Raw genomic sequence first — 144,179 nt, 5'->3', positions numbered from 1 at the left:
CAATCATGCAGTTCTGACTTGTGAGCATGTGGATTACTGACCTTTCATCCACCAAACAATGCGTATATACACTTAGAATTATTTACTCTGACTTCATAGATTTTTCTATCACCAGGATCTAAAATCGGACATCTGGCACCAGAAAACACTCTTTGAGCGAATTCTCACCAATACACATGTAATTTACATTGTTTACATAACGATGGCATTCCGTATTACGAGCATGTTTCATGCATCACGGATTCCTCAAACTTGAATTTCTGAGTTATGAACATGTGCATGACAGATGTTTCAACCACCAAACAAGTTACCAATGCACTATGAAATATTTATTTTGACTTCGTAGCTTCTTCCTATCACCAGTTTCAAGAATCACACTTTGATCCCAGAAAAACCCTCTTGGAGCGAATTCTTCCCTAGACATATGTAATTTGAATAGAATCCATCTACATGATATTCCGTGTTCCTTACATGCTACATACATGACGGCTTTGACAAACATGCATTCCTGAGTTGAGAGCATGTGGATTATTAATCTTTCATCCTCTATAAAAGTACTATTTTCATCTAGACACGTGTACACATTTTCACAAGCTTTCCCTAAAACCAGGTTCGAATTCGTTCATTTTTCACAGAAAAATAGTTCTGGAACGATTTCCACCTTACAGATATGTAATTTAAATGTATTCCAACAACATGGCATTCCGGGTTCCGTACATGCTACATGTATGATAGATTTGGCAGTCATGCGTTTCTGACTTGTGAGCATGTTGATACAGACCTTTCAAACTCCGAACAATGTGTATATAGACTTAGAAATATTTACTCTGTCTTCATATGTTTTTCCTATCACCAGGTTCTAAAATCGGACATTTGGCACCAGAAAACACTCTTTGAGCGAATTCTCACAAATACACATGTAATTTACATTGTTTACATAACCATGGCATTCCGTATTACGAGCATGTTTCATGCATCTCGGATTCCTCAAACATGCATTTCTGAATAGTGAACATGCACATGACTGATGTTTCAACCACCAAACAAGTTACCTATGCACTCTGAAATATTTACTTTGACTTTGTAGCTTCTTCCTATCACCAGTTTCAAGAATCACACTTTGATCCCACAAAAACCCTCTTGGAGCGAATTCTTCCCTAGACATATGTAATTTGCATAGATTCCATCTACATGATATTCCGTGTTCCGTACATGCTACATACATGACTGCTTTGACAAACATGCATTCCTGAGTTGAGAGCATGTGGATTACTAATCTTTCATCCTCTATAAAAGTACTATATTCATCTAGACACGTGTACACATTTTCACAAGCTTTCCCTAACACCAGGTTCGAATTCGTTCATTTTTCACAGAAAAATAGTTCTGGAGCGTTTTCCACCTAACAGATGTGTAATTTACATGTATTCCAACAACATGGCATTCCGGGTTCCGTACATGATACATGCATGACGGATTCGGCAATCATGCAGTTCTGACTTGTGAGCATGTGGATTACTGACCTTTCATCCACCAAACAATGCGTATATACACTTAGAATTATTTATTCTGACTTCATAGATTTTTCTATCACCAGGTTCTAAAATCGGACATCTGGCACCAGAAAACACTCTTTGAGCGAATTCTCACCAATACACATGTAATTTACATTGTTTACATAACCAAGGCATTCCGTATTACGAGCATGTTTCATGCATCACGGTTTCCTCAAACTTGAATTTCTGAGTTATGAACATGTGCATGACAGATGTTTCAACCACCAAACAAGTTACTATTGCACTATGAAATATTTATTTTGACTTCGTAGCTTCTTCCTATCACCAGTTTCAAGAATCACACTTTGATCCCAGAAAAACCCTCTTGGAGCGAATTCTTCCCTAGACATATGTAATTTGAATAGAATCCATCTACATGATATTCCGTGTTCCTTACATGCTACATACATGACGGCTTTGACAAACATGCATTCCTGAGTTGAGAGCATGTGGATTACTAATCTTTCATCCTGTATAAAAGGAATATTTTCATCTAGACACGTGTACACATTTTCACAAGCTTTCCCTAACACCATGTTCGAATTCGTTCATTTTTCACAGAAAAATAGTTCTGGAGCGTTTTCCACCTAACAGATATGTAATTTACATGTATTCCAACAACATGGCATTCCGGGTTCCGTACATGCTACATGTATGACGGATTTGGCAATCATGCGTTTCTGACTTGTGAGCATGTGGATTACAGACCTTTCACCCTCCGAACAAGGCGTATATAGACTTAGAAATATTTACTCTGTCTTCATAAGTTTTTCCTATCACCAGGTTCATAAATCGGACATTTGGCACCAGAAAACACTCTTTGAGCGAATTCTCACAAATACACATGTAATTTACATTGTTTACATAACCATGGCATTCCGTATTACGAGCATGTTTCATGCATCTCGGATTCCTCAAACATGCATTTCTGAATAGTGATCATGCGCATGACTGATGTTTCAATCACCAAACAAGTTACCTATGCACTCTGAAATAATTACTTTGACTTTGTAGCTTCTTCCTATCACCAGTTTCAAGAATCACACTTTGATCCCACAAAAACCCTCTTGGAGCGAATTCTTCCCTAGACATATGTAATTTGCATAGATTCCATCTACATGAAATTCCGTGTTCCGTACATGCTACATACATTGCGGATTTGACAAACATGCATTCCTGAGTTGAGAGCATGTGGATTACTAATCTTTCATCCTCTATAAAAGTACTATTTTCATCTAGACACGTGTACACATTTTCACAAGCTTTCCCTAACACCAGGTTCGAATTCGTTCATTTTTCACAGAAAAATAGTTCTGGAGCGTTTTCCACCTAACAGATATGTAATTTACATGTATTCCAACAACATGGCATTCCGGGTTCCGTACATGCTACATGCATGACGGATTCGGCAATCATGCAGTTCTGACTTGTGAGCATGTGGATTACTGACCTTTCATCCACCAAACAATGCGTATATACACTTAGAATTATTTACTCTGACTTCATAGATTTTTCTATCACCAGGTTTCTAAATTGGACATCTGGCACCAGAAAACACTCTTTGAGCGAATTCTCAAAAATACACATGTAATTTACATTGTTTACATAACCATGGCATTCCGTATTACGAGCATGTTTCATGCATCACGGATTCTTCAAACATGCATTTCTGAGTTGTGAACATGCGCATGACTGATGTTTCAACCACCAAACAAGTTACCTATGCACTATGAAATATTTATTTTGACTTCGTAGCTTCTTCCTATCTCCAGTTTCAAGAATCACACTTTGATCCCAGAAAAACCCTCTTGGAGCGAATTCTTCCCTAGACATATGTAATTTGAATAGAATCCATCTACATGATATTCCGTGTTCCTTACATGCTACATACATGACGGCTTTGACAAACATGCATTCCTGAGTTGAGAGCATGTGGATTACTAGTCTTTCATCCTCTATAAAAGGAATATTTTCATCTAGACACGTGTACAGATTTTCACAAGCTTTCCCTAACACCAGGTTCGAATTCGTTCATTTTTCACAGAAAAATAGTTCTGGAGCGTTTTCCACCTAACAGATATGTAATTTAAATGTATTCCAACAACATGGCATTCCGGGTTCCGTACATGCTACATGTATGACGGATTTGGAAATCATGCGTTTCTGACTTGTGAGCATGTGGATTACAGACCTTTCACCCTCCGAACAAGGCGTATATAGACTTAGAAATATTTACTCTGACTTTATAGGTTTTTCCTATCACCAGGTTCTAAAATCGGACATTTGGCACCAGAAAACACTCTTTGAGCGAATTCTCACAAATACACATGTAATTTACATTGTTTACATAACCATGGCATTCCGTATTACGAGCATGTTTCATGCATCACGGATTCCTCAAACATGCATTTCTGAGTTGTGAACATGCGCATGACTGATGTTTCAACCACCAAACAAGTTACCTATGCACTATGAAATATTTATTTTGACTTCGTAGCTTCTTCCTATCACCAGTTTCAAGAATCACACTTTGATCCCAGAAAAACCCTCTTGGAGCGAATTCTTCCCTAGACATATGTAATTTGAATAGAATCCATCTACATGATATTCCGTGTTCCTTACATGCTACATACATGACGGCTTTGACAAACATGCATTCCTGAGTTGAGAGCATGTGGATTATTAATCTTTCATCCTGTATAAAAGGAATATTTTCATCTAGACACGTGTACATATTTTCACAAGCTTTCCCTAACACCATGTTCGAATTCGTTCATTTTTCACAGAAAAATAGTTCTGGAGCGTTTTTCACCTAACAGATATGTAATTTATATGTATTCCAACAACATGGCATTCCGGGTTCCGTACATGCTACATGTATGACGGATTTGGCAATCATGCGTTTCTGACTTGTGAGCATGTGGATTACAGACCTTTCACCCTCCGAACAAGGCGTATATAGACTTAGAAATATTTACTCTGACTTTATAGGTTTTTCCTATCACCAGGTTCAAAAATCGGACATTTGGCACCAGAAAACACTCTTTGAGCGAATTCTCACCAATACACATGTAATTTACATTGTTTACATAACCATGGCATTCCGTATTACGAGCATGTTTCATGCATCTCGGATTCCTCAAACATGCATTTCTGAATAGTGAACATGCGCATGACTGATGTTTCAATCACCAAACAAGTTACCTATGCACTCTGAAATAATTACTTTGACTTTGTAGCTTCTTCCTATCACCAGTTTCAAGAATCACACTTTGATCCCACAAAAACCCTCTTGGAGCGAATTCTTCCCTAGACATATGTAATTTGCATAGATTCCATCTACATGATATTCCGTGTTCCGTACATGCTACATACATGACTGCTTTGACAAACATGCATTCCTGAGTTGAGAGCATGTGGATTACTAATCTTTCATCCTCTATAAAAGTACTATATTCATCTAGACACGTGTACACATTTTCACAAGCTTTCCCTAACACCAGGTTCGAATTCGTTCATTTTTCACAGAAAAATAGTTCTGGAGCGTTTTCCACCTAACAGATGTGTAATTTACATGTATTCCAACAACATGGCATTCCGGGTTCCGTACATGATACATGCATGACGGATTCGGCAATCATGCAGTTCTGACTTGTGAGCATGTGGATTACTGACCTTTCATCCACCAAACAATGCGTATATACACTTAGAATTATTTATTCTGACTTCATAGATTTTTCTATCACCAGGTTCTAAAATCGGACATCTGGCACCAGAAAACACTCTTTGAGCGAATTCTCACCAATACACATGTAATTTACATTGTTTACATAACCAAGGCATTCCGTATTACGAGCATGTTTCATGCATCACGGTTTCCTCAAACTTGAATTTCTGAGTTATGAACATGTGCATGACAGATGTTTCAACCACCAAACAAGTTACTATTGCACTATGAAATATTTATTTTGACTTCGTAGCTTCTTCCTATCACCAGTTTCAAGAATCACACTTTGATCCCAGAAAAACCCTCTTGGAGCGAATTCTTCCCTAGACATATGTAATTTGAATAGAATCCATCTACATGATATTCCGTGTTCCTTACATGCTACATACATGACGGCTTTGACAAACATGCATTCCTGAGTTGAGAGCATGTGGATTATTAATCTTTCATCCTGTATAAAAGGAATATTTTCATCTAGACACGTGTACACATTTTCACAAGCTTTCCCTAACACCATGTTCGAATTCGTTCATTTTTCACAGAAAAATAGTTCTGGAGCGTTTTCCACCTAACAGATATGTAATTTACATGTATTCCAACAACATGGCATTCCGGGTTCCGTACATGCTACATGTATGACGGATTTGGCAATCATGCGTTTCTGACTTGTGAGCATGTGGATTACAGACCTTTCACCCTCCGAACAAGGCGTATATAGACTTAGAAATATTTACTCTGTCTTCATAGGTTTTTCCTATCACCAGGTTCATAAATCGGACATTTGGCACCAGAAAACACTCTTTGAGCGAATTCTCACAAATACACATGTAATTTACATTGTTTACATAACCATGGCATTCCGTATTACGAGCATGTTTCATGCATCTCGGATTCCTCAAACATGCATTTCTGAATAGTGAACATGCGCATGACTGATGTTTCAATCACCAAACAAGTTACCTATGCACTCTTAAATAATTACTTTGACTTTGTAGCTTCTTCCTATCACCAGTTTCAAGAATCACACTTTGATCCCACAAAAACCCTCTTGGAGCGAATTCTTCCCTAGACATATGTAATTTGCATAGATTCCATCTACATGAAATTCCGTGTTCCGTACATGCTACATACATTGCGGATTTGACAAACATGCATTCCTGAGTTGAGAGCATGTGGATTACTAATCTTTCATCCTCTATAAAAGTACTATTTTCATCTAGACACGTGAACACATTTTCACAAGCTTTCCCTAACACCAGGTTCGAATTCGTTCATTTTTCACAGAAAAATAGTTCTGGAGCGTTTTCCACCTAACAGATATGTAATTTACATGTATTCCAACAACATGGCATTCCGGGTTCCGTACATGCTACATGCATGACGGATTCGGCAATCATGCAGTTCTGACTTGTGAGCATGTGGATTACTGACCTTTCATCCACCAAACAATGCGTATATACACTTAGAATTATTTACTCTGACTTCATAGATTTTTCTATCACCAGGTTTCTAAATTGGACATCTGGCACCAGAAAACACTCTTTGAGCGAATTCTCAAAAATACACATGTAATTTACATTGTTTACATAACCATGGCATTCCGTATTACGAGCATGTTTCATGCATCACGGATTCTTCAAACATGCATTTCTGAGTTGTGAACATGCGCATGACTGATGTTTCAACCACCAAACAAGTTACCTATGCACTATGAAATATTTATTTTGACTTCGTAGCTTCTTCCTATCACCAGTTTCAAGAATCACACTTTGATCCCAGAAAAACCCTCTTGGAGCGAATTCTTCCCTAGACATATGTAATTTGAATAGAATCCATCTACATGATATTCCGTGTTCCTTACATGCTACATACATGACGGCTTTGACAAACATGCATTCCTGAGTTGAGAGCATGTGGATTACTAGTCTTTCATCCTCTATAAAAGGAATATTTTCATCTAGACACGTGTACACATTTTCACAAGCTTTCCCTAACACCAGGTTCGAATTCGTTCATTTTTCACAGAAAAATAGTTCTGGAGCGTTTTCCACCTAACAGATATGTAATTTAAATGTATTCCAACAACATGGCATTCCGGGTTCCGTACATGCTACATGTATGACGGATTTGGAAATCATGCGTTTCTGACTTGTGAGCATGTGGATTACAGACCTTTCACCCTCCGAACAAGGCGTATATAGACTTAGAAATATTTACTCTGACTTTATAGGTTTTTCCTATCACCAGGTTCTAAAATCGGACATTTGGCACCAGAAAACACTCTTTGAGCGAATTCTCACAAATACACATGTAATTTACATTGTTTACATAACCATGGCATTCCGTATTACGAGCATGTTTCATGCATCTCGGATTCCTCAAACATGCATTTCTGAATAGTGAACATGCGCATGACTGATGTTTCAACCACCAAACATGTTACCTATGCACTCTGAAATATTTACTTTGACTTTGTAGCTTCTTCCTATCACCAGTTTCAAGAATCACACTTTGATCCCACAAAAACTCTCTTGGAGCGAATTCTTCCCTAGACATATGTAATTTGCATAGATTCCATCTACATGATATTCCGTGTTCCGTACATGCTACATACAAGACGGCTTTGACAAACATGCATTCCTGAGTTGAGAGCATGTGGATTACTAATCTTTCATCCTCTATAAAAGTACTATATTCATCTAGACACGTGTACACATTTTCACAAGCTTTCCCTAACACCAGGTTCGAATTCGTTCATTTTTCACAGAAAAATAGTTCTGGAGCGTTTTCCACCTAACAGATGTGTAATTTACATGTATTCCAACAACATGGCATTCCGGGTTCCGTACATGCTACATGCATGACGGATTCGGCAATCATGCAGTTCTGACTTGTGCGCATGTGGATTACTGACCTTTCATCCACCAAACAATGCGTATATACACTTAGAATTATTTACTCTGACTTCATAGATTTTTCTATCACCAGGTTCTAAAATCGGACATCTGGCACCAGAAAACACTCTTTGAGCGAATTCTCACCAATACACATGTAATTTACATTGTTTACATAACCATGGCATTCCGTATTACGAGCATGTTTCATGCATCACGGATTCCTCAAACATGCATTTCTGAGTTGTGAACATGCGCATGACTGATGTTTCAACCACCAAACAAGTTACCTATGCACTATGAAATATTTATTTTGACTTCGTAGCTTCTTCCTATCACCAGTTTCAAGAATCACACTTTGATCCCAGAAAAACCCTCTTGGAGCGAATTCTTCCCTAGACATATGTAATTTGAATAGAATCCATCTACATGATATTCCGTGTTCCTTACATGCTACATACATGACGGCTTTGACAAACATGCATTCCTGAGTTGAGAGCATGTGGATTATTAATCTTTCATCCTGTATAAAAGGAATATTTTCATCTAGACACGTGTACATATTTTCACAAGCTTTCCCTAACACCAGGTTCGAATTCGTTCATTTTTCACAGAAAAATAGTTCTGGAGCGTTTTATACCTAACAGATATGTAATTTACATGTATTCCAACAACATGGCATTCCGGGTTCCGTACATGCTACATGTATGACGGATTTGGCAATCATGCGTTTCTGACTTGTGAGAATGTGGATTACAGACCTTTCACCCTCCGAACAAGGCGTATATAGACTTAGAAATATTTACTCTGACTTTATAGGTTTTTCCTATCACCAGGTTCAAAAATCGGACATTTGGCACCAGAAAACACTCTTTGAGCGAATTCTCACAAATACACATGTAATTTACATTGTTTACATAACCATGGCATTCCGTATTACGAGCATGTTTCATGCATCTCGGATTCCTCAAACATGCATTTCTGAATAGTGAACATGCGCATGACTGATGTTTCAATCACCAAACAAGTTACCTATGCACTCTGAAATAATTACTTTGACTTTGTAGCTTCTTCCTATCACCAGTTTCAAGAATCACACTTTGATCCCACAAAAACCCTCTTGGAGCGAATTCTTCCCTAGACATATGTAATTTGCATAGATTCCATCTACATGATATTCCGTGTTCCGTACATGCTACATACATGACGGCTTTGACAAACATGCATTCCTGAGTTGAGAGCATGTGGATTAATAATCTTTCATCCTCTATAAAAGTACTATATTCATCTAGACACGTGTACACATTTTCACAAGCTTTCCCTAACACCAGGTTCGAATTCGTTCATTTTTCACAGAAAAATAGTTCTGGAGCGTTTTCCACCTAACAGATATGTAATTTACATGTATTCCAACAACATGGCATTCCGGGTTCCGTACATGCTACATGCATGACGGATTCGGCAATCATGCAGTTCTGACTTGTGAGCATGTGGATTACTGACCTTTCATCCACCAAACAATGCGTATATACACTTAGAATTATTTACTCTGACTTCATAGATTTTTCTATCACCAGGTTTCTAAATTGGACATCTGGCACCAGAAAACACTCTTTGAGCGAATTCTCAAAAATACACATGTAATTTACATTGTTTACATAACCATGGCATTCCGTATTACGAGCATGTTTCATGCATCACGGATTCCTCAAACATGCATTTCTGAGTTGTGAACATGCGCATGACTGATGTTTCAACCACCAAACAAGTTACCTATGCACTCTGAAATATTCATTTTGACTTCGTAGCTTCTTCCTATCACCAGTTTCAAGAATCACACTTTGATCCCAGAAAAACCCTCTTGGAGCGAATTCTTCCCTAGACATATGTAATTTGAATAGAATCCATCTACATGATATTCCGTGTTCCTTACATGCTACATACATGACGGCTTTGACAAACATGCATTCCTGAGTTGAGAGCATGTGGATTACTAATCTTTCATCCTCTATAAAAGGAATATTTTCATCTAGACACGTGTACACATTTTCACAAGCTTTCCCTAACACCAGGTTCGAATTCGTTCATTTTTCACAGAAAAATAGTTCTGGAGCGTTTTCCACCTAACAGATATGTAATTTACATGTATTCCAACAACATGGCATTCCGGGTTCCGTACATGCTACATGTATGACGGATTTGGAAATCATGCGTTTCTGACTTGTGAGCATGTGGATTACAGACCTTTCACCCTCCGAACAAGGCGTATATAGACTTAGAAATATTTACTCTGACTTTATAGGTTTTTCCTATCACCAGGTTCTAAAATCGGACATTTGGCACCAGAAAACACTCTTTGAGCGAATTCTCACAAATACACATGTAATTTACATTGTTTACATAACCATGGCATTCCGTATTATGAGCATGTTTCATGCATCTCGGATTCCTCAAACATGCATTTCTGAATAGTGAACATGCGCATGACTGATGTTTCAACCACCAAACAAGTTACCTATGCACTCTGAAATATTTACTTTGACTTTGTAGCTTCTTCCTATCACCAGTTTCAAGAATCACACTTTGATCCCACAAAAACACTCTTGGAGCGAATTCTTCCCTAGACATATGTAATTTGCATAGATTCCATCTACATGATATTCCGTGTTCCGTACATGCTACATACAAGACGGCTTTGACAAACATGCATTCCTGAGTTGAGAGCATGTGGATTACTAATCTTTCATCCTCTATAAAAGTACTATATTCATCTAGACACGTGTACACATTTTCACAAGCTTTCCCTAACACCAGGTTCGAATTCGTTCATTTTTCACAGAAAAATAGTTCTGGAGCGTTTTCCACCTAACAGATGTGTAATTTACATGTATTCCAACAACATGGCATTCCGGGTTCCGTACATGCTACATGCATGACGGATTCGGCAATCATGCAGTCCTGACTTGTGCGCATGTGGATTACTGACCTTTCATCCACCAAACAATGCGTATATACACTTAGAATTATTTACTCTGACTTCATAGATTTTTCTATCACCAGGTTCTAAAATCGGACATCTGGCACCAGAAAACACTCTTTGAGCGAATTCTCACCAATACACATGTAATTTACATTGTTTACATAACCATGGCATTCCGTATTACGAGCATGTTTCATGCATCACGGATTCCTCAAACATGCATTTCTGAGTTGTGAACATGCGCATGACTGATGTTTCAACCACCAAACAAGTTACCTATGCACTATGAAATATTTATTTTGACTTCGTAGCTTCTTCCTATCACCAGTTTCAAGAATCACACTTTGATCCCAGAAAAACCCTCTTGGAGCGAATTCTTCCCTAGACATATGTAATTTGAATAGAATCCATCTACATGATATTCCGTGTTCCTTACATGCTACATACATGACGGCTTTGACAAACATGCATTCCTGAGTTGAGAGCATGTGGATTACTAATCTTTCATCCTCTATAAAAGTACTATATTCATCTAGACACGTGTACACATTTTCACAAGCTTTCCCTAACACCAGGTTCGAATTCGTTCATGTTTCACAGAAAAATAGTTCTGGAGCGTTTTGCACCTAACAGATGTGTAATTTACATGTATTCCAACAACATGGCATTCCGGGTTCCGTACATGCTACATGCATGACGGATTTGGCAATCATGCGTTTCTGACTTGTGAGCATGGGGATTACAGACCTTTCACCCTCTGAACAAGGCGTATATAGACTTAGAAATATTTACTCTGACTTTATAGGTTTTTCCTATCACCAGGTTCTAAAATCGGACATTTGGCACCAGAAAACACTCTTTGAGCGAATTCTCACCAATACACATGTAATTTACATTGTTTACATAACCATGGCATTCCGTATTACGAGCATGTTTCATGCATCACGGATTCCTCAAACATGCATTTCTGAGTTGTGAACATGCGCATGACTGATGTTTCAACCACCAAACAAGTTACCTATGCACTATGAAATATTTACTTTGACTTTGTAGCTTCTTCCTATCACCAGTTTCAAGAATCACACTTTGATCCCACAAAAACCCTCTTGGAGCGAATTCTTCCCTAGACATATGTAATTTGCATTGATTCCATCTACATGATATTCCGTGTTCCTTACATACTACATACATGACGGCTTTGACAAACGTGCATTCCTGAGTTGAGAACATGTGGATTACTAATCTTTCATCCTCTATAAAAGTACTATTTTCATCTAGACATGTGTACACATTTTCACAAGCTTTCCCTAACACCAGGTTCGAATTCGTTCATTTTTCACAGAAAAATAGTTCTGGAGCGTTTTCCACCTAACAGATATGTAATTTACATGTATTCCAACAACATGGCATTCCGGGTTCCGTACATGCTACATGTATGACGGATTTGGAAATCATGCGTTTTTGACTTGTGAGCATGTGGATTACAGACCTTTAACCCTCCAAACAAGGCGTATATAGACTTAGAAATATTTACTCTGAGTTTATAGGTTTTTCCTATCACCAGGTTCTAAAATCGGACATTTGGCACCAGAAAACACTCTTTGAGCGAATTCTCACAAATACACATGTAATTTACATTGTTTACATAACCATGGCATTCCGTATTACGAGCATCTTTCATGCATCTCGGATTCCTCAAACATGCATTTCTGAATAGTGAACATGCGCATGACTGATGTTTCAACCACCAAACAAGTTACCTATGCACTCTGAAATATTTATTTGACTTTGTAGCTTCTTCCTATCACCAGTTTCAAGAATCACACTTTGATCCCACAAAAACCCTCTTGGAGCGAATTCTTCCCTAGACATATGTAATTTGCATAGATTCCATCTACATGATATTCCGTGTTCCGTACATGCTACATACCTGACGGCTTTGACAAACATGCATTCCTGAGTTGAGAGCATGTGGATTACTAATCTTTCATCCTCTATAAAAGGAATATTTTCATCTAGACACGTGTACACATTTTCATAAGCTTTCCCTAACACCAGGTTCGAATTCGTTCATTTTTCACAGAAAAATAGTTCTGGAGCGTTTTCCACCTAACAGATGTGAAATTTACATGTATTCCAACAACATGGCATTCCGGGTTCCGTACATGCTACATGCATGACGGATTCGGCACTCATGCAGTTCTGACTTGTGAGCATGTGGATTACTGACCTTTCATCCACCAAACAATGCGTATATACACTTAGAATTATTTACTCTGACTTCATAGATTTTTCTATCACCAGGTTCTAAAATCGGACATCTGGCACCAGAAAACACTCTTTGAGCGAATTCTCACCAATACACATGTAATTTACATTGTTTACATAACCATGGCATTCCGTATTACGAGCATGATTCATGCATCACGGATTCCTCAAACATGCATTTCTGAGTTGTGAACATGCGCATGACTGATGTTTCAACCACCAAACAAGTTACCTATGCACTATGAAATATTTATTTTGACTTCGTAGCTTCTTCCTATCACCAGTTTCAAGAATCACACTTTGATCCCAGAAAAACCCTCTTGGAGCGAATTCTTCCCTAGACATATGTAATTTGAATAGAATCCATCTACATGATATTCCGTGTTCCTTACATGCTACATACATGACGGCTTTGACAAACATGCATTCCTGAGTTGAGAGCATGTGGATTACTAATCTTTCATCCTCTATAAAAGGAATATTTTCATCTAGACACGTGAACACATTTTCACAAGCTTTCCCTAACACCAGGTTCGAATTCGTTCATTTTTCACAAAAAAATAGTTCTGGAGCGTTTTCCACCTAACAGATGTGTAATTTAAATGTATTCCAACAACATGGCATTCCGGGTTCCGTACATGTTACATGCATGACGGATTTGGCAATCATGCGTTTCTGACTTGTGAGCATGTGGATTACAGACCTTTCACCCTCCGAACAAGGCGTATATAGACTTAGAAATATTTACTCTGACTTTATAGGTTTTTCCTATCACCAGGTTCTAAAATCGGACATTTGGCACCAGAAAACACTCTTTGAGTGAATTCTCACAAATACACATGTAATTTACATTGTTTACATAACCATGGCATTCCGTATTACGAGCATGTTTTATGCATCTCGGATTCCTCAAACATGCATTTCTGAATAGTGAACATGCGCATGACTTATGTTTCAACTACCGAAAAAGTTACCTATGCACTCTGAAATATTTACTTTGGCTTTGTAGCTTCTTCCTATCACCAGTTTCAAGAATCACACTTTGATCCCACAAAGCCCTCTTGGAGCGAATTCTTCCCTAGACATATGTAATTTGCATTGATTCCGTCTACATGATATTCCGTGTTCCTTACATGCTACATACATGACGGCTTTGACAAACGTGCATTCCTGAGTTGAGAACATGTGGATTACTAATCTTTCATCCTCTATAAAAGTACTATTTTCATCTAGACACGTGTACACATTTTCACAAGCTTTCCCTAACACCAGGTTCGAATTCGTTCATTTTTCACAGAAAAATAGTTCTGGAGCGTTTTCCACCTAACAGATATGTAATTTACATGTATTCCAACAACATGGCATTCCGGGTTCCGTACATGCTACATGTATGACGGATTTGGAAATCATGTGTTTCTGACTTGTGAGCATATGGATTACAGACCTTTCACCCTCCGAACAAGGCGTATATAGACTTAGAAATATTTACTCTGACTTTATAGGTTTTTCCTATCTCCAGGTTCTAAAATCGGACATTTGGCACCAGAAAACACTCTTTGAGCGAATTCTCACAAATACACATGTAATTTACATTGTTTACATAACCATGGCATTCCGTATTACGAGCATGTTTCATGCATCTCGGATTCCTCAAACATGCATTTCTGAATAGTGAACATGCGCATGACTGATGTTTCAACCACCAAAAAAGTTACTTATGCACTCTGAAATATTTACTTTGACTTTGTAGCTTCTTCCTATCACCAGTTTCAAGAATCACACTTTGATCACACAAAAACTCTCTTGGAGCGAATTCTTCCCTAGACATATGTAATTTGCATAGATTCCATCTACATGATATTCCGTGTTCCGTACATGCTACATACATGACGGCTTTGACAAACATGCATTCCTGAGTTGAGAGCATGTGGATTACTAATCTTTCATCCTCTATAAAAGGAATATTTTCATCTAGACACGTGTAAACATTTTCATAAGCTTTCCCTAACACCAGGTTCTAATTCGTTCATTTTTCACAGAAAAATAGTTCTGGAGCGTTTTCCACCTAACAGATGTGAAATTTACATGTATTCCAACAACATGGCATTCCGGGTTCCGTACATGCTACATGCATGACGGATTCGGCAATCATGCAGTTCTGACTAGTGAGCATGTGGATTACTGACCTTTCATCCACCAAACAATGCGTACATACACTTAGAATTATTTACTCTGACTTCATAGATTTTTCTATCACCAGCTTCTAAAATCGGACATCTGGCACCAGAAAACACTCTTTGAGCGAATTCTCACCAATACACATGTAATTTACATTGTTTACATAACCATGGCATTCCGTATTACGAGCATGTTTCATGCATCAGGGATTCCTCAAACATGAATTTCTGAGTTGTGAACATGCGCATGACTGATGTTTCAACCACCAAACAAGTTACCTATGCACTATGGAATATTTATTTTGACTTCGTAGCTTCTTCCTATCACCAGTTTCAAGAATCACACTTTGATCCCAGAAAAACCCTCTTGGAGCGAATTCTTCCCTAGACATATGTAATTTGAATAGAATCCATCTACATAATATTCCGTGTTCCTTACATGCTACATAAATGACGGCTTTGACAAACATGCATTCCTGAGTTGAGAGCATGTGGATTACTAATCTTTCATCCTCTATAAAAGGAATATTTTCATCTAGACACGTGTACACATTTTCACAAGCTTTCCCTAACACCAGGTTCGAATTCGTTCATTTTTCACAGAAAAATATTTCTGGAGCTTTTTCCACCTAACAGATATGTAATTTACATGTATTCCAACAACATGGCATTCGGGGTTCCGTACATGCTACATGTATGACGGATTTGGCAATCATGCGTTTCTGACTTGTGAGCATGTGGATTACAGACCTTTCACCCTCCGAACATGGCGTATATAGACTTAGAAATATTTACTCTGACTTTATAGGTTTTTCCTATCACCAGGTTCTAAAATCGGACATTTGGCACCAGAAAACACTCTTTGAGCGAATTCTCACAAATACACATGTAATTTACATTGTTTACATAACCATGGCATTCCGTATTACAAGCATGTTTCATGCATCTCGGATTCCTCAAACATGCATTTCTGAATAGTGAACATGCGCATGACTTATGTTTCAACCACCCAACAAGTTACCTATGCACTCTGAAATATTTACTTTGACTTTGTAGCTTCTTCCTATCACCAGTTTCAAGAATCACACTTTGATCCCACAAAAAACCTCTTGGAGTGAATTCTTCCCTAGACATATGTAATTTGCATTGATTCCATCTACATGATATTCCGTGTTCCTTACATGCTACATAAATGACAGCTTTGACAAACATGCATTCCTGAGTTGAGAGCATGTGGATTACTAATCTTTCATCCTCTATAAAAGTAATATTTTCATCTAGACACGTGTACACATTTTCACAAGCTTTCCCTAACACCAGGTTCGAATTCGTTCATTTTTCACAGAAAAGTATTTCTGCAGCGTTTTCCACCTAACAGATGTGTAATTTACATGTATTCCAACAACATGGCATTCCGGGTTCCGTACATGCTACATGCATGACGGATTCGACAATCATGCAGTTCTGACTTGTGAGCATGTGGATTACTGACCTTTCATCCACCAAACAATGCGTATATACACTTAGAATTATTTACTCTTACTTCGTAGATTTTTCTATCACCAGGTTCTAAAATCGGACATCTGGCAACAGAAAACACTCTTTGAGCGAATTCTCACCAATACACATGTAATTTACATTGTTTACATAACCATGGCATTCCGTATTACGAACATTTTTCATGCATCATGGATTCCTCAATCTTGAATATCTGAGTTGTGAACATGCGCATGACTGATGTTTCAACCACCAAACAAGTTACTTATGCACTCTGAAATATTTATTTTGACTTCGTAGCTTCTTCCTATCACCAGTTTCAAGAATCACACTTTGATCCCAGAAAAACCCTCTTGGAGCGAATTCTTCCCTAGACATATGTAATTTGAATAGATTCCATCTACATGATATTCCGTGTTCCGTACATGCTACATACATGACGGCTTTGACAAACATGCATTCCTAAGTTGAGAGCATGTTGATTACAAATCTTTCATCCTCTATTAAAGGAATATTTTCATCTAGACACGTGTACACATTTTCACAAGCTTTCCCTAACACCACGTTCGAATTCGAGCATTTTTCACAGAAAAATAGTTCTGGAGCGATTTGCACCTAATAGGTATATAATTTACATGAATTCCATCAACATGGCTTTCCGGGTTCCGTATATGCTACATGTATGACGTATTTGACAAACATGCATTCCTGAGTTGAGAGCATGTGGATTTCTAATCTTTCATTCTCTACAAAAGGAATATTTTCATCTAGACACGTGTAGAAATTTTCACAAGCTTTCCCAAACACCAGATTCAATTCGTGAATTTTTCACAGAAAAATAGTTCTGAAACGATTTCCACCTCACAGATATGTAATTTACATGTATTCCAACACCATGGCATTCCGGGTTCCGTACATTTTACATGTATGACGGATTTGACAATCATGCGTTTCTGACTTGTGAGCATGTGGATTAAAGATCTTTCACCCTCCGAACAAGGCGTATAAAAACGTAGAAATATTTACTCTGACTTCATAGGTTTTTCCTATCACCAGGTTCTAAAATCGGACATTTGGCACCAGAAAAAACTATTTGAGCGAATACTCACCAATATACATGTAATTTACATTGTTTACATAACCATGGAATTCCGTATTACGAGCATGTTTCATACATCACGGATTCCTCAAACATGCATTTCTGAGTTGTGAACATGCGCATGACTGATGTTTCAACCACCAAACAAGTTACCTATGCACTCTGAAATATTTACTTTGACTTTGTAGCTTCTTCCTGTCACCAGTTTCAAGAATCACACTTTGATCCCACAAAAACCCTCTTGGAGCGAATTCTTCCCTAGACATATGTAATTTGCATAGATTCCATCTACATGATATTCCGTGTTACGTACATGCTACATACATGACGGATTCGACAAATATACATTCCTGAGTTGAGGGCATCTGGATTACTAATCTTTCCTCCTCTATAAAAGTACTATTTTCATCTAGACACGTGTACACATTTTCACAAGCTTTCCCTAACACCAGGTTCGAATTCGTTCATTTTTCACAGAAAAATAGTTCTGGAGCGTTTTCCACCTAACAGATATGTAATTTACATGTATTCCAACAACATGGCATTCCGGGTTCCGTACATGCTACATGTATGACGGATTTGGAAATCATGCGTTTCTGACTTGTGAGCATATGGATTACAGACCTTTCACCCTCCGAACAAGGCGTATATAGACTTAGAAATATTTACTCTGACTTTATAGGTTTTTCCTATCACCAGGTTCTAAAATCGGACATTTGGCACCAGAAAACACTCTTTGAGCGAATTCTCACAAATACACATGTAATTTACATTGTTTACATAACCATGGCATTCCGTATTACGAGCATGTTTCATGCATCACGGATTCCTCAAACATGCATTTCTGAGTTGTGAACATGCGCATGACTGATATTTCAACCACCAAACAAGTTACTTATGCACTCTGAAATATTTACTTTGACTTCGTAGCTTCTTCCTATCACCAGTTTAAAGAATCACACTTTGATCCCAGAAAAACCCTCTTGTTGCGAATTCTACCCTAGAGATATGTAATTTGAGTAGATTCCATCTACATGATATTCCGTGTTCCTTACATGCTACATACGTGACGGCTTTGACAAACATGCATTCCTGAGTTGAGAGCATGTGGATTAAAAATCTTTCATCCTCTATAAAAGGAATATTTTCATCTAGACCCGTGTACACATTTTCACATGCTTTCCCTAACACCAGATTCGAATTCGTGCATTTTTCACAGAAAAATAGTTCTGGAGCGATTTCCACCTAATAGGTATGTAATTTAAATGAATTCCATCAACATGGCTTTCCGGGTTCTGTACATGCTACATGTATGACGGATTTGACAAACATGCATTCCTGAGTTGAGAGCATGTGGATTACTAATATTTCATCCTCTATAAAAGGAATATTTTCATCTAGACACGTGTACAAATTTTCACAAGCTTTCCCTAACCCCAGGTTCATATTCGTGAATTTTTCACAGAAAAATAGTTCTGGAGCGATTTCCACCTAATAGGTATGTAATTTACATGAATTCCATCAATATGGCATTCCGGGTTCCGTACATGCTACATGCATGACGGATTCGGCAATCATGCAGTTCTGACTTGTGAGCATGTGGATTACTGACCTTTCATCCACCAAACAATGCGTATATACACTTAGAATTATTTACTCTTATTTCGTAGATTTTTCTATCACCAGGTTCTAAAATCGGACATCTGGCAACAGAAAACACTCTTTGAGCGAATTCTCACCAATACACATGTAATTTACATTGTTTACATAACCATGGCATTCCGTATTACGAACATGTTTCATGCATCATGGATTCCTCAATCTTGAATATCTGAGTTGTGAACATGCGCATGACTGATGTTTCAACCACCAAACAAGTTACTTATGCACTCTGAAATATTTATTTTGACTTCGTAGCTTCTTCCTATCACCAGTTTCAAGAATCACACTTTGATCCCAGAAAAACCCTCTTGGAGCGAATTCTTCCCTAGACATATGTAATTTGAATAGATTCCATCTACATGATATTCCGTGTTCCGTACATGCTACATACATGACGGCTTTGACAAACATGCATTCCTAAGTTGAGAGCATGTTGATTACTAATCTTTCATCCTCTATTAAAGGAATATTTTCATCTAGACACGTGTACACATTTTCACAAGCTTTCCCTAACACCACGTTCGAATTCGAGCATTTTTCACAGAAAAATAGTTCTGGAGCGATTTACACCTAATAGGTATGTAATTTACATGAATTCCATCAACATGGCTTTCCGGGTTCCGTATATGCTACATGTATGACGTATTTGACAAACATGCATTCCTGAGTTGAGAGCATGTGGATTTCTAATCTTTCATTCTCTACAAAAGGAATATTTTCATCTAGACACGTGTAGAAATTTTCACAAGCTTTCCCAAACACCAGGTTCAATTCGTGAATTTTTCACAGAAAAATAGTTCTGAAACGATTTCCACCTAACAGATATGTAATTTACATGTATTCCAACAACATGGCATTCCGGGTTCCGTACATTCTACATGTATGACGGATTTGACAATCATGCGTTTCTGACTTGTGAGCATGTGGATTAAAGACCTTTCACCCTCCGAACAAGGCGTATAAAAACGTAGAAATATTTACTCTGACTTCATAGGTTTTCCCTATCACCAGGTTCTAAAATCGGACATTTGGCACCAGAAAAAACTATTTGAGCGAATACTCACCAATATACATGTAATTTACATTGTTTACATAACCATGGAATTCCGTATTACGAGCATGTTTCATACATCACGGATTCCTCAAACATGCATTTCTGAGTTGTGAACATGCGCATGACTGATGTTTCAACCACCAAACAAGTTACTTATGCACTCTGAAATATTTACTTTGACTTTGTAGCTTCTTCCTATCACCAGTTTCAAGAATCACACTTTGATCCCACAAAAACCCTCTTGGAGCGAATTCTTCCCTAGACATATGCAATTTGCATAGATTCCATCTACATGATATTCCGTGTTACGTACATGCTACATACATGACGGATTCGACAAATATACATTCCTGAGTTGAGGGCATCTGGATTACTAATCTTTCCTCCTCTATAAAAGTACTATTTTCATCTAGACACGTGTACACATTTTCACAAGCTTTCCCTAAAACCAGGTTCGAATTCGTGCATTTTTCACAAAAAAATATTTCTGGAGCGATTTCCACCTAATAGGTATGTAATTTACATGAATTCCATCAACATGGCATTCCGGGTTCCGTACATGCTACATGCATGACGGATTCGGCAATCATGCAGTTCTGACTTGTGAGCATGTGGATTACTGACCTTTCATCCACCAAACAATGCGTATATACACTTAGAATTATTTACTCTGACTTCATAGATTTTTCTATCACCAGGTTCTAAAATCGGACATCTGGCACCAGAAAACACTCTTTGAGCGAATTCTCACCAATACACATGTAATTTACATTGTTTACATAACCATGGCATTCCGTATTACGAGCATGTTTCATGCATCTCTGATTCCTCAAACATGCATTTCTGAATAGTGAACATGCGCATGACTGATGTTTCAACCACCCAACAAGTTACCTATGCACTCTGAAATATTTACTTTGACCTGGTAGCTTCTTCCTATCACCAGTTTCAAGAATCACACTTTGATCCCACAAAAACCCTCTTGGAGCGAATTCTTCCCTAGACATATGTAATTTGCATAGATTCCATCTACATGATATTCCGTGTTCGGTACATGCTACATACATGACGGCTTTGACAAACATGCATTCCTGAGTTGAGAGCATGTGGATTATTAATCTTTCATCCTCTATAAAAGTACTATTTTCATCTAGACACGTGTACACATTTTCACAAGTTTCCCTAACACCAGGTTCGAATTCATTCATTTTTCACAGAAAAATAGTTCTGGAACGATTTCCACCTTACAGATATTTAATTTAAATGTATTCCAACAACATGGCATTCCGGGTTCCGTACATGCTACATGTATGATAGATTTGGCAGTCATGCGTTTCTGACTTGTGAGCATGTTGATACAGACCTTTCAACCTCCGAACAATGTGTATATAGACTTAGAAATATTTACTCTGTCTTCATATGTTTTTCCTATCACCAGGTTCTAAAATCGGACATTTGGCACCAGAAAACACTCTTTGAGCGAATTCTCACAAATACACATGTAATTTACATTGTTTACATAACCATGGCATTCCGTATTACGAGCATGTTTCATGCATCTCGGATTCCTCAAACATGCATTTCTGAATAGTGTACATGCGCATGACTGATGTTTCAACCACCAAACAAGTTACCTATGCACTCTGAAATATTTACTTTGACTTTGTAGCTTCTTCCTATCACCAGTTTCAAGAATCACACTTTGATCCCACAAAAAACCTCTTGGAGCGAATTCTTCCCTAGACATATGTAATTTGCATAGATTCCATCTACATGATATTCCGTGTTCCGTACATGCTACATACATAACGGAATCGACAAATATACATTCCTGAGTTGAGGGCATCTGGATTACTAATCTTTCCTCCTCTATAAAAGTACTATTTTCATCAAGACACGTGTACACATTTTCACAAGCTTTCCCTAAAACCAGGTTCGAATTCGTGCATTTTTCACAAAAAAATATTTCTGGAGCGATTTCCACCTAATAGGTATGTAATTTACATGAATTCCATCAACATGGCATTCCGGGTTCCGTACATGCTACATGCATGACGGATTCGGCAATCATGCAGTTCTGACTTGTGAGCATGTGGATTACTGACCTTTCCTCCACCAAACAATGCGTATATACACTTAGAATTATTTACTCTGACTTCATAGATTTTTCTATCACCAGGTTCTAAAATCGGACATTTGGCACCAGAAAACACTCTTTGAGCGAATTCTCACCAATACACATGTAATTTACATTGTTTACATAACCATGGCATTCCGTATTACGAACATGTTTCATGCATCACGGATTCCTCAAACTTGAATTTCTGAGTTGTGAAAATGCGCATGACTGATATTTCAAACACCAAGCAAGTTACTTATGCACTATGAAATATTAATTTTGACTTCGTAGCTTCTTCCTATCACCAATTTCAAGAATCACACTTTGATACCAGAATAACCCTCTTGGAGCGAATTCTTCCCTAGACATATGTAATTTGAATAGTTTCCATCTACATGATATTCCGTGTACCTTACATGCTACATACATGACGGCTTTGACAAACATGCATTCCTCAGTTGAGAGCATGTGGATTACTAATCTTTCATCCTCTATAAAAGGAATATTTTCATCTAGACACGTGTACACATTTTCACAAGCTTTCCCTAACACCAGGTTCGAATTCGTGCATTTTTCACAAAAAAATATTTCTGGAGCGATTTCCACCTAATAGGTATGTAATTTACATGAATTCCATCAACATGGCATTCCGGGTTCCGTACATGCTACATGCATGACGGATTCGGCAATCATGAAGTTCTGACTTGTGAGCATGTGTATTACAGAACTTTCACCCTCCGAACAAGGCGTATATAGACTTAGAAATATTTACTCTGACTTTATAGGTTTTTCCTATCACCAGGTTCTAAAATCGGACATTTGGCACCAGAAAACACTCTTTGAGCGAATTCTCACAAATACACATATAATTTACATTGTTTACATAACCATTGCATTCCGTACTACGAGCATGTTTCATGCATCTCGGATTCCTCAAACATGCATTTCTGAATAGTGAACATGCGCATGACTGATGTTTCAACCACCAAACAAGTTACCTATGCACTCTGAAATATTTTCTTTGACTTTGTAGCTTCTTCTTATCACCAGTTTCAAGAATCACACTTTGATCCCACAAAAACCCTCTTGGAGCGAATTCTTCCCTAGACATATGTAATTTGCATAGATTCCATCTACATGATATTCCGTGTTCCGTACATGCTACATATATGACGGCTTTGACAAACATGCATTCCTGAAATGAGAGCATGTGGATTACTAATCTTTCATCCTCTATAAAAGTACTATTTTCATCTAGACACGTGTACACATTTTCACAATCTTTCCCTAACACCAGGTTCGAATTCGTTCATTTTTCACAGAAAAATAGTTCTGGAGCGTTTTCCACCTAACAGATATGTAATTTACATGTATTCCAACAACATGGCATTCCGGGTTCCGTACATGCTACATGTATGACGGATTTGGAAATCATGCGTTTTTGACTTGTGAGCATGTGGATTACAGACCTTTAACCCTCCAAACAAGGCGTATATAGACTTAGAAATATTTACTCTGAGTTTATAGGTTTTTCCTATCACCAGGTTCTAAAATCGGACATTTGGCACCAGAAAACACTCTTTGAGCGAATTCTCACAAATACACATGTAATTTACATTGTTTACATAACCATGGCATTCCGTATTACGAGCATCTTTCATGCATCTCGGATTCCTCAAACATGCATTTCTGAATAGTGAACATGCGCATGACTGATGTTTCAACCACCAAACAAGTTACCTATGCACTCTGAAATATTTATTTGACTTTGTAGCTTCTTCCTATCACCAGTTTCAAGAATCACACTTTGATCCCACAAAAACCCTCTTGGAGCGAATTCTTCCCTAGACATATGTAATTTGCATAGATTCCATCTACATGATATTCCGTGTTCCGTACATGCTACATACCTGACGGCTTTGACAAACATGCATTCCTGAGTTGAGAGCATGTGGATTACTAATCTTTCATCCTCTATAAAAGGAATATTTTCATCTAGACACGTGTACACATTTTCATAAGCTTTCCCTAACACCAGGTTCGAATTCGTTCATTTTTCACAGAAAAATAGTTCTGGAGCGTTTTCCACCTAACAGATGTGAAATTTACATGTATTCCAACAACATGGCATTCCGGGTTCCGTACATGCTACATGCATGACGGATTCGGCACTCATGCAGTTCTGACTTGTGAGCATGTGGATTACTGACCTTTCATCCACCAAACAATGCGTATATACACTTAGAATTATTTACTCTGACTTCATAGATTTTTCTATCACCAGGTTCTAAAATCGGACATCTGGCACCAGAAAACACTCTTTGAGCGAATTCTCACCAATACACATGTAATTTACATTGTTTACATAACCATGGCATTCCGTATTACGAGCATGATTCATGCATCACGGATTCCTCAAACATGCATTTCTGAGTTGTGAACATGCGCATGACTGATGTTTCAACCACCAAACAAGTTACCTATGCACTATGAAATATTTATTTTGACTTCGTAGCTTCTTCCTATCACCAGTTTCAAGAATCACACTTTGATCCCAGAAAAACCCTCTTGGAGCGAATTCTTCCCTAGACATATGTAATTTGAATAGAATCCATCTACATGATATTCCGTGTTCCTTACATGCTACATACATGACGGCTTTGACAAACATGCATTCCTGAGTTGAGAGCATGTGGATTACTAATCTTTCATCCTCTATAAAAGGAATATTTTCATCTAGACACGTGAACACATTTTCACAAGCTTTCCCTAACACCAGGTTCGAATTCGTTCATTTTTCACAAAAAAATAGTTCTGGAGCGTTTTCCACCTAACAGATGTGTAATTTAAATGTATTCCAACAACATGGCATTCCGGGTTCCGTACATGTTACATGCATGACGGATTTGGCAATCATGCGTTTCTGACTTGTGAGCATGTGGATTACAGACCTTTCACCCTCCGAACAAGGCGTATATAGACTTAGAAATATTTACTCTGACTTTATAGGTTTTTCCTATCACCAGGTTCTAAAATCGGACATTTGGCACCAGAAAACACTCTTTGAGTGAATTCTCACAAATACACATGTAATTTACATTGTTTACATAACCATGGCATTCCGTATTACGAGCATGTTTTATGCATCTCGGATTCCTCAAACATGCATTTCTGAATAGTGAACATGCGCATGACTTATGTTTCAACTACCGAAAAAGTTACCTATGCACTCTGAAATATTTACTTTGGCTTTGTAGCTTCTTCCTATCACCAGTTTCAAGAATCACACTTTGATCCCACAAAGCCCTCTTGGAGCGAATTCTTCCCTAGACATATGTAATTTGCATTGATTCCGTCTACATGATATTCCGTGTTCCTTACATGCTACATACATGACGGCTTTGACAAACGTGCATTCCTGAGTTGAGAACATGTGGATTACTAATCTTTCATCCTCTATAAAAGTACTATTTTCATCTAGACACGTGTACACATTTTCACAAGCTTTCCCTAACACCAGGTTCGAATTCGTTCATTTTTCACAGAAAAATAGTTCTGGAGCGTTTTCCACCTAACAGATATGTAATTTACATGTATTCCAACAACATGGCATTCCGGGTTCCGTACATGCTACATGTATGACGGATTTGGAAATCATGTGTTTCTGACTTGTGAGCATATGGATTACAGACCTTTCACCCTCCGAACAAGGCGTATATAGACTTAGAAATATTTACTCTGACTTTATAGGTTTTTCCTATCTCCAGGTTCTAAAATCGGACATTTGGCACCAGAAAACACTCTTTGAGCGAATTCTCACAAATACACATGTAATTTACATTGTTTACATAACCATGGCATTCCGTATTACGAGCATGTTTCATGCATCTCGGATTCCTCAAACATGCATTTCTGAATAGTGAACATGCGCATGACTGATGTTTCAACCACCAAAAAAGTTACTTATGCACTCTGAAATATTTACTTTGACTTTGTAGCTTCTTCCTATCACCAGTTTCAAGAATCACACTTTGATCACACAAAAACTCTCTTGGAGCGAATTCTTCCCTAGACATATGTAATTTGCATAGATTCCATCTACATGATATTCCGTGTTCCGTACATGCTACATACATGACGGCTTTGACAAACATGCATTCCTGAGTTGAGAGCATGTGGATTACTAATCTTTCATCCTCTATAAAAGGAATATTTTCATCTAGACACGTGTAAACATTTTCATAAGCTTTCCCTAACACCAGGTTCTAATTCGTTCATTTTTCACAGAAAAATAGTTCTGGAGCGTTTTCCACCTAACAGATGTGAAATTTACATGTATTCCAACAACATGGCATTCCGGGTTCCGTACATGCTACATGCATGACGGATTCGGCAATCATGCAGTTCTGACTAGTGAGCATGTGGATTACTGACCTTTCATCCACCAAACAATGCGTACATACACTTAGAATTATTTACTCTGACTTCATAGATTTTTCTATCACCAGCTTCTAAAATCGGACATCTGGCACCAGAAAACACTCTTTGAGCGAATTCTCACCAATACACATGTAATTTACATTGTTTACATAACCATGGCATTCCGTATTACGAGCATGTTTCATGCATCAGGGATTCCTCAAACATGAATTTCTGAGTTGTGAACATGCGCATGACTGATGTTTCAACCACCAAACAAGTTACCTATGCACTATGGAATATTTATTTTGACTTCGTAGCTTCTTCCTATCACCAGTTTCAAGAATCACACTTTGATCCCAGAAAAACCCTCTTGGAGCGAATTCTTCCCTAGACATATGTAATTTGAATAGAATCCATCTACATAATATTCCGTGTTCCTTACATGCTACATAAATGACGGCTTTGACAAACATGCATTCCTGAGTTGAGAGCATGTGGATTACTAATCTTTCATCCTCTATAAAAGGAATATTTTCATCTAGACACGTGCACACATTTTCACAAGCTTTCCCTAACACCAGGTTCGAATTCGTTCATTTTTCACAGAAAAATATTTCTGGAGCTTTTTCCACCTAACAGATATGTAATTTACATGTATTCCAACAACATGGCATTCGGGGTTCCGTACATGCTACATGTATGACGGATTTGGCAATCATGCGTTTCTGACTTGTGAGCATGTGGATTACAGACCTTTCACCCTCCGAACATGGCGTATATAGACTTAGAAATATTTACTCTGACTTTATAGGTTTTTCCTATCACCAGGTTCTAAAATCGGACATTTGGCACCAGAAAACACTCTTTGAGCGAATTCTCACAAATACACATGTAATTTACATTGTTTACATAACCATGGCATTCCGTATTACAAGCATGTTTCATGCATCTCGGATTCCTCAAACATGCATTTCTGAATAGTGAACATGCGCATGACTTATGTTTCAACCACCCAACAAGTTACCTATGCACTCTGAAATATTTACTTTGACTTTGTAGCTTCTTCCTATCACCAGTTTCAAGAATCACACTTTGATCCCACAAAAAACCTCTTGGAGTGAATTCTTCCCTAGACATATGTAATTTGCATTGATTCCATCTACATGATATTCCGTGTTCCTTACATGCTACATAAATGACAGCTTTGACAAACATGCATTCCTGAGTTGAGAGCATGTGGATTACTAATCTTTCATCCTCTATAAAAGTAATATTTTCATCTAGACACGTGTACACATTTTCACAAGCTTTCCCTAACACCAGGTTCGAATTCGTTCATTTTTCACAGAAAAGTATTTCTGCAGCGTTTTCCACCTAACAGATGTGTAATTTACATGTATTCCAACAACATGGCATTCCGGGTTCCGTACATGCTACATGCATGACGGATTCGACAATCATGCAGTTCTGACTTGTGAGCATGTGGATTACTGACCTTTCATCCACCAAACAATGCGTATATACACTTAGAATTATTTACTCTTACTTCGTAGATTTTTCTATCACCAGGTTCTAAAATCGGACATCTGGCAACAGAAAACACTCTTTGAGCGAATTCTCACCAATACACATGTAATTTACATTGTTTACATAACCATGGCATTCCGTATTACGAACATTTTTCATGCATCATGGATTCCTCAATCTTGAATATCTGAGTTGTGAACATGCGCATGACTGATGTTTCAACCACCAAACAAGTTACTTATGCACTCTGAAATATTTATTTTGACTTCGTAGCTTCTTCCTATCACCAGTTTCAAGAATCACACTTTGATCCCAGAAAAACCCTCTTGGAGCGAATTCTTCCCTAGACATATGTAATTTGAATAGATTCCATCTACATGATATTCCGTGTTCCGTACATGCTACATACATGACGGCTTTGACAAACATGCATTCCTAAGTTGAGAGCATGTTGATTACAAATCTTTCATCCTCTATTAAAGGAATATTTTCATCTAGACACGTGTACACATTTTCACAAGCTTTCCCTAACACCACGTTCGAATTCGAGCATTTTTCACAGAAAAATAGTTCTGGAGCGATTTGCACCTAATAGGTATATAATTTACATGAATTCCATCAACATGGCTTTCCGGGTTCCGTATATGCTACATGTATGACGTATTTGACAAACATGCATTCCTGAGTTGAGAGCATGTGGATTTCTAATCTTTCATTCTCTACAAAAGGAATATTTTCATCTAGACACGTGTAGAAATTTTCACAAGCTTTCCCAAACACCAGATTCAATTCGTGAATTTTTCACAGAAAAATAGTTCTGAAACGATTTCCACCTCACAGATATGTAATTTACATGTATTCCAACACCATGGCATTCCGGGTTCCGTACATTTTACATGTATGACGGATTTGACAATCATGCGTTTCTGACTTGTGAGCATGTGGATTAAAGATCTTTCACCCTCCGAACAAGGCGTATAAAAACGTAGAAATATTTACTCTGACTTCATAGGTTTTTCCTATCACCAGGTTCTAAAATCGGACATTTGGCACCAGAAAAAACTATTTGAGCGAATACTCACCAATATACATGTAATTTACATTGTTTACATAACCATGGAATTCCGTATTACGAGCATGTTTCATACATCACGGATTCCTCAAACATGCATTTCTGAGTTGTGAACATGCGCATGACTGATGTTTCAACCACCAAACAAGTTACCTATGCACTCTGAAATATTTACTTTGACTTTGTAGCTTCTTCCTGTCACCAGTTTCAAGAATCACACTTTGATCCCACAAAAACCCTCTTGGAGCGAATTCTTCCCTAGACATATGTAATTTGCATAGATTCCATCTACATGATATTCCGTGTTACGTACATGCTACATACATGACGGATTCGACAAATATACATTCCTGAGTTGAGGGCATCTGGATTACTAATCTTTCCTCCTCTATAAAAGTACTATTTTCATCTAGACACGTGTACACATTTTCACAAGCTTTCCCTAACACCAGGTTCGAATTCGTTCATTTTTCACAGAAAAATAGTTCTGGAGCGTTTTCCACCTAACAGATATGTAATTTACATGTATTCCAACAACATGGCATTCCGGGTTCCGTACATGCTACATGTATGACGGATTTGGAAATCATGCGTTTCTGACTTGTGAGCATATGGATTACAGACCTTTCACCCTCCGAACAAGGCGTATATAGACTTAGAAATATTTACTCTGACTTTATAGGTTTTTCCTATCACCAGGTTCTAAAATCGGACATTTGGCACCAGAAAACACTCTTTGAGCGAATTCTCACAAATACACATGTAATTTACATTGTTTACATAACCATGGCATTCCGTATTACGAGCATGTTTCATGCATCACGGATTCCTCAAACATGCATTTCTGAGTTGTGAACATGCGCATGACTGATATTTCAACCACCAAACAAGTTACTTATGCACTCTGAAATATTTACTTTGACTTCGTAGCTTCTTCCTATCACCAGTTTAAAGAATCACACTTTGATCCCAGAAAAACCCTCTTGTTGCGAATTCTACCCTAGAGATATGTAATTTGAGTAGATTCCATCTACATGATATTCCGTGTTCCTTACATGCTACATACGTGACGGCTTTGACAAACATGCATTCCTGAGTTGAGAGCATGTGGATTAAAAATCTTTCATCCTCTATAAAAGGAATATTTTCATCTAGACCCGTGTACACATTTTCACATGCTTTCCCTAACACCAGATTCGAATTCGTGCATTTTTCACAGAAAAATAGTTCTGGAGCGATTTCCACCTAATAGGTATGTAATTTAAATGAATTCCATCAACATGGCTTTCCGGGTTCTGTACATGCTACATGTATGACGGATTTGACAAACATGCATTCCTGAGTTGAGAGCATGTGGATTACTAATATTTCATCCTCTATAAAAGGAATATTTTCATCTAGACACGTGTACAAATTTTCACAAGCTTTCCCTAACCCCAGGTTCATATTCGTGAATTTTTCACAGAAAAATAGTTCTGGAGCGATTTCCACCTAATAGGTATGTAATTTACATGAATTCCATCAATATGGCATTCCGGGTTCCGTACATGCTACATGCATGACGGATTCGGCAATCATGCAGTTCTGACTTGTGAGCATGTGGATTACTGACCTTTCATCCACCAAACAATGCGTATATACACTTAGAATTATTTACTCTTATTTCGTAGATTTTTCTATCACCAGGTTCTAAAATCGGACATCTGGCAACAGAAAACACTCTTTGAGCGAATTCTCACCAATACACATGTAATTTACATTGTTTACATAACCATGGCATTCCGTATTACGAACATGTTTCATGCATCATGGATTCCTCAATCTTGAATATCTGAGTTGTGAACATGCGCATGACTGATGTTTCAACCACCAAACAAGTTACTTATGCACTCTGAAATATTTATTTTGACTTCGTAGCTTCTTCCTATCACCAGTTTCAAGAATCACACTTTGATCCCAGAAAAACCCTCTTGGAGCGAATTCTTCCCTAGACATATGTAATTTGAATAGATTCCATCTACATGATATTCCGTGTTCCGTACATGCTACATACATGACGGCTTTGACAAACATGCATTCCTAAGTTGAGAGCATGTTGATTACTAATCTTTCATCCTCTATTAAAGGAATATTTTCATCTAGACACGTGTACACATTTTCACAAGCTTTCCCTAACACCACGTTCGAATTCGAGCATTTTTCACAGAAAAATAGTTCTGGAGCGATTTACACCTAATAGGTATGTAATTTACATGAATTCCATCAACATGGCTTTCCGGGTTCCGTATATGCTACATGTATGACGTATTTGACAAACATGCATTCCTGAGTTGAGAGCATGTGGATTTCTAATCTTTCATTCTCTACAAAAGGAATATTTTCATCTAGACACGTGTAGAAATTTTCACAAGCTTTCCCAAACACCAGGTTCAATTCGTGAATTTTTCACAGAAAAATAGTTCTGAAACGATTTCCACCTAACAGATATGTAATTTACATGTATTCCAACAACATGGCATTCCGGGTTCCGTACATTCTACATGTATGACGGATTTGACAATCATGCGTTTCTGACTTGTGAGCATGTGGATTAAAGACCTTTCACCCTCCGAACAAGGCGTATAAAAACGTAGAAATATTTACTCTGACTTCATAGGTTTTCCCTATCACCAGGTTCTAAAATCGGACATTTGGCACCAGAAAAAACTATTTGAGCGAATACTCACCAATATACATGTAATTTACATTGTTTACATAACCATGGAATTCCGTATTACGAGCATGTTTCATACATCACGGATTCCTCAAACATGCATTTCTGAGTTGTGAACATGCGCATGACTGATGTTTCAACCACCAAACAAGTTACTTATGCACTCTGAAATATTTACTTTGACTTTGTAGCTTCTTCCTATCACCAGTTTCAAGAATCACACTTTGATCCCACAAAAACCCTCTTGGAGCGAATTCTTCCCTAGACATATGCAATTTGCATAGATTCCATCTACATGATATTCCGTGTTACGTACATGCTACATACATGACGGATTCGACAAATATACATTCCTGAGTTGAGGGCATCTGGATTACTAATCTTTCCTCCTCTATAAAAGTACTATTTTCATCTAGACACGTGTACACATTTTCACAAGCTTTCCCTAAAACCAGGTTCGAATTCGTGCATTTTTCACAAAAAAATATTTCTGGAGCGATTTCCACCTAATAGGTATGTAATTTACATGAATTCCATCAACATGGCATTCCGGGTTCCGTACATGCTACATGCATGACGGATTCGGCAATCATGCAGTTCTGACTTGTGAGCATGTGGATTACTGACCTTTCATCCACCAAACAATGCGTATATACACTTAGAATTATTTACTCTGACTTCATAGATTTTTCTATCACCAGGTTCTAAAATCGGACATCTGGCACCAGAAAACACTCTTTGAGCGAATTCTCACCAATACACATGTAATTTACATTGTTTACATAACCATGGCATTCCGTATTACGAGCATGTTTCATGCATCTCTGATTCCTCAAACATGCATTTCTGAATAGTGAACATGCGCATGACTGATGTTTCAACCACCCAACAAGTTACCTATGCACTCTGAAATATTTACTTTGACCTGGTAGCTTCTTCCTATCACCAGTTTCAAGAATCACACTTTGATCCCACAAAAACCCTCTTGGAGCGAATTCTTCCCTAGACATATGTAATTTGCATAGATTCCATCTACATGATATTCCGTGTTCGGTACATGCTACATACATGACGGCTTTGACAAACATGCATTCCTGAGTTGAGAGCATGTGGATTATTAATCTTTCATCCTCTATAAAAGTACTATTTTCATCTAGACACGTGTACACATTTTCACAAGTTTCCCTAACACCAGGTTCGAATTCGTTCATTTTTCACAGAAAAATAGTTCTGGAACGATTTCCACCTTACAGATATTTAATTTAAATGTATTCCAACAACATGGCATTCCGGGTTCCGTACATGCTACATGTATGATAGATTTGGCAGTCATGCGTTTCTGACTTGTGAGCATGTTGATACAGACCTTTCAACCTCCGAACAATGTGTATATAGACTTAGAAATATTTACTCTGTCTTCATATGTTTTTCCTATCACCAGGTTCTAAAATCGGACATTTGGCACCAGAAAACACTCTTTGAGCGAATTCTCACAAATACACATGTAATTTACATTGTTTACATAACCATGGCATTCCGTATTACGAGCATGTTTCATGCATCTCGGATTCCTCAAACATGCATTTCTGAATAGTGTACATGCGCATGACTGATGTTTCAACCACCAAACAAGTTACCTATGCACTCTGAAATATTTACTTTGACTTTGTAGCTTCTTCCTATCACCAGTTTCAAGAATCACACTTTGATCCCACAAAAAACCTCTTGGAGCGAATTCTTCCCTAGACATATGTAATTTGCATAGATTCCATCTACATGATATTCCGTGTTCCGTACATGCTACATACATAACGGAATCGACAAATATACATTCCTGAGTTGAGGGCATCTGGATTACTAATCTTTCCTCCTCTATAAAAGTACTATTTTCATCAAGACACGTGTACACATTTTCACAAGCTTTCCCTAAAACCAGGTTCGAATTCGTGCATTTTTCACAAAAAAATATTTCTGGAGCGATTTCCACCTAATAGGTATGTAATTTACATGAATTCCATCAACATGGCATTCCGGGTTCCGTACATGCTACATGCATGACGGATTCGGCAATCATGCAGTTCTGACTTGTGAGCATGTGGATTACTGACCTTTCCTCCACCAAACAATGCGTATATACACTTAGAATTATTTACTCTGACTTCATAGATTTTTCTATCACCAGGTTCTAAAATCGGACATTTGGCACCAGAAAACACTCTTTGAGCGAATTCTCACCAATACACATGTAATTTACATTGTTTACATAACCATGGCATTCCGTATTACGAACATGTTTCATGCATCACGGATTCCTCAAACTTGAATTTCTGAGTTGTGAAAATGCGCATGACTGATATTTCAAACACCAAGCAAGTTACTTATGCACTATGAAATATTAATTTTGACTTCGTAGCTTCTTCCTATCACCAATTTCAAGAATCACACTTTGATACCAGAATAACCCTCTTGGAGCGAATTCTTCCCTAGACATATGTAATTTGAATAGTTTCCATCTACATGATATTCCGTGTACCTTACATGCTACATACATGACGGCTTTGACAAACATGCATTCCTCAGTTGAGAGCATGTGGATTACTAATCTTTCATCCTCTATAAAAGGAATATTTTCATCTAGACACGTGTACACATTTTCACAAGCTTTCCCTAACACCAGGTTCGAATTCGTGCATTTTTCACAAAAAAATATTTCTGGAGCGATTTCCACCTAATAGGTATGTAATTTACATGAATTCCATCAACATGGCATTCCGGGTTCCGTACATGCTACATGCATGACGGATTCGGCAATCATGAAGTTCTGACTTGTGAGCATGTGTATTACAGAACTTTCACCCTCCGAACAAGGCGTATATAGACTTAGAAATATTTACTCTGACTTTATAGGTTTTTCCTATCACCAGGTTCTAAAATCGGACATTTGGCACCAGAAAACACTCTTTGAGCGAATTCTCACAAATACACATATAATTTACATTGTTTACATAACCATTGCATTCCGTACTACGAGCATGTTTCATGCATCTCGGATTCCTCAAACATGCATTTCTGAATAGTGAACATGCGCATGACTGATGTTTCAACCACCAAACAAGTTACCTATGCACTCTGAAATATTTTCTTTGACTTTGTAGCTTCTTCTTATCACCAGTTTCAAGAATCACACTTTGATCCCACAAAAACCCTCTTGGAGCGAATTCTTCCCTAGACATATGTAATTTGCATAGATTCCATCTACATGATATTCCGTGTTCCGTACATGCTACATATATGACGGCTTTGACAAACATGCATTCCTGAAATGAGAGCATGTGGATTACTAATCTTTCATCCTCTATAAAAGTACTATTTTCATCTAGACACGTGTACACATTTTCACAATCTTTCCCTAACACCAGGTTCGAATTCGTTCATTTTTCACAGAAAAATAGTTCTGGAGCGTTTTCCACCTAACAGATATGTAATTTACATGTATTCCAACAACATGGCATTCCGGGTTCCGTACATGCTACATGCATGACGGATTTGGCAATCATGCAGTTCTGACTTGTGAGCATGTGCATTACTGACCTTTCCTCCACCAAACAATGCGTATGTACACTTAGAATTATTTACTCTGACTTCATAGATTTTTCTATCACCAGGTTCTAAAATCGGACATCTGGCACCAGAAAACACTCTTTGAGCGAATTCTCACCAATACACATGTAATTAACATTGTTTACATAAGCATGGCATTCCGTATTACGAGCATGTTTCATGCATCACGGATTCTTCAAACTTGAATTTCTGAGTTATGAACATGTGCTTGACAGATGTTTCAACCACCAAACAAGTTACTATTGCACTATGAAATATTTATTTTGACTTCGTAGCTTCTTCCTATCACCAGTTTCAAGAATCACACTTTGATCCCAGAAAAACCCTCTTGGAGCGAATTCTTCCCTAGACATATGTAATTTGAATAGAATCCATCTACATGATATTCCGTGTTCCTTACATGCTACATACATGACGGCTTTGACAAACATGCATTCCTGAGTTGAGAGCATGTGGATTATTAATCTTTCATCCTCTATAAAAGTACTATTTTCAACTAGACACGTGTAAACATTTTCATAAGCTTTCCCTAACACCAGGTTCGAATTCGTTCATTTTTCACAGAAAAATAGTTCTGGAGCGTTTTCCACCTAACAGATGTGTAATTTACATGTATTCCAACAACATGGCATTCCGGGTTCCGTACATGTTACATGCATGACGGATTTGGCATTCATGCGTTTCTGACTTGTGAGCATGTGGATTACAGACCTTTCACCCTCCGAACAAGGCGTATATAGACTTAGAAATATTTACTCTGACTTTATAGGTTTTTCCTATCACCAGGTTCTAAAATCGGACATTTGGCACCATAAAACACTCTTTGAGCGAATTCTCACAAATACACATTTAATTTACATTGTTTACATAACCATGGCATTCCGTATTACGAGCATGTTTCATGCATCTCGGATTCCTCAAACATGCATTTCTGAATAGTGAACATGCGCATGACTTATGTTTCAACTACCGAAAAAGTTACCTATGCACTCTGAAATATTAACTTTGGCTTTGTAGCTTCTTCCTATCACCAGTTTCAAGAATCACACTTTGATCCAACAAAGCCCTCTTGGAGCGAATTCTTCCCTAGACATATGTAATTTGCATTGATTCCGTCTACATGATATTCCGTGTTCCTTACATGCTACATACATGACGGCTTTGACAAACGTGCATTCCTCAGTTGAGAACATGTGGATTACTAATCTTTCATCCTCTATAAAAGTACTATTTTCATCTAGACACGTGTACACATTTTCACAAGCTTTCCCTAACACCAGGTTCGAATTCGTTCATTTTTCACAGAAAAATAGTTCTGGAGCGTTTTCCACCTAACAGATATGTAATTTACATGTATTCCAACAACATGGCATTCCGGGTTCCGTACATGCTACATGTTTGACGGATTTGGAAATCATGCGTTTCTGACTTGTGAGCATATGGATTACAGACCTTTCACCCTCCGAACAAGGCGTATATAGACTTAGAAATATTTACTCTGACTTTATAGGTTTTTCCTATCACCAGGTTCTAAAATCGGACATTTGGCACCAGAAAACACTCTTTGAGCGAATTCTCACAAATACACATGTAATTTACATTGTTTACATAACCATGGCATTCCGTATTACGAGCATGTTTCATGCATCTCGGATTCCTCAAACATGCATTTCTGAATAGTGAACATGCGCATGACTGATGTTTCAACCACCAAAAAAGTTACTTATGCACTCTGAAATATTTACTTTGACTTTGTAGCTTCTTCCTATCACCAGTTTCAAGAATCACACTTTGATCACACAAAAACTCTCTTGGAGCGAATTCTTCCCTAGACATATGTAATTTGCATAGATTCCATCTACATGATATTCCGTGTTCCGTACATGCTACATACATGACGGCTTTGACAAACATGCATTCCTGAGTTGAGAGCATGTGGATTACTAATCTTTCATCCTCTATAAAAGGAATATTTTCATCTAGACACGTGTAAACATTTTCATAAGCTTTCCCTAACACCAGGTTCGAATTCGTTCATTTTTCACAGAAAAATAGTTCTGGAGCGTTTTCCACCTAACAGATGTGAAATTTACATGTATTCCAACAACATGGCATTCCGGGTTCCGTACATGCTACATGCATGACGGATTCGGCAATCATGCAGTTCTGACTTGTGAGCATGTGGATTACTGACCTTTCATCCACCAAACAATGCGTATATACACTTAGAATTATTTACTCTGACTTCATAGATTTTTCTATCACCAGGTTCTAAAATCGGACATCTGGCACCAGAAAACACTCTTTGAGCGAATTCTCACCAATACACATGTAATTTACATTGTTTACATAACCATGGCATTCCGTATTACGAGCATGTTTCATGCATCACGGATTCCTCAAACATGCATTTCTGAGTTGTGAACATGCGCATGACTGATGTTTCAACCACCAAACAAGTTACCTATGCACTATGAAATATTTATTTTGACTTCGTAGCTTCTTCCTATCACCAGTTTCAAGAATCACACTTTGATCCCAGAAAAACCCTCTTGGAGCGAATTCTTCCCTAGACATATGTAATTTGAATAGAATCCATCTACATGATATTCCGTGTTCCTTACATGCTACATACATGACGGCTTTGACAAACATGCATTCCTGAGTTGAGAGCATGTGGATTACTAATCTTTCATCCTCTATAAAAGGAATATTTTCATCTAGACACGTGAACACATTTTCACAAGCTTTCCCTAACACCAGGTTCGAATTCGTTCATTTTTCACAGAAAAATAGTTCTGGAGCGTTTTCCACCTAACAGATGTGTAATTTACATGTATTCCAACAACATGGCATTCCGGGTTCCGTACATGCTACATGTATGACGGATTTGGCAATCATGCGTTTCTGACTTGTGAGCATGTGGATTACAGACCTTTCACCCTCCGAACAAGGCGTATATAGACTTAGAAATATTTACTCTGACTTTATAGGTTTTTCCTATCACCAGGTTCTAAAATCGGACATTTGGCACCAGAAAACACTCTTTGAGCGAATTCTCACAAATACACATGTAATTTACATTGTTTACATAACCATGGCATTCCGTATTACGAGCATGTTTCATGCATCTCGGATTCCTCAAACATGCATTTCTGAATAGTGAACATGCGCATGACTGATGTTTCAACCACCAAAAAAGTTACCTATGCACTCTGAAATATTTATTTGACTTTGTAGCTTCTTCCTATCACCAGTTTCAAGAATCACACTTTGATCCCACAAAAACCCTCTTGGAGCGAATTCTTCCCTAGACATATGTAATTTGCATAGATTCCATCTACATGATATTCCGTGTTCCGTACATGCTACATACATGACGGCTTTGACAAACATGCATTCCTGAGTTGAGAGCATGTGGATTACTAATCTTCATCCTCTATAAAAGTACTATTTTCATCTAGACACGTGTACACATTTTCACAAGCTTTCCCTAACACCAGGTTCGAATTCGTTCATTTTTCACAGAAAAATAGTTCTGGAGCGTTTTCCACCTAACAGATGTGTAATTTACATGTATTCCAACAACATGGCATTCCGGGTTCCGTACATGTTACATGCATGACGGATTCGGCAATCATGCAGTTCTGACTTGTGAGCATGTGGATTACAGACCTTTCATCCACCAAACAATGCGTATATACACATAGAATTATTTACTCTGACTTCATAGATTTTTCTATCACCAGCTTCTAAAATTGGACATCTGGCACCAGAAAACACTCTTTGAGCGAATTCTCACCAATACACATGTAATTTACATTGTTTACATAACCATGGCATTCCGTATTACGAGCATGTTTCATGCATCACGGATTCCTCAAACATGAATTTCTGAGTTGTGAACATGCGCATGACTGATGTTTCAACCACCAAACAAGTTACCTATGCACTATGGAATATTTATTTTGACTTCGTAGCTTCTTCCTATCACCAGTTTCAAGAATCACACTTTGATCCCAGAAAAACACTCTTGGAGCGAATTCTTCCCTAGACATATGTAATTTGAATAGAATCCATCTACATAATATTCCGTGTTCCTTACATGCTACATAAATGACGGCTTTGACAAACATGCATTCCTGAGTTGAGAGCATGTGGATTACTAATCTTTCATCCTCTATAAAAGGAATATTTTCATCTAGACACGTGTACACATTTTCACAAGCTTTCCCTAACACCAGGTTCGAATTCGTTCATTTTTCACAGAAAAATAGTTCTGGAGCGTTTTCCACCTAACAGATATGTAATTTACATGTATTCCAACAACATGGCATTCCGGGTTCCGTACATGCTACATGTATGACGGATTTGGCAATCATGCGTTTCTGACTTGTGAGCATGTGGATTACAGACCTTTCACCCTCCGAACATGGCGTATATAGACTTAGAAATATTTACTCTGACTTTATAGGTTTTTCCTATCACCAGGTTCTAAAATCGGACATTTGGCACCAGAAAACACTCTTTGAGCGAATTCTCACAAATACACATGTAATTTACATTGTTTACATAACCATGGCATTCCGTATTACAAGCATGTTTCATGCATCTCGGATTCCTCAATCTTGAATATCTGAGTTGTGAACATGCGCATGACTGATGTTTCAACCACCAAACAAGTTACTTATGCACTCTGAAATATTTATTTTGACTTCGTAGCTTCTTCCTATCACCAGTTTCAAGAATCACACTTTGATCCCAGAAAAACCCTCTTGGAGCGAATTCTTCCCTAGACATATGTAATTTGAATAGATTCCATCTACATGATATTCCGTGTTCCGTACATGCTACATACATGACGGCTTTGACAAACATGCATTCCTAAGTTGAGAGCATGTTGATTACAAATCTTTCATCCTCTATTAAAGGAATATTTTCATCTAGACACGTGTACACATTTTCACAAGCTTTCCCTAACACCACGTTCGAATTCGAGCATTTTTCACAGAAAAATAGTTCTGGAGCGATTTGCACCTAATAGGTATGTAATTTACATGAATTCCATCAACATGGCTTTCCGGGTTCCGTATATGCTACATGTATGACGTATTTGACAAACATGCATTCCTGAGTTGATAGCATGTGGATTTCTAATCTTTCATTCTCTACAAAAGGAATATTTTCATCTAGACACGTGTAGAAATTTTCACAAGCTTTCCCAAACACCAGATTCAATTCGTGAATTTTTCACAGAAAAATAGTTCTGAAACGATTTCCACCTAACAGATATGTAATTTACATGTATTCCAACACCATGGCATTCCGGGTTCCGTACATTCTACATGTATGACGGATTTGACAATCATGCGTTTCTGACTTGTGTGCATGTGGATTAAAGATCTTTCACCCTCCGAACAAGACGTATAAAAACGTAGAAATATTTACTCTGACTTCATAGGTTTTTCCTATCACCAGGTTCTAAAATCGGACATTTGGCACCAGAAAAAACTATTTGAGCGAATACTCACCAATATACATGTAATTTACATTGTTTACATAACCATGGAATTCCGTATTACGAGCATGTTTCATACATCACGGATTCCTCAAACATGCATTTCTGAGTTGTGAACATGCGCATGACTGATGTTTCAACCACCAAACAAGTTACCTATGCACTCTGAAATATTTACTTTGACTTTGTAGCTTCTTCCTGTCACCAGTTTCAAGAATCACACTTTGATCCCACAAAAACCCTCTTGGAGCGAATTCTTCCCTAGACATATGTAATTTGCATAGATTCCATCTACACGATATTCCGTGTTACGTACATGCTACATACATGACGGATTCGACAAATATACATTCCTGAGTTGAGGGCATCTGGATTACTAATCTTTCCTCCTCTATAAAAGTACTATTTTCATCTAGACACGTGTACACATTTTCACAAGCTTTCCCTAAAACCAGGTTCGAATTCGTGCATTTTTCACAAAAAAATATTTCTGGAGCGATTTCCACCTAATAGGTATGTAATTTACATGAATTCCATCAACATGGCATTCCGGGTTCCGTACATGCTACATGCATGACGGATTCGGCAATCATGCAGTTCTGACTTGTGAGCATGTGGATTACTGACCTTTCATCCACCAAACAATGCGTATATACACTTAGAATTATTTACTCTGACTTCATAGATTTTTCTATCACCAGGTTCTAAAATCGGACATTTGGCACCAGAAAACACTCTTTGAGCGAATACTCACCAATACACATGTAATTTACATTGTTTACATAACCATGGCATTCCGTATTACGAGCATGTTTCATGCATCACGGATTCCTCAAACATGCATTTCTGAGTTGTGAACATGCGCATGACTGATGTTTCAACCACCAAACAAGTTACTTATGCACTCTGAAATATTTACTTTGACTTTGTAGCTTCTTCCTATCACCAGTTTCAAGAATCACACTTTGATCCCACAAAAACCCTCTTGGAGCGAATTATTCCCTAGACATATGTAATTTGCATAGATTCCATCTACATGATATTCCGTGTTCCGTACATGCTACATACATGACGGATTCGACAAATATACATTCCTGAGTTGAGGGCATCTGGATTACTAATCTTTCCTCCTCTATAAAAGTACTATTTTCATCTAGACACGTGTACACAATTTCACAAGCTTTCCCTAAAACCAGGTTCGAATTCGTGCATTTTTCACAAAAAAATATTTCTGGAGCGATTTCCACCTAATAGGTATGTAATTTACATGAATTCCATCAACATGGCATTCCGGGTTCCGTACATGCTACATGCATGACGGATTCAGCAATCATGCAGTTCTGACTTGTGAGCATGTGGATTACTGACCTTTCATCCACCAAACAATGCGTATATACAGTTAGACTTATTTACTCTGACTTCATAGATTTTTCTATCACCAGGTTCAAAAATCGGACATCTGGCACCAGAAAACACTCTTTGAGCGATTTCTCACCAATACACATGTAATTTACATTGTTTACATAAGCAAGGCATTTCGTATTACGAACATGTTTCATGCATCACGGATTCCTCAAACTTGAATTTCTGAGTTGTGAACATGCGAATGAGTGATTTTTCAAACACCAAACAACTTACCTATGCACTATGAAATATTGATTTTGACTTCGTAGCTTCTTCCTATCACCAGTTTCAAGAATCACACTTTGATCCCAGAAAAATCCTCTTGGAGCGAATTCTTCCCTAGACATATGTAATTTGCATAGATTCCATCTACATGATATTCCGTGTTCCGTACATGCTACATACATGACGGATTTGACAAACATGCATTCCTGAGTTGAGAGCATTGGGATTACTAATCTTTCATCCTCTATAAAAGGAATATTTTCATCTAGACACGTGTAAAGATTTTCACAAGCTTTCCCTAACACCAGGTTCGAATTCGTTCATTTTTCACAGAAAAATAGTTCTGGAGCGTTTTCCACCTAGCAGATATGTAATTTACATGTATTCCAACAACATGGCATTCCGGGTTCCTTACATGCTACATGTATGACGGATTTGGCAATCATGCGTTTCTGACTTGTGAGCATGTGGATTACAGACCTTTCACCCTCCGAACAAGGCGTATAAAGTCTTAGAAATATTTACTCTGACTTTATAGGTTTTTCCTATCACCAGGTTCTAAAATCGGACATTTGGCACCAGAAAACACTCTTTGAGCGAATTCTCACAAATACACATGTAATTTACATTGTTTATATAACCATGGAATTCCGTATTACGAGCATGTTTCATGCATCTCGGATTCCTCTAACATGCATTTCTGAATAGTGAACATGCGCATGACTGATGTTTCAACCACCCAATAATTTACCTATGCACTCTGAAATATTTACTTTGACTTTGTAGCTTCTTACTATCACCAGTTTCAAGAATCACACTTTGATCCCACAAAAACCCTCTTGGAGCGAATTCTTCCCTACACATATGTAATTTGCATAGATTCCATCTGCATGATATTCCGTGTTCCGTACATGCTACATACATGACGGATTCGACAAATATACATTCCTGAGTTGAGGGCATCTGGATTACTAATCTTTCCTCCTCTATAAAAGTACTATTTTCATCTAGACCCGTGTACACATTTTCACAAGCTTTCCCTAACACCAGGTTCGAATTCGTGCATTTTTCACAAAAAAATATTTCTGGAGCGATTTCCACCTAATAGGTATGAAATTTACATGAATTCCATCAACATGGCATTCCGGGTTCCGTACATGCTACATGCATGACGGATTCGGCAATTATGCAGTTCTGACTTGTGAGCATGTGGATTACAGACCTTTCACCCTCCGAACAAGGCGTATATAGACTTAGAAATATTTACTCTGACTTTATAGGTTTTTCCTATCACCAGGTTCTAAAATCGGACATCTGGCACCAGAAAAAACTCTTTGAGCGAATTCTCACAAATACACATGTAATTTACATTGTTTACATAACCATTGCATTCCGTATTACGAGCATGTTTCATGCATCTCGGATTCCTCAAACATGCATTTCTGAATAGTGAACATGCGCATGACTGATGTTTCAACCACCAAACAAGTTACCTATGCACTCTGAAATATTTACTTTGACTTTGTAGCTTCTTCCTATCACCAGTTTCAAGAATCACACTTTGATCCCACAAAAACCCTCTTGGAGCGAATTCTTCCCTAGACATATGTAATTTGCATAGATTCCATCTACATGATATTCCGTGTTCCGTACATGCTACATACATTACGGCTTTGACAAACATGCATTCCTAAGTTGAGAGCATGTGGATACTAATCTTTCATCCTCTATAAAAGTACTATATTCATCTAGACACGTGTACACATTTTCACAATCTTTCCCTAACACCAGGTTCGAATTCGTTCATTTTTCACAGAAAAATAGTTCTGGAGCGTTTTCCACCTAACAGATATGTAATTTACATGTATTCCAACAACATGGCATTCCGGGTTCCGTACATGCTACATGCATGACGGATTCGGCAATCATGCAGTTCTGACTTGTGAGCATGTGGATTACTGACCTTTCATCCACCAAACAATGCGTATATACACTTAGAATTATTTACTCTGACTTCATAGATTTTTCTATCACCAGGATCTAAAATCGGACATCTGGCACCAGAAAACACTCTTTGAGCGAATTCTCACCAATACACATGTAATTTACATTGTTTACATAACCATGGCATTCCGTATTACGAGCATGTTTCATGCATCACGGATTCCTCAAACTTGTATTTCTGAGTTATGAACATGTGCATGATAGATGTTTCAACCACCAAACAAGTTACCTATGCACTATGAAATATTTATTTTGACTTCGTAGCTTCTTCCTATCACCAGTTTCAAGAATCACACTTTGATCCCAGAAAAACCCTCTTGGAGCGAATTCTTCCCTAGACATATGTAATTTGAATAGAATCCATCTACATGATATTCCGTGTTCCTTACATGCTACATACATGACGGCTTTGACAAACATGCATTCCTGAGTTGAGAGCATGTGGATTATTAATCTTTCATCCTCTATAAAAGTACTATTTTCATCTAGACACGTGTACACATTTTCACAAGCTTTCCCTAACACCAGGTTCGAATTCGTTCATTTTTCACAGAAAAATAGTTCTGGAACGATTTCCACCTTAGAGATATTTAATTTAAATGTATTCCAACAACATGGCATTCCGGGTGCCGTACATGCTACATGTATGATAGATTTGGCAGTCATGCGTTTCTGACTTGTGAGCATGTTGATACAGACCTTTCAACCTCCGAACAATGTGTATATAGACTTAGAAATATTTACTCTGTCTTCATATGTTTTTCCTATCACCAGGTTCTAAAATCGGACATTTGGCACCAGAAAACACTCTTTGAGCGAATTCTCACAAATACACATGTAATTTACATTGTTTACATAACCATGGCATTCCGTATTACGAGCATGTTTCATGCATCTCGGATTCCTCAAACATGCATTTCTGAATAGTGTACATGCGCATGACTGATGTTTCAACCACCAAACAAGTTACCTATGCACTCTGAAATATTTACTTTGACTTTGTAGCTTCTTCCTATCACCAGTTTCAAGAATCACACTTTGATCCCACAAAAAACCTCTTGGAGCGAATTCTTCCCTAGACATATGTAATTTGCATAGATTCCATCTACATGATATTCCGTGTTCCGTACATGCTACATACATGACGGAATCGACAAATATACATTCCTGAGTTGAGGGCATCTGGATTACTAATCTTTCCTCCTCTATAAAAGTACTATTTTCATCAAGACACGTGTACACATTTTCACAAGCTTTCCCTAAAACCAGGTTCGAATTCGTGCATTTTTCACAAAAAAATAGTTCTGGAGCGATTTCCACCTAATAGGTATGTAATTTACATGAATTCCATCAACATGGCATTCCGGGTTCCGTACATGCTACATGCATGACGGATTCGGCAATCATGCAGTTCTGACTTGTGAGCATGTGGATTACTGACCTTTCCTCCACCAAACAATGCGTATATACACTTAGAATTATTTACTCTGACTTCATAGATTTTTCTATCACCAGGTTCTAAAATCGGACATCTGGCACCAGAAAACACTCTTTGAGCGAATTCTCACCAATACACATGTAATTTACATTGTTTACATAACCATGGCATTCCGTATTACGAACATGTTTCATGCATCACGGATTCCTCAAACTTGAATTTCTGAGTTGTGAAAATGCGCATGACTGATATTTCAAACACCAAGCAAGTTACTTATGCACTATGAAATATTAATTTTGACTTCGTAGCTTCTTCCTATCACCATTTTCAAGAATCACACTTTGATACCAGAATAACCCTCTTGGAGCGAATTTTTCCCTAGACATATGTAATTTGAATAGTATCCATCTACATGATATTCCGTGTACCTTACATGCTACATACATGACGGCTTTGACAAACATGCATTCCTGAGTTGAGAGCATGTGGATTACTAATCTTTCATCCTCTATAAAAGGAATATTTTCATCTAGACACGTGTACACATTTTCACAAGCTTTCCCTAACACCAGGTTCGAATTCGTGCATTTTTCACAAAAAAATATTTCTGGAGCGATTTCCACCTAATAGGTATGTAATTTACATGAATTCCATCAACATGGCATTCCGGGTTCCGTACATGCTACATGCATGACGGATTCGGCAATCATGAAGTTCTGACTTGTGAGCATGTGTATTACAGACCTTTCACCCTCCGAACAAGGCGTATATAGACTTAGAAATATTTACTCTGACTTTATAGGTTTTTCCTATCACCAGGTTCTAAAATCGGACATTTGGCACCAGAAAACACTCTTTGAGCGAATTCTCACAAATACACATATAATTTACATTGTTTACATAACCATTGCATTCCGTACTACGAGCATGTTTCATGCATCTCGGATTCCTCAAACATGCATTTCTGAATAGTGAACATGCGCATGACTGATGTTTCAACCACCAAACAAGTTACCTATGCACTCTGAAATATTTTCTTTGACTTTGTAGCTTCTTCCTATCACCAGTTTCAAGAATCACACTTTGATCCCACAAAAACCCTCTTGGAGCGAATTCTTCCCTAGACATATGTAATTTGCATAGATTCCATCTACATGATATTCCGTGTTCCGTACATGCTACATATATGACGGCTTTGACAAACATGCATTCCTGAGTTGAGAGCATGTGGATTACTAATCTTTCATCCTCTATAAAAGTACTATTTTCATCTAGACACGTGTACACATTTTCACAATCTTTCCCTAACACCAGGTTCGAATTCGTTCATTTTTCACAGAAAAATAGTTCTGGAGCGTTTTCCACCTAACAGATATGTAATTTACATGTATTCCAACAACATGGCATTCCGGGTTCCGTACATGCTACATGCATGACGGATTTGGCAATCATGCAGTTCTGACTTGTGAGCATGTGCATTACTGACCTTTCCTCCACCAAACAATGCGTATGTACACTTAGAATTATTTACTCTGACTTCATAGATTTTTCTATCACCAGGTTCTAAAATCGGACATCTGGCACCAGAAAACACTCTTTGAGCGAATTCTCACAAATACACATGTAATTTACATTGTTTACATAAGCATGGCATTCCGTATTACGAGCATGTTTCATGCATCACGGATTCTTCAAACTTGAATTTCTGAGTTATGAACATGTGCTTGACAGATGTTTCAACCACCAAACAAGTTACTGTTGCACTATGAAATATTTATTTTGACTTCGTAGCTTCTTCCTATCACCAGTTTCAAGAATCACACTTTGATCCCAGAAAAACCCTCTTGGAGCGAATTCTTCCCTAGACATATGTAATTTGATTAGAATCCATCTACATGATATTCCGTGTTCCTTACATGCTACATACATGACGGCTTTGACAAACATGCATTCCTGAGTTGAGAGCATGTGGATTATTAATCTTTCATCCTGTATAAAAGGAATATTTTCATCTAGACACGTGTACACATTTTCACAAGCTTTCCCTAACACCATGTTCGAATTCGTTCATTTTTCACAGAAAAATAGTTCTGGAGCGTTTTCCACCTAACAGATATGTAATTTACATGTATTCCAACAACATGGCATTCCGGGTTCCGTACATGCTACATGTATGACGGATTTGGCAATCATGCGTTTCTGACTTGTGAACATGTGGATTACAGACCTTTCACCCTCCGAACATGGCGTATATATACTTAGAAATATTTACTCTGACTTTATAGGTTTTTCCTATCACCAGGTTCAAAAATCGGACATTTGGCACCAGAAAACACTCTTTGAGCGAATTCTCACAAATACACATGTAATTTACATTGTTTACATAACCATGGCATTCCGTATTACGAGCATGTTTCATGCATCTCGGATTCCTCAAACATGCATTTCTGAATAGTGAACATGTGCATGACTGATGTTTCAATCACCAAACATGTTACCTATGCACTCTGAAATAATTACTTTGACTTTGTAGCTTCTTCCTATCACCAGTTTCAAGAATCACACTTTGATCCCACAAAAAAGCTCTTGGAGCGAATTCTTCCCTAGACATATGTAATTTGCATAGATTCCATCTACATGTTATTCCTTGTTCCGTACATGCTACATATATGACGGCTTTGACAAACATGCATTCCTGAGTTGAGAGCATGTGGATTACTAATCTTTCATCCTCTATAAAAGTACTATTTTCATCTAGACACGTGTACACATTTTCACAAGCTTTCCCTAACACCAGGTTCGAATTCGTTCATTTTTCACAGAAAAATAGTTCTGGAGCGTTTTCCACCTAACAGATATGTAATTTACATGTATTCCAACAACATGGCATTCCGGGTTCCGTACATGCTACATGCATGACGGCTTCGGCAATCATGCAGTTCTGACTTGTGAGCATGTGGATTACTGACCTTTCATCCACCAAACAATGCGTATATACACTTAGAATTATTTACTCTGACTTCATAGATTTTTCTATCACCAGGTTTCTAAATTGGACATTTGGCACCAGAAAACACTCTTTGAGCGAATTCTCACAAATACACATGTAATTTACATTGTTTACATAACCATGGCATTCCGTATTACGAGCATGTTTCATGCATCTCGGATTCCTCAAACATGCATTTCTGAATAGTGAACATGCGCATGACTGATGTTTCAACCACCAAAAAAGTTACCTATGCACTCTGAAATATTTATTTGACTTTGTAGCTTCTTCCTATCACCAGTTTCAAGAATCACACTTTGATCCCACAAAAACCCTCTTGGAGCGAATTCTTCCCTAGACATATGTAATTTGCATAGATTCCATCTACATGATATTCCGTGTTCCGTACATGCTACATACATGACGGCTTTGACAAACATGCATTCCTGAGTTGAGAGCATGTGGATTACTAATCTTTCATCCTCTATAAAAGTACTATTTTCATCTAGACACGTGTACACATTTTCACAAGCTTTCCCTAACACCAGGTTCGAATTCGTTCATTTTTCACAGAAAAATAGTTCTGGAGCGTTTTCCACCTAACAGATGTGTAATTTACATGTATTCCAACAACATGGCATTCCGGGTTCCGTACATGCTACATGCATGACGGATTCGGCAATCATGCAGTTCTGACTTGTGAGCATGTGGATTACAGACCTTCCATCCACCAAACAATGCGTATATACACATAGAATTATTTACTCTGACTTCATAGATTTTTCTATCACCAGCTTCTAAAATCGGACATCTGGCACCAGAAAACACTCTTTGAGTGAATTCTCACCAATCCACATGTAATTTACATTGTTTACATAACCATGGCATTCCGTATTACGAGCATGTTTCATGCATCACGGATTCCTCAAACATGAATTTCTGAGTTGTGAACATGCGCATGACTGATGTTTCAACCACCAAACAAGTTACCTATGCACTATGGAATATTTATTTTGACTTCGTAGCTTCTTCCTATCACCAGTTTCAAGAATCACACTTTGATCCCAGAAAAACCCTCTTGGAGCGAATTCTTCCCTAGACATATGTAATTTGAATAGAATCCATCTACATAATATTCCGTGTTCCTTACATGCTACATAAATGACGGCTTTGACAAACATGCATTCCTGAGTTGAGAGCATGTGGATTACTAATCTTTCAACCTCTATAAAAGGAATATTTTCATCTAGACACGTGTACACATTTTCACAAGCTTTCCCTAACACCAGGTTCGAATTCGTTCATTTTTCACAGAAAAATATTTCTGGAGCGTTTTCCACCTAACAGATATGTAATTTACATGTATTCCAACAACATGGCATTCCGGGTTCCGTACATGCTACATGTATGACGGATTTGGCAATCATGCGTTTCTGACTTGTGAGCATGTGGATTACAGACCTTTCACCCTCCGAACATGGCGTATATAGACTTAGAAATATTTACTCTGACTTTATAGGTTTTTCCTATCACCAGGTTCTAAAATCGGACATTTGGCACCAGAAAACACTCTTTGAGCGAATTCTCACAAATACACATGTAATTTACATTGTTTACATAACCATGGCATTCCGTATTACAAGCATGTTTCATGCATCTCGGATTCCTCAAACATGCATTTCTGAATAGTGAACATGCGCATGACTTATGTTTCAACCACCCAACAAGTTACCTATGCACTCTGAAATATTTACTTTGACTTTGTAGCTTCTTCCTATCACCAGTTTCAAGAATCACACTTTGATCCCACAAAAACCCTCTTGGAGTGAATTCTTCCCTAGACATATGTAATTTGCATTGATTCCATCTACATGATATTCCGTGTTCCTTACATGCTACATACATGACGGCTTTGACAAACATGCATTCCTGAGTTGAGAGCATGTGGATTACTAATCTTTCATCCTCTATAAAAGTACTATTTTCATCTAGACACGTGTACACATTTTCACAAGCTTTCCCTAACACCAGGTTCGAATTCGTTCATTTTTCACAGAAAAATATTTCTGCAGCGTTTTCCACCTAACAGATGTGTAATTTACATGTATTCCAACAACATGGCATTCCGGGTTCCGTACATGCTACATGCATGACGGATTCGACAATCATGCATTTCTGACTTGTGAGCATGTGGATTACTGACCTTTCATCCACCAAACAATGCGTATATACACTTAGAATTATTTACTCTTACTTCGTAGATTTTTCTATCACCAGGTTCTAAAATCGGACATCTGGCAACAGAAAACACTCTTTGAGCGAATTCTCACCAATACACATGTAATTTACATTGTTTACATAACCATGGCATTCCGTATTACGAACATTTTTCATGCATCATGGATTCCTCAATCTTGAATATCTGAGTTGTGAACATGCGCATGACTGATGTTTCAACCACCAAACAAGTTACTTATGCACTCTGAAATATTTATTTTGACTTCGTAGCTTCTTCCTATCACCAGTTTCAAGAATCACACTTTGATCCCAGAAAAACCCTCTTGGAGCGAATTCTTCCCTAGACATATGTAATTTGAATAGATTCCATCTACATGATATTCCGTGTTCCGTACATGCTACATACATGACGGCTTTGACAAACATGCATTCCTAAGTTGAGAGCATGTTGATTACAAATCTTTCATCCTCTATTAAAGGAATATTTTCATCTAGACACGTGTACACATTTTCACAAGCTTTCCCTAACACCACGTTCGAATTCGAGCATTTTTCACAGAAAAATAGTTCTGGAGCGATTTGCACCTAATAGGTATGTAATTTACATGAATTCCATCAACATGGCTTTCCGGGTTCCGTATATGCTACATGTATGACGTATTTGACAAACATGCATTCCTGAGTTGATAGCATGTGGATTTCTAATCTTTCATTCTCTACAAAAGGAATATTTTCATCTAGACACGTGTAGAAATTTTCACAAGCTTTCCCAAACACCAGATTCAATTCGTGAATTTTTCACAGAAAAATAGTTCTGAAACGATTTCCACCTAACAGATATGTAATTTACATGTATTCCAACACCATGGCATTCCGGGTTCCGTACATTCTACATGTATGACGGATTTGACAATCATGCGTTTCTGACTTGTGAGCATGTGGATTAAAGATCTTTCACCCTCCGAACAAGGCGTATAAAAACGTAGAAATATTTACTCTGACTTCATAGGTTTTTCCTATCACCAGGTTCTAAAATCGGACATTTGGCACCAGAAAAAACTATTTGAGCGAATACTCACCAATATACATGTAATTTACATTGTTTACATAACCATGGAATTCCGTATTACGAGCATGTTTCATACATCACGGATTCCTCAAACATGCATTTCTGAGTTGTGAACATGCGCATGACTGATGTTTCAACCACCAAACAAGTTACCTATGCACTCTGAAATATTTACTTTGACTTTGTAGCTTCTTCCTGTCACCAGTTTCAAGAATCACACTTTGATCCCACAAAAACCCTCTTGGAGCGAATTCTTCCCTAGACATATGTAATTTGCATAGATTCCATCTACATGATATTCCGTGTTCCGTACATGCTACATACATGACGGATTCGACAAATATACATTCCTGAGTTGAGGGCATCTGGATTACTAATCTTTCCTCCTCTATAAAAGTACTATTTTCATCTAGACACGTGTACACATTTTCACAAGCTTTCCCTAACACCAGGTTCGAATTCGTTCATTTTTCACAGAAAAATAGTTCTGGAGCGTTTTCCACCTAACAGATATGTAATTTACATGTATTCCAACAACATGGCATTCCGGGTTCCGTACATGCTACATGCATGACGGATTCGGCAATCATGCAGTTCTGACTTGTGAGCATGTGGATTACTGACCTTTCATCCACCAAACAATGCGTATATACACTTAGAATTATTTACTCTGACTTCATAGATTTTTCTATCACCAGGTTCTAAAATCGGACATCTGGCACCAGAAAACACTCTTTGAGCGAATTCTCACCAATCCACATGTAATTTACATTGTTTACATAACCATGGCATTCCGTATTACGAGCATGTTTCATGCATCACGGATTCCTCAAACATGCATTTCTGAGTTGTGAACATGCGCATGACTGATGTTTCAACCACCAAACAAGTTACCTATGCACTATGAAATATTTATTTTGACTTCGTAGCTTCTTCCTATCACCAGTTTCAAGAATCACACTTTGATCCCAGAAAAACCCTCTTGGAGCGAATTCTTCCCTAGACATATGTAATTTGAATAGAATCCATCTACATGATATTCCGTGTTCCTTACATGCTACATACATGACGGCTTTGACAAACATGCATTCCTGAGTTGAGAGCATGTGGATTACTAATCTTTCATCCTCTATAAAAGGAATATTTTCATCTAGACACGTGAACACATTTTCACAAGCTTTCCCTAACACCAGGTTCGAATTCGTTCATTTTTCACAGAAAAATAGTTCTGGAGCGTTTTCCACCTAACAGATGTGTAATTTACATGTATTCCAACAACATGGCATTCCGGGTTCCGTACATGCTACATGTATGACGGATTTGGCAATCATGCGTTTCTGACTTGTGAGCATGTGGATTACAGACCTTTCACCCTCCGAACAAGGCGTATATAGACTTAGAAATATTTACTCTGACTTTATAGGTTTTTCCTATCACCAGGTTCTAAAATCGGACATTTGGCACCAGAAAACACTCTTTGAGCGAATTCTCACAAATACACATGTAATTTACATTGTTTACATAACCATGGCATTCCGTATTACGAGCATGTTTCATGCATCTCGGATTCCTCAAACATGCATTTCTGAATAGTGAACATGCGCATGACTGATGTTTCAACCACCAAAAAAGTTACCTATGCACTCTGAAATATTTATTTGACTTTGTAGCTTCTTCCTATCACCAGTTTCAAGAATCACACTTTGATCCCACAAAAACCCTCTTGGAGCGAATTCTTCCCTAGACATATGTAATTTGCATAGATTCCATCTACATGATATTCCGTGTTCCGTACATGCTACATACATGACGGCTTTGACAAACATGCATTCCTGAGTTGAGAGCATGTGGATTACTAATCTTTCATCCTCTATAAAAGTACTATTTTCATCTAGACACGTGTACACATTTTCACAAGCTTTCCCTAACACCAGGTTCGAATTCGTTCATTTTTCACAGAAAAATAGTTCTGGAGCGTTTTCCACCTAACAGATGTGTAATTTACATGTATTCCAACAACATGGCATTCCGGGTTCCGTACATGCTACATGCATGACGGATTCGGCAATCATGCAGTTCTGACTTGTGAGCATGTGGATTACAGACCTTTCATCCACCAAACAATGCGTATATACACATAGAATTATTTACTCTGACTTCATAGATTTTTCTATCACCAGCTTCTAAAATCGGACATCTGGCACCAGAAAACACTCTTTGAGCGAATTCTCACCAATACACATGTAATTTACATTGTTTACATAACCATGGCATTCCGTATTACGAGCATGTTTCATGCATCACGGATTCCTCAAACATGAATTTCTGAGTTGTGAACATGCGCATGACTGATGTTTCAATCACCAAACAAGTTACCTATGCACTATGGAATATTTATTTTGACTTCGTAGCTTCTTCCTATCACCAGTTTCAAGAATCACACTTTGATCCCAGAAAAACCCTCTTGGAGCGAATTCTTCACTAGACATATGTAATTTGAATAGAATCCATCTACATAATATTCCGTGTTCCTTACATGCTACATAAATGACGGCTTTGACAAACATGCATTCCTGAGTTGAGAGCATGTGGATTACTAATCTTTCATCCTCTATAAAAGGAATATTTTCATCTAGACACGTGTACACATTTTCACAAGCTTTCCCTAACACCAGGTTCGAATTCGTTCATTTTTCACAGAAAAATATTTCTGGAGCGTTTTCCACCTAACAGATATGTAATTTACATGTATTCCAACAACATGGCATTCCGGGTTCCGTACATGCTACATGTATGACGGATTTGGCAATCATGCGTTTCTGACTTGTGAGCATGTGGATTACAGACCTTTCACCCTCCGAACATGGCGTATATAGACTTAGAAATATTTACTCTGACTTTATAGGTTTTTCCTATCACCAGGTTCTAAAATCGGACATTTGGCACCAGAAAACACTCTTTGAGCGAATTCTCACAAATACACATGTAATTTACATTGTTTGCATAACCATGGCATTCCGTATTACGAGCATGTTTCATGCATCTCGGATTCCTCAAACATGCATTTCTGAATAGTGAACATGCGCATGACTTATGTTTCAACCACCCAACAAGTTACCTATGCACTCTGAAATATTTACTTTGACTTTGTAGCTTCTTCCTATCACCAGTTTCAAGAATCACACTTTGATCCCACAAAAACCCTCTTGGAGTGAATTCTTCCCTAGACATATATAATTTGCATTGATTCCATCTACATGATATTCCGTGTTCCTTACATGCTACATACATGACGGCTTTGACAAACATGCATTCCTGAGTTGAGAGCATGTGGATTACTAATCTTTCATCCTCTATAAAAGTACTATTTTCATCTAGACACGTGTACACATTTTCACAAGCTTTCCCTAACACCAGGTTCGAATTCGTTCATTTTTCACAGAAAAATAGTTCTGCAGCGTTTTCCACCTAACAGATGTGTAATTTACATGTATTCCAACAACATGGCATTCCGGGTTCCGTACATGCTACATGCATGACGGATTCGACAATCATGCATTTCTGACTTGTGAGCATGTGGATTACTGACCTTTCATCCACCAAACAATGCATATATACACTTAGAATTATTTACTCTTACTTCGTAGATTTTTCTATCACCAGGTTCTAAAATCGGACATCTGGCAACAGAAAACACTCTTTGAGCGAATTCTCACCAATACACATGTAATTTACATTGTTTACATAACCATGGCATTCCGTATTACGAACATTTTTCATGCATCATGGATTCCTCAATCTTGAATATCTGAGTTGTGAACATGCGCATGACTGATGTTTCAACCACCAAACAAGTTACTTATGCACTCTGAAATATTTATTTTGACTTCGTAGCTTCTTCCTATCACCAGTTTCAAGAATCACACTTTGATCCCAGAAAAACCCTCTTGGAGCGAATTCTTCCCTAGACATATGTAATTTGAATAGATTCCATCTACATGATATTCCGTGTTCCGTACATGCTACATACATGACGGCTTTGACAAACATGCATTCCTAAGTTGAGAGCATGTTGATTACAAATCTTTCATCCTCTATTAAAGGAATAATTTCATCTAGACACGTGTACACATTTTCACAAGCTTTCCCTAACACCACGTTCGAATTCGAGCATTTTTCACAGAAAAATAGTTCTGGAGCGATTTGCACCTAATAGGTATGTAATTTACATGAATTCCATCAACATGGCTTTCCGGGTTCCGTATATGCTACATGTATGACGTATTTGACAAACATGCATTCCTGAGTTGATAGCATGTGGATTTCTAATCTTTCATTCTCTACAAAAGGAATATTTTCATCTAGACACGTGTAGAAATTTTCACAAGCTTTCCCAAACACCAGATTCAATTCGTGAATTTTTCACAGAAAAATAGTTCTGAAACGATTTCCACCTAACAGATATGTAATTTACATGTATTCCAACACCATGGCATTCCGGGTTCCGTACATTCTACATGTATGACGGATTTGACAATCATGCGTTTCTGACTTGTGAGCATGTGGATTAAAAATCTTTCACCCTCCGAACAAGGCGTATAAAAACGTAGAAATATTTACTCTGACTTCATAGGTTTTTCCTATCACCAGTTTCTAAAATCGGACATTTGGCACCAGAAAAATCTATTTGAGCGAATACTCACCAATATACATGTAATTTACATTGTTTACATAACCATGGCATTCCGTATTACGAGCATGTTTCATACATCACTGATTCCTCAAACATGCATTTCTGAGTTGTGAACATGCGCATGACTGATGTTTCAACCACCAAACAAGTTACCTATGCACTCTGAAATATTTACTTTGACTTTGTAGCTTCTTCCTGTCACCAGTTTCAAGAATCACACTTTGATCCCACAAAAACCCTCTTGGAGCGAATTCTTCCCTAGACATATGTAATTTGCATAGATTCCATCTACATGATATTCCGTGTTACGTACATGCTACATACATGACGGATTCGACAAATATACATTCCTGAGTTGAGGGCATCTGGATTACTAATCTTTCCTCCTCTATAAAAGTACTATTTTCATCTAGACACGTGTACACATTTTCACAAGCTTTCCCTAAAACCAGGTTCGAATTCGTGCATTTTTCACAAAAAAATATTTCTGGAGCGATTTCCACCTAATAGGTATGTAATTTACATGAATTCCATCAACATGGCATTCCGGGTTCCGTACATGCTACATGCATGACGGATTCGGCAATCATGCAGTTCTGACTTGTGAGCATGTGGATTACTGACCTTTCATCCACCAAACAATGCGTATATACACTTAGAATTATTTACTCTGACTTCATAGATTTTTCTATCACCAGGTTCTAAAATCGGACATTTGGCACCAGAAAACACTCTTTGAGCGAATTCTCACCAATACACATGTAATTTACATTGTTTACATAACCATGGCATTCCGTATTACGAGCATGTTTCATGCATCACGGATTCCTCAAACATGCATTTCTGAGTTGTGAACATGCGCATGACTGATATTTCAACCACCAAACAAGTTACTTATGCACTCTGAAATATTTACTTTGACTTCGTAGCTTCTTCCTATCACCAGTTTAAAGAATCACACTTTGATCCCAGAAAAACCCTCTTGTTGCGAATTCTACCCTAGAGATATGTAATTTGAGTAGATTCCATCTACATGATATTCCGTGTTCCTTACATGCTACATAGGTGACGGCTTTGACAAACATGCATTCCTGAGTTGAGAGCATGTGGATTAAAAATCTTTCATCCTCTATAAAAGGAATATTTTCATCTAGACCCGTGTACACATTTTCACATGCTTTCCCTAACACCAGATTCGAATTCGTGCATTTTTCACAGAAAAATAGTTCTGGAGCGATTTCCACCTAATAGGTATGTAATTTAAATGAATTCCATCAACATGGCTTTCCGGGTTCTGTGCATGCTACATGTATGACGGATTTGACAAACATGCATTCCTGAGTTGAGAGCATGTGGATTACTAATCTTTCATCCTCTATAAAAGGAATATTTTCATCTAGACACGTGTACAAATTTTCACAAGCTTTCCCTAACCCCAGGTTCATATTCGTGAATTTTTCACAGAAAAATAGTTCTGGAGCGATTTCCACCTAATACGTATGTAATTTACATGAATTCCATCAATATGGCTTTCCGGGTTCCGTACATGCTACATGCATGACGGATTCGGCAATCATGCAGTTCTGACTTGTGAGCATGTGGATTACTGACCTTTCATCCACCAAACAATGCGTATATACACTTAGAATTATTTACTCTTATTTCGTAGATTTTTCTATCACCAGGTTCTAAAATCGGACATCTGGCAACAGAAAACACTCTTTGAGCGAATTCTCACCAATACACATGTAATTTACATTGTTTACATAACCATGGCATTCCGTATTACGAACATGTTTCATGCATCATGGATTCCTCAATCTTGAATATCTGAGTTGTGAACATGCGCATGACTGATGTTTCAACCACCAAACAAGTTACTTATGCACTCTGAAATATTTATTTTGACTTCGTAGCTTCTTCCTATCACCAGTTTCAAGAATCACACTTTGATCCCAGAAAAACACTCTTGGAGCGAATTCTTCCCTAGACATATGTAATTTGAATAGATTCCATCTACATGATATTCCGTGTTTCGTACATGCTACATACATGACGGCTTTGACAAACATGCATTCCTAAGTTGAGAGCATGTTGATTACTAATCTTTCATCCTCTATTAAAGGAATATTTTCATCTAGACACGTGTACACATTTTCACAAGCTTTCCCTAACACCACGTTCGAATTCGAGCATTTTTCACAGAAAAATAGTTCTGGAGCGATTTACACCTAATAGGTATGTAATTTACATGAATTCCATCAACATGGCTTTCCGGGTTCCGTATATGCTACATGTATGACGTATTTGACAAACATGCATTCCTGAGTTGAGAGCATGTGGATTTCTAATCTTTCATTCTCTACAAAAGGAATATTTTCATCTAGACACGTGTAGAAATTTTCACAAGCTTTCCCAAACACCAGGTTCAATTCGTGAATTTTTCACAGAAAAATAGTTCTGAAACGATTTCCACCTAACAGATATGTAATTTACATGTATTCCAACAACATGGCATTCCGGGTTCCGTACATTCTACATGTATGACGGATTTGACAATCATGCGTTTCTGACTTGTGAGCATGTGGATTAAAGACCTTTCACCCTCCGAACAAGGCGTATAAAAACGTAGAAATATTTACTCTGACTTCATAGGTTTTTCCTATCACCAGGTTCTAAAATCGGACATTTGGCACCAGAAAAAACTCTTTGAGCGAATTCTCACCAATATACATGTAATTTACATTGTTTACATAACCATGGAATTCCGTATTACGAGCATGTTTCATACATCACGGATTCCTCAAACATGCATTTCTGAGTTGTGAACATGCGCATGACTGATGTTTCAACCACCAAACAAGTTACTTATGCACTCTGAAATATTTACTTTGACTTTGTAGCTTCTTCCTATCACCAGTTTCAAGAATCACACTTTGATCCCACAAAAACCCTCTTGGAGCGAATTCTTCCCTAGACATATGTAATTTGCATAGATTCCATCTACATGATATTCCGTGTTACGTACATGCTACATACATGACGGATTCGACAAATATACATTCCTAAGTTGAGGGCATCTGGATTACTAATCTTTCCTCCTCTATAAAAGTACTATTTTCATCTAGACACGTGTACACATTTTCACAAGCTTTCCCTAAAACCAGGTTCGAATTCGTGCATTTTTCACAAAAAAATATTTCTGGAGCGATTTCCACCTAATAGGTATGTAATTTACATGAATTCCATCAACATGGCATTCCGGGTTCCGTACATGCTACATGCATGACGGATTCGGCAATCATGCAGTTCTGACTTGTGAGCATGTGGATTACTGACCTTTCATCCACCAAACAATGCGTATATACACTTAGAATTATTTACTCTGACTTCATAGATTTTTCTATCACCAGGTTCTAAAATCGGACATCTGGCACCAGAAAACACTCTTTGAGCGAATTCTCACCAATACACATGTAATTTACATTGTTTACATAACCATGGCATTCCGTATTACGAGCATGTTTCATGCATCTCTGATTCCTCAAACATGCATTTCTGAATAGTGAACATGCGCATGACTGATGTTTCAACCACCCAACAAGTTACCTATGCACTCTGAAATATTTACTTTGACTTTGTAGCTTCTTCCTATCACCAGTTTCAAGAATCACACTTTGATCCCACAAAAACCCTCTTGGAGCGAATTCTTCCCTAGACATATGTAATTTGCATAGATTCCATCTACATGATATTCCGTGTTCGGTACATGCTACATACATGACGGTTTTGACAAACATTCATTCCTGAGTTGAGAGCATGTGGATTACTAATCTTTCCTCCTCTATAAAAGTACTATTTTCATCTAGACACGTGTACACATTTTCACAAGCTTTCCATAACACCAGGTTCGAATTCGTTCATTTTTCACAGAAAAATAGTTCTGGAGCGTTTTCCACCTAACAGATGTGTAATTTACATGTATTCCAACAACATGGCATTCCGGGTTCCGTACATGCTACAAGTATGACGGATTTGGAAATCATGCGTTTCTGACTTGTGAGCATGTGGATTACTGACCTTTCACCCTCCGAACAAGGCGTATATAGACTTAGAAATATTTACTCTGACTTTATAGGTTTTTCCTATCACCAGGTTCTAAAATCTGACATTTGGCACCAGAAAACACTCTTTGAGCGAATTCTCACCAATACACATGTAATTTACATTGTTTACATAACCATGGCATTCCGTATTACGAGCATGTTTCATGCATCTCGGATTCTTCAAACATGCATTTCTGAATAGTGAACATGCGCATGACTGATGTTTCAACCACCAAAAAAGTTACCTATGCACTCTGAAATATTTACTTTGACTTTGTAGCTTCTTCCTATCACCAGTTTCAAGAATCACACTTTGATCCCACAAAAACCCTCTTGGAGCGAATTCTTCCCTAGACATATGTAATTTGCATAGATTCCATCTACATGATATTCCGTGTTCCGTACATGCTACATACATGACGGCTTTGACAAACATGCATTCCTGAGTTGAGAGCATGTGGATTACTAATCTTTCATCCTCTATAAAAGTACTATTTTCATCTAGACACGTGTACACATTTTCACAAGCTTTCCCTAACACCAGGTTCGAATTCGTTCATTTTTCACAGAAAAATAGTTCTGGAGCGTTTTCCACCTAACAGATGTGTAATTTACATGTATTCCAACAACATGGCATTCCGGATTCCGTACATGCTACATGCATGACGGATTGGGCAATCATGCAGTTCTGACTTGTGAGCATGTGGATTACAGACCTTTCATCCACCAAACAATGCGTATATACACTTAGAATTATTTACTGTGACTTCATAGATTTTTCTATCACCAGCTTCTAAAATCGGACATCTGGCTCCAGAAAACACTCTTTGAGCGAATTCTCACCAATACACATGTAATTTACATTGTTAACATAACCATGGCATTCCGTATTACGAGCATGTTTCATGCATCACGGATTCCTCAAACATGCATTTCTGAGTTGTGAACATGCGCATGACTGATATTTCAACCACCAAACAAGTTACCTATGCACTATGAAATATTTATTTTGACTTCGTAGCTTCTTCCTATCACCAGTTTCAAGAATCACACTTTGATCCCACAAAAACCCTCTTGGAGCGAATTCTTCCCTAGACATATGTAATTTGAATAGAATCCATCTACATGATATTCCGTGTTCCTTACATGCTACATACATGACGGCTTTGACAAACATGCATTCCTGAGTTGAGAGCATGTGGATTACTTATCTGTCATCCTCTATAAAAGGAATATTTTCATCTAGACACTTGTACACATTTTCACAAGCTTTCCCTAACACCAGGTTCGAATTCGTTCATTTTTCACAGAAAAATAGTTCTGGAGCGTTTTCCACCTAACAGATATGTAATTTACATGTATTCCAACAACATGGCATTCCGGGTTCCGTACATGCTACATGTATGACGGTTTTCGCAATCATGCGTTTCTGACTTGTGAGCATGTGGATTACAGAACTTTCACTCTCCGAACAAGGCGTATATAGACTTAGAAATATTTACTCTGACTTTATAGGTTTTTCCTATCACCAGGTTCTAAAATCGGACATTTGGCACCAGAAAACACTCTTTGAGCGAATTCTCACCAATACACATGTAATTTACATTGTTTACATAACCATGGCATTCCGTATTATGAGCATGTTTCATGCATCACGGATTCCTCAAACATGCATTTCTGAGTTGTGAACATGCGCATGACTGATGTTTCAACCACCCAACAAGTTACCTATGCACTCTGAAATATTTACTTTGACTTTGTAGCTTCTTCCTATCACCAGTTTCAAGAATCACACTTTGATCCCACAAAAACCCTCTTGGAGCGAATTCTTCCCTAGACATATGTAATTTGCATAGATTCCATCTACATGATATTCCGTGTTCCGTACATGCTACATACATGACGGCTTTGACAAACATTCATTCCTGAGTTGAGAGCATGTGGATTACTAATCTTTCATCCTCTATAAAAGTACTATTTTCATCTAGACACGTGTACACATTTTCACAAGCTTTCCCTAACACCAGGTTCGAATTCGTTCATTTTTCACAGAAAAATAGTTCTGGAGCGTTTTCCACCTAACAGATGTGTAATTTACATGTATTCCAACAACATGGCATTCCGGGTTCCGTACATGCTACATGCATGACGGATTCGGCAATCATGCAGTTCTGACTTGTGAGCATGTGGATTACTGACCTTTCATCCACCAAACAATGCGTATATACACTTAGAATTATTTACTCTGACTTCATAGATTTTTCTATCACCAGGTTCTAAAATCGGACATCTGGCACCAGAAAACACTCTTTGAGCGAATTCTCACAAATACACATGTAATTTACATTGTTTACATAACCATGGCTTTCCGTATTACGAGCATGTTTCATGCATCACGGATTCCTCAAACATGCATTTCTGAGTTGTGAACATGCGCATGACTGATGTTTCAACCACCAAACAAGTTACCTATGCACTATGAAATATTTATTTTGACTTCGTAGCTTCTTCCTATCACCAGTTTCAAGAATCACACTTTGATCCCACAAAAACCCTCTTGGAGCGAATTCTTCCCTAGACATATGTAATTTGCATAGGTTCCATCTACATGATATTCCGTGTTCCGTACATGCTACATACATGACGGCTTTGACAAACATGCATTCCTGAGTTGAGAGCATGTGGATTACTAATCTTTCATCCTGTATAAAAGGAATATTTTCATCTAGACACGTGTACACATTTTCACAAGCTTTCCCTAACACCAGGTTCGAATTCGTTCATTTTTCACAGAAAAATATTTCTGGAGCGTTTTCCACCTAACAGATATGTAATTTACATGTATTCCAACAACATGGCATTCCGGGTTCCGTACATGCTACATGTATGACGGATTTGAAAATCATGCGTTTCTGACTTGTGAGCATGTGGATTACAGACCTTTCACCCTCCGAACAAGGCGTATATAGACTTAGAAATATTTACTCTGACTTTATAGGTTTTTCCTATCACCAGGTTCTAAAATCGGACATTTGGCACCAGAAAACACTCTTTGAGCGAATTCTCACAAATACACATGTAATTTACATTGTTTACATAACCATGGCATTCCGTATTACGAGCATGTTTCATGCATCTCGGATTCCTCAAACATGCATTTCTGAATAGTGAACATGCGCATGACTTATGTTTCAAACACCCAACAAGTTACCTATGCACTCTGAAATATTTATTTTGACTTTGTAGCTTCTTCCTATCACCAGTTTCAAGAATCACACTTTGATCCCACAAAAACCCTCTTGGAGCGAATTCTTCCCTAGACAAATGTAATTTGCATTGATTCCATCTACATGATATTCCGTGTTCCTTACATGCTACATACATGACGGCTTTGACAAACATGCATTCCTGAGTTGAGAGCATGTGGATTACTAATCTTTCATCCTCTATAAAAGTACTATTTTCATCTAGACACGTGTACACATTTTCACAAGCTTTCCCTAACACCAGGTTCGAATTCGTTCATTTTTCACAGAAAAATAGTTCTGCAGCGTTTTCCACCTAACAGATGTGTAATTTACATGTATTCCAACAACATGGCATTCCGGGTTCCGTACATGCTACATGCATGACGGATTCGGCAATCATGCAGTTCTGACTTGTGAGCATGTGGATTACTGACCTTTCATCCACCAAACAATGCGTATATACACTTAGAATTATTTACTCTGACTTCATAGATTTTTCTATCACCAGGTTCTAAAATCGGACATCTAGCACCAGAAAACACTCTTTGAGCGAATTCTCACCAATACACATGTAATTTACATTGTTAACATAACCATGGCATTCCGTATTACGAGCATGTTTCATGCATCATGGATTCCTCAATCTTGAATATCTGAGTTGTGAACATGCGCATGACTGATGTTTCAACCACCAAACAAGTTACTTATGCACTCTGAAATATTTATTTTGACTTCGTAGCTTCTTCCTATCACCAGTTTCAAGAATCACACTTTGATCCCAGAAAAACCCTCTTGGAGCGAATTCTTCCCTAGACATATGTAATTTGAATAGATTCCATCTACATGATATTCCGTGTTCCTTACATGCTACATACATGACGGCTTTGACAAACATGCATTCCTAAGTTGAGAGCATGTTGATTACTAATCTTTCATCCTCTATTAAAGGAATATTTTCATCTAGACACGTGTACACATTTTCACAAGCTTTCCCTAACACCACGTTCGAATTCGAGCATTTTTCACAGAAAAATAGTTCTGGAGCGATTTACACCTAATAGGTATGTAATTTACATGAATTCCATCAACATGGCTTTCCGGGTTCCGTATATGCTACATGTATGACGTATTTGACAAACATGCATTCCTGAGTTGAGAGCATGTGGATTTCTAATCTTTCATTCTCTACAAAAGGAATATTTTCATCTAGACACGTGTAGAAATTTTCACAAGCTTTCCCAAACACCAGGTTCAATTCGTGAATTTTTCACAGAAAAATAGTTCTGAAACGATTTCCACCTAACAGATATGTAATTTACATGTATTCCAACAACATGGCATTCCGGGTTCCGTACATTCTACATGTATGACGGATTTGACAATCATGCGTTTCTGACTTGTGAGCATGTGGATTAAAGACCTTTCACCCTCCGAACAAGGCGTATAAAAACGTAGAAATATTTACTCTGACTTCATAGGTTTTTCCTATAACCAGGTTCTAAAATCGGACATTTGGCACCAGAAAAAACTCTTTGAGCGAATTCTCCCCAATATACATGTAATTTACATTGATTACATAACCATGGAATTCCGTATTACGAGCATGTTTCATACATCACGGATTCCTCAAACATGCATTTCTGAGTTGTGAACATGCGCATGACTGATGTTTCAATCACCAAACAAGTTACTTATGCACTCTGAAATATTTACTTTGACTTTGTAGCTTCTTCCTATCACCAGTTTCAAGAATCACATTTTGATCCCACAAAAACCCTCTTGGAGCGAATTCTTCCCTAGACATATGTAATTTGCATAGATTCCATCTGCATGATATTCCGTGTTCCTTACATGCTACATACATGACGGCTTTGACAAACATGCATTCCTGAGTTGAGAGCATGTGGATTACTAATCTTTCATCCTCTATAAAAGTACTATTTTCATCTAGACACGTGTACACATTTTCACAAGCTTTCCCTAACACCAGGATCGAATTCGTTCATTTTTCACATAAAAATAGTTCTGCAGCGTTTTCCACCTAACAGATGTGTAATTTACATGTATTCCAACAACATGGCATTCCGGGTTCCGTACATGCTACATGCATGAATGATTCGGCAATCATGCAGTTCTGACTTGTGAGCATGTGGATTACTGACCTTTCATCCACCAAACAATACGTATATACACTTAGAATTATTTACTCTGACTTCATAGATTTTTCTATCACCAGGTACTAAAATCGGACATCTAGCACCAGAAAACACTCTTTGAGCGAATTCTCACCAATACACATGTAATTTACATTGTTAACATAACCATGGCATTCCGTATTACGAGCATGTTTCATGCATCACGGATTCCTCAAACATGCATTTCTGAGTTGTGAACATGCGCATGACTGATGTTTCAAACACCAAACAAGTTACCTATGCACTATGAAATATTTATTTTGACTTCGTAGCTTCTTCCTATCACCAGTTTCAAGAATCACACTTTGATCCCAGAAAAACCCTCTTGGAGCGAATTCTTCCCTAGACATATGTAATTTGAATAGAATCCATCTACATGATATTCCGTGTTCCTTACATGCTACATACATGACGGGTTTGACAAACATGCATTCCTGAGTTGAGAGCATGTGGATTACTAATCTTTCATCCTCTATAAAAGGAATATTTTCATCTAGACACGTGTACACATTTTCACAAGCTTTCCCTAACACCAGGTTCGAATTCGTTCATTTTTCACAGAAAAATAGTTCTGGAGCGTTTTCCACCTAACAGATATGTAATTTACATGTATTCCAACAACATGGCATTCCGGGTTCCGTACATGCTACATGTATGACGGATTTGGCAATCATGCGTTTCTGACTTGTGAGCATGTGGATTACAGAACTTTCACCCTCCGAACAAGGCGTATATAGACTTAGAAATATTTACTCTGACTTTATAGGTTTTTCCTATCACCAGGTTCTAAAATCGGACATTTGGCACCAGAAAACACTCTTTGAGCGAATTCTCACCAATAGACATGTAATTTACATTGTTTACATAACCATGGCATTCCGTATTACGAGCATGTTTCATGCATCTCGGATTCCTCAAACATGCATTTCTGAATAGTGAACATGCGCATGACTTATGTTTCAACCACCCAACAAGTTACCTATGCACTCTGAAATATTTACTTTGACTTTGTATCTTCTTCCTATCACCAGTTTCAAGAATCACACTTTGATCCCAGAAAAACCCTCTTGGAGCGAATTCTTCCCTAGACATATGTAATTTGCATTGATTCCATCTACATGATATTCCGTGTTCCTTACATGCTACATACATGACGGCTTTGACAAACGTGCATTCCTGAGTTGAGAACATGTGGATTACTAATCTTTCATCCTCTATAAAAGTACTATTTTCATCTAGACACGTGTACACATTTTCACAAGCTTTCCCTAACACCAGGTTCGAATTCGTTCATTTTTCACAGAAAAATAGTTCTGGAGCGTTTTCCACCTAACAGATATGTAATTTACATGTATTCCAACAACATGGCATTCCGGGTTCCGTACATGCTACATGTATGACAGATTTGGAAATCATGCGTTTCTGACTTGTGAGCATGTGGATTACAGACCTTTCACCCTCCGAACAAGGCGTATATATACTTAGAAATATTTACTCTGACTTTATAGGTTTTTCCTATCACCAGGTTCTAAAATCGGACATTTGGCACCAGAAAACACTCTTTGAGCGAATTCTCACAAATACACATGTAATTTACATTGTTTACATAACCATGGCATTCCGTATTACGAGCATGTTTCATGCATCTCGGATTCCTCAAACATGCATTTCTGAATAGTGAACATGCGCATGACTGATGTTTCAACCACCAAAATAGTTACCTATGCACTCTGAAATATTTACTTTGACTTTGTAGCTTCTTCCTATCACCAGTTTCAAGAATCACACTTTGATCCCACAAAAACCCTCTTGGAGCGAATTCTTCCCTAGACATATGTAATTTGCATAGATTCCATCTACATGATATTCCGTGTTCCGTACATGCTACATACATGACGGCTTTGACAAACATGCATTCCTGAGTTGAGAGCATGTGGATTACTAATCTTTCATCCTCTATAAAAGTACTATTTTCATCTAGACACGTGTACACATTTTCACAAGCTTTCCCTAACACCAGGTTCGAATTCGTTCATTTTTCACAGAAAAATAGTTCTGGAGCGTTTTCCACCTAACAGATGTGTAATTTACATGTATTCCAACAACATGGCATTCCGGGTTCCGTACATGCTACATGCATGATGGATTCGGCAATCATGCAGTTCTGACTTGTGAGCATGTGGATTACAGACCTTTCATCCACCAAACAATGCGTATATACACTTAGAATTATTTACTGTGACTTCATAGATTTTTCTATCACCAGCTTCTAAAATCGGACATCTGGCACCAGAAAACACTCTTTGAGCGAATTCTCACCAATACACATGTAATTTACATTGTTTACATAACCATGGCATTCCGTATTACGAGCATGTTTCATGCATCACGGATTCCTCAAACATGCATTTCTGAGTTGTGAACATGCGCATGACTGATGTTTCAACCACCAAACAAGTTACCTATGCACTATGAAATATTTATTTTGACTTCGTAGCTTCTTCCTATCACCAGTTTCAAGAATCACACTTTGATCCCAGAAAAACCCTCTTGGAGCGAATTCTTCCCTAGACATATGTAATTTGAATAGAATCCATCTACATGATATTCCGTGTTCCTTACATGCTACATACATGACGGCTTTGACAAACATGCATTCCTGAGTTGAGAGCATGTGGATTACTAATCTTTCATCCTCTATAAAAGGAATATTTTCATCTAGACACGTGTACACATTTTCACAAACTTTCCCAAACACCAGGTTCGAATTCGTTCATTTTTCACAGATAAATATTTCTGGAGCGTTTTCTACCTAACAGATATGTAATTTACATGTATTCCAACAACATGGCATTCCGGGTTCCGTACATGCTACATGTATGACGGATTTGGAAATCATGCGTTTCTGACTTGTGAGCATGTGGATTACTAATCTTTCATCCTCTATAAAAGTACTATTTTCATCTAGACACGTGTACACATTTTCACAAGCTTTCCCTAACACCAGGTTCGAATTCGTTCATTTTTCACAGAAAAATAGTTCTGCAGCGTTTTCCACCTAACAGATGTGTAATTTACATGTATTCCAACAACATGGCATTCCGGGTTCCGTACATGCTACATGCATGACGGATTCGGCAATCATGCAGTTCTGACTTGTGAGCATGTGGATTACTGACCTTTCATCCACCAAACAATGCGTATATACACTTAGAATTATTTACTCTGACTTCATAGATTTTTCTATCACCAGCTTCTAAAATCGGACATCTGGCACCAGAAAACACTCTTTGAGCGAATTCTCACCAATACACATGTAATTTACATTGTTTACATAACCATGGCATTCCGTATTACGAGCATGTTTCATGCATCACGGATTCCTCAAACATGCATTTCTGAGTTGTGAACATGCGCATGACTGATGTTTCAACCACCAAACAAGTTACCTATGCACTATGAAATATTTATTTTGACTTCGTAGCTTCTTCCTATCACCAGTTTCAAGAATCACACTTTGATCCCACAAAAACCCTCTTGGAGCGAATTCTTCCCTAGACATATGTAATTTGAATAGAATCCATCTACATGATATTCCGTGTTCCGTACATGCTACATACATGACGGCTTTGACAAACATTCATTCCTGAGTTGAGAGCATGTGGATTACTAATCTTTCATCCTCTATAAAAGGAATATTTTCATCTAGACACGTGTACACATTTTCACAAGCTTTCCCTAACACCAGGTTCGAATTCGTTCATTTTTCACAGAAAAATAGTTCTGGAGCGTTTTCCACCTAACAGATATGTAATTTACATGTATTCCAACAACATGGCATTCCGGGTTCCGTACATGCTACATGTATGACGGATTTGGCAATCATGCGTTTCTGACTTGTGAGCATGTGGATTACAGACCTTTCACCCTCCGAACAAGGCGTATATAGACTTAGAAATATTTACTCTGACTTTATAGGTTTTTCCTATCACCAGGTTCTAAAATCGGACATCTGGCACCAGAAAACACTCTTTGAGCGAATTCTCACCAATAGACATGTAATTTACATTGTTTACATAACCATGGCATTCCGTATTACGAGCATGTTTCATGCATCTCGGATTCCTCAAACATGCATTTCTGAATAGTGAACATGCGCATGACTTATGTTTCAACCACCCAACAAGTTACCTATGCACTCTGAAATAATTACTTTGACTTTGTAGCTTCTTCCTATCACCAGTTTCAAGAATCACACTTTGATCCCAGAAAAACCCTCTTGGAGCGAATTCTTCCCTAGACATATGTAATTTGCATTGATTCCATCTACATGATATTCCGTGTTCCTTACATGCTACATACATGACGGCTTTGACAAACGTGCATTCCTGAGTTGAGAACATGTGGATTACTAATCTTTCATCCTCTATAAAAGTACTATTTTCATCTAGACACGTGTACACATTTTCACAAGCTTTCCCTAACACCAGGTTCGAATTCGTTCATTTTTCACAGAAAAATAGTTCTGGAGCGTTTTCCACCTAACAGATATGTAATTTACATGTATTCCAACAACATGGCATTCCGGGTTCCGTACATGCTACATGTATGACAGATTTGGAAATCATGCGTTTCTGACTTGTGAGCATGTGGATTACAGACCTTTCACCCTCCGAACAAGGCGTATATAGACTTAGAAATATTTACTATGACTTTATAGGTTTTTCCTATCACCAGGTTCTAAAATCGGACATTTGGCACCAGAAAACACTCTTTGAGCGAATTCTCAAAAATACACATGTAATTTACATTGTTTACATAACCATGGCATTCCGTATTACGAGCATGTTTCATGCATCTCGGATTTCTCAAACATGCATTTCTGAATAGTGAACATGCGCATGAGTGATGTTTCAACCACCAAAAAAGTTACCTATGCACTCTGAAATATTTACTTTGACTTTGTAGCTTCTTCCTATCACCAGTTTCAAGAATCACACTTTGATCCCACAAAAACCCTCTTGGAGCGAATTCTTCCCTAGACATATGTAATTTGCATAGATTCCATCTACATGATATTCCGTGTTCCGTACATGCTACATACATGACGGCTTTGACAAACATGCATTCCTGAGTTGAGAGCATGTGGATTACTAATCTTTCATCCTCTATAAAAGTACTATTTTCATCTAGACACGTGTACACATTTTCACAAGCTTTCCCTAACACCAGGTTCGAATTCGTTCATTTTTCACAGAAAAATAGTTCTGGAGCGTTTTCCACCTAACAGATGTGTAATTTACATGTATTCCAACAACATGGCATTCCGGGTTCCGTACATGCTACATGCATGACGGATTCGGCAATCATGCAGTTCTGACTTGTGAGCATGTGGATTACAGACCTTTCATCCACCAAACAATGCGTATATACACTTAGAATTATTTACTGTGACTTCATAGATTTTTCTATCACCAGCTTCTAAAATCGGACATCTGGCACCAGAAAACACTCTTTGAGCGAATTCTCACCAATACACATGTAATTTACATTGTTTACATAACCATGGCATTCCGTATTACGAGCATGTTTCATGCATCACGGATTCCTCAAACATGCATTTCTGAGTTGTGAACATGCGCATGACTGATGTTTCAACCACCAAACAAGTTACCTATGCACTCTGAAATATTTACTTTGACTTTGTAGCTTCTTCCTATCACCAGTTTCAAGAATCACACTTTGATCCCACAAAAACCCTCTTGGAGCGAATTCTTCCCTAGACATATGTAATTTGCATAGATTCCATCTACATGATATTCCGTGTTACGTACATGCTACATACATGACGGATTCGACAAATATACATTCCTGAGTTGAGGGCATCTGGATTACTAATCTTTCCTCCTCTATAAAAGTACTATTTTCATCTAGACACGTGTACACATTTTCACAAGCTTTCCCTAACACCAGGTTCGAATTCGTGCATTTTTCACAAAAAAATATTTCTGGAGCGATTTCCACCTAATAGGTATGTAATTTACATGAATTCCATCAACATGGCATTCCGGGTTCCGTACATGCTACATGCATGACGGATTCGGCAATCATGCAGTTCTGACTTGTGAGCATGTGGATTACTGACCTTTCATCCACCAAACAATGCGTATATACACTTAGAATTATTTACTCTGACTTCATAGATTTTTCTATCACCAGGTTCTAAAATCGGACATTTGGCACCAGAAAACACTCTTTGAGCGAATTCTCACCAATACACATGTAATTTACATTGTTTACATAACCATGGAATTCCGTATTACGAGCATGTTTCATGCATCACGGATTACTCAAACATGCATTTCTGAGTTGTGAACATGCGCATGACTGATATTTCAACCACCAAACAAGTTACTTATTCACTCTGAAATATTTACTTTGACTTCGTAGCTTCTTCCTATCACCAGTTTAAAGAATCACACTTTGATCCCAGAAAAACCCTCTTGTTGCGAATTCTACCCTAGAGATATGTAATTTGAGTAGATTCCATCTACATGATATTCCGTGTTCCTTACATGCTACATACGTGACGGCTTTGACAAACATGCATTCCTGAGTTGAGAGCATGTGGATTACTAATCTTTCATCCTCTATAAAAGGAATATTTTCATCTAGACACGTGTACACATTTTCACAAGCTTTCCCTAACACCAGGTTCGAATTCGTTCATTTTTCACAGAAAAATATTTCTGGAGCGTTTTCCACCTAACAGATATGTAATTTACATGTATTCCAACAACATGGCATTCCGGGTTCCGTACATGCTACATGTATGACGGATTTGGAAATCATGCGTTTCTGACTTGTGAGCATGTGGATTACAGACCTTTCACCCTCCGAACAAGGCGTATATAGACTTAGAAATATTTACTCTGACTTTATAGGTTTTTCCTATCACCAGGTTCTAAAATCGGACATTTGGCACCAGAAAACACTCTTTGAGCGAATTCTCACAAATACACATGTAATTTACATTGTTTAAATAACCATGGCATTCCGTATTACGAGCATGTTTCATGCATCTCGGATTCCTCAAACATGCATTTCTGAATAGTGAGCATGCGCATGACTTATGTTTCAACCACCCAACAAGTTACATATGCACTCTGAAATATTTACTTTGACTTTGTAGCTTCTTCCTATCACCAGTTTCAAGAATCACACTTTGATCCCACAAACACCCTCTTGGAGCGAATTCTTCCCTAGACATATGTAATTTGCATTGATTCCATCTACATGATATTCCGTGTTCCTTACATGCTACATACATGACGGCTTTGACAAACATGCATTCCTGAGTTGAGAGCATGTGGATTACTAATCTTTCATCCTCTATAAAAGTACTATTTTCATCTAGACACGTGTACACATTTTCACAAGCTTTCCCTAACACCAGGTTCGAATTCGTTCATTTTTCACAGAAAAATAGTTCTGCAGCGTTTTCCACCTAACAGATGTGTAATTTACATGTATTCCAACAACATGGCATTCCGGGTTCCGTACATGCTACATGCATGACGGATTCGGCAATCATGCAGTTCTGACTTGTGAGCATGTGGATTACTGACCTTTCATCCACCAAACAATGCGTATATACACTTAGAATTATTTACTCTGACTTCATAGATTTTTCTATCACCAGCTTCTAAAATCGGACATCTGGCACCAGAAAACACTCTTTGAGCGAATTCTCACCAATACACATGTAATTTACATTGTTTACATAACCATGGCATTCCGTATTACGAGCATGTTTCATGCATCACGGATTCCTCAATCATGCATTTCTGAGTTGTGAACATGCACATGACTGATGTTTCAACCACCCAACAAGTTACCTATGCACTCTGAAATATTTACTTTGACTTTGTAGCTTCTTCCTATCACCAGTTTCAAGAATCACACTTTGATCCCAGAAAAACCCTCTTGGAGCGAATTCTTCCCTAGACATATGTAATTTGCATAGATTCCATCTACATGATATTCCGTGTTCCGTACATGCTACATACATGACAGCTTTGACAAACATTCATTCCTGAGTTGAGAGCATGTGGATTACTAATCTTTCATCCTCTATAAAAGTACTATTTTCATCTAGACACGTGTACACATTTTCACAAGCTTTCCCTAACACCAGGTTCGAATTCGTTCATTTTTCACAGAAAAATAGTTCTGGAGCGTTTTCCACCTAACAGATGTGTAATTTACATGTATTCCAACAACATGGCATTCCGGGTTCCGTACATGCTACATGAATGACGGATTCGGCAATCATGCAGTTCTGACTTGTGAGCATGTGGATTACTGACCTTTCATCCACCAAACAATGCGTATATACACTTAGAATTATTTACTCTGACTTCATAGATTTTTCTATCACCAGGTTCTAAAATCGGACATCTGGCACCAGAAAACACTCTTTGAGCGAATTCTCACCAATACACATGTAATTTACATTGTTTACATAACCATGGCTTTCCGTATTACGAGCATGTTTCATGCATCACGGATTCCTCAAACATGCATTTCTGAGTTGTGAACATGCGCATGACAGATGTTTCAACCACCAAACAAGTTACCTATGCACTATGAAATATTTATTTTGACTTTGTAGCTTCTTCCTATCACCAGTTTCAAGAATCACACTTTGATCCCAGAAAAACCCTCTTGGAGCGAATTCTTCCCTAGACATATGTAATTTGAATAGAATCCATCTACATGATATTCCGTGTTCCGTACATGCTACATACATGACGGCTTTGACAAACATGCATTCCTGAGTTGAGATCATGTGGATTACTAATCTTTCATCCTCTATAAAAGGAATATTTTCTTCTAGACACGTGTACACATTTTCACAAGCTTTCCCTAACACCAGGTTCGAATTCGTTCATTTTTCACAGAAAAATAGTTCTGGAGCGTTTTCCACCTAACAGATATGTAATTTACATGTATTCCAACAACATGGCATTCCGGGTTCCGTACATGCTACATGTATGACGGATTTGGCAATCATGCGTTTCTGACTTGTGAGCATGTGGATTACAGACCTTTCACCCTCCGAACAAGGCGTATATAGACTTAGAAATATTTACTCTGACTTTATAGGTTTTTCCTATCACCAGGTTCTAAAATCGGACATTTGGCACCAGAAAACACTCTTTGAGCGAATTCTCACAAATACACATATAATTTACATTGTTTACATAACCATGGCATTCCGTATTACGAGCATGTTTCATGCATCTCGGATTCCTCAAACATGCATTTCTGAATTGTGTACATGCGCATGACTGATGTTTCAACCACCAAAAAAGTTACCTATGCACTCTGAAATATTTACTTTGACTTTGTAGCTTCTTCCTATCACCAGTTTCAAGAATCACACTTTGATCCCACAAAAACCCTCTTGGAGCGAATTCTTCCCTAGACATATGTAATTTGCATAGGTTCCATCTACATGATATTCCGTGTTCCGTACATGCTACATACATGACGGATTCGACAAATATACATTCCTGAGTTGAGGGCATCTGGATTACTAATCTTTCATCCTCTATAAAAGTACTATTTTCATCTAGACCCGTGTACACATTTTCACAAGCTTTCCCTAACACCAGGTTCGAATTCGTGCATTTTTCACAAAAAAATATTTCTGGAGCGATTTCCACCTAATAGGTATGTAATTTACATGAATTCCATCAATATGGCATTCCGGTTTCCGTACATGCTACATGTATGACGGATTTGGCAATCATGCGTTTCTGACTTGTGAGCATGTGGATTACTGACCTTTCATCCACCAAACAATGCGTATATACACTTACAATTATTTACTCTTACTTCGTAGATTTTTCTATCACCAGGTTCTAAAATCGGACATCTGGCAACAGAAAACACTCTTTGAGCGAATTCTCACCAATACACATGTAATTTACATTGTTTACATAACCATGGCATTCCGTATTACGAACATGTTTCATGCATCATGGATTCCTCAATCTTGAATATCTGAGTTGTGAACATGCGCATGACTGATGTTTCAACCACCAAACAAGTTACTTATGCACTCTGAAATATTTATTTTGACTTCGTAGCTTCTTCCTATCACCAGTTTCAAGAATCACACTTTGATCCCAGAAAAATCCTCTTGGAGCGAATTCTTCCCTAGACATATGTAATTTGCATAGATTCCATCTACATGATATTCCGTGTTCCGTACATGCTACATACATGACGGCTTTGACAAACATTCATTCCTGAGTTGAGAGCATGTGGATTACTAATCTTTCATCCTCTATAAAAGTACTATTTTCATCTAGACACGTGTACACATTTTCACAAGCTTTCCCTAACACCATGTTCGAATTCGTTCATTTTTCACAGAAAAATAGTTCTGGAGCGTTTTCCACCTAACAGATGTGTAATTTACATGTATTCCAACAACATGGCATTCCGGGTTCCGTACATGATACATGCATGACGGATTCGGCAATCATGCAGTTCTGACTTGTGAGCATGTGGATTACTGACCTTTCATCCACCAAACAATGCGTATATACACTTAGAATTATTTACTCTGACTTCATAGATTTTTCTATCACCAGGTTCTAAAATCGGACATCTGGCACCAGAAAACACTCTTTGAGCGAATTCTCACCAATACACATGTAATTTACATTGTTTACATAACCATGGCTTTCCGTATTACGAGCATGTTTCATGCATCACGGATTCCTCAAACATGCATTTCTGAGTTGTGAACATGCGCATGACTGATGTTTCAACCACCAAACAAGTTACCTATGGACCATGAATTATTTATTTTGACTTCGTAGCTTCTTCCTATCACCAGTTTCAAGAATCACACTTTGATCCCAGAAAAACCCTCTTGGAGCGAATTCTTCCCTAGACATATGTAATTTGAATAGAATCCATCTACATGATATTCCATGTTCCTTACATGCTACATACATGACGGCTTTGACAAACATGCATTCCTGAGTTAAGAGCATGTGGATTACTAATCTTTCATCCTCTATAAAAGGAATATTTTCATCTAGACACGTGTACACATTTTCACAAGCTTTCCCTAACACCAGGTTCGAATTCGTTCATTTTTCACAGAAAAATAGTTCTGGAGCGTTTTCCACCTAACAGATATGTAATTTACATGTATTCCAACAACATGGCATTCCGGGTTCCGTACATGCTACATGTATGACGGATTTGGCAATCATGCGTTTCTGACTTGTGAGCATGTGGATTACAGACCTTTCACCCTCCGAACAAGGCGTATATAGACTTAGAAATATTTACTCTGACTTTATAGGTTTTTCCTATCACCAGGTTCTAAAATCGGACATCTGGCACCAGAAAACACTCTTTGAGCGAATTCTCACAAATACACATGTAATTTACTTTGTTTACATAACCATGGCTTTCCGTATTACGAGCATGTTTCATGCATCACGGATTCCTCAAAATGCATTTCTGAGTTGTGAACATGCGCATGACTGATGTTTCAACCACCAAACAAGTTACCTATGCACTATGAAATATTTATTTTGACTTCGTAGCTTCTTCCTATCACCAGTTTCAAGAATCACACTTTGATCCCAGAAAAACCCTCTTGGAGCGAATTCTTCCCTAGACATATGTAATTTGAATAGAATCCATCTACATGATATTCCGTGTTCCTTACATGCTACATACATGACGGCTTTGACAAACATGCATTCCTGAGTTGAGAGCATGTGGATTACTAATCTTTCATCCTCTATAAAAGGAATATTTTCATCTAGACACGTGTACACATTTTCACAAGCTTTCCCTAACACCAGGTTCGAATTCGTTCATTTTTCACAGAAAAATAGTTCTGGAGCGTTTTCCACCTAACAGATATGTAATTTACATGTATTCCAACAACATGGCATTCCGGGTTCCGTACATGCTACATGTATGACGGATTTGGCAATCATGCGTTTCTGACTTGTGAGCATGTGGATTACAGAACTTTCACCCTCCGAACAAGGCGTATATAGACTTAGAAATATTTACTCTGACTTTATAGGTTTTTCCTATCACCAGGTTCTAAAATCGGACATTTGGCACCAGAAAACACTCTTTGAGCGAATTCTCACCAATACACATGTAATTTACATTGTTTACATAACCATGGCATTCCGTATTACGAGCATGTTTCATGCATCTCGGATTCCTCAAACATGCATTTCTGAATAGTGAACATGCGCATGACTTATGTTTCAACCACCCAACAAGTTACCTATGCACTCTGAAATATTTACTTTGACTTTGTAGCTTCTTCCTATCACCAGTTTCAAGAATCACACTTTGATCCCAGAAAAACCCTCTTGGAGCGAATTCTTCCCTAGACATATGTAATTTGCATTGATTCCATCTACATGATATTCCGTGTTCCTTACATGCTACATACATGACGGCTTTGACAAACGTGCATTCCTGAGTTGAGAACATGTGGATTACTAATCTTTCATCCTCTATAAAAGTACTATTTTCATCTAGACACGTGTACACATTTTCACAAGCTTTCCCTAACACCAGGTTCGAATTCGTTCATTTTTCACAGAAAAATAGTTCTGGAGCGTTTTCCACCTAACAGATATGTAATTTACATGTATTCCAACAACATGGCATTCCGGGTTCCGTACATGCTACATGTATGACGGATTTGGAAATCATGCGTTTCTGACTTGTGAGCATGAGGATTACAGACCTTTCACCCTCCGAACAAGGCGTATATAGACTTAGAAATATTTACTCTGACTTTATAGGTTTTTCCTATCACCAGGTTCTAAAATCGGACATTTGGCACCAGAAAACACTCTTTGAGCGAATTCTCACAAATACACATGTAATTTACATTGTTTACATAACCATGGCATTCCGTATTACGAGCATGTTTCATGCATCTCGGATTCCTCAAACATGCATTTCTGAATAGTGAACATGCGCATGACTGATGTTTCAACCACCAAAAAATTTACCTATGCACTCTGAAATATTTACTTTGACTTTGTAGCTTCTTCCTATCACCAGTTTCAAGAATCACACTTTGATCCCACAAAAACCCTCTTGGAGCGAATTCTTCCCTAGACATATGTAATTTGCATAGATTCCATCTACATGATATTCCGTGTTCCGTACATGCTACATACATGACGGCTTTGACAAACATGCATTCCTGAGTTGAGAGCATGTGGATTAATAATCTTTCATCCTCTATAAAAGTACTATTTTCATCTAGACACGTGTACACATTTTCACAAGCTTTCCCTAACACCAGGTTCGAATTCGTTCATTTTTCACAGATAAATAGTTCTGGAGCGTTTTCCACCTAACAGATGTGTAATTTACATGTATTCCAACAACATGGCATTCCGGGTTCCGTACATGATACATGCATGACGGATTCGGCAATCATGCAGTTCTGACTTGTGAGCATGTGGATTACAGACCTTTCATCCACCAAACAATGCGTATAAACACTTAGAATTATTTACTGTGACTTCATAGATTTTTCTATCACCAGCTTCTAAAATCGGACATCTGGCACCAGAAAACACTCTTTGAGCGAATTCTCACCAATACACATGTAATTTACATTGTTTACATAACCATGGCATTCCGTATTACGAGCATGTTTCATGCATCACGGATTCCTCAAACATGCATTTCTGAGTTGTGAACATGCGCATGACTGATGTTTCAAACACCAAACAAGTTACCTATGCACTATGAAATATTTATTTTGACTTCGTATCTTCTTCCTATCACCAGTTTCAAGAATCACACTTTGATCCCAGAAAAACCCTCTTGGAGCGAATTCTTCCCTAGACATATGTAATTTGAATAGAATCCATCTACATAATATTCCGTGTTCCTTACATGCTACATACATGACGGCTTTGACAAACATGCATTCCTGAGTTGAGAGCATGTGGATTACTAATCTTTCATCCTCTATAAAAGGAATATTTTCATCTAGACACGTGTACTCATTTTCACAAGCTTTCCCTAACACCAGGTTCGAATTCGTTCATTTTTCACAGAAAAATATTTCTGGAGCGTTTTCCACCTAACAGATATGTAATTTACATGTATTCCAACAACATGGCATTCCGGGTTCCGTACATGCTACATGTATGACGGATTTGGAAATCATGCGTTTCTGACTTGTGAGCATGTGGATTACAGACCTTTCACCCTCCGAACAAGGCATATATAGACTTAGAAATATTTACTCTGACTTTATAGGTTTTTCCTATCACCAGGTTCTAAAATCGGACATTTGGCACCAGAAAACACTCTTTGAGCGAATTCTCACAAATACACATGTAATTTACATTGTTTAAATAACCATGGCATTCCGTATTACGAGCATGTTTCATGCATCTCGGATTCCTCAAACATGCATTTCTGAATAGTGAACATGCGCATGACTTATGTTTCAACCACCCAACAAGTTACCTATGCACTCTGAAATATTTACTTTGACTTTGTAGCTTCTTCCTATCACCAGTTTCAAGAATCACACTTTGATCCCACAAAAACCCTCTTGGAGCGAATACTTCCCTAGACATATGTAATTTGCATTGATTCCATCTACATGATATTCCGTGTTCCTTACATGCTACATACATGACGGTTTTGACAAACATGCATTCCTGAGTTGAGAGCATGTGGATTACTAATCTTTCATCCTCTATAAAAGTACTATTTTCATCTAGACACGTGTACACATTTTCACAAGCTTTCCCTAACACCAGGTTCGAATTCGTTCATTTTTCACAGAAAAATATTTCTGGAGCGTTTTCCACCTAACAGATGTGTAATTTACATGTATTCCAACAACATGGCATTCCGGGTTCCGTACATGCTACATGCATGACGGATTCGGCAATCATGCAGTTCTGACTTGTGAGCATGTGGATTACTGACCTTTCATCCACCAAACAATGCGTATATACACTTAGAATTATTTACTCTGACTTCATAGATTTTTCTATCACCAGCTTCTAAAATCGGACATCTGGCACCAGAAAACACTCTTTGAGCGAATTCTCACCAATACACATGTAATTTACATTGTTTACATAACCATGGCATTCCGTATTACGAGCATGTTTCATGCATCACGGATTCCTCAAACATGCATTTCTGAGTTGTGAACATGCGCATGACTGATGTTTCAACCACCCAACAAGTTACATATGCACTCTGAAATATTTACTTTGACTTTGTAGCTTCTTCCTATCACCAGTTTCAAGAATCACACTTTGATCCCACAAAAACCCTCTTGGAGCGAATTCTTCCCTAGACATATGTAATTTGCATAGATTCCATCTACATGATATTCCGTGTTCCGTACATGCTACATACATGACGGCTTTGACAAACATGCATTCCTGAGTTGAGAGCATGTGGATTAATAATCTTTCATCCTCTATAAAAGTACTATTTTCATCTAGACACGTGTACACATTTTCACAAGCTTTCCCTAACACCAGGTTCGAATTCGTTCATTTTTCACAGATAAATAGTTCTGGAGCGTTTTCCACCTAACAGATGTGTAATTTACATGTATTCCAACAACATGGCATTCCGGGTTCCGTACATGATACATGCATGACGGATTCGGCAATCATGCAGTTCTGACTTGTGAGCATGTGGATTACAGACCTTTCATCCACCAAACAATGCGTATAAACACTTAGAATTATTTACTGTGACTTCATAGATTTTTCTATCACCAGCTTCTAAAATCGGACATCTGGCACCAGAAAACACTCTTTGAGCGAATTCTCACCAATACACATGTAATTTACATTGTTTACATAACCATGGCATTCCGTATTACGAGCATGTTTCATGCATCACGGATTCCTCAAACATGCATTTCTGAGTTGTGAACATGCGCATGACTGATGTTTCAAACACCAAACAAGTTACCTATGCACTATGAAATATTTATTTTGACTTCGTATCTTCTTCCTATCACCAGTTTCAAGAATCACACTTTGATCCCAGAAAAACCCTCTTGGAGCGAATTCTTCCCTAGACATATGTAATTTGAATAGAATCCATCTACATAATATTCCGTGTTCCTTACATGCTACATACATGACGGCTTTGACAAACATGCATTCCTGAGTTGAGAGCATGTGGATTACTAATCTTTCATCCTCTATAAAAGGAATAATTTCATCTAGACACGTGTACTCATTTTCACAAGCTTTCCCTAACACCAGGTTCGAATTCGTTCATTTTTCACAGAAAAATATTTCTGGAGCGTTTTCCACCTAACAGATATGTAATTTACATGTATTCCAACAACATGGCATTCCGGGTTCCGTACATGCTACATGTATGACGGATTTGGAAATCATGCGTTTCTGACTTGTGAGCATGTGGATTACAGACCTTTCACCCTCCGAACAAGGCATATATAGACTTAGAAATATTTACTCTGACTTTATAGGTTTTTCCTATCACCAGGTTCTAAAATCGGACATTTGGCACCAGAAAACACTCTTTGAGCGAATTCTCACAAATACACATGTAATTTACATTGTTTAAATAACCATGGCATTCCGTATTACGAGCATGTTTCATGCATCTCGGATTCCTCAAACATGCATTTCTGAATAGTGAACATGCGCATGACTTATGTTTCAACCACCCAACAAGTTACCTATGCACTCTGAAATATTTACTTTGACTTTGTAGCTTCTTCCTATCACCAGTTTCAAGAATCACACTTTGATCCCACAAAAACCCTCTTGGAGCGAATACTTCCCTAGACATATGTAATTTGCATTGATTCCATCTACATGATATTCCGTGTTCCTTACATGCTACATACATGACGGTTTTGACAAACATGCATTCCTGAGTTGAGAGCATGTGGATTACTAATCTTTCATCCTCTATAAAAGTACTATTTTCATCTAGACACGTGTACACATTTTCACAAGCTTTCCCTAACACCAGGTTCGAATTCGTTCATTTTTCACAGAAAAATATTTCTGGAGCGTTTTCCACCTAACAGATGTGTAATTTACATGTATTCCAACAACATGGCATTCCGGGTTCCGTACATGCTACATGCATGACGGATTCGGCAATCATGCAGTTCTGACTTGTGAGCATGTGGATTACTGACCTTTCATCCACCAAACAATGCGTATATACACTTAGAATTATTTACTCTGACTTCATAGATTTTTCTATCACCAGCTTCTAAAATCGGACATCTGGCACCAGAAAACACTCTTTGAGCGAATTCTCACCAATACACATGTAATTTACATTGTTTACATAACCATGGCATTCCGTATTACGAGCATGTTTCATGCATCACGGATTCCTCAAACATGCATTTCTGAGTTGTGAACATGCGCATGACTGATGTTTCAACCACCCAACAAGTTACATATGCACTCTGAAATATTTACTTTGACTTTGTAGCTTCTTCCTATCACCAGTTTCAAGAATCACACTTTGATCCCACAAAAACCCTCTTGGAGCGAATTCTTCCCTAGACATATGTAATTTGCATAGATTCCATCTACATGATATTCCGTGTTCCGTACATGCTACATACATGACGGCTTTGACAAACATGCATTCCTGAGTTGAGAGCATGTGGATTACTAATCTTTCATCCTCTATAAAAGGAATATTTTCTTCTAGACACGTGTACACATTTTCACAAGCTTTCCCTAACACCAGGTTCGAATTCGTTCATTTTTCACAGAAAAATAGTTCTGGAGCGTTTTCCACCTAACAGATATGTAATTTACATGTATTCCAACAACATGGCATTCCGGGTTCCGTACATGCTACATGTATGACGGATTTGGCATTCATGCGTCTCTGACTTGTGAGCATGTGGATTACAGACCTTTCACCCTCCGAACAAGGCGTATATAGACTTAGAAATATTTACTCTGACTTTATAGGTTTTTCCTATCACCAGGTTCTAAAATCGGACATTTGGCACCAGAAAACACTCTTTGAGCGAATTCTCACAAATACACATATAATTTACATTGTTTACATAACCATGGCATTCCGTATTACGAGCATGTTTCATGCATCTCGGATTCCTCAAACATGCATTTCTGAATTGTGTACATGCGCATGACTGATGTTTCAACCACCAAACCAGTTACCTATGCACTCTGAAATATTTACTTTGACTTTGTAGCTTCTTCCTATCACCAGTTTCAAGAATCACACTTTGATCCCACAAAAACCCACTTGGAGCGAATTCTTCCCTAGACATATGTAATTTGCATAGGTTCCATCTACATGATATTCCGTTTTCCGTACATGCTACATACATGACGGATTCGACAAATATACATTCCTGAGTTGAGGGCATCTGGATTACTAATCTTTCATCCTCTATAAAAGTACTATTTTCATCTAGACCCGTTTACACATTTTCACAAGCTTTCCCTAAAACCAGGTTCGAATTCGTGCATTTTTCACAAAAAAATATTTCTGGAGCGATTTCCACCTAATAGGTATGTAATTTACATGAATTCCATCAATATGGCATTCCGGGTTCCGTACATGCTACATGCATGACGGATTCGGCAATCATGCAGTTCTGACTTGTGAGCATGTGGATTACTGACCTTTCATCCACCAAACAATGTGTATATACACTTACAATTATTTACTCTTACTTCGTAGATTTTTCTATCACCAGGTTCTAAAATCGGACATCTGGCAACAGAAAACACTCTTTGAGCGAATTCTCACCAATACACATGTAATTTACCTTGTTTACATAACCATGGCATTCCGTATTACGAACAGGTTTCATGCATCATGGATTCCTCAATCTTGAATATCTGAGTTGTGAACATGCGCATGACTGATGTTTCAACCACCAAACAAGTTACTTATGCACTCTGAAATATTTATTTTGACTTCGTAGATTCTTCCTATCACCAGTTTCAAGAATCACACTTTGATCCCAGAAAAACCCTCTTGGAGCGAATTCTTCCCTAGACATATGTAATTTGAATAGATTCCATCTACATGAAATTCCGTGTTCCGTACATGCTACATACATGACGGCTTTGACAAACATGCTTTCCTAAGTTGAGAGCATGTTGATTACTAATCTTTCATCCTCTATTAAACGAATATTTTCATCTAGACACGTGTACACATTTTCACAAGCTTTCCCTAACACCACGTTCGAATTCGAGCATTTTTCACAGAAAAATAGTTCTGGAGCGATTTGCACCTAATAGGTATGTAATTTACATGAATTCCATCAACATGGCTTTCCGTGTTCCGTATATGCTACATGTATGACGTATTTGACCAACATGCATTCCTGAGTTGAGAGCATGTGGATTTCTAATCTTTCATTCTCTACAAAAGGGATATTTTCATCTAGACACGTGTAGAAATTTTCACAAGCTTTCCCAAACACCAGGTTCCATTCGTGAATTTTTCACAGAAAAATAGTTCTGAAACGATTTCCACCTAACAGATATGTAATTTACATGTATTCCAACAACATGGCATTCCGGGTTCCGTACATTCTACATGTATGACGGATTTGACAATCATGCGTTTCTGACTTGTGAGCATGTGGATTAAAGACCTTTCACCCTCCGAACAAGGCGTATAAAAACGTAGAAATATTTACTCTGACTTCATAGGTTTTTCCTATCACCAGGTTCTAAAATCGGACATTTGGCACCAGAAAAAACTCTTTGAGCGAATTCTCACCAATATACATGTAATTTACATTGATTACATAACTATGGAATTCCGTATTACGAGCATGTTTCATACATCACGGATTACTCAAACATGCATTTCTGAGTTGTGAACATGCGCATGACTGATGTTTCAACCACCAAACAAGTTACCTATGCACTCTGAAATATTTACTTTGACTTTGTAGCTTCTTCCTATCACCAGTTTCAAGAATCACACTTTGATCCCACAAAAACCCTCTTGGAGCGAATTCTTCCCTAGACATATGTAATTTGCATAGATTCCATCTACATGATATTCCGTGTTACGTACATGCTACATACATGACGGATTCGACAAATATACATTCCTGAGTTGAGGGCATCTGGATTACTAATCTTTCCTCCTCTATAAAAGTACTATTTTCATCTAGACACGTGTACACATTTTCACAAGCTTTCCCTAACACCAGGTTCGAATTCGTGCATTTTTCACAAAAAAATATTTCTGGAGCGATTTCCACCTAATAGGTATGTAATTTACATGAATTCCATCAACATGGCATTCCGGGTTCCGTACATGCTACATGCATGACGGATTCGGCAATCATGCAGTTCTGACTTGTGAGCATGTGGATTACTGACCTTTCATCCACCAAACAATGCGTATATACACTTAGAATTATTTACTCTGACTTCATAGATTTTTCTATCACCAGGTTCTAAAATCGGACATTTGGCACCAGAAAACACTCTTTGAGCGAATACTCACCAATACACATGTAATTTACATTGTTTACATAACCATGGATTTCCGTATTACGAGCATGATTCATGCATCACGGATTCCTCAAACATGCATTTCTGAGTTGTGAACATGCGCATGACTGATATTTCAACCACCAAACAAGTTACTTATTCACTCTGAAATATTTACTTTGACTTCGTAGCTTCTTCCTATCACCAGTTTCAAGAATCACACTTTGATCCCAGAAAAACCCTCTTGGAGCGAATTCTTCCCTAGACATATGTAATTTGAATAGAATCCATCTACATGATATTCCGTGTTCCTTACATGCTACATACGTGACGGCTTTGACAAACATGCATTCCTGAGTTGAGAGCATGTGGATTACTAATCTTTCATCCTCTATAAAAGGAATATTTTCATCTAGACACGTGTACACATTTTCACAAGCTTTCCCTAACACCAGGTTCGAATTCGTTCATTTTTCACAGAAAAATATTTCTGGAGCGTTTTCCACCTAACAGATATGTAATTTACATGTATTCCAACAACATGGCATTCCGGGTTCCGTACATGCTACATGTATGACGGATTTGACAATCATGCGTTTCTGACTTGTGAGCATGTGGATTACAGACCTTTCACCCTCCGAACAAGGCGTATATAGACTTAGAAATATTTACTCTGACTTTATAGGTTTTTCCTATCACCAGGTTCTAAAATCGGACATTTGGCACCAGAAAACACTCTTTGAGCGAATTCTCACAAATACACATGTAATTTACATTGTTTAAATAACCATGGCATTCCGTATTACGAGCATGTTTCATGCATCTCGGATTCCTCAAACATGAATTTCTGAATAGTGAACATGCGCATGACTTATGTTTCAACCACCCAACAAGTTACCTATGCACTCTGAAATATTTACTTTGACTTTGTAGCTTCTTCCTATCACCAGTTTCAAGAATCACACTTTGATCCCACAAAAACCCTCTTGGAGCGAATTCTTCCCTAGACATATGTAATTTGCATTGATTCCATCTACATGATATTCCGTGTTCCTTACATGCTACATACATGACGGCTTTGACAAACATGCATTCCTGAGTTGAGAGCATGTGGATTACTAATCTTTCATCCTCTATAAAAGTACTATTTTCATCTAGACACGTGTACACATTTTCACAAGCTTTCCCTAACACCAGGTTCGAATTCGTTCATTTTTCACAGAAAAATAGATCTGCAGCGTTTTCCACCTAACAGATGTGTAATTTACATGTATTCCAACAACATGGCATTCCGGGTTCCGTACATGCTACATGCATGACGGATTCGGCAATCATGCAGTTCTGACTTGTGAGCATGTGGATTACTGACCTTTCATCCACCAAACAATGCGTATATACACTTAGAATTATTTACTCTGACTTCATAGATTTTTCTATCACCAGGTTCTAAAATCGGACATCTGGCACCAGAAAACACACTTTGAGCGAATTCTCACCAATACACATGTAATTTACATTGTTTACATAACCATGGCATTCCGTATTACGAGCATGTTTCATGCATCACGGATTCCTCAAACATGCATTTCTGAGTTGTGAACATGCGCATGACTGATGTTTCAACCACCCAACAAGTTACCTATGCACTCTGAAATATTTACTTTGACTTTGTAGCTTCTTCCTATCACCAGTTTCAAGAATCACACTTTGATCCCACAAAAACCCTCTTGGAGCGAATTCTTCCCTAGACATATGTAATTTGCATAGATTCCATCTACATGATATTCCGTGTTCCGTACATGCTACATACATGACGGCTTTGACAAACATTCATTCCTGAGTTGAGAGCATGTGGATTACTAATCTTTCATCCTCTATAAAAGTACTATTTTCATCTAGACACGTGTACACATTTTCACAAGCTTTCCCTAAAACCAGGTTCGAATTCGTTCATTTTTCACAGAAAAATAGTTCTGGAGCGTTTTCCACCTAACAGATGTGTAATTTACATGTATTCCAACAACATGGCATTCCGGGTTCCGTACATGCTACATGCATGACGGATTCGGCAATCATGCAGTTCTGACTTGTGAGCATGTGGATTACTGACCTTTCATCCACCAAACAATGCGTATATACACTTAGAATTATTTACTCTGACTTCATAGATTTTTCTATCACCAGGTTCTAAAATCGGACATCTGGCACCAGAAAACACTCTTTGAGCGAATTCTCACCAATACACATGTAATTTACATTGTTTACATAACCATGGCTTTCCGTATTACGAGCATGTTTCATGCATCACGGATTCCTCAAACATGCATTTCTGAGTTGTGAACATGCGCATGACAGATGTTTCAACCACCAAACAAGTTACCTATGCACTATGAAATATTTATTTTGACTTTGTAGCTTCTTCCTATCACCAGTTTCAAGAATCACACTTTGATCCCAGAAAAACCCTCTTGGAGCGAATTCTTCCCTAGACATATGTAATTTGAATAGAATCCATCTACATGATATTCCGTGTTCCGTACATGCTACATACATGACGGCTTTGACAAACATGCATTCCTGAGTTGAGAGCATGTGGATTACTAATCTTTCATCCTCTATAAAAGGAATATTTTCTTCTAGACACGTGTACACATTTTCACAAGCTTTCCCTAACACCAGGTTCGAATTCGTTCATTTTTCACAGAAAAATAGTTCTGGAGCGTTTTCCACCTAACAGATATGTAATTTACATGTATTCCAACAATATGGCATTCCGGGTTCCGTACATGCTACATGTATGACGGATTTGGCAATCATGCGTCTCTGACTTGTGAGCATGTGGATTACAGACCTTTCACCCTCCGAACAAGGCGTATATAGACTTAGAAATATTTACTCTGACTTTATAGGTTTTTCCTATCACCAGGTTCTAAAATCGGACATTTGGCACCAGAAAACACTCTTTGAGCGAATTCTCACAAATACACATATAATTTACATTGTTTACATAACCATGGCATTCCGAATTACGAGCATGTTTCATGCATCTAGGATTCCTCAAACATGCATTTCTGAATTGTGTACATGGGCATGACTGATATTTCAACCACCAAACCAGTTACCTATGCACTCTGAAATATTTACTTTGACTTTGTAGCTTCTTCCTATCACCAGTTTCAAGAATCACACTTTGATCCCACAAAAACCCTCTTGGAGCGAATTCTTCCCTAGACATATGTAATTTGCATAGGTTCCATCTACATGATATTCCGTGTTCCGTACATGCTACATACATGACGGATTCGACAAATATACATTCCTGAGTTGAGGGCATCTGGATTACTAATCTTTCATCCTCTATAAAAGTACTATTTTCATCTAGACCCGTGTACACATTTTCACAAGCTTTCCCTAAAACCAGGTTCGAATTCGTGCATTTTTCACAAAAAAATATTTCTGGAGCGATTTCCACCTAATAGGTATGTAATTTACATGAATTCCATCAATATGGCATTCCGGGTTCCGTACATGCTACATGTATGACGGATTTGGCAATCATGCGTTTCTGACTTGTGAGCATGTGGATTACTGACCTTTCATCCACCAAACAATGCGTATATACACTTACAATTATTTACTCTTACTTCGTAGATTTTTCTATCACCAGGTTCTAAAATCGGACATCTGGCAACAGAAAACACTCTTTGAGCGAATTCTCACCAATACACATGTAATTTACATTGTTTACATAACCATGGCATTCCGTATTACGAACATGTTTCATGCATCATGGATTCCTCAATCTTGAATATCTGAGTTGTGAACATGCGCATGACTGATGTTTCAAACACCAAACAAGTTACTTATGCACTCTGAAATATTTACTTTGACTTTGTAGCTTCTTCCTATCACCAGTTTCAAGAATCATACTTTGATCCCACAAAAACCCTCTTGGAGCAAATTCTTCCCTAGACATATGTAATTTGCATAGATTCCATCTACATGGTATTCCGTGTTCCGTACATGCTACATAAATGACGGCTTTGACAAACATACATTCCTGAGTTGAGAGCATGTGGATTACTTCTCTTTATCCTCTATAAAAGGAATATTTTCATCTAGACACGTGTACACATTTTCACAAGCTTTCCCTAAAACCAGGTTCGAATTCGTGCATTTTTCACAAAAAAATATTTCTGGAGCGATTTCCACCTAATAGGTATGCAATTTACATTAATTCCATCAACATGGCATTCCGGGTCCCGTACATGCCACATGTATGACGAATTTGACAAACATGCACTCCTGAGTTGAGAGCATGTGGATTACTAATCTTTCATCTTCTATTAAAGGAATATTTTCATCTAGACACGTGTACAAATTTTCACAAGCTTTCCATAGCACCAGGTTCAAATTTGTGAATTTTTCATAGAAAAATAATTCTGGAACGATTTCCACCTAACAGATATATAATTCAAATGTATTCCAACAACATGGCATTCCGGGTTCCGTACATTCTACATGTATGACGGATTTGGCAATCATGCGTTTCTGACTTGTGAGCATGTGGATTACTGACCTTTCATCCACCAAACAATGCGTATATACACTTAGAATTATTTACTCTGACTTCATAGTTTTTTCTATCACCAGGTTCTAAAATCGGACATCTGGCACCAGAAAACTCACTTTGAGTGAATTCTCACCAATACACATGTAATTTACATTGTTTACATAACCATGGAATTCCGTATTACGAGCATGTTTCATGCATCAAGGATTCCTCAAACATGCATTACTGAGTTGTGAACATGCGCATGACTGATGTTTCAACCACCAAACAAGTTACCTATGCACTATGAAATATTTACTTTGACTTTGTAGCTTCTTCCTATCACCAGTTTCAAGAATCACACTTTGATCCCACAAAAAACCTCTTGGAGCCAATTCTTCCCTAGACATATGTAATTTGCATAGATCCCATCTATATGATATTCCGTGTTACGTACATGCTACATACATGACGGATTCGACAAATATACATTCCTGAGTTGAGGGCATCTGGATTACTAATCTTTCCTCCTCTATAAAAGTACTATTTTCATCTAGACACGTGTATACATTTTCACAAGCTTTCCCTAAAACCAGGTTCGAATTCGTGCATTTTTCACAAAAAAATATTTCTGGAGCGATTTCCACCTAATAGGTATGTAATTTACATGAATTCCATCAACATGGCATTCCGGGTTCCGTACATGCTACATGCATGACGGATTCGGCAATCATGCAGCTCTGACTTGTGAGCATGTGTATTACTGACCCATCCTCCACCAAACAATGCGTATATACACTTAGACTTATTTACCCTGACTTCATAGATTTTTCTATCACCTGGTTCTAAAATCGGACATCTGGCACCAGAAAACACTCTTTGAGCGAATTCTCACCAATACACATGTAATTTACATTGTTTACATAACCATGGCATTCCGTATTATGAACATGTTTCATGCATCACGGATTCCTCAAACTTGAATTTCTGAGTTGTGAACATGCGCATGACTAATGTTTCAAACACCATACAAGTTACCTATGCACTATGAAATATTTATTTTGACTTCGTAGCTTCTTCCTATCACCAGTTTCAAGAATCACACTTTGATCCCAGAAAAACCCTCTTGGAGCGAATACTTCCCTAGACATATGTAATTTGAATAGAATCCATCTACATGATATTCCGTGTTCCTTACATGCTACATACATGACGGCTTTGACAAACATGCATTCCTGAGTTGAGTGCATGTGGATTACTAATCTTTCATCCTCTATAAAAGGAATATATTCATCTAGACACGTGTACACTTTTTCACAAGCTTTCTCTAACACCAGATTCGAATTCGTTCATTTTTCACAGAAATATAGTTCTGGAGCTTTTTCCACCTTACAAATATGTAATTTACATGTATTCCAACAACATGGCATTCCGGGTTCCGTACATGCTACATGTATGATGGATTAGGCAATCATGGGTTTCTGACTTGTGAGCATGTGGATTACAGACCTTTCACCCTCCGAACAAGGCGTATATAGACTTAGAAATATTTACTCTGACTTCATAGGTTTTTCCTATCACCAGGTTCTAAAATCGGACATTTGGCACCAGAAAACACTCTTTGAGCGAATTCTCACAAATACACATGTAATTTACATTGTTTACATAACCATGGCATTCCGTATTACGAGCATGTTTCATGCATCACGGATTCTTCAAACATGCATTTCTGAATTGGGAACATGAGCATGACTGATGTTTCAACCACCAAACAAATTACCTATGCACTCTGAAATATTTACTTTGACTTTGTAGCTTCTTCCTATCACCAGTTTCAAGAATCACACTTTGAGCTTACAAAAACCCTCTTGGAGCGAATTCTTCCCTAGACATATGTAATTTGCATAGATTCCATCTACATGATATTCCGTGTTCCGTACATGCTACATACATGACGGATTCGACAAATATACATTCCTGAGTTGAGGGCATCTGGATTACTAATCTTTCCTCCTCTATAAAAGTACTATTTTCATCTAGACACGTGTACACATTTTCACAAGCTTTCCCTAAAACCAGGTTCGAGTTCGTGCATTTTTCACAAAAAAATATTTCTGGAGCGATTTCCACCTAATAGGTATTTAATTTACATGAATTCCATCAACATGGCTTTCCGGGTTCCGTACATGCTACATACATGACGGCTTTGACAAACATACATTCCTGAGTTGAGAGCATGTGGATTACTAATCTTTCATCCTCTATAAAAGGAATATTTTCATCTAGACATGTGTACACATTTTCACAAGCTTTCCCTAAAACCAGGTTCGAATTCGTTCATTTTTCACAAAAAAATATTTCTGGAGCGATTTCCACCTAATAGGTATGTAATTTACATTAATTCCATCAACATGGCATTCCGGGTCCCGTACATGCCACATGTATGACGAATTTGACAAACATGCACTCCTGAGTTGAGAGTATGTGGATTACTAATCTTTCATTTTCTATTAGAGGAATATTTTCATCGAGACACGTGTACAAATTTTCACAAGCTTTCCCTAGCACCAGGTTCAAATTCGTGAATTTTTCACAGAAAAATAGTTCTGGAACGATTTCCACCTAACAGATATATAATTCAAATGTATTCCAACAACATGGCATTCCGGGTTCCGTACATTCTACATGTATGACGGATTTGGCAATCATGCGTTTCTGACTTGTGAGCATGTGGATTACTGACCTTTCATCCACCAAACAATGCGTATATACACTTAGAATTATTTACTCTGACTTCATCGTTTTTTCTATCACCAGGTTCTAAAATCGGACATCTGGCACCAGAAAACACACTTTGAGTGAATTCTCACCAATACACATGTAATTTACATTGTTTACATAACCATGGCATTCCGTATTACGAGCATGTTTCATGCATCAAGGATTCCTCAAACATGCATTACTGAGTTGTGAACATGCGCATGACTGATGTTTCAACCACCAAACAAGTTACCTATGCACTCTGAATTATTTACTTTGACTTTGTAGCTTCTTCCTATCACCAGTTTCAAGAATCACACTTTGATCCCACAAAAAACCTCTTGGAGCCAATTCTTCCCTAGACATATATAATTGGCATAGATCCCATCTATATGATATTCCGTGTTACGTACATGCTACATACATGACGGATTCGACAAATATACTTTCCTGAGTTGAGGGCATTTGGATTACTAATCTTTCATCCTCTATAAAAGTACTATTTTCATCTAGACACGTGTACACATTTTCACAAGCTTTCCCTAACACCAGGTTCGAATTCGTTCATTTTTCACAGAAAAATAGTTCTGGAGCGTTTTCCACCTAACAGATGTGTAATTTACATGTATTCCAACAACATGGCATTCCGGGTTCCGTACATGATACATGCATGACGGATTCGGCAATCATGCAGTTCTGACTTGTGAGCATGTGGATTACTGACCTTTCATCCACCAAACAATGCGTATATACACTTAGAATTATTTACTCTGACTTCATAGATTTTTCTATCACAGGTTCTAAAATCGGACATCTGGCACCAGAAAACATTCTTTGAGCGAATTCTCACCAATACACATGTAATTTACATTGTTTACATAACCATGGCATTCCGTATTACGAGCATGTTTCTTGCATCACGGATTCCTCAAACATGCATTTCTGAGTTGTGAACATGCGCATGACTGATATTTCAACCACCAAACAAGTTACCTAGGCACTATGAAATATTTATTTTGACTTCGTAGCTTCTTCCTATCACCAGTTTCAAGAATCACACTTTGATCCCAGAAAAACCCTCTTGGAGCGAATTCTTCCCTAGACATATGTAATTTAAATAGAATCCATTTACATTATATTCCGTGTTCCTTACATGCTACATACATGACGGCTTTGACAAACATGCATTCCTGAGTTGAGAGCATGTGGATTACTAATCTTTCATCCTCTATAAAAGGAATATTTTCATCTAGACACGTGTACACATTTTCACAAGCTTTCCCTAACACCAGGTTCGAATTCGTTCATTTTTCACAGAGAAATAGTTCTGGAGCGTTTTCCACCTAACAGATATGTAATTTACATGTATTCCAACAACATGGCATTCCGGGTTCCGTACATGCTACATGTATGACGGATTTGGCAATCATGCGTTTCTGACTTGTGAGCATGTGGATTACAGACCTTTCACCCTCCGAACAAGGCGTATATAGACTTAGAAATATTTACTCTGACTTTATAGGTTTTTCCTATCACCAGGTTCTAAAATCGGACATTTGGCACCAGAAAACACTCTTTGAACGAATTCTCACAAATACACATGTAATTTACATTGTTTACATAACCATGGCATTCCGTATTACGAGCATGTTTCATACATCCCGGATTCCTCAAACATGCATTTCTGAGTTGTGAACATGCGCATGACTGATGTTTCAACCACCAAACAAGTTACCTATGCACTCTGAAATATTTACTTTGACTTTGTAGCTTCTTCCTATCACCAGTTTCAAGAATCACACTTTGATCCCACAAAAACCCTCTTGGAGCGAATTCTTCCCTAGACATATGTAATTTGCATAGATTCCATCTACATGATATTCCGTGTTACGAACATGCTACATACATGACGGATTAGACAAATATACATTCCTGAGTTGAGGGCATCTGGATTACTAATCTTTCCTCCTCTATAAAAGTACTATTTTCATCTAGACACGTGTACACATTTTCACAAGCTTTCCCTAAAACCAGGTTCGAATTCGTGCATTTTTCACAAAAAAATATTTCTGGAGCGTTTTCCACCTAATAGGTATGTAATTTACATGAATTCCATCAACATGGCATTCCGGGTTCCGTACATGCTACATGCATGACGGATTCGGCAATCATGCAGTTCTGACTTGTGAGCATGTGGATTACTGACCTTTCATCCACCAAACAATGCGTATATACACTTAGAATTATTTACTCTGACTTCATAGATTTTTCTATCACCAGGTTCTAAAATCGGACATTTGGCACCAGAAAACACTCTTTGAGCGAATTCTCACCAATACACATGTAATTTACATTGTTTACATAACCATGGAATTTCGTATTACGAGCATGTTTCATGCATCACAGATTCCTCAAACATGCATTTTTGAGTTGTGAACATGCGCATGACTGATATTTCAACCACCAAACAAGTTACTTATGCACTCTGAAATATTTACTTTGACTTCGTAGCTTCTTCCTATCACCAGTTTAAAGAATCACACTTTGATCCCAGAAAAACCCTCTTGTTGCGAATTCTACCCTAGAGATATGTAATTTGAGTAGATTCCATCTACATGATATTCCGTGTTCCTTACATGCTACATACGTGACGGCTTTGACAAACATGCATTCCTGAGTTGAGAGCATGTGGATTAAAAATCTTTCATCCTCTCTAAAAGGAATATTTTCATCTAGACCCGTGTACACATTTTCACATGCTTTCCCTATCATCAGATTCGAATTCGTGCATTTTTCACAGAAAAATAGTTCTGGAGCGATTTCCACCTAATAGGTATGTAATTTAAATGAATTCCATCAACATGGCTTTCCGGGTTCCGTACATGCTACATGTATGACGGATTTGACAAACATGCATTCCTGAGTTGAGAGCATGTGGATTACTAATCTTTCATCCTCTATAAAAGGAATATTTTCATCTAGACACGTGTACACATTTTCACAAGCTTTCCCTAACCCCAGGTACATATTCGTGAATTTTTCACAGAAAAATAGTTCTGGAGCGATTTCCACCTAATAGGTATGTAATTTACATGAATTCCATCAACATGGCATTCCGGGTTCCGTACATGCTACATGCAAGTCGGATTCGGCAATCATGCGTTTCTGACTTGTGAGCATGTGGATTACAGACCTTTCACCCTCCGAACAAGGCGTATATAGACTTAGAAATATTTACTCTGACTTTATAGGTTTTTCCTATCACCAGGTTCTAAAATCGGACATTTGGCACCAGAAAACTCTCTTTGAGCGAATTCTCACAAATACACATGTAATTTACATTGTTTACATAACCATGGCATTCCGTATTACGAGCATGTTTCATGCATCTCGGATTCCTCAAACATGCATTTCTGAATTGTGAACATGCGCATGACTGATGTTTCAAGCACCAAACAAGTTACCTATGCACTCTGAAATATTTACTTTGACTTTGTAGCTTCTTCCTATCACCAGTTTCAAGAATCACACTTTGATCCCACAAAAACCCTCTTGGAGCGAATTCTTCCCTAGACATATGTAATTTGCATAGATTCCATCTACATGATATTCCGTGTTCCGTACATGCTACATTCATGACGGATTCGACAAATATACATTCCTGAGTTGAGGGCATCTGGATTACTAATCTTTCCTCCTCTATAAAAGTACTATTTTCATCTAGACCCGTGTACACATTTTCACAAACTTTCCCTAAAACCAGGTTCGAATTCGTGCATTTTTCACAAAAATATATTTCTGGAGCGATTTCCACCTAATAGGTATGTAATTTACATGAATTCCATCAACATGGCATTCCGGGTTCCGTACATGCTACATGCATGACGGATTCGGCAATCATGCAGTTCTGACTTGTGAGCATGTGGATTACTGACCTTTCATCCACCAAACAATGCGTATATACACTTAGAATTATTTACTCTTACTTCGTAGATTTTTCTATCACCAGGATCTAAAATCGGACATCTGGCACCAGAAAACACTTTTTGAGCGAATTCTCACCAATAAACATGTAATTTACATTGTTTACATAACCATGGCATTCCGTATTACGAGCATGTTTCATGCAGCACGGATTCCTCAAACTTGAATTTCTGAGTTGTTAACATGCGCATGACTGATGTTTCAACCACCAAACAAGTTACCTACGCCCTATGAAATATTTATTTTGACTTCGTAGCTTCTTCCTATCACGAGTTTCAAGAATCACACTTTGATCCCAGAAAAACCCTCTTGGAGCGAATTCTACCCTATAGATATGTAATTTGAATAGATTCCATCTACATGATATTCCGTGTTCCTTACATGCTACATACATGACGGCTTTGACAAACATGCATTCCTGAGTTGAGAGCATGTGGATTACTAATCTTTCATCCTCTATAAAAGGAATATTTTCATCTAGACACGTGTACAAATTTTCACAAGCTTTCCCTAACACCTGGTTCGAATTCGTTAATTTTTCACAAAAAAATATTTCTGGAGCGTTTTCCACCTTACAAATATGTAATTTACATGTATTCCAACAACAAGGCATTCCGGGTTCCGTATATGCTACATGTATGACGGATTTGGCAATCATGCGTTTCTGACTTGTGAGCATGTGGATTACAGACCTTTCACCCTCCGAACAAGGCGTATATAGACTTAGAAATATTTACTCTGACTTTATAGGTTTTTCCTATCACCAGGTTCAAAAATCGGACATTTGGCACCAGAAAACACTCTTTGAGCGAATTCTCACAAATACACATGTAATTTACATTGTTTACATAACCATGGCATTCCGTATTACGAGCATTTTCCATGCATCTCGGATACCTCAAACATGCATTTCTGAATTGTGAACATGCGCATGACTGATGTTTCAACCACCCAATAAGTTACCTATGCACTCTGAAATATTTACTTTGACTTTGTAGCATCTTCCTATCACCAGATTCAAGAATCACACTTTGATCCCACAAAAACCCTCTTGGAGCGAATTCTTCCCTAGACATATGTAATTTGCATAGATTTCATTTACATGATATTTCGTGTTCCGTACATGCTACATACATGACGGATTCGACAAATAGACATTCCTCAGTTGAGGGCATCTGGATTACTAATCTTTCCTCCTCTATAAAAGTACTATTTTCATCTAGACACGTGTACACATTTTCACAAGCTTTCCCTAAAACCAGGTTCGAATTCGTGCATTTTTCACAAAAAAATATTTCTGGACGATTTCCACCTAATAGGTATTTAATTTACATGAATTCCATCAACATGGCATTCCGGGTTCCGTACATGATACATGCATGACGGATTCGGCAATCATGCAGTTCTGACTTGTGAGCATGTGGATTACTGACCTTTCATCCACCAAACAATGCGTATATACACTTACAATTATTTACTCTGACTTCATAGATTTTTCTATCACCAGGTTCTAAAATCGGACATCTGGCACCAGAAAACACTCTTTGAGCGAATTCTCACCAATACACATGTAATTTACATTGTTTACATAACCATGGCATTCCGTATTACGAACATGTTTCATACATCACGGATTCCTCAAACTTGAATGTCTGAGTTGTGATCATGCGCATGACTGATGTTTCAACCACCAAACAAGTTACCTATGCACTATGAAATATTTATTTTGACTTTGTAGCTTCATCCTATCACCAGTTTGAAGAATCACACTTTGATCCCACAAAAACCCTCTTGGAGCGAATTCTTCCCTAGACATATGTAATTTGAACAGATTCCATCTACATGATATTCCGTGTTCCTTACATGCTATATACATGACGGCTTTGACAAACATGCATTCCTGAGTTGAGAGCATGTGGATTACTAATCTTTCATCCTCTATAAAAGGAATATTTTCATCTAGACACGTGTACACATTTTCACAAGCTTTCCCTAACATCAGGTTCGAATTCGTTCATTTTTCACAGAAAAATAGTTCTGGAGCGTTTTCCAACTAACAGATATGTAATTTACATGTATTCCAACAACATGGCATTCCGGGTTCTGTACATGCTACATGTATGACGGATTTGGCAATCATGCGTTTCTGACTTGTGTGCATGTGGATTACAGACCTTTCACCCTCCGAACAAGGCGTATATAGACTTAGAATTATTTACTCTGACTTTATAGGTTTTTCCTATCACCAGGTTCTAAAATCGGACATTTGGCACCAGAAAACACTCTTTGAGCGAATTCTCACAAATACACATGTAATTTACATTGTTTGCATAACCATGGCATTCCGTATTACGAGCATGTTTCATGCATCTCGGATTCCTCAAACATGCATTTCTGAATAGTGAACATGCGCATGACTGATATTTCAACCACCAACCAGTTACCTATGCACTCTGAAATATTTACTTTGACATTGTAGCTTCTTCCTATCACCAGTTTCAAGAATCACACTTTGATCCCACAAAAACCCTCTTGGAGCGAATTCTTCCCTAGACATATGTAATTTGCATAGGTTCCATCTACATGATATTCCGTGTTCCGTACATGCTACATACATGACGGATTCGACAAATATACATTCCTGAGTTGCGGGCATCTGGATTACAAATATTTCCTCCTCTAAAAATGTACTAATTTCATCTAGACACGTGTACACATTTTCACAAGCTTTCCCTAAAACCAGGTTAGAATTCGTGCATTTTTCCCAGAAAAATATTTCTGGAGCGATTTCCACCTAATAGGTATGTAATTTACATGAATTCCATCAACATGGCATTCCGGGTTCCGTACATGATACATGCATGACGGATACGGCAATCATGCAGTTCTGACTTGTGAGCATGTGGATTACTGACCTTTCATCCACCAAACAATGCGTATATACACTTAGAATTATTTAATCTGACTTCATAGATTTTTCTATCACCAGGTTTCAAATCGGACATCTGGCTCTAGAAAACACTCTTTGAGCGAATTCTCACCAATACACATGTAATTTACATTGTTTACATAACCATGGCATTCCGTATTACGAGCATGTTTCATGCATCACGGATTCCTCAAACTTGAATTTCTGAGTTGTGAACATGCGCATGACTGATATTTCAAACACCAAACAAGTTAACTATGCACTATGAAATATTTATTTTGACTTCATAGCTTCTTCCTAACACCAGTTTCAAGAATCACACTTTGATCCCAGAAAAACACTCTTGGAGCGAATTCTTCCCTAGACATATGTAATTTGAATAGATTCCATCTACATGATATTCCGTGTTCCTTACATGCTACATACATGACGGCTTTGACAAACATGCATTCTTAAGTTGAGAGCATGTGGATTACTAATCTTTCATCCTCTATAAAAGGAATATTTTCATCTAGACCCGTGTACACATTTTCACAAGCTTTCCCTAACACCAGGTACGAATTCGTTTATTTTTCACAGAAAAATAGTTCTGGAGTGTTTTCCACCTAACAGATATGTAATTTACATGTATTCCAACAACATGGCATTCCGGGTTCCGTACATGCTACATGTATGACGGATTTGGCAATCATGCGTTTCTGACTTGTGAGCATGTGGATTACAGACCTTTCACCCTCCGAACAAGGCGTATATAGACTTAGAAATATTTACTCTGACTTTATAGGTTTTTCCTATCACCAGGTTCTAAAATCGGACATTTGGCACCAGAAAACACTCTTTGAGCGAATTCTCACAAATACACATGTAATTTACATTGTTTACATAACCATGGCATTCCGTATTACGAGCATTTTCCATGCATCTCGGATACCTCAAACATGCATTTCTGAATTGTGAACATGCGCATGACTGATGTTTCAACCACCCAATAAGTTACCTATGCACTCTGAAATATTTACTTTGACTTTGTAGCATCTTCCTATCACCAGATTCAAGAATCACACTTTGATCCCACAAAAACCCTCTTGGAGCGAATTCTTCCCTAGACATATGTAATTTGCATAGATTTCATTTACATGATATTTCGTGTTCCGTACATGCTACATACATGACGGATTCGACAAATAGACATTCCTGAGTTGAGGGCATCTGGATTACTAATCTTTCCTCCTCTATAAAAGTACTATTTTCATCTAGACACGTGTACACATTTTCACAAGCTTTCCCTAAAACCAGGTTCGAATTCGTGCATTTTTCACAAAAAAATATTTCTGGACGATTTCCACCTAATAGGTATTTAATTTACATGAATTCCATCAACATGGCATTCCGGGTTCCGTACATGATACATGCATGACGGATTCGGCAATCATGCAGTTCTGACTTGTGAGCATGTGGATTACTGACCTTTCATCCACCAAACAATGCGTATATACACTTACAATTATTTACTCTGACTTCATAGATTTTTCTATCACCAGGTTCTAAAATCGGACATCTGGCACCAGAAAACACTCTTTGAGCGAATTCTCACCAATACACATGTAATTTACATTGTTTACATAACCATGGCATTCCGTATTACGAACATGTTTCATACATCACGGATTCCTCAAACTTGAATGTCTGAGTTGTGATCATGCGCATGACTGATGTTTCAAACACCAAACAAGTTACCTATGCACTATGAAATATTTATTTTGACTTTGTAGCTTCATCCTATCACCAGTTTGAAGAATCACACTTTGATCCCACAAAAACCCTCTTGGAGCGAATTCTTCCCTAGACATATGTAATTTGAACAGATTCCATCTACATAATATTCCGTGTTCCTTACATGCTATATACATGACGGCTTTGACAAACATGCATTCCTGAGTTGAGAGCATGTGGATTACTAATCTTTCATCCTCTATAAAAGGAATATTTTCATCTAGACACGTGTAAACATTTTCACAAGCTTTCCCTAACACCAGGTTCGAATTCGTTCATTTTTCACAGACAAATTGTTCTGGAGCGTTTTCCACCTAACAGATATGTAATTTACATGTATTCCAACAACATGGCATTCCGGGTTCTGTACATGCTACATGTATGACGGATTTGGCAATCATGCGTTTCTGACTTGTGTGCATGTGGATTACAGACCTTTCACCCTCCGAACAAGGTGTATATAGACTTAGAATTATTTACTCTGACTTTATAGGTTTTTCCTATCACCAGGATCTAAAATCGGACATTTGGCACCAGAAAACACTCTTTGAGCGAATTCTCACAAATACACATGTAATTTACATTGTTTACATAACCATGGCATTCCGTATTACGAGCATGTTTCATGCATCTCGGATTCCTCAAACATGCATTTCTGAATTGTGAGCATGCGCATGACTGATGTTTCAACCACCCAACAAATTACCTATGCACTCTGAAATATTTACTTTGACTTTGTAGATTCTTCCTATCACCAGTTTCAAGAATCACACTATGATCCCAGAAAAACCCTCTTGGAGAGAATTCTTCCCTAGACATATGTAATTTGCATAGATTCCATCTACATGATATTCCGTGTTCCGTACATGCTACATACATGACGGATTCGACAAATATACATTCCTGAGTTGAGGGCATCTGGATTACTAAACTTTCCTCCTCTATAAAAGTACTATTTTCATCTAGACACGTGTATACATTTTCACAAGTTTCCCTAAAACCAGGTTTGAATTCGTGCATTTTTCACAAAAAAATATTTCTGGAGCGATTTCCACCTAATAGGTATGTAATTTACATGAATTCCATCAACATGGCATTCTGGGTTCCGTACATGCTACATGCATGACGGATTCGGCAATCATGCAGTTCTGACTTGTGAGCATGTGGATTACTGACCTTTCATCCACCAAACAATGCGTATATACACTTAGAATTATTTACTCTGACTTCATAGATTTTTCTATCACCAGGTTCTAAAATCGGACATCTGGCACCAGAAAACACACTTTGAGCGAATTCTCACCAATACACATGTAATTTACATTGTTTACATAACCATGGCATTCCGTATTACGAACATGTTTCATGCATCACGGATTCCTTAAACTTGAATTTCTGAGTTGTGAACATGCGCATGACTGTTGTTTCAACCACCAAACAAGTTACGTATGCACTATGAAATATTTATTTTGACTTCGTAGCTTCTTCCTATCACCAGTTTCAAGAATCACACTTTGATCCCAGAAAAACCCTCTTGGAGCGAATTCTACCCTACAAACATGTAATTTGAATAGATTCCATCTACATGATATTCCGTGTTCTTACATGCTACATACAAGACGGCTTTGACAAACATGCATTCCTGAGTTGAGTGCATGTTGATTTCTAATCTTTCATCCTCTATAAAAGGAATATTTTCATCTAGACACGTGTACACATTTTCACAAGCTTTCCCTAAAACCAGGTTCGAATTCGTTCATTTTTCACAGAAAAATAGTTCTGGAACGATTTCCACCTTACAGATATGTAATTTACATGTATTCCAACAACATGGCATTCCGGGTTCCGTACATGCTACATGTATGATGGATTTGGCAGTCATGCGTTTCTGACTTGTGAGCATGTTGATACAGACCTTTCAACCTCCGAACAAGGTATATATAGACTTAGAAATATTTACTCTGTCTTCATAGGTTTTTCCTATCACCAGGATCTAAAATCGGACATTTGGCACCAGAAAACCCTCTTTGAGCGAATTCTCACAAATACACATGTAATTTATATTGTTTACATAACCATGGCATTCCGTATTACGAGCATGTTTCATGCATCTCGGATTCCTCAAACATGCATTTCTGAATTGTGAACATGCGCATGACTGATGTTTCAACCACCCAACAAATTACCTATGCACTCTGAAATATTTACTTTGACTTTGTAGATTCTTCCTATCACCAGTTTCAAGAATCACACTATGATCCCACAAAAACCCTCTTGGAGAGAATTCTTCCCTAGACATATGTAATTTGCATAGATTCCATCTACATGATATTCCGTGTTCCGTACATGCTACATACATGACGGATTCGACAAATATACATTCCTGAGTTGAGGGCATCTGGATTACTAAACTTTCCTCCTCTATAAAAGTACTATTTTCATCTAGACACGTGTATACATTTTCACAAGTTTCCCTAAAACCAGGTTCGAATTCGTGCATTTTTCACAAAAAAATATTTCTGGAGCGATTTCCACCTAATAGGTATGTAATTTACATGAATTCCATCAGCATGGCATTCCGGGTTCCGTACATGCTACATGCATGACGGATTCGGCAATCATGCAGTTCTGACTTGTGAGCATGTGGATTACTGACCTTTCATCCACCAAACAATGCGTATATACACTTAGACTTATTTACTCTGACTTCATAGATTTTTCTATCACCAGGTTCTAAAATCGGACATCTGGCACCAGAAAACACACTTTGAGCGAATTCTCACCAATACACATGTAATTTACATTGTTTACATAACCATGGCATTCCGTATTACGAGCATGTTTCATGCATCACGGATTCCTTAAACTTGAATTTCTGAGTTGTGAACATGCGCATGACTGATGTTTCAACCACCAAACAAGTTACCTATGCACCATGAAATATTTATTTTGACTTCGTAGCTTCTTCCTATCACCAGTTTCAAGAATCACACTTTGATCCCAGAAAAACCCTCTTGGAGCGAATTCTTCCCTAGACATATGTAATTTGAATAGATTCCATCTACATGATATTCCGTGTTCCTTACATGCTACATACATGACGGCTTTGACAAACATGCATTCCTGAGTTGAGAGCATGTGGATTACTAATCTTTCCTCCTCTATAAAAGTACTATTTTCATCTAGACACGTGTACACATTTTCACAAGCTTTCCCTAACACCAGGTTCGAATTCGTTCATTTTTCACAGAAAAATAGTTCTGGAGCGTTTTCCACCTAACAGATATGTAATTTACATGTATTCCAACATCATGGCATTCCGGGTTCCGTACATGCTACATGTATGACGGATTTGGCAATCATGCGTTTCTGACTTGTGAGCTTGTGTATTACAGACCTTTCACCCTCCGAACAAGGCGTATATAGACTTAGAAATATTTACTCTGACTTTATAGGTTTTTCCTATCACCAGGTTCTAAAATCGGACATTTGGCACCAGAAAACACTCTTTGTACGAATTCTCACAAATACACATGTAATTTACATTGTTTAAATAACCATGGCCTTTCGTATTACGAGCATGTTTCATGCATCTCTGATTCCTCAAACATGCATTTCTGAATTGTGAACATGCGCATGACTGATGTTTCAACCACCAAACAAGTTACCTATGCACTCTGAAATATTTACTTTGACTTTGTAGCTTCTTCCTATCACCAGTTTCAAGAATCACACTTTGATCCCACAAAAACCCTCTTGGAGCGAATACTTCCCTAGACATATGTAATTTGCTTAGATTCCATCTACATGATATTCCGTGTTCCGTACATGCTACATGCATGACGGATTCGACAAATATACATTCCTGAGTTGAGGGCATCTGGATTACTAATCTTTCCTCCTCTATAAATGTACTATTTTCTTCTAGACACGTGTACACATTTTCACAAGCTTTCCCTAAAACCAGGTTCGAATTCGTGCATTTTTCACAAAAAAATATTTCTGGAGCGATTTCCACCTAATAGGTATGTAATTTACATGAATTCCATCAACATGGCATTCCGGGTTCCGTACATGCTACATGCATGACGGATTCGGCAGTCATGCAGTTCTGACTTGTGAGCATGTGGATTACTGATCTTTCCTCCACCAAACAATGCGTATATACACTAAGAAATATTTACTCTGACTTCATAGATTTTTCTATCACCAGGTTATAAAATCGGACATTTGGCACCAAAAAACTCTCTTTGAGAGGATTCTCACAAATACACATGTAATTTACATTGTTTACATAACCATGGCATTCCATATTACGAACATGATTCATGCATCACGGATTCCTCGAACTTGAATTTCTGAGTTGTGAACATTTGCCTGACTGAAATTTCAAACACCCAACAATTTACATATGCACATTGATATATTTATTTTGACTTCGTAGTTTCTGCCTATCACCAGTTTCAAGAATCACACTTTGATCCCAAAAAAACCCACTTGGAGAGAATTCTACCCTAGAGATATGTAATTTGAATAGATCCAATCTAGATGATATTCCGTGTTCCTTATATGCTACATACATTACGGATTTGACAAACATGCATTTTGAGTTGAGTGCATGTAGATTACTAAACTTTCATCCTCTATAAAAGGAATGTTTTCATCTAGAAACGTGTACACATTTTCACAAGCTCTCCCTAACACCAGTTTCGAATTCGTGGTTTTTTCACAGAAAAATATTTCTGGAGCGATTTCCATGTAATAAGTATGTAATTTACATGAATTCCATCAACATGGCATCCGGGTTCCTTACATGATACATGCATGAAGGATTCGGCAATCATATGTTTCTGGCTTGTGAGCATGTGGATTACAGTCCTTTCATCCACCAAACAAGGTGTATATTCACTTAGAAATATTAAGTCTACCTTCATAGGTTTTTCCTATCACCAGTTACTAAAAGCGGACATTTGGCACCAGAAAACACTCTTTGAGCGAATACTCATGAATGCACATGTAATTTACATTGTTTACATAACCATGGATTTCCGTATTACGAACATGATTCGTGCATTACGGATTCCTCAAACATGCATTTCTGAGTTGTGAACATGTGCATGACTGATGTTTCAAACACCAAACAATTTACATATGCACTCTGAAATATTTACTTTGACTTTGCAGCTTCTTCCTATCACCAGTTTCAGGAATCACTCTTTGATACCAGAAAAACCCTCTTGGAGCCAATTCTAACCTAGAGATATGTAATTTGAATAGATTCCATCTACATGATATTCCATGTCCCGTATATGCTACATACATGACGGATTCGAAAAACATGCATTCCTGATCGGAGAGCATGTGGATGATTAATCTTTCATCCTCTATAAAAGGAATATTTTCATCTAGACACGTGTACACATTTTCACATTCTTTCCCTAAAACCAGTTTCGAATTCATGCATTTTTCACAGAAAAATACTTCTTCAGCGATTTTCAGCTAACAGATATGTAATTTACCTGAATTCCATCAACATGGCATTCCGGGTTCCGTACATGCTACATGCATGACGGATTAGGCAATCATGCGTTTCTGACTTGTGAGCATGTGGATTACTGACCTTTCATCCACCAAACAATGCGTATATACACTTAGAATTATTTACTCTGACTTCATAGATTTTTCTATCACCAGGTTTCAAATCGGACATCTGGCTCTAGAAAACACTCTTTGAGCGAATTCTCACCAATACACATGTAATTTACATTGTTTACATAACCATGGCATTCCGTATTACGAGCATGTTTCATGCATCACGGATTCCTCAAACTTGAATTTCTGAGTTGTGAACATGCGCATGACTGATGTTTCAACCACCAAACAAGTTAACTATGCACTATGAAATATTTATTTTGACTTCATAGCTTCTTCCTATCACCAGTTTCAAGAATCACACTTTGATCCCAGAAAAACACTCTTGGAGCGAATTCTTCCCTAGACATATGTAATTTGAATAGATTCCATCTACATGATATTCCGTGTTCCGTACATGCTACATACATGACGGCTTTGACAAACATGCATTCTTAAGTTGAGAGCATGTGGATTACTAATCTTTCATCCTCTATAAAAGGAATATTTTCATCTAGACCCGTGTACACATTTTCACAAGCTTTCCCTAACACCAGGTACGAATTCGTTTATTTTTCACAGAAAAATAGTTCTGGAGTGTTTTCCACCTAACAGATATGTAATTTACATGTATTCCAACAACATGGCATTCCGGGTTCCGTACATGCTACATGTATGACGGATTTGGCAATCATGCGTTTCTGACTTGTGAGCATGAGGATTACAGACCTTTCACCCTCCGAACAAGGCGTATATAGACTTAGAAATATTTACTCTGACTTTATAGGTTTTTCCTATCACCAGGTTCAAAAATCGGACATTTGGCACCAGAAAACACTCTTTGAGCGAATTCTCACAAAGACACATGTAATTTACATTGTTTACATAACCATGGCATTCCGTATTACGAGCATTTTCCATGCATCTCGGATACCTCAAACATGCATTTCTGAATTGTGAACATGCGCATGACTGATGTTTCAACCACCCAATAAGTTACCTATGCACTCTGAAATATTTACTTTGACTTTGTAGCATCTTCCTATCACCAGATTCAAGAATCACACTTTGATCCCACAAAAACCCTCTTGGAGCGAATTCTTCCCTAGACATATGTAATTTGCATAGATTTCATTTACATGATATTTCGTGTTCCGTACATGCTACATACATGACGGATTCGACAAATAGACATTCCTGAGTTGAGGGCATCTGGATTACTAATCTTTCCTCCTCTATAAAAGTACTATTTTCATCTAGACACGTGTACACATTTTCACAAGCTTTCCCTAAAACCAGGTTCGAATTCGTGCATTTTTCACAAAAAAATATTTCTGGACGATTTCCACCTAATAGGTATTTAATTTACATGAATTCCATCAACATGGCATTCCGGGTTCCGTACATGATACATGCATGACGGATTCGGCAATCATGCAGTTCTGACTTGTGAGCATGTGGATTACTGACCTTTCATCCACCAAACAATGCGTATATACACTTACAATTATTTACTCTGACTTCATAGATTTTTCTATCACCAGGTTCTAAAATCGGACATCTGGCACCAGAAAACACTCTTTGAGCGAATTCTCACCAATACACATGTAATTTACATTGTTTACATAACCATGGCATTCCGTATTACGAACATGTTTCATACATCACGGATTCCTCAAACTTGAATGTCTGAGTTGTGATCATGCGCATGACTGATGTTTCAACCACCAAACAAGTTACCTATGCACTATGAAATATTTATTTTGACTTTGTAGCTTCATCCTATCACCAGTTTCAAGAATCACACTTTGATCCCACAAAAACCCTCTTGGAGCGAATTCTTCCCTAGACATATGTAATTTGAACAGATTCCATCTACATGATATTCCGTGTTCCTTACATGCTATATACATGACGGCTTTGACAAACATGCATTCCTGAGTTGAGAGCATGTGGATTACTAATCTTTCATCCTCTATAAAAGGAATATTTTCATCTAGACACGTGTACACTTTTTCACAAGCTTTCCCTAACACCAGGTTCGAATTCGTTCATTTTTCACAGAAAAATAGTTCTGGAGCGTTTTCCACCTAACAGATATGTAATTTACATGTATTCCAACAACATGGCATTCCGGGTTCTGTACATGCTACATGTATGACGGATTTGGCAATCATGCGTTTCTGACTTGTGTGCATGTGGATTACAGACCTTTCACCCTCCGAACAAGGCGTATATAGACTTAGAATTATTTACTCTGACTTTATAGGTTTTTCCTATCACCAGGTTCTAAAATCGGACATTTGGCACCAGAAAACACTCTTTGAGCGAATTCTCACAAATACACATGTAATTTACATTGTTTACATAACCATGGCATTCCGTATTACGAGCATGTTTCATGCATCTCGGATTCCTCAAACATGCATTTCTGAATAGTGAACATGCGCATGACTGATATTTCAACCACCAAACAAGTTACCTATGCACTCTGAAATATTTACTTTGACATTGTAGCTTCTTCCTATCACCAGTTTCAAGAATCACACTTTGATCCCACAAAAACCCTCTTGGAGCGAATTCTTCCCTAGACATATGTAATTTGCATAGGTTCCATCTACATGATATTCCGTGTTCCGTACATGCTACATACATGACGGATTCGACAAATATACATTCCTGAGTTGCGGGCATCTGGATTACAAATATTTCCTCCTCTAAAAATGTACTAATTTCATCTAGACACGTGTACACATTTTCACAAGCTTTCCCTAAAACCAGGTTAGAATTCGTGCATTTTTCCAGAAAAATATTTCTGGAGCGATTTCCACCTAATAGGTATGTAATTTACATGAATTCCATCAACATGGCATTCCGGGTTCCGTACATGCTACATGCATGACGGATTCGGCAATCATGCAGTTCTGACTTGTGAGCATGTGGATTACTGACCTTTCATCCACCAAACAATGCGTATATACACTTAGAATTATTTACTCTGACTTCATAGATTTTTCTATCACCAGGTTTCAAATTGGACATCTGGCTCTAGAAAACACTCTTTGAGCGAATTCTCACCAATACACATGTAATTTACATTGTTTACATAACCATGGCATTCCGTATTACGAGCATGTTTCATGCATCACGGATTCCTCAAACTTGAATTTCTGAGTTGTGAACATGCGCATGACTGATGTTTCAACCACCAAACAAGTTAACTATGCACTATGAAATATTTATTTTGACTTCATAGCTTCTTCCTATCACCAGTTTCAAGAATCACACTTTGATCCCAGAAAAACACTCTTGGAGCGAATTCTTCCCTAGACATATGTAATTTGAATAGATTCCATCTACATGATATTCCGTGTTCCTTACATGCTACATACATGACGGCTTTGACAAACATGCATTCTTAAGTTGAGAGCATGTGGATTACTAATCTTTCATCCTCTATAAAAGGAATATTTTCATCTAGACCCGTGTACACATTTTCACAAGCTTTCCCTAACACCAGGTACGAATTCGTTTATTTTTCACAGAAAAATAGTTCTGGAGTGTTTTCCACCTAACAGATATGTAATTTACATGTATTCCAACAACATGGCATTCCGGGTTCCGTACATGCTACATGTATGATGGATTTGGCAGTCATGCGTTTCTGACTTGTGAGCATGTTGATACAGACCTTTCAACCTCCGAACAAGGTATATATAGACTTAGAAATATTTACTCTGTCTTCATAGGTTTTTCCTATCACCAGGATCTAAAATCGAACATTTGGCACCAGAAAACACTCTTTGAGCGAATTCTCACAAATACACATGTAATTTACATTGTTTACATAACCATGGCATTCCGTATTACGAGCATGTTTCATGCATCTCGGATTCCTCAAACATGCATTTCTGAATTGTGAACATGCGCATGACTGATGTTTCAACCACCCAACAAATTACCTATGCACTCTGAAATATTTACTTTGACTTTGTAGATTCTTCCTATCACCAGTTTCAAGAATCACACTATGATCCCAGAAAAACCCTCTTGGAGAGAATTCTTCCCTAGACATATGTAATTTGCATAGATTCCATCTACATGATATTCCGTGTTCCGTACATGCTACATACATGACGGATTCGACAAATATACATTCCTGAGTTGAGGGCATCTGGATTACTAAACTTTCCTCCTCTAAAAAAGTACTATTTTCATCTAGACACGTGTATACATTTTCACAAGTTTCCCTAAAACCAGGTTCGAATTCGTGCATTTTTCACAAAAAAATATTTCTGGAGCGATTTCCACCTAATAGGTATGTAATTTACATGAATTCCATCAACATGGCATTCTGGGTTCCGTACATGCTACATGCATGACGGATTCGGCAATCATGCAGTTCTGACTTGTGAGCATGTGGATTACTGACCTTTCATCCACCAAACAATGCGTATATACACGTAGACTTATTTACTCTGACTTCATAGATTTTTCTATCACCAGGTTCTAAAATCGGACATCTGGCACCAGAAAACACACTTTGAGCGAATTCTCACCAATACACATGTAATTTACATTGTTTACATAACCATGGCATTCCGTATTACGAACATGTTTCATGCATCACGGATTCCTTAAACTTGAATTTCTGAGTTGTGAACATGCGCATGACTGATGTTTCAACCACCAAACAAGTTACGTATGCACTATTAAATATTTATTTTGACTTCGTAGCTTCTTCCTATCACCAGTTTCAAGAATCACACTTTGATCCCAGAAAAACCCTCTTGGAGCGAATTCTACCCTACAAACATGTAATTTGAATAGATTCCATCTACATGATATTCCGTGTTCTTACATGCTACATACAAGACGGCTTTGACAAACATGCATTCCTGAGTTGAGTGCATGTTGATTTCTAATCTTTCATCCTCTATAAAGGGAATATTTTCATCTAGACACGTGTACACATTTTCACAAGCTTTCCCTAAAACCAGGTTCGAATTCGTTCATTTTTCACAGAAAAATAGTTCTGGAACGATTTCCACCTTACAGATATGTAATTTACATGTATTCCAACAACATGGCATTCCGGGTTCCGTACATGCTACATGTATGATGGATTTTGCAGTCATGCGTTTCTGACTTGTGAGCATGTTGATACAGACCTTTCAACCTCCGAACAAGGTATATATAGACTTAGAAATATTTACTCTGTCTTCATAGGTTTTTCCTATCACCAGGATCTAAAATCGGACATTTGGCACCAGAAAACCCTCTTTGAGCGAATTCTCACAAATACACATGTAATTTATATTGTTTACATAACCATGGCATTCCGTATTACGAGCATGTTTCATGCATCTCGGATTCCTCAAACATGCATTTCTGAATTGTGAACATGCGCATGACTGATGTTTCAACCACCCAACAAATTACCTATGCACTCTGAAATATTTACTTTGACTTTGTAGATTCTTCCTATCACCAGTTTCAAGAATCACACTATGATCCCACAAAAACCCTCTTGGAGAGAATTCTTCCCTAGACATATGTAATTTGCATAGATTCCATCTACATGATATTCCGTGTTCCGTACATGCTACATACATGACGGATTCGACAAATATACATTACTGAGTTGAGGGCATCTGGATTACTAAACTTTCCTCCTCTATAAAAGTACTATTTTCATCTAGACACGTGTATACATTTTCACAAGTTTCCCTAAAACCAGGTTCGAATTCGTGCATTTTTCACAAAAAAATATTTCTGGAGCGATTTCCACCTAATAGGTATGTAATTTACATGAATTCCATCAACATGGCATTCCGGGTTCCGTACATGCTACATGCATGACGGATTCGGCAATCATGCAGTTCTGACTTGTGAGCATGTGGATTACTGACCTTTCATCCACCAAACAATGCGTATATACACTTAGACTTATTTACTCTGACTTCATAGATTTTTCTATCACCAGGTTCTAAAATCGGACATCTGGCACCAGAAAACACACTTTGAGCGAATTCTCACCAATACACATGTAATTTACATTGTTTACATAACCATGGCATTCCGTATTACGAACATGTTTCATGCATCACGGATTCCTTAAACTTGAATTTCTGAGTTGTGAACATGCGCATGACTGATGTTTCAACCACCAAACAAGTTACCTATGCACCATGAAATATTTATTTTGACTTCGTAGCTTCTTCCTATCACCAGTTTCAAGAATCACACTTTGATCCCAGAAAAACCCTCTTGGAGCGAATTCTTCCCTAGACATATGTAATTTGAATAGATTCCATCTACATGATATTCCGTGTTCCTTACATGCTACATACATGACGGCTTTGACAAACATGCATTCCTGAGTTGAGAGCATGTGGATTACTAATCTTTCCTCCTCTATAAAAGTACTATTTTCATCTAGACACGTGTACACATTTTCACAAGCTTTCCCTAACACCAGGTTCGAATTCGTTCATTTTTCACAGAAAAATAGTTCTGGAGCGTTTTCCACCTAACAGATATGTAATTTACATGTATTCCAACATCATGGCATTCCGGGTTCCGTACATGCTACATGTATGACGGATTTGGCAATCATGCGTTTCTGACTTGTGAGCTTGTGTATTACAGACCTTTCACCCTCCGAACAAGGCGTATATAGACTTAGAAATATTTACTCTGACTTTATAGGTTTTTCCTATCACCAGGTTCTAAAATCGGACATTTGGCACCAGAAAACACTCTTTGAGCGAATTCTCACAAATACACATGTAATTTACATTGTTTAAATAACCATGGCCTTTCGTATTACGAGCATGTTTCATGCATCTCTGATTCCTCAAACATGCATTTCTGAATTGTGAACATGCGCATGACTGATGTTTCAACCACCAAACAAGTTACCTATGCACTCTGAAATATTTACTTTGACTTTGTAGCTTCTTCCTATCACCAGTTTCAAGAATCACACTTTGATCCCACAAAAACCCTCTTGGAGCGAATACTTCCCTAGACATATGTAATTTGCATAGATTCCATCTACATGATATTCCGTGTTCCGTACATGCTACATGCATGACGGATTCGACAAATATACATTCCTGAGTTGAGGGCATCTGGATTACTAATCTTTCCTCCTCTATAAAAGTACTATTTTCTTCTAGACACGTGTACACATTTTCACAAGCTTTCCCTAAAACCAGGTTCGAATTCGTGCATTTTTCACAAAAAAATATTTCTGGAGCGATTTCCACCTAATAGGTATGTAATTTACATGAATTCCATCAACATGGCATTCCGGGTTCCGTACATGCTACATGCATGACGGATTCGGCAGTCATGCAGTTCTGACTTGTGAGCATGTGGATTACTGATCTTTCCTCCACCAAACAATGCGTATATACACTAAGAAATATTTACTCTGACTTCATAGATTTTTCTATCACCAGGTTATAAAATCGGACATTTGGCACCAAAAAACACTCTTTGAGAGGATTCTCACAAATACACATGTAATTTACATTGTTTACATAACCATGGCATTCCATATTACGAACATGATTCATGCATCACGGATTCCTCGAACTTGAATTTCTGAGTTGTGAACATTTGCCTGACTGAAATTTCAAACACCCAACAATTTACATATGCACATTGATATATTTATTTTGACTTCGTAGTTTCTGCCTATCACCAGTTTCAAGAATCACACTTTGATCCCAAAAAAACCCACTTGGAGAGAATTCTACCCTAGAGATATGTAATTTGAATAGATCCAATCTAGATGATATTCCGTGTTCCTTATAAGCTACATACATTACGGATTTGACAAACATGCATTTTGAGTTGAGTGCATGTAGATTACTAAACTTTCATCCTCTATAAAAGGAATGTTTTCATCTAGAAACGTGTACACATTTTCACAAGCTCTCCCTAACACCAGTTTCGAATTCGTGGTTTTTTCACAGAAAAATATTTCTGGAGCGATTTCCATGTAATAAGTATGTAATTTACATGAATTCCATCAACATGGCATCCGGGTTCCTTACATGATACATGCATGAAGGATTCGGCAATCATATGTTTCTGGCTTGTGAGCATGTGGATTACAGTCCTTTCATCCACCAAACAAGGTGTATATTCACTTAGAAATATTAAGTCTACCTTCATAGGTTTTTCCTATCACCAGTTACTAAAAGCGGACATTTGGCACCAGAAAACACTCTTTGAGCGAATACTCATGAATGCACATGTAATTTACATTGTTTACATAACCATGGATTTCCGTATTACGAACATGATTCGTGCATTACGGATTCCTCAAACATGCATTTCTGAGTTGTGAACATGTGCATGACTGATGTTTCAAACACCAAACAATTTACATATGCACTCTGAAATATTTACTTTGACTTTGCAGCTTCTTCCTATCACCAGTTTCAGGAATCACTCTTTGATACCAGAAAAACCCTCTTGGAGCCAATTCTAACCTAGAGATATGTAATTTGAATAGATTCCATCTACATGATATTCCATGTCCCGTATATGCTACATACATGACGGATTCGAAAAACATGCATTCCTGATCGGAGAGCATGTGGATGATTAATCTTTCATCCTCTATAAAAGGAATATTTTCATCTAGACACGTGTACACATTTTCACATTCTTTCCCTAAAACCAGTTTCGAATTCATGCATTTTTCACAGAAAAATACTTCTTCAGCGATTTTCAGCTAACAGATATGTAATTTACCTGAATTCCATCAACATGGCATTCCGGGTTCCGTACATGCTACATGCATGACGGATTAGGCAATCATGCGTTTCTGACTTGTGAGCATGTGGATTACTGACCTTTCATCCACCAAACAATGCGTATATACACTTAGAATTATTTACTCTGACTTCATAGATTTTTCTATCACCAGGTTTCAAATCGGACATCTGGCTCTAGAAAACACTCTTTGAGCGAATTCTCACCAATACACATGTAATTTACATTGTTTACATAACCATGGCATTCCGTATTACGAGCATGTTTCATGCATCACGGATTCCTCAAACTTGAATTTCTGAGTTGTGAACATGCGCATGACTGATGTTTCAACCACCAAACAAGTTAACTATGCACTATGAAATATTTATTTTGACTTCATAGCTTCTTCCTATCACCAGTTTCAAGAATCACACTTTGATCCCAGAAAAACACTCTTGGAGCGAATTCTTCCCTAGACATATGTAATTTGAATAGATTCCATCTACATGATATTCCGTGTTCCTTACATGCTACATACATGACGGCTTTGACAAACATGCATTCTTAAGTTGAGAGCATGTGGATTACTAATCTTTCATCCTCTATAAAAGGAATATTTTCATCTAGACCCGTGTACACATTTTCACAAGCTTTCCCTAACACCAGGTACGAATTCGTTTATTTTTCACAGAAAAATAGTTCTGGAGTGTTTTCCACCTAACAGATATGTAATTTACATGTATTCCAACAACATGGCATTCCGGGTTCCGTACATGCTACATGTATGACGGATTTGGCAATCATGCGTTTCTGACTTGTGAGCATGAGGATTACAGACCTTTCACCCTCCGAACAAGGCGTATATAGACTTAGAAATATTTACTCTGACTTTATAGGTTTTTCCTATCACCAGGTTCAAAAATCGGACATTTGGCACCAGAAAACACTCTTTGAGCGAATTCTCACAAATACACATGTAATTTACATTGTTTACATAACCATGGCATTCCGTATTACGAGCATTTTCCATGCATCTCGGATACCTCAAACATGCATTTCTGAATTGTGAACATGCGCATGACTGATGTTTCAACCACCCAATAAGTTACCTATGCACTCTGAAATATTTACTTTGACTTTGTAGCATCTTCCTATCACCAGATTCAAGAATCACACTTTGATCCCACAAAAACCCTCTTGGAGCGAATTCTTCCCTAGACATATGTAATTTGCATAGATTTCATTTACATGATATTTCGTGTTCCGTACATGCTACATACATGACGGATTCGACAAATAGACATTCCTGAGTTGAGGGCATCTGGATTACTAATCTTTCCTCCTCTATAAAAGTACTATTTTCATCTAGACACGTGTACACATTTTCACAAGCTTTCCCTAAAACCAGGTTCGAATTCGTGTATTTTTCACAAAAAAATATTTCTGGAGCGATTTCCACCTAATAGGTATGTAATTTACATGAATTCCATCAACATGGCATTCCGGGTTCCGTACATGCTACATGCATGACGGATTCGGCAATCATGCAGTTCTGACTTGTGAGCATGTGGATTACTGACCTTTCATCCACCAAACAATGCGTATATACACTTAGAATTATTTACTCTGACTTCATAGATTTTTCTATCACCAGGTTTCAAATCGGACATCTGGCTCTAGAAAACACTCTTTGAGCGAATTCTCACCAATACACATGTAATTTACATTGTTTACATAACCATGGCATTCCGTATTACGAGCATGTTTCATGCATCACGGATTCCTCAAACTTGAATTTCTGAGTTGTGAACATGCGCATGACTGATGTTTCAACCACCAAACAAGTTAACTATGCACTATGAAATATTTATTTTGACTTCATAGCTTCTTCCTATCACCAGTTTCAAGAATCACACTTTGATCCCACAAAAACCCTCTTGGAGCGAATTCTTCCCTAGACATATGTAATTTGGACAGATTCCATCTACATGATATTCCGTGTTCCTTACATGCTATATACATGACGGCTTTGACAAACATGCATTCCTGAGTTGAGAGCATGTGGATTACTAATCTTTCATCCTCTATAAAAGGAATATTTTCATCTAGACACGTGTACACATTTTCACAAGCTTTACCTAACACCAGGTTCGAATTCGTTCATTTTTCACAGAAAAATAATTCTGGAGCGTTTTCCACCTAACAGATATGTAATTTACATGTATTCCAACAACATGGCATTCCGGGTTCTGTACATGCTACATGTATGACGGATTTGGCAATCATGCGTTTCTGACTTGTGTGCATGTGGATTACAGACCTTTCACCCTCCGAACAAGGCGTATATAGACTTAGAATTATTTACTCTGACTTTATAGGTTTTTCCTATCACCAGGTTCTAAAATCGGACATTTGGCACCAGAAAACACTCTTTGAGCGAATTCTCACAAATACACATGTAATTTACATTGTTTACATAACCATGGCATTCCGTATTACGAGCATGTTTCATGCATCTCGGATTCCTCAAACATGCATTTCTGAATAGTGAACATGCGCATGACTGATATTTCAACCACCAAACAAGTTACCTATGCACTCTGAAATATTTACTTTGACATTGTAGCTTCTTCCTATCACCAGTTTCAAGAATCACACTTTGATCCCACAAAAACCCTCTTGGAGCGAATTCTTCCCTAGACATATGTAATTTGCATAGGTTCCATCTACATGATATTCCGTGTTCCGTACATGCTACATACATGACGGATTCGACAAATATACATTCCTGATTTGCGGGCATCTGGATTACAAATATTTTCTCCTCTAAAAATGTACTAATTTCATCTAGACACGTGTACACATTTTCACAAGCTTTCCCTAAAACCAGGTTAGAATTCGTGCATTTTTCCCAGAAAAATATTTCTGGAGCGATTTCCACCTAATAGGTATGTAATTTACATGAATTCCATCAACATGGCATTCCGGGTTCCGTACATGCTACATGCATGACGGATTCGGCAATCATGCAGTTCTGACTTGTGAGCATGTGGATTACTGACCTTTCATCCACCAAACAATGCGTATATACACTTAGAATTATTTACTCTGACTTCATAGATTTTTCTATCACCAAGTTTCAAATCGGACATCTGGCTCTAGAAAACACTCTTTGAGCGAATTCTCACCAATACACATGTAATTTACATTGTTTACATAACCATGGCATTCCGTATTACGAGCATGTTTCATGCATCACGGATTCCTCAAACTTGAATTTCTGAGTTGTGAACATGCGCATGACTGATGTTTCAACCACCAAACAAGTTAACTATGCACTATGAAATATTTATTTTGACTTCATAGCTTCTTCCTATCACCAGTTTCAAGAATCACACTTTGATCCCAGAAAAACACTCTTGGAGCGAATTCTTCCCTAGACATATGTAATTTGAATAGATTCCATCTACATGATATTCCGTGTTCCTTACATGCTACATACATGACGGCTTTGACAAACATGCATTCTTAAGTTGAGAGCATGTGGATTACTAATCTTTCATCCTCTATAAAAGGAATATTTTCATCTAGACCCGTGTACACATTTTCACAAGCTTTCCCTAACACCAGGTACGAATTCGTTTATTTTTCACAGAAAAATAGTTCTGGAGTGTTTTCCACCTAACAGATATGTAATTTACATGTATTCCAACAACATGGCATTCCGGGTTCCGTACATGCTACATGTATGATGGATTTGGCAGTCATGCGTTTCTGACTTGTGAGCATGTTGATACAGACCTTTCAACCTCCGAACGAGGTATATATAGACTTAGAAATATTTACTCTGTCTTCATAGGTTTTTCCTATCACCAGGATCTAAAATCGGACATTTGGCACCAGAAAACACTCTTTGAGCGAATTCTCACAAATACACATGTAATTTACATTGTTTACATAACCATGGCATTCCGTATTACGAGCATGTTTCATGCATCTCGGATTCCTCAAACATGCATTTCTGAATTGTGAACATGCGCATGACTGATGTTTCAACCACCCAACAAATTACCTATGCACTCTGAAATATTTACTTTGACTTTGTAGATTCTTCCTATCACCAGTTTCAAGAATCACACTATGATCCCACAAAAACCCTCTTGGAGAGAATTCTTCCCTAGACATATGTAATTTGCATAGATTCCATCTACATGATATTCCGTGTTCCGTACATGCTACATACATGACGGATTCGACAAATATACATTCCTGAGTTGAGGGCATCTGGATTACTAAACTTTCCTCCTCTATAAAAGTACTATTTTCATCTAGACACGTGTATACATTTTCACAAGTTTCCCTAAAACCAGGTTCGAATTCGTGCATTTTTCACAAAAAAATATTTCTGGAGCGATTTCCACCTAATAGGTATGTAATTTACATGAATTCCATCAACATGGCATTCTGGGTTCCGTACATGCTACATGCATGACGGATTCGGCAATCATGCAGTTCTGACTTGTGAGCATGTGGATTACTGACCTTTCATCCAGCAAACAATGCGTATATACACTTAGAATTATTTACTCTGACTTCATAGATTTTTCTATCACCAGGTTCTAAAATCGGACATCTGGCACCAGAAAACACACTTTGAGCGAATTCTCACCAATACACATGTAATTTACATTGTTTACATAACCATGGCATTCCGTATTACGAACATGTTTCATGCATCACGGATTCCTTAAACTTGAATTTCTGAGTTGTGAACATGCGCATGACTGATGTTTCAACCACCAAACAAGTTACGTATGCACTATGAAATATTTATTTTGACTTCGTAGCTTCTTCCTATCACCAGTTTCAAGAATCACACTTTGATCCCAGAAAAACCCTCTTGGAGCGAATTCTACCCTACAAACATGTAATTTGAATAGATTCCATCTACATTATATTCCGTGTTCTTACATGCTACATACAAGACGGCTTTGACAAACATGCATTCCTGAGTTGAGTGCATGTTGATTTCTAATCTTTCATCCTCTATAAAAGTACTATTTTCATCTAGACACGTGTACACATTTTCACAAGCTTTCCCTAACACCAGGTTCGAATTCGTTCATTTTTCACAGAAAAATAGTTCTGCAGCGTTTTCCACCTAACAGATATGTAATTTACATGTATTCCAACATCATGGCATTCCGGGTTCCGTACATGCTACATGTATGACGGATTTGGCAATCATGCGTTTCTGACTTGTGAGCTTGTGTATTACAGACCTTTCACCCTCCGAACAAGGCGTATATAGACTTAGAAATATTTACTCTGACTTTATAGGTTTTTCCTATCACCAGGTTCTAAAATCGGACATTTGGCACCAGAAAACACTCTTTGAGCGAATTCTCACAAATACACATGTAATTTACATTGTTTAAATAACCATGGCCTTTCGTATTACGAGCATGTTTCATGCATCTCTGATTCCTCAAACATGCATTTCTGAATTGTGAACATGCGCATGACTGATGTTTCAACCACCAAACAAGTTACCTATGCACTCTGAAATATTTACTTTGACTTTGTAGCTTCTTCCTATCACCAGTTTCAAGAATCACACTTTGATCCCACAAAAACCCTCTTGGAGCGAATACTTCCCTAGACATATGTAATTTGCATAGATTCCATCTACATGATATTCCGTGTTCCGTACATGCTACATGCATGACGGATTCGACAAATATACATTCCTGAGTTGAGGGCATCTGGATTACTAATCTTTCCTCCTCTATAAAAGTACTATTTTCTTCTAGACACGTGTACACATTTTCACAAGCTTTCCCTAAAACCAGGTTCGAATTCGTGCATTTTTCACAAAAAAATATTTCTGGAGCGATTTCCACCTAATAGGTATGTAATTTACATGAATTCCATCAACATGGCATTCCGGGTTCCGTACATGCTACATGCATGACGGATTCGGCAGTCATGCAGTTCTGACTTGTGAGCATGTGGATTACTGATCTTTCCTCCACCAAACAATGCGTATATACACTAAGAAATATTTACTCTGACTTCATAGATTTTTCTATCACCAGGTTATAAAATCCGACATTTGGCACCAAAAAACACTCTTTGAGAGGATTCTCACAAATACACATGTAATTTACATTGTTTACATAACCATGGCATTCCATATTACGAACATGATTCATGCATCACGGATTCCTCGAACTTGAATTTCTGAGTTGTGAACATTTGCCTGACTGAAATTTCAAACACCCAACAATTTACATATGCACATTGATATATTTATTTTGACTTCGTAGTTTCTGCCTATCACCAGTTTCAAGAATCACACTTTGATCCCAAAAAAACCCACTTGGAGAGAATTCTACCCTAGAGATATGTAATTTGAATAGATCCAATCTAGATGATATTCCGTGTTCCTTATATGCTACATACATTACGGATTTGACAAACATGCATTTTGAGTTGAGTGCATGTAGATTACTAAACTTTCATCCTCTATAAAAGGAATGTTTTCATCTAGAAACGTGTACACATTTTCACAAGCTCTCCCTAACACCAGTTTCGAATTCGTGGTTTTTTCACAGAAAAATATTTCTGGAGCGATTTCCATGTAATAAGTATGTAATTTACATGAATTCCATCAACATGGCATCCGGGTTCCTTACATGATACATGCATGAAGGATTCGGCAATCATATGTTTCTGGCTTGTGAGCATGTGGATTACAGTCCTTTCATCCACCAAACAAGGTGTATATTCACTTAGAAATATTAAGTCTTCCTTCATAGGTTTTTCCTATCACCAGTTACTAAAAGCGGACATTTGGCACCAGAAAACACTCTTTGAGCGAATACTCATGAATGCACATGTAATTTACATTGTTTACATAACCATGGATTTCCGTATTACGAACATGATTCGTGCATTACGGATTCCTCAAACATGCATTTCTGAGTTGTGAACATGTGCATGACTGATGTTTCAAACACCAAACAATTTACATATGCACTCTGAAATATTTACTTTGACTTTGCAGCTTCTTCCTATCACCAGTTTCAGGAATCACTCTTTGATACCAGAAAAACCCTCTTGGAGCCAATTCTAACCTAGAGATATGTAATTTGAATAGATTCCATCTACATGATATTCCATGTCCCGTATATGCTACATACATGACGGATTCGAAAAACATGCATTCCTGATCGGAGAGCATGTGGATGATTAATCTTTCATCCTCTATAAAAGGAATATTTTCATCTAGACACGTGTACACATTTTCACATTCTTTCCCTAAAACCAGTTTCGAATTCATGCATTTTTCACAGAAAAATACTTCTTCAGCGATTTTCAGCTAACAGATATGTAATTTACCTGAATTCCATCAACATGGCATTCCGGGTTCCGTACATGCTACATGCATGACGGATTAGGCAATCATGCGTTTCTGACTTGTGAGCATGTGGATTACTGACCTTTCATCCACCAAACAATGCGTATATACACTTAGAATTATTTACTCTGACTTCATAGATTTTTCTATCACCAGGTTTCAAATCGGACATCTGGCTCTAGAAAACACTCTTTGAGCGAATTCTCACCAATACACATTTAATTTACTTTGTTTACCTAACCATGGCATTCCGTATTCCAAACATGTTTCATGCATCACGGATTCTTCAAATATGAATTTCTGAGTTGTAAACTTGCACATGACTGATGTTTCATCCACCAAACATTTTATGTATGCACTCTGAAATATTTACATTGACTTTGTAGCTTCGTCCTATCACAAGGTTCAAGAATCACACTTTCATCCCACAAAAACCCTCTTGGAGCGAATTCTACCCTAGAGATATTTAAATTGAATAGATTCCATCTACATGATATTCCGTGTTCCGTACATGCTACATAAATGACGGATTTGACAAATATGCATTCCTGAGTTGAGGGCATCTTGATTACTAATCTTTCATCCTCTATAAAAGGAATATTTTCATCTAGACACGTGTACACATTTTCACAAGCTTTCCCTAAAACCAGGTTCTAATTCGTGCATTTTTCACAAAAAAATATTTCTGGAGCGATTTCCACCTAATAGGTATGTAATTTACATGAATTCCTTCAACATGGCATTCCGGGTTACGTACATGCTACATGCATGACGGATTCGGCAATCATGCGTTTCTGACTTGTGAGCATGTGGATTACTGACCTTTCATTCACCAAACAAGGCGTATATAGACTTAGAAATATTTACTCTGAATTCATAGACTTTTCCTATCACCAGGTTCCAAAATTGGACATTTATCATCAGAAAACACTCTTTGAGCGTATTCTCACCAATACACATGTAATTTACATTGTTTACATAACCATGGAATTCCGTATTACGAACATGTTTCATGCATCACGGATTCCTCAAACATGCATTTCTGAGTTGTGTACATGCGCATGACTGATGTTTCAACCACCAAACAAGTTACCTATGCACTCTGAAATATTTACTTTGACTTCGTAGTTTCTTCCTATCACCAGTTTCAAGAATCACACTTTGATCCCAGAAAAACCCTCTTGGAGAGAATTCTACCCTAGAGATATGTAATTTGAATAGATTCCATCTACATGATATTCTGTGTTCATTACATGCTACAAACATGACGGATTTGACAAACATGCATTCTTGAGTTGAGAGCATGTGGATTACTAATCTTTCATCCTCTATAAAGGAATATTATCATCTAGACTCGTGTACACATTTTCACAAGCTTTCCCTAAAACCAGTTTCGAATTCGTGCTGTTTTCACAGAAAAATTGTTCTGGAGCGATTTCATCCTAACAGATATGTAATTTACATGAATTCCAACAACTTGGAATTCAGGGTTCCGTACCTGCTACATGTATTACGGATTTGGCAATCATGCGTTTCTGATTTGTGAGCATGTGGATTATTGACCTTTCAACCTCCGAACAAGGCGAATATAAACTTAGACATATTTACTCTGACTTCATAGTTTTTTCTATCACCACGTTCTAAAATCGGACATTTGGCACCAGAAAACACTCTTTGAGCGATATCTAACAAATGCACATGTAATTTGCATTGTTTACATAACCATGGCATTCCGTATTACGAACATGTTTCATGAGTCACGGATTCCTCAAACATGCATTTCTGAGTTGTGAACATGCGCATGACTGATGTTTCAACCACCAAACTAGTTACCTATGCACTCTGAAATATTTACTTTGACTTCGTAGCTTCTTCCTATCACCAGTTTCAAGAATCACTCTTTGACCCCACAAAAACCCTCTTGGAGCGAATTCTACCCTAGAGATATGTAATTTGAATAGATCCAATCTAAATGATATTCCGTGTTTCGTTCATGCTACATATATAATGGATTCGACAAACATATATTCCTGAGGTGAGCTCATCTTGATTACCAATGTTTCATCCACTATAAAAGGAATATTTTCATCTAGACACATGTAAAATTTTCACAAGCTTTCCCTAACACCAGGTTCGAATTCGTGCATTTTTCACAGAAGAAAATTTCTGGAGCGACTTCCACCTAAAAGCTATGTAATTTACATGAATTCCAACAACTTGGCATTCAGGGTTCCGTACATTCTACATATATGACGGATTTGGCAATCATGCGTTTCTGACTTATGAGCATGTGGATTACTGACCTTTCATCCTCCGAACAAGGCGAATATATTCTTAGACATATTTACTCTGACTTCATAGGTTTTTCCTATCACCAGGTTCTATAATCGGACATTTGGCACCAGAAAACGCTCTTTGAGCGAATTCTCACCAATAAACATGTAATTTACATTGTTTACATAACCATGGCATTCCGGATTATGAACATGTCCATGCATCATGGATTCCTCAAACATGAATTTCTGAGTTGTGAACATGCGAATGACTGATGTTTCAACTACCAAACAAGTTACTTATGCACTCTGAAATATTTACTTTGACTTTGTAGCTTCTTTCTATCACCAGTTACAAGAGTCACACTTTGATCCCACAAAAACATTCTTGGAGCGAATTCTTCCTTAGAGTTATGTAATTTGATTACATTACATCTACATAATATTCCGTGTTCTGTACATGCTACATACATGACGGATTCGACAAACATGCATTCCTGAGTTGATGGCATCTGGATTACTACTCTTTCATCCTATATAAAAGGAATAATTTCATCTAGACACGTGTACACATTTTAACAAACTTTCCCTAAAACCACGTTCGAATTCGTGCATTTTTCATAGAAAAATTGTTCTGGAGCTATTTCCACGTAATAGGTATGTAATTTACATGAATTCCATCAACATGGCATTCCGGGTTCCGTACATGCTACATGCATGATGGATTCGGCAATCATGCGTTTCTGACTTCTGAGCATGTGGATTACTGACCTTTCATCCACCAAACAAGGCTTATATACACTAAGAAATATTTACACTGACTTCATAGATTTTTCTATCACCAGGTTCTAAAATCGGAAATTTGGCACCAAAAAACACTCTTTGAGCGAAATCTCACCAATAATCATTTAATTTGCATTGTTTACATAACCATGGCATTCCGTATTACGAACATGTTTCATGCATCACGGATTCCTCAAACTTGAATTTCTGAGTTGTGAACATGTGCCTGACTGAAGTTTCAAACACCAAACAATTTACCTATGCACTTTTATATATTTATTTTGACTTTGTAGTTTCTGCCTATCACCGGTATCAAGAATCACACTTTGATCCCAGAAAAACCCTCTTGGAGAGAATTCTATCCTAGAGATATGTAATTTGAATAGATTCCATCTAAATGATATTCCGTGTTCCTTACATGCTACATTCATGACGGATTTGACAAACATGCATTCCTGAGTTGAGAGCATGTGGATTACTAATCTTTCATCCTCTTTAAAAGGAATATTTTCATCTAGACACGTGTGCACGTTTTCACAAACTTTCCCTACCACAAATTTCGAATTCATGCATTTTTCACAGAAAGATTGTTCTCGAGCGATTTAAACCTAACAGATGTGTAATTTACATGAATTCCAACAACATGGCATTCTGGGTTGCGTACATGCTACATGTATGACGGATTCGGCAATCATACATTTCTGGATTGTGAGCATGTGGATTACTGACCTTTCATCCACCAAACAAAGTGTATATAGGTTTAGAAATATTTACTCTGACTTCATAGATTTTCTATCACCAGGTTATAAAATCGGACATCTGGCACCACAAAACACTCTTTGAGCCAAATCTAACAAATACACATGTAATTTGCATTGTTTACATAACCATGGCATTCCGTATTACGAACATGTTTCATGCGTCACGGATTCCTCAAACATGCATTTCTGAGTTGTGAACATGCGCATGTCTGATATTTCAACCACCAAACTTGTTACCTATGCACTCTGAAATATTTACTTTGACTTCGTAGCTTCTTCCTATCACCAGTTTCAAGAATCACACTTTGATCCCTGAAAAACCCTCTTGGAGCGAATTCTACCCTAGAGATATGTAATTTGAATACATTCCATCTACATGATATTCCGTGTTCCGTACATGCTACATACATGACGGCTTTGACAAACATGCATTCCTGAGTTGAGAGCATGTGGATTACTAATCTTTCATCCTCTATAAAAGGAATATTATCATCTAGACTCGTGTACACATTTTCACAAGCTTTCCATAACACCAGTTTCGAATTCGTGGTTTTTTCACAGAAAAATATTTCTGGAGCGATTTCCATGTAATAGGTATGTAATTTACATGAATTCCATCAACATGGCATTCCGGGTTCCTTACATGCTACATGCATGACGGATTCGGCAATCATATGTTTCTGGCTTGTGAGCATGTGGATTACTGACCTTTCATCCACCAAACAAGGCGTATATAGGCTTAGAAACATTTACTCTGACTTCATAGTTTTTTCTATCACCAGGGTCTAAAATCGGACATTTGGCCCCAGTAAACACTCTTTGAGCGAAATCTCACCAATACACATGTAAATGCATTGTTTAAATAACCATGGCATTCCGTATTACGGACATGTTTCATGCGTCACGGATTCCTCAAACATGCATTTCTGAGATGTGAACATGCTCATGACTGATGTTTCAACCACCAAACATGTTATATATGCACTCTGAAATATTTATTTTGAAGTCGTAAATTCTTCCTGTCACCAGTTTCAAGAATCACACTTTGATCCCAGAAAAACCCTCTTGGAGCGAATTCTACCCTAGAGATATGTAATTTCAGTAGATTCCATCTAAATGATATTCCGTGTTCATTACATGCTACATAAATGACAGATTTGACAAACATGCATTCCTGAGTTGATAACATGTGGATTATTAATCCTTCATCCTCTATAAAAGGAATATTTTCATCTAGACACTTGTACATATTTTCACAAGCTTTCCCTACCACACAGTACGAATTCGTGCATTTTTCAGAGAAAAATAGATCTGGAACAATTTTCACCTAACAGATATGTAATTTACATGAATTCCAACAACATTGCACTCGGGGTTCCGTACCTGCTACATGTATGATGGATTTGGCAATCATGCGTTTCTGACTTGTGAGCATGTGGATTACTGTCCTTTCATCCACCAAACAAGGCGTATATTCCCTTAGAAATATTTAATCTGACTTAATAGGTTTTTCCAATCAGCAGGTTCTAAAATCGGACATTTGGCACCAGAAAACACTCTTTGAGCGAAATCTCACCAATACACATTTAATTTGCATTGTTTACATAACCATGGCTTTCCGTATTACGAACATGTTTCATGCATCACGGATTCCTCAAACATGCATTTTTGAGTTGTGAACATGCGCATGACTGATGTTTCAACCACCAAACATGTTATATATGCACTCTGAAATATTTATTTTGACTTCGTAGCTTCTTCCTATCACCAGTTTCAAGAATCACACTATGATCCCAGAAAAAACCTCTTGGAGCGAATTCTACCCTAGAGATATGTAATTTGAGTACATTCCATCTACATGATATTCCGTGTTCATTACATGCTACATACATGACGGATTTGACAAACATGCATTCTTGAGTTGAGAGCATGTGGATTACTAATCTTTCATCCTCTATAAAAGGAATATTATCATCTAGACTCGTGTACACATTTTCACAAGCTTTCCTTAAACCAGTTTCGAATTCGTGCTGTTTTCACAGAAAAATTATTCTGGAGCGATTTCAACCTAACAGATATGTAATTTACATGAATTCCAACAACTTGGCATTCAGAGTTCCGTACCTGCTACATGTATGACGGATTTGGCAATCATACGTTTCTGACTTGTGAGCATGTGGATTACTGACCTTTCAAACTCCGAACAAGGCGAATATAAACTTAGACATATTTACTCTGACTTCATAGGTTTTTCCTATCACCAGGTTCTAAAATCAGATATTTGGCTCCAGAAAACTCTCTTTGTGCGAAATCTCACCAATACTCATGTAATTTACATTGTTTACATAACCATGGGATTCCGTATTACGAACATGTCCATGCATCATGGATTCCTCAAACATGAATTTCTGAGTTGTGAACATGCGCATGACTGATGTTTCAACTACCAAACAAGTTACCTATGCACTCTGAAATATTTACTTTGACTTTGTAGCTTCTTTCTATCACCAGTTACAAGAGTCACAATTTGATCCCACAAAAACATTCTTGGAGCGAATTCTTCCTTAGAAATATGTAATTTGATTACATTATATCTACATAATATTTCGTGTTCTGTACATGTTACATAAATGACGGATTCGACAAACATGCATTCCTGAGTTGAGGGCATCTGGATTACTACTCTTTCATCCTATATAAAAGGAATAATTTCATCTAGACACGTGTACACATTTTAACAAACTTTCCCTAACACCACGTTCTAATTCGTGCATTTTTCATAGAAAAATTGTTCTGGAGCTATTCCCACGTAATAGGCATGTAATTTACATGAATTCCATCAACATGGCATTCCGGGTTCCGTACATGCTACATGAATGACTGATTCGGCAATCATGCGTTTCTGACTTCTGAGCATGTGGATTACTGACCTTTCATCCACCAAACAAGGCTTATATACACTAAGAAATATTTACTCTGACTTCATAGATTTTTCTATCACCAGGTTCTAAAATCGGAAATTTGGCACCAAAAAACACTCTTTGAGCGAATTCTCACAAATACATATGAAACTTTCATTGTTTACATAACCATGGCATTCTGTATTACGAACATGATTCATGCATCACGGATTCCTCAAACATGCATTTCTGAGTTGTGAACATGCGCCTGACTGAAGTTTCAAACGCCAAACAAGTTACCTACGCACTTTGATATATTTATTTTGACTTCGTAGTTTCTACCTATCACCAGTTTCAAGAATCACACTTTGATCCCAAAAAAACACTCTTGGAGCGAATTCTACCCTAGAGATATGTAATTTGAATATATTCCATCTACATGATATTCAGTGTTCCTTACATGCTACATACATGACGGATTTGGCAAACATGCATTTTGATTTGAGAGCATGTGGATTACTATCTTTAGTCCTCTAGAAAGGAATATATTCATCTAGACACGTGTACAAATTTTCACAAGCTTTCCCTACCACAAAGTTCGAATTCGTGCATTTTTCACAGAAAAATAGTTCTGGAGCAATTTTCACCTAACAGATATGTAATTTCCATGAATTCCAACAACATGGCATTCCGGGGTCCGTACATGCTAAATGTATGACAGATTCGTCAATCATGCGTTTCTGACTTGTGAGCATGTGGATTACTGACTTTTCATCCACCAAACAAGGCATATATTCACTTAGAAATTTTTAATCTGACTTCATAGATTTTTCCTATCACCAGGTTCTAAAATCCGACATTTGGCACCAGAAAACACTCTTTGAACGAAATCTCACCAATACACATATAATTTGCATTGTTTACATAACCATGGCATTCCGTATTACGAACATGTTTCATGCATCAAGGATTCCTCAAACATGCATTTCTGAGTTGTGATCATGCGCATGACTGATGTTTCAACCACCAAACAAGTTACAAATGCACTCTGAAATATTTATTTGACTTCGTAGCTTCTTCCTATCACCAGTTTCAAGAATCACACTTTGATCCCAGAAAAACCCTCTTGGAGAGAATTCTACCCTAGAGATATGTAATTTGAATAAATTCCATCTACATGATATTCCGTGTTCATTATATGCTACATACTGACGGATTTGACCAACATGCATTCTTGAGTTGAGAGCATGTGGATTACTAATCTTTTATCCTCTATAAAAGGAATATTATCATCTAGACTCGTGTACAAATTTTCACAAGCTTTCCCTAAAACCAGTTTCGAATTCGTGTTTTTTCACAGAAAAATAATTCTGGAGCGATTTCAACCTAACAGATATATAATTTACATGAATTACAACAACATGGCATTCAGGGTTCCATACCTGCTACATGTATGACTGATTTGGCAATCATGCGTTTCTGACTTGTGAGCATGTGGATTACTGACCTTTCATCCTCCGAACAAGGCGTATATAGACTTAGACATATTTACTCTGACTTCATAGGTTTTTCCTATCACCAGGTTCTAAAATCGGACATTTGACACAAGAAAACTCTCTTTGAGCGAAATCTCACCAATACACATGTAACTTACATTGTTTACATAACCATGGCATTCCGTACTACGAACATGTTTCATGCATCACGGTTTCCTCAAACATGCATTTCTCAGTTGTGAACATGCGCATGACTGATGTTTCAACCACCAAACAAGTTACCTATGCACTCTGAAATATTGACTTTGACTTTGTAGCTTCTGCCTATTACCAGTTTCAAGAATCACACTTTGATCCGAGAAAACTTTCTTGGAGCGAATTCTACCCTAGAGATATGTAATTTGTATATATTCCATCTACATGATATTCCGTGTTCATTTCATGCTACATACATGAATGATTTGACAAACATGCATTCCTGAGTTGAGAGCATGTGGATTACTAATCTTTCATCCTCTATAAAAGGAATATTTTCATCTAGACACGTGTACACATTTTCACAAGCTTTCCTTAAAACCAGTTACGAATCCCTGCTTTTCTCACGGAAAAATAATTCTGGAGCGATTTCCACCTAACAGATGTGTAATTTACATGAATTCCAGCAACATGGCATTCCAGGGTCCGTACATGCTACATATATGACGGATTTGTCAAACATGCGTTTCTGACTTGTGAGCATGTGGATTACTGACCTTTCATCTTCCGAACAAGGCGAATATAGACTTAGAAATATTTACTCTGACTTCATAGGTTTTTCCTAACACCAGGTTCTAAAATCAGACATTTGGCACCAGAAAATGCTCTTTGAGCGATTTCTCACCAATACACATGTAATTTGCATTGCTTCCATGAACATGGCATTCCGAAGTATGAACATGTCCATGCATCATGGAATCCTCAAACATGAATTTCTGACTTGTGAACATGCGCATGACTGATGGTTCAACTACCAAACAAGTTACTTATGCACTCTGAAATATTTACTTTGACTTTGTAGCTTCTTCCTGTCACCAGTTACAAGAATCACACTTTGATCCCACAATAACCCTCATGGAGCGAATTCTTCCTCAGAGATATGTAATTTGAATACATTCCATCTACATGATATTCCGTGTTCCGTACATGCTACATACATGATGGATTCGACAAACATGCATTCCTGAGTTGAGGGTATCTGGATTACTAATCTTTCCTTCTCTAAAAAAGGAATATTTTCATCTAGACACTTGTACATATTTTCACAAGCTTTCCCTACCACAAAGTACGAATTCGTGCATTTTTCAGAGAAAAATAGATCTGGAACAATTTTCACCTAACAGATATGTAATTTACATGAATTCCAACAACATTGCACTCGGGGTTCCGTACCTGCTACATGTATGACGGATTTGGCAATCATGCGTTTCTGACTTGTGAGCATGTGGATTACTGACCTTTCATCCACCAAACACGGTGTATATTCCCTTAGAAATATTTAATCTGACTTAATAGGTTTTTCCTATCACCAGGTTCTAAAATCCGACATTTGGCACCAGAAAACACTCTTTGAGCGAAATCTCACCAATACACATGTAATTTGCATTGTTTACATAACCATGGCATTCCGGATTACGAACATGTTTCTTGCATCACGGATTCCTCAAACATGCATTTCTGAGTTGTGAACATGCGCATGACTGATGTTTCAACCACCAAACAAGTTACCTATGCACTCTGAAATATTTACTTTGACTTCGTAGCTTCTTTCTATCACCAGTATCAAGAATCACACTTTGATCCCACAAAAACCCTCTTGGAGAGAATTCTACCCTATAGATATGTAATTTGAATAGATTCCTTCTACATGGTATTCCGTGTTCATTTCATGCTACATACATGACGAATTCGACAAACATGCATTCCTGAGTTGAGGGAATCTGGATTACTACTCTTTCATCCTATTTAAAAGAATATTTTCATCTAGACACGTGTACACATTTTAACAAACTTTCCCTAACACCACGTTTGAATTCGTGCATTTTTCATAGAAAAATTGTTCTGGAGCGATTTCCACGTAATAGGTATGTAATTTATATGAATTCCATCAACATGGCATTCCGGGTTCCGTACATGCTACATGAATGACGTATTCGGCAATCATGCGTTTCTGACTTCTGAGCATGTGGATTACTGACTTTCATCCACCAAACAAGGCTTATATACACTAAGAAATATTTACTGTGACTTCATAGACTTTTCTATCACCAGTTACTAAAATCGGAAATTTGGCACCAAAAACACTCTTTGAGCGAATTCTCACAAATACACATGAAAATTTCATTGTTTACATAACCATGGCATTTCGTATTACGAACATGACTCATGCATCACGGATTCCTCAAACTTGAATTTCTGAGTTGTGAACATGCGCCTGACTGAAGTTTCAAACACCAAACAAGTTACCTACGCACTTTGATATATTTATTTTGACTTCGTAGTTTCTGCCTATTACCAGTTTCAAGAATCACACTTTGATCCCAAAAAAAAACATCTTGGAGCGAATTCTACCTTAGAGATATGTAATTTGAATCCATTACATCTACAAGATATTCCGTGTTCATTACATGCTACATACATGACGGATTTGACAAACATGCATTCCTGAGTTGAGAGCATGTGGATTACTAATCTTTCATCCTCTAAAAAAGGAATAATATCATCTAGACTCGTGTACACATTTTCACAAGCTTTCCCTACCACAAAGTTCGAATTCGTGCATTTTTCACAGAAAAATAGTTCTGGAGCAATTTTCACCTCACAGATATGTAATTTACATGAATTCCAACAACATGGCATTCCAGGTTCCGTACATACTACATATATGACGGATTTGGCAAACATGCGTTTCTGACTTGTGAGCATGTGGATGACTGACCTTTCATCTTCCGAACAAGGCGAATATAGACTTAGAATTATTTACTCTGACTTTATAGGTTTTTCCTAACACCAGGTTCTAAAATCAGACATTTGGCACCAGAAAATGCTCTTTGTGCGAATTCTCACCAATACACATGTCATTTGCACTGCTTACATGAACATGGCATTCCGTAGTATGAACATGTCCATGCATCATGGATTCCTCAAACATGAATTTCTGACTTGTGAACATGGGCATGACTGATGGTTCAACTACCAAACAAGTTACTTATGCACTCTGAAATATTTACTTTGACTTTGTAGCTTCTTCCTGTCACCAGTTACAAGAATCACACTTTGATCCCACAATAACCCTCATGGAGCGAATTCTTCCTTAGAGATATGTAATTTGAATACATTCCATCTACATGATATTCCGTGTTCCGTACATGCTACATACATGATGGATTCGACAAACATGCATTCCTGAGTTGAGGGCATCTGGATTACTAATCATTCATCCTCTAAAAAAGGAATATTTTCATCTAGACACTTGTACATATTTTCACAAGCTTTCCCTACCACAAAGTACGAATTCGTGCATTTTTCAGAGAAAAATAGATCTGGAACAATTTTCACCTAACAGATATGTAATTTACATGAATTCCAACAACATTGCACTCGGGGTTCCGTACCTGCTACATGTATGACGGATTTGGCAATCATGCGTTTCTGACTTGTGAGCATGTGGATTACTGACCTTTCATCCACCAAACAAGGTGTATATTCCCTTAGAAATATTTAATCTGACTTAATAGGTTTTTCCTATCACCAGGTTCTAAAATCCGACATTTGGCACCAGAAAACACTCTTTGAGCGAAATCTCACCAATACACATGTAATTTGCATTGTTTACATAACCATGGCATTCCGTATTACGAACATGACTCATGCATCACGGATTCCTCAAACATGCATTTCTGAGTTGTGAACATGCGCATGACTGATGTTACAACCACCAAACAATTTACATATGCACTCTGAAATATTTACTTTGACTTCGTAGCTTCTTCCTATCACCAGTTTCAAGAATCACACTTTGATCCCAGAAAAACCCTCTTGGAGAGAATTCTACCCTAGAGATATGTAATTTGAATAGATTCCATCTGCATGATATTCCGTGTTCATTTCATGCTACATACATGAATGATTTGACAAACATGCATTCCTGAGTTGAGAGCATGTGGATTACTAATCTTTCATCCTCTATAAAAGGAATATTATCATCTAGACTCGTGTACACATTTTCACAAGCTTTCCCTACCACAAAGTTTGAATTCTTGCATTTTTCACAGAAAAATAGTTCTGGAGCAATTTTCACCTAACAGATATGTAATTTACATGAATTCCAACAACATGGCATTCCGGGTTCCGTAAATGCTAAATGTATGACAGATTCGGCAATCATGGGTTTCTGACTTGTGAGCATGTGTATTACTGACCTTTCATCCACCAAACAAGGCGTATATTCACTTAGAAATATTTACTCTGACTTCATAGTTTTTTCTATCACCAGGTTCTAAAATCGGACATTTGGCACCAGAAAACACTCTTTGAACGTATTCTCGCCAATACACATTTAATTTACATTGTTTACATAACCATGGCATTCCGTATTCCAAACATGTTTCATGCAACACGGATTCCTCAAACTTGAATTTCTGAGTTGTAAACTTGCGCATGACTGATGTTTCAAACACCAAACATGTTACATATGCACTCTGAAATATTTACTTTGACTTCGTAGCTTCTTCCTATCACCAGTTTCAAGAATCACACTTTGCTCCCACAAAAACCCTCTTGAAGTGAATTCTTCCCTAGCGATATATAATTTGAATTGATTCCATCTACATGATATTCCGTGTTCCGTACATGCTACATACATGACGGATTCGACAAACATGCATTCCTGAGTTGAGGGCATCTGGATTATTAATCTTACATCCTCTATTAAAGGAATATTTTCATCTAGACCCGTGTACACATTTTCACAAGCTTTCCATTACACCAGGTTCTAATTCGTGCATTTTTCACAGAAGAAAAGTTCTGGAGCGATTTCCACCTAACAGACATGTAATTTACATGAATTCCATCAACATGGCATTCCGGGTTCTGTACATGCTACATGCATGACTATTTCAGCAACAATGCGTTTCTGACTTGTGAGCATGTTGATTACTGACCTTTCGTCCACCAAGCAATGCGTATATTCACTTAGAAATATTTAGTTTGACTTCATAGGTTTTTCCTATCACCAGGTTCCAAAATCGGACATTTGTCATCAGAAAACACTCTTTGAGCGAATTCTCACCAATAGAAATGTAATTTACATTGTTTACATAACCATGGTATTCCGTATTTTGAACATGTTTCATGCATCTCGGATTCCTCAAACATGCATTTCTGAGTTGTGTACATGCGCATGGCTGATGTTTCAAACACCAAACAAGTTACCTATGCACTCTGAAATATTTACTTTGACTTCGTAGCTTCTTCCTATCACCAGTTTCAAGAATCACACTTTGATCCCACAAAAACCCTCTTGGAGCGAATTCTTCCCTAGAGATATGTAATTTGAATAGATCCCATCTAAATGATATTCCGTGTTTCATTCATGCTACATATATGATGGATTCGACAAACATATATTCCTGAGTTGAGTTCATCTGGATTACCAATCTTTCATCCTCTATAAAAGGAATATTTTCATCTAGACACATGTACAAATTTTCACATGCTTTCCCCAACACCAGGTTCGAAATCGTGCATTTTTCACAGAAAAATTGTTCTGGAGCGATTTCCACCTTATAGGTATGTAATTTACATGAATTCCATCAACATAGCATTCCGGGTTCCGTGCATGCTACATGTGTGACGGAATCGGCTATCATGCGTTTCTGACTTGTGAACATGTGGATTACTGACCTTTCATCCACCAAACAAGGTGTATATTCACTTAGAAATATTAAGTCTGCCTTCATAGGTTTTTCCTATCACCAGTTTCTAAAAGCGGACATTTGGCACCAGAAAACACTCTTTGAGCGAATACTCATGAATGCACATGTAATTTACATTGTTTACATAACCATGGATTTCCGTATTACGAACATGATTCGTGCATTACGGATTCCTCAAACATGCATTTCTGAGTTGTGAACATGTGCATGACTGATGTTTCAAACACCAAACAATTTACATATGCACTCTGAAATATTTACTTTGACTTTGCAGCTTCTTCCTATCACCAGTTTCAGGAATCACTCTTTGATACCAGAAAAACCCTCTTGGAGCCAATTCTAACCTAGAGATATGTAATTTGAATAGATTCCATCTACATGATATTCCATGTCCCGTATATGCTACATACATGACGGATTCGAAAAACATGCATTCCTGATCGGAGAGCATGTGGATGATTAATCTTTCATCCTCTATAAAAGGAATATTTTCATCTAGACACGTGTACACATTTTCACAATCTTTCCCTAAAACCAGTTTCGAATTCATGCATTTTTCACAGAAAAATACTTCTTCAGCGATTTTCAGCTAACAGATTTGTAATTTACCTGAATTCCATCAACATGGCATTCCGGGTTCCGTACATGCTACATGCATGACGGATTAGGCAATCATGCGTTTCTGACTTGTGAGCATGTGGATTACTGACCTTTCATCCACCAAACGAGACGTATATTCACTTAGAAATATTTAGTCTGACTTCATAAGGTTTTCCTATCACCAGTTTCTACAATCGGAATTTCACACCAGAAAACACTCTTTGAACGAATTCTCACGAATACACATTTAATTTACTTTGTTTACCTAACCATGGCATTCTGTATTCCAAACATGTTTCATGCATCACGGATTCTTCAAATATGAATTTCTGAGTTGTAAACTTGCACATGACTGATGTTTCATCCACCAAACATGTTATGTATGCACTCTGAAATATTTACATTGACTTCGTAGTTTCTGCCTATCACCAGTTTCAAGAATCACACTTTGATCCCAAAAAAAACCCTCTTGGAGCGAATTCTACCCTAGAGATATGTAATTTGAATACATTCCATCTACATGATATTCCGTGTTCATTACATGCTACATACATGACGGATTTGACAAACATGCATTCCTGAGTTGAGAGCATGTGGATTACTAATCTTTCATCCTCTAAAATAGGAATATTATCATCTAGACTCGTGTACACATTTTCACAAGCTTTCCCTACCACAAAGTTCGAATTCGTGCATTTTTCACAGAAAAATAGTTCTGGAGCAATTTTCACCTAACAGATATGTAATTTACATGAATTCCAACAACATGGCATTCCGGGTTCCGTAAATGCTAAATGTATGAAGGATTCGGTAATCATGCGTTTCTGACTTGTGAGCATGTGGATTACTGACCTTTCATCCACCAAACAAGGCGTATATTCACTTAGAAATATTTACTCTGACTTCATAGTTTTTTCTATCACCAGGTTCTAAAATCAGACATTTGGCAACAGAAAACACTCTTTGAGCGAAATCTAACAAATACACATGTAATTTGCATTGTTTACATAACCATGGCATTCCGTATTACGAACATGTTTCATGCGTCACGGATTCCTCAAACATGCATTTCTGAGTTGTGAACATGCGCATGACTGATGTTTCAAACACCAAACTAGTTACCTATGCACTCTGAAATATTTACTTTGACTTCGTAGCTTCTTCCTATCTCCAGTTTCAAGAATCACTCTTTGACCCCACAAAAAACTCTTGGAGCGAATTCTACACTAGAGATATGTAATTTGAATAGATCCCATCTAAATGATATTCCGTGTTTCGTTCATGCTACATATATGATGGATTCGACAAACATATATTCCTGAGGTGAGCTCATCTTGATTACCAATCTTTCACCCTCTATAAAAGGAATATTTTCATCTAGACACATGTAAAATTTTCACAAGCTTTCCCTAACACCAGGTTCGAATTCGTGCATTTTTCACAGAAGAAAAATTCTGGAGCGACTTCCACCTAAAAGATATGTAATTTACATGAATTCCATCAACATGGCATTCCGGGTTCTGTACATGCTACATGCATGACGGATTCAGCAACAATGCGTTTCTGACTTGTGAGCATGTGGATTACTGACCTTTCGTCCACCAAGCAAGGTGTATATTCACTTAGAAATATTTAGTTTGACTTCATAGTTTTTTCCTATCACCAGGTTCCAAAATCGGACATTTGTCATCAGAAAACACTCTTTGAGCGAATTCTCACCAATACACATGTAATTTACATTGTTTACATAACCATGGAATTCCGTATTCCAAACATGTTTCATGCATCACGGATTCCTCAAACATGCATTATTGAGTTGTGTACATGCGCATGACTGATGTTTCAACCACCAAACAACTTACCTATGCACTCTGAAATATTTACTTTGACTTCGTAGCTTCTTCCTATCACCAGTTTCAAGAATCACACTTTGATCCAACAAAAACCCTCTTGGAGCGAATTCTACCCTAGAGATATGTAATTTGAATAGATCCCATCTAAGTGATATTCCGTGTTTCGTTCATGCTACATATATGTTGGATTCGACAAACATATATTCCTGATGTGACCTCATCTTGATTACCAATCTTTCATCCTCTATAAAAGGAATATTTTCATCTAGACACATGTAAAATTTTCACAAGCTTTCCCTAACACCAGGTTCGAATACGTGCATTTTTCACAGAAAAATTATTCTGGAGCGAATTCCACCTTATAGGTATGTAATTTACATGAATTCCTTCAACATGCCATTCCGGGTTCCGTACATGCTACATGTGTGTCGGATTCGGCTATCATGCGTTTCTGACTTGTGAGCATGTGGATTACTGAACTTTCATCCACCAAACAAGGTGTATATTCACTTAGAAATATTAAGTCTGCCTTCATAGGTTTTTCCTATCACCAGTTTCTAAAAGCAGACATTTGGCACCAGAAAACACTCTTTGAGCGAATACTCATGAATGCACATGTAATTTACATTGTTTACATAACCATGGATTTCCGTATTACGAACATGATTCGTGCATTACGGATTCCTCAAACATGCATTTCTGAGTTGTGAACATGTGCATGACTGATGTTTCAAACACCAAACAATTTACATATGCACTCTGAAATATTTACTTTGACTTTGCAGCTTCTTCCTATCACCAGTTTCAGGAATCACTCTTTGATACCAGAAAAACCCTCTTGGAGCCAATTCTAACCTAGAGATATGTAATTTGAATAGATTCCATCTAAATGATATTATATGTCCCGTATATGCTACATACATGACGGATTCGAAAAACATGCATTCCTGATCGGAGAGCATGTGGATGATTAATCTTTCATCCTCTATAAAAGGAATATTTTCATCTAGACACGTGTACACATTTTCACAATCTTTCCCTAAAACCAGTTTCGAATTCATGCATTTTTCACAGAAAAATACTTCTTCAGCGATTTTCAGCTAACAGATATGTAATTTACCTGAATTCCATCAACATGGCATTCCGGGTTCCGTACATGCTACATGCATGACGGATTAGGCAATCATGCGTTTCTGACTTGTGAGCATGTGGATTACTGACCTTTCATCCACCAAACGAGACGTATATTCACTTAGAAATATTTAGTCTGACTTCATAAGGTTTTCCTATCACCAGTTTCTACAATCGGAATTTCACACCAGAAAACACTCTTTGAATGAATTCTCACGAATACACATTTAATTTACTTTGTTTACCTAACCATGGCATTCCGTATTCCAAACATGTTTCATGCATCACGGATTCTTCAAATATGAATTTCTGAGTTGTAATCTTGCACATGACTGATGTTTCAAACACCAAACATGTTATGTATGCACTCTGAAATATTTACATTGACTTTGTAGTTTCGTCCTCTCACAAGGTTCAAGAATCACACTTTCATCCCTCAAAAACCCTCTTGGAGAGAATTTTTCCCTAGAGATA

The sequence above is a fragment of the Vicugna pacos genome, unplaced genomic scaffold, assembly GCF_048564905.1.
Source record: "Vicugna pacos unplaced genomic scaffold, VicPac4 scaffold_20, whole genome shotgun sequence".
Lineage (NCBI taxonomy): Eukaryota > Metazoa > Chordata > Mammalia > Artiodactyla > Camelidae > Vicugna > Vicugna pacos.
This window is presented reverse-complemented; position numbering follows the sequence as displayed.